Source organism: Phyllobates terribilis, unplaced genomic scaffold (genome assembly GCF_046119375.1).
Source record: "Phyllobates terribilis strain yellow unplaced genomic scaffold, ASM4611937v1 Scaffold_2__4_contigs__length_985480577, whole genome shotgun sequence".
Taxonomy (NCBI): domain Eukaryota; kingdom Metazoa; phylum Chordata; class Amphibia; order Anura; family Dendrobatidae; genus Phyllobates; species Phyllobates terribilis.
This window is the reverse complement of record NW_027362762.1, coordinates 422,277,147-422,420,560: the sequence shown is the minus strand read 5'-3', so window position 1 is coordinate 422,420,560 and position 143,414 is coordinate 422,277,147. Positions and strand designations below refer to the sequence as shown.

Genomic DNA, 143,414 nt, shown 5'->3' with positions numbered 1-143,414 from the left:
CCAGAAATAATGCGCTTTCCAACTCAGTCCGTAAAGCTGTTTGGTTAAAAACATGGTCTGGAGATACAGCTTCTAAGAACAAACTGTGCTCCATTACATTTTCAGGGCTCCGAGTATTTGGACCTGTACTAGATGACATTCTAGAAAAAGCGTCCGATAAAAAGAAGGGCTTCCCTGAGGAGAAAAAGAAGGAGCAGCCCTTTCGTAAACTGTTCCCCTCCCGTAAATATAACACGCAGAAAAAAGGGGGGTCCTCAAGCTGGAGTTTTAATAAGGGGAACAAAGATAAAAAATACCAGCCCAGTACTAGTTCCCATCCAAAACGACAATGATTATATCAGAGTAGGGGGGCGATTAAAGTTTTTCAGAAACAGTTGGCATCGGGTAACTCAAAATCCCAGGATACTAACAACTATAGCGCAGGGTTACAAGATAGAATTTTCTCAAAATCCCCCTCAAAAATTCTGCCTGACGAGAGGTTCCCCTACCTCTCTTTCCCATCTGCAGGCAGACGGAGAAGCTGCTACATCAGAGGGTTATTGTACCAGTTCCAGAACATGAACAACATCAGGGCCATTACTCCTCTCTGTTTTCAATAAAGAAACCGTCAGGGGAGTTCCGTACGATTATCAACCTGAAACCCCTAAACCGATGGGTCCGCTACAAAAAATTCCTCATGGAAACGGTAAGATCAGCCATCCCTCTAATAGACATGGATGCAGTAATGTGCACCCTGGACCTCAGGGATGCATACTACCACCTGCTAATACATTCCTCAAGTCAGCAATATCTGAGGTTTGCACTACCATCAGGCAGTCAGATTCTACACTACCAGTTCCGATGTCTTCCCTTTGGCCTGTCATCTGCTCCCAGAATCTTTACAAAGATCATGGCAGAGGTGGTAGCCTATATCTGACTCAGGGATATTACCATCATTCCGTACTTGGACGACTTCCTGTTGGTAGCAAGATCTCCTCTAGTTATGATGCAACATCTGGAATTTGTCCTACGGACATTAACCGGCCTGGGTTTGATTGTGAACAGAGAAAAATCCAATCTTGTCCCAAGTACATCACACATCTTCCTGGGAGTCCATCTCGACTCCCGAATACGAATGTCTTGTCTCCCTGAAGACAAGATGCTCTCAATTCCACAAAGGATTCGTTCTTTTGCAAGAGAGAAGAAACCTTCAATCCGGAAGGCAATGAGTATTTTGGGAATCATGATGTCATGCATCACCTGCATCAGATGGAGCCAGTTCCATTCCAGGCCTCTACAGAAATGCATCCTGGAAGTGACAGACCGACATCAGAATTACCTAGACAGGAAGATGTCTTTGTCCAGAGACGCCCAGAACTCTCTACATTGGTGGCTCGACCAGAAGAATCTACAGAAGGGAGTTCAGTGGATTCTGGAACCTTGTCTTTTAGTGACCACGGACGCAAGTCTCTCAGGATGGGGAGCTTCAGTGGGAGATTCTTATCTCCAAGGAACATGGTCCACAGAGATTCAGACCCGATCATCAAATTTTCGGGAACTACAGGCAATCTGGGAAGCCCTACAGAGAAGCCGGGCGATCTTAAAAGACTGACATGTAAAAATTTTGTCAGACAACATCACGGCAGTCTCTTTCATCAGACATCAGGGCGGACCAAGACATCCACTTCTCCAGTCGCTGGCCAACAGGATATTCTTAGGTAGTGAGCTCCATTTCAGCAGTTCACCTTCGGGGATCAGACAATCAGGAGGCAGATTACCTCAGCAGGCGTCAGATGAAGGCTTCAGAATGGGAACTGAAGGAAGAGGTGTTCCAGCAATTAACTCGCAGATGGGGTCAGCTGCACCTAGACCTTTTTGCATCCAGAACAAATGCAAAGACGACATCTTTCTTCTCTCTCGACCCAAGAGATCATCCTCTGGCAGTGGACTCACTCTCACAATATTGGGGAGAGGGCCTAACATATGCCTTCCCACCTGCTCCTCTAATTCCGAGAATGCTGCGGAAAATTCAGGAAGATCGGGCGACAGTCATAGCAATTGTCTCGTTCTGGCCAAGGAGAAGTTGGTTCTCCCTTCTACGTCATCTAGTGTTGGAAGACCCAATCATTTTACCATTTCAGGAAGATCTTCTGACGCAAGGTCCACTGTTGCATCAGAATCTTAAACAGCTCCAGCTCTCAGCTTGGCCTCTGAAGGGGAGATCCTGAAGAACAAGGGCTTATCCACCAGAGTGATCCAGACTATGCAGGCTAGTAGAAAACCTGTAACCCAGGCCATATATAAAAAAGTCTGGAGGACCTTTTGTCATTTCCACAGGACGGTAGACACCTCTCAGCCAGACATCCCTGCGATCCTTGATTTCTTGCAGGCAGGATTTGACGAAGGTCTTAGACCAAGTACCTTGAAGGTGCAGATTGCGGCACTAGGTGCTTTTTTCGACACATCATTGTCCTCTCATCCCTGGATAATCAGGTTTGTCAAGGCAATCCAGAGACTTAGGCCTACACAGAGAATTTCTTGGGATCAGAATCTTGTCCTGAGAGTCCTTTGCAAACCTGCCTTCGGCCCTGTTAATGAATTAGAAATAAAGAACTTAACTCTGAAAACAGTCTTCTTGATGGCAATCACCACGGCTAAACGGTTAGGTGAAATCCAGGTTCTATCGGTTGTCGAGCCATGTATGCAGATTCGGGATGATTGCATCATTCTCAAACTGAATCCAAGTTTCTCCCCGAAGGTGGTGTCATCGATGACCTTAAACCAAGAAGTGGTTCTTCCATCATTCTGCGAAAATCCTAGGAATCAGAGGGAGGAAGAGTTCCACCAGCTTGATGTCCGCAGAGCAGTGTTGGCCTATTTGTAAGGCACTCGGAACTGGAGATTAGACTCTAACCTTTTTATACAGTTTGAGGGAAAAAATAGAGGCAGGAAAGCTTCAAAACCATCCTTAGCTAGATGGATCACATCCATGATTAATCTAGCATACCTTTCAGAAGGACAGGCTCCCCCTGAAATTATCAAAGCCCATTCTATCAGAGCTGTTTCCACCTCATGGGCAACTAGAGCAGGGGCTACCATTGAACAAATATGTACCGCAGCCATGTGGTCAGGATATACTACTTTCTGCAAACACTACAAGCTAGATGTTCTCTCACAGCAGAGATCTACATTTGGTAGGAAGGTACTTCAGGCAGTTATCCCACCCTAAGCTATGAGTTCTTGGGTATACTACTATGGTGCTGTCATGGGGACGTACTGGAAAACCGGAATTAGTCTTACCGGTAATGATGTTTCCAGGAGTCCACATGACAGCACCCTTATTTCCCTCCCTATATTGCTACTGTATGTGACTATAACATAGGTTTATGTAAAGAGAGGAGAGAACAAGGCGCAATGGGTGACTCAGTATTGCAATTGTTAGAGGGGTGTGAGGATGGCTACTAACCTTATGAAGTTGTGCACCTCTGCACAACCCCAGTGTAAAGCTCCACAAGCTCCGCTCTGTTGGTGGCTGTCATCTATTTCCAGCGGCGTTCACAGATCCTGATCTCTCGGTGGTGGATCACGTGGTCAGGTTAGTTGCATGTAACGCCGAGATGGACGCCCAGCTTCACCAACACCCCCGGCAGCGTTCCGGAGGGGTTAGGGCAGCGCAGCTTGGAAAACCAGGGTAGTGATTCTAATTAAATTCCTCCCACAGGTGAAAGAACAATAAGTTAAAGGCAGCTCTACCGCACCCCAACAGGGGGAAAGGGACAATAAATGGATATGAATAGCGGTACCAGAGCGCCAATAACAGGGCAAAAATATTAAAAGGACTGATTTATTAATATACACACAACGCGTTTCGGTGGACACAGCCACCTTCATCAGGTGTGACAAGCAGCAAGCAATTGATCCTTATATACATTTGACTAGGTATACAATTACTTAAAAGGGGCGGGGCCAGATACAGAGTAATACCTCTATATTAACCCCTTGAGTTCATATATGCTCAATAGAGTAAAAAGGATTGTTATAAAATAATGCCTAATGAAGCATATAGGGTTCTTATAAAAAGGATTCGCTGTAAAAAAACAACAACTTGTGAATCCTATAATCTTAATACTTCATAGGATATATTGTCATCTACCACCCTATATTTTAGATTATATAAAAAAATAATAATAATTCTTACATACAACATAAAACAATGCATAAATATAAAGTATAAAATTACAATCAGTTTCTATCATTATAATTAGGAAAAGTAGACGAAGAAAGGAAAGAGAAAAAAAAGAGAAAAAAAAAAAAAAAAAAAAAATTCCAAAAAAAAATCCCCCCCCCAAAAAAAAAAAAAAAAAAAAAAAAATAATAATAAAAAAAAAATAAAAAATTTTTTTTCTTTAAATTTTTTCTCCCTTCTCTCTCTCTCCTCCCTCCTCCCCTCCCTCTCTCCTTTCCCCTCTTCCCTCCTTCTCTCTCTCCTCCCCCCTCCTCCTCCATATAAAAGATATATATAATAAATTTGCTAAAATATGAAAACAATTATTTAAAAAGTTGTCTTCTCTATATTAAGGTTCAAACCTTCAGGAGACAAGGTTCCCATTTTGAAAATCCAATAATTTTCACGTGTAATAAGACGATTTAGTCTATCAGGGTGTGTATCAGCTATATGATCAATGATAGTTAGTTTTAGGTTATTAGGATTTTTTTGATGTTCTTTTAAGAAATGATTAGAAACACTATGTAGGGGAAAGCCGTTTCTAATATTTTGGCGATGTTTATTTAATCTGGAGTGCATTTCCTGGATAGTGCGGCCAATGTATTGCAGGCCGCAGGTGCACTGGAGCAGATAGATCACATATGAGGACTGACATGTAAGTCTAAAGCGAATGGGATATATCTCTCCAGTGACCGCAGAGACGAATGTTTTGGCTCCGTTATCAATGGATTGACAGCATAAGCATTTAGGGACATTACATTTATAACATCCATTATTGCTAATAGGAACTGAATGGTTCGGTCTTCTACCAATTGTTGTATTGCTAGGGGCTATATAGTTTCCTAGATTTTTACTCCTCCGATATATGACATGAGGAAATTCCGGTAAATGACCAGTTAATATTGGATCATTACTTAAAATGAACCAGTATTTTTTTAATAAACTGGATAACACTTGCGTAGGTTTACCATAGGTAGTAATCAGATTTAAACTGAAATCGCTGTATGGCTCTTGGCTGGTATTCTTGGATTTGTTGATACACAGGTTCTGTGATAGGGATCTAGTTTTGGAGAAAGCATCCTCTAATAATTTCCGGGGGTATCCCTTAGCTCTAAAACGTTTTTGTAAAACCTTAGATCTATATATGGGGGCATTCGAGTCTATCCACATCGCGCAATCCCTCGGCGCCGATAAATCCATCGTTATGTACCGCCGCTTTATAGACGATCTGTTTATTATATGGAGGGGAAATACTGTGGAGGCTGCCAAATTTATTGATGAATTAAACTCTAACGACTGGGGTCTTTCCTTTACCTCTACCATATCTGAGAGTAATATTCAATATCTTGACCTTCAGATAAATATAGACAATTCGGGTAAAATATCCACATCTACCCACTTTAAGGAAGTGGATGTAAATAGCTATCTTGAATTTGACAGTGGCCATCTACCCAGCTGGATTAGAAATATTCCATACGGTCAATATTGGCGTGTCAGAAAAAATTGTACACATGATTCGGATTTTTTTCTGGAATCTAAGGTTTTACAAAAACGTTTTAGAGCTAAGGGATACCCCCGGAAATTATTAGAGGATGCTTTCTCCAAAACTAGATCCCTATCACAGAACCTGTGTATCAACAAATCCAAGAATACCAGCCAAGAGCCATACAGCGATTTCAGTTTAAATCTGATTACTACCTATGGTAAACCTACGCAAGTGTTATCCAGTTTATTAAAAAAATACTGGTTCATTTTAAGTAATGATCCAATATTAACTGGTCATTTACCGGAATTTCCTCATGTCATATATCGGAGGAGTAAAAATCTAGGAAACTATATAGCCCCTAGCAATACAACAATTGGTAGAAGACCGAACCATTCAGTTCCTATTAGCAATAATGGATGTTATAAATGTAATGTCCCTAAATGCTTATGCTGTCAATCCATTGATAACGGAGCCAAAACATTCGTCTCTGCGGTCACTGGAGAGATATATCCCATTCGCTTTAGACTTACATGTCAGTCCTCATATGTGATCTATCTGCTCCAGTGCACCTGCGGCCTGCAATACATTGGCCGCACTATCCAGGAAATGCACTCCAGATTAAATAAACATCGCCAAAATATTAGAAACGGCTTTCCCCTACATAGTGTTTCTAATCATTTCTTAAAAGAACATCAAAAAAATCCTAATAACCTAAAACTAACTATCATTGATCATATAGCTGATACACACCCTGATAGACTAAATCGTCTTATTACACGTGAAAATTATTGGATTTTCAAAATGGGAACCTTGTCTCCTGAAGGTTTGAACCTTAATATAGAGAAGACAACTTTTTAAATAATTGTTTTCATATTTTAGCAAATTTATTATATATATCTTTTATATGGAGGAGGAGGGGGGAGGAGAGAGAGAAGGAGGGAAGAGGGGAAAGGAGAGAGGGAGGGGAGGAGGGAGGAGAGAGAGAGAAGGGAGAAAAAATTTAAAGAAAAAAAATTTTTTATTTTTTTTTTATTATTTTTTTTTTTTTTTTTTTCTCTTTTTTTTCCTCTTTCCTTTCTTCGTCTACTTTTCCTAATTATAATGATAGAAACTGATTGTAATTTTATACTTTATATTTATGCATTGTTTTATGTTGTATGTAAAAATTATTATTATTTTTTTATATAATCTAAAATATAGGGTGGTAGATGACAATATATCCTATGAAGTATTAAGATTATAGGATTCACAAGTTGTTGTTTTTTTACAGCGAATCCTTTTTATAAGAACCCTATATGCTTCATTAGGCATTATTTTATAACAATCCTTTTTACTCTATTGAGCATATATGAACTCAAGGGGTTAATATAGAGGTATTACTCTGTATCTGGCCCCGCCCCTTTTAAGTAATTGTATACCTAGTCAAATGTATATAAGGATCAATTGTTTGCTGCTTGTCACACCTGATGAAGGTGGCTGTGTCCACCGAAACGCGTTGTGTGTATATTAATAAATCAGTCCTTTTAATATTTTTGCCCTGTTATTGGCGCTCTGGTACCGCTATTCATATCCATTTATTATAACATAGGTTTAAGCAGTCTAAAATAAAATTTTGTCGTACCCAGCCAATGTGGTTCTTGGAAAATCACTGAGGAGGTTGGGGGTGGGAGGGCTTTTAACCTCTTGTGCTTTCTGTCCCTACACAGGATATGGGATTACTCCTCCTATGGTGCGGTCATGTGGACTCCTGGAAACATCATTACCGGTAAGACTAATTCCGTTTTTTCTTTCACGTTTTATAGGCTAAAATTGTGTTTTGCTGTTCTAAATATGTTGTAGTTTCCTACACATTTGTGCCATCACAGCCCAGGCATGCAGTAGCCTGAGAAAAAGTAACTGGAGGGTGTAGCAAAAATTGATAAAAAGGGGTTCACGAAAAAATAAGTAAAAGAAGTATTACAAATAAATTACTAAATACCTTTTATTAGGAAATCACAATCTTTTTGTATAGGGAAGTAATCAATATACAGTAGTCTCCCGTCTTTTAATACTAACAGAAACCTGACCTAAATTATTGATAGGACAGATGCCTATGAGCATGTACAGTAGAAAGCTCTGCTGCTGTGACCTGAAGATGAGCTTGACAGTATATGGTATAGGTATCTCCAGGGCACAGCAGAAAAACATGGTGGATAGCAGTGTGAGCAGCCTCTTCTTACCTCTGTAACCCTAGTATATCCAGTATTAGATTTGAAAGACAGGGTGGATAGCAGAGTGAGTAGCATCTTCTTTGCACAGCACCCCTGGTATCTCTAATAGTATTTGGGGAACAGGGTGGACAGTAGTGATAGTGGCCCCTTCTTACCTCAGCATTCCTGGTTTCTCCAGTATAAGATTACAAAGACAAGGTGGACAGTTGTGTGAGCCGCCTGTTACCACTGTACCCTTAGTGTTGCTAATTTTAGGCCAGAAAGACATGGTGGACACTAGTGATTGCGGTCTCTTCTTACCTCAGCACCCTTGGTATCTCCAGTATTAGATCAGAAAAGGTGGGCAGCAGTGTTAGAGGCCTCATCACTCCTGATATGTCCAGTATCAGATCAGAAAAATAGGGTGGACAGCAGTGTGAATAGCCTTTTTCTTACTTCAACGCTCTTGGTATCTCCAATATTAGATAAAAAAGAAAGTGTACAGCAGTGTGAACAGCCTCTTCTTACCAAAGCATCACTGGTATTTCCAGTATTAATAAGATCAGATAGACAGGGTGGACAGCAGTGCAAGCAAGCTCTTCTTAGCTCCACACTCCTGGTCTATTATAGATTAGAACATCCACTGGGAGCACATTTTCCTATACATGAAGGTAGCAAAGCTTTCTACTGCACGTGCTCATAGGCACCTGTCCTACTAATATTGTAGGACAGGGCTCCCATCAGCAGTCAGAAATTACTGACATGGCTAATAAACAGGGTCATGCAAATCCAACTCTAGTTGTTGTAACTCTGAGGGGAAAATGATTGTACACGCCTAACATTTTAATCAAATCATATGCACTATTTTAAGACATAATTTAGTTTAAAACAATATCTTTCAGTTGAAATTAAAAAGTTTTGTGACTTGACTTAAGAAAATATACAGTACACTCATAGGCAGTTTTGATAGATGCAGAAAAATACATAAATTTCTCATGCATTATGGATTTCATACATATAGTACATATTAGCAGCAAAATACTCACCAGACTTTTTCTTTCCTTTACTTCCAAGACCATGGATATTCTGATGATCAATCATTTCATATTCTTTAGGGGATAAATGGTAAAGACAAGAACTAATTTCAGTACAAATACTGACTCCAATGACTGACCTACATAATGTATAATTTCCTTACATAAATTAGTGTCTGTAGTTCATTGCACAAGAACTAGTGATATAGCTGTCAAATGTGCAGAGGTAACAGTTATAAATGAGCCCTTACTGCCTCTAACATAAGGTCACCAGTGCAATGGAAAGTATAATGATGTGTTTGCCCTATGAACTCTACCACTCTTGCCACCCACAAATCAGATTGTAGAATGTTTTATCTGCCCTATCCTGTATATGCCATTATAGTAAAGTAGATACATCTAGGAGTACCAATAGTACAGCCTGATGCTGAAGCCTGTGGCATGCCTATCCCGTTGCATCACTTGCTACAACCACAACCAGCCTGTAGGAGGGACGTTAGAATAAGTACTGCACTGGTAACGCCATCAAATAGGTTTCCATGGTTGGTTAGCTGCACACGAAACTCCTTTGTTATAGCAAACAAATTGCACACATTCCACGGTGGGTAACTTGATATCACGTGACAAAAGTCGCCATCTAGCCCTAGGAAAAATCCAACCGTACCTGTTTCTGCACATTGTTTGTCAGGGTTGAAGATGTTTCCATACAATGAACATTTGCAATAATCTATAAAATAAATCATATGTACAAATGAAAAGAGTACACATTTTATTTACAGTACAGACCAAAAGTTTGGACACACCTCATTTATAGATTTTTCTGTATTTTCATGACTATGAAAATTGTACATTCACACTGAAGGCATCAAAACTATGAATTAACACATGTGGAATTATATACTTAACAAAAAAGTGTGAAACAACTGAAAATATGTCTTATATTCTAGGTTCTTCAAAGTAGCCACCTTTTGCTTTGATGACTGCTTTGCACACTCTTGGCATTCTCTTGATGAGCTTCAACAGGTAGTCACCAGAAATGGTCTTCCAACAATCTTGAAGGAGTTGACAGAGATGCTTAGCACTTGTTGGCCCTTTTGCCTTCACTCTGCGGTCCAGCTCACCCCATACCATCTCGATTGGGTTCAGGTCTGGTGACTGTGGAGGCCAGGTCATCTGGCGTAGCACCCCATCACTCTCCTTCTTGGTCAAATAGCCCTTACACAGCCTGGAGGTGTGTTTGGGGTCATTGTCCTGTTGAAAAATAAATGATGGGCCAACTAAACGCAAACCGGATGGAAGAGCATGCCGCTGCAAGATGCTGTGGTAGCCATGCTGGTTCAGTATGCCTTCAATTTTGAATAAATCCCCAACAGTGTCACGAGCAAAGCACCCCCACACCATCACACCTCCTCCTCCATGCTTCACGGTGGGAACCAGGCATGTAGAGTCCATCCGTTCACCTTTTCTGCATCGCACAAAGTCACGGTGGTTGGACCAAAGATCTCAAATTTGGACTCATCAGACCAAAGCACAGATTTCCACTGGTCTAATGTCCATTCCTTGTGTTCTTTAGCCCAAATAAGTCTCTTCTGCTTGTTGCCTGTCCTTAGCAGTGGTTTCCTAGCAGCTATTTTACCATGAAGGCCTACTGCACAAAGTCTCCTTTTAACAGTTGTTGCAGAGATGTGTCTGCTGCTAGAACTCTGTGTGGCATTGAAGTGGTCTCTAATCTGAGCTGCTGTTAACCTGCGATTTCTGAGGCTGTTGACTCGGATAAACTTATCCTCAGAAGCAGAGGTGACTCTTGGTCTTCCTTTCCTGGGGCGGTCCTCATGTGAGCCAGTTTCTTTGTAGCGCTTGATGGTTTTTGCAACTGCACTTGGGGACACATTCAAAGTTTGCCCAATTTTTTGGACTGACTGACCTTCATTTCTTAAAGTAATGATGGCCACTCATTTTTCTTAACTTAGCTGCTTTTTTCTTGCCATAATACTAATTCTAACAGTCTATTCAGTAGGACTATCAGCTGTGTATCCACCTGACTTCTGCACAACACAACTGATGGTCCCAACCCCATTTATAAGGCAAGAAATCCCACTTATTAAACCTGACAGGGCACACCTGTGAAGTGAAAGCCATTTCTGGTGACTACCTCTTGAAGCTCATCAAGAGAATGCCAAGAGTGTGCAAAGCAGTCATCAAAGCAAAAGGTGGCTACTTTGAAGAACCTAGAATATAAGACATATTTTCAGTTGTTTCACATTTTTTTGTTAAGTATATAATTCCACATGTGTTAATTCATAGTTTTTATGCCTTCAGTGTGAATGTACAATTTTCAAAGTCATGAAAATACAGAAAAATCTTTAAATGAGAAAGTGTGTCCAAACTTTTGGTCTGTACTGTACATTTAAAGGGAACTTGTCATGTGCAAAAAATGCTATTTGCCTGCAGATAAAGGGTTAATATGCAGTTAAATAGCATTAAAATGTAGCTTTACTGAAAGCACAGCTAACAGGAGAAAATGGAACTGATATCGTCCTGGGAATTTATATCGTCCATTGGAGACAAGTAAGTTGTCTAACTACCAGCCTGCTTCATAAATGCAGAAGATAGAGGCAGTAGTTGAAGAAAAAAATACCTATTTTAGTCAAAGTTGTGTACAATCAACAATTATTCATAATCAATCCATAAACGTGTATAAGTCCTCACTCACATGTCTGTTTTTCATATACGTGTTCTATGTGTGATTTTCACAGATAGAACACATACCCATATAGTCTATGGGGCTGTTTAAATGTCTGTGCTTTTTTGTTGGTCGTGTGTCTGTGCAAAAATCACGAAGACATGTCTATATTATCAGCATCATGGATGAAAAGTGCCAATGTAAGTCTATGGGTATGGGAAAATCATGGATGGCTTCAGTGTGCAGTCGGTGTGCTGTGTATGATTGACATTGCAATGGATAGAAGGTTTATAATTTATTATACTTGAGCCACTTGTATAATTTTTGCGCATGTGAATAAACACAGATATCTGAATGAGGCCTTAGTCAAATAAAGCACATTTATAGTCATCATTTGTGTGCAGTCAAGGTGTAAAAACACCATACTCTAGTACACATATTTTATCCAATATTGGATTTAACAATGTTCAGTGTATAATGAACAAATCATAAAAACAACATACACTGTGTGCTCTATTATTTAAGGGGTATTCCCATCTCCAAGATCCTATCCCAGTATGTAGTATGTGTAATAATAATATTAGCAAATACCTCCAATTAGAAATATAGTATAGTTTTTCTGATTCTCTATGTCTCTTTCCTCATGTGCAGGAATTGCAGGACCTTAGGTATTCATGGTTACGACCACTAGCAAGTAGCTAACTAACTGTCCACTATATTAGTGGTCGTAATCATGGATACCTAAGGTCCTGCGATGCCTGCACATGAGGAAAGAGACATAGCAAATCAGAAAAACTATACTACATTTCTAATTGGAGGTATTTGCTAATATTATTGTTATTACACTTACTACATTTTGGGATATGATCTTGGAGATGGGAATACCCCTTTAAGGAAAAACCCCTTTAAGCAAGTTGTATTTTTGATGATTAATTTTATGGAACAGCTACAGTGCTGTCGGTCAATGCAAAAGGTTAATAAACCTGAAACATGAATATTAAAGAAAGTAAAAGTGAGGTTTTGTGTTAGAATAGCTATGTGTGCAGAATTATTGGGTAGCTATTAGTGTGTAGAATTATTATGAAACTAAATGAAAACTGAAATTTCTCATCTCAATTGTTTATTTTCATCTGTTAAAGTGAGAATAATATCCACACTACTCAAAATGTACAAAACTACATTTCTGATATTTCAAAAAAATATCAGTGACTAATACAGCCACCCTTTTTTTTCAATTACAAACATAAGCCTTCCTTGGATTGTTAGTTTTTAATCTGTTGACGATCATCTTTTTGGGCAGCACAAACCTCAGCCTCCCAGACACTGTTCAGAGAGGTGTACTGTTTTCCTTCACCATAAATATCCCATTTAAGGGCTTAGGTGAAGTGAGGAAGGGGACCATGTAATTATTCTTTCATCAGCAGTGGAGTACTTTGATGCATACAATGGAGTATTGTCCTGCCTAAAAATCTTGGATTTTTTTTGAAAGATACAGCCTTTTTCCTGGACCACTGCTTGAAGAAAGTGTCGTCTACAAACTGGCAGTATGTTTGGGACTTAATTTTGAGTCCACCTTCAACACAAAACAGTTCAACTACCCATCTTTAATAACACCAGCCCATAGCAGTATCCCACCTCCACCTTGCTGGCTTAGAAGTGGGTTTTAGTCTCCCTTACCTCTGCCATGTCTCAGAGCATTGAACACCTTGTACTTCTGGGCACTCCAGAGAGGCTGCAGTTCTGGAACAGGACAACACTGAAAGATAATGGATTCCTGCTCGCTCGCTTCTTTGGCAGTTAATGTGCATCTTTTTTATCACTTTTTTTTTTACTCTCTGTAAGACTTTTAACAGTTTTTTACTTTTCAGATCCAAACAAGCTGCCTAATAATTTTGCACACCTTGATAAAGGATGTTGATATCCTAGGCTACAGCCTTCCTCATTACATAAAGTCAAATAATCTGATCTGCTTCATCCAATAACCATTCAAGTTTATACAGCTTGGATTTGGAAAATATACAGAAAAATACTCACTTGCCTAATAATTGTGTTCACAGTGTAATAAGCATTTTCATGCTCAACACCCTGCTCCTACACAGCATCAAGATCATCTCATTGCGCAGGTCCACTTTCCTGGACAGGAGCTGGAAGGTGCACAAAGAGTTGTCCCAACCGAGCTTGCATCAGCCATTTATTTTATTGTCTTCCTGTGCTTCTTCTTTTAGATACTAACAATTTGTCTTGTGTATAGTGAATATAAATTTGAACCAACAGAAGTCTGTCGCAGATAAGTTCTAATTGTGAGTGAATGGACTTAAAAAGCACATAAAGATTACTAAGTGAAAATAAGAAGGAGTATATAAATAGTTAAAAAAGTAGATGCAGAGGAAAGGAATAGAAAGTGAGAGAAGAAATTAAAAGGGCAATAATTGGGGGGTTAGGGAGGGTAGCATGAGGGAGAAAGGGGTAAAGCCTGGTAGACCACACTATGATGCGTTGTGAATGGAGCATGTGCAAAGACAGAGTGATGTCTACTTTAATATTTACGACTAAATACAGTATAGCAAAGATTCAGTTAATATATAAGTAATCATTCATTTCTCAGTTTATTCAAAATTAATTTAAAAATTACTTACGGAAATTGTAGTAAGTTGAAGAAATAGGATCACTTACAGAAAAGAGAAAGACATATAATGATACTGTTCATAAACTGCTATATGAAATTGAACGGAATCTGTCAGTAGGATCAACATTCCTAAGAAGTCTATATGGGCATGTAGGTCATATAACATTGAATAAAATGGTACTTTGATATCTGCGATCCAATGTTTTATTCCAGAGAAATCCACATTTTTCTTAATGTTTAAACGAGTTGTAAAGATCTATGGGCCGGCCATAAATCTCCCTGTGAATCTGCTTCCAGAGTTTATTGTAAATAAAAGCTGACATTATCTGCATGGGACATGTAGATGAGGAAAGCAGATTGTCAGCAATTACACCTCTCACATTGGTAACATCCCCTTTAATTTAACCCCTTAACCCCCAAGCAGGTTTTCCTGACCAGGCTAAATATTGCAATCCTGACCAGTATCACTTTATGTGGTAATAACTACAGAAACTTCAGTGCATCCCACTGATTCTGAAATTGTTTTTTCACGACATATAGCACTTCATGTTAGTGGTAAATTTAGGCCAATATATTTAGAGTTTATATGTGAAAATATCAGAATTTTGATGAAAATTTAGAAAATTTTTCAATTTTCAAGCTTTTAATTTTTATGCCCTTAAACCAGATAGTAATATCACACAACATAGTTAATAAATAACATTTACCATGTCTACTTTACATTAGCATCATTTTTTAAACATAATTTTGTTTTGTTTGTTTTGTTTTCCAACAGAATTTATAAAACCTATTTTTTAGGGTCCATATCACATTTGAAGTGACTTTGAGGGGCCTATGTGACAGAAAATACTCAAAAGTGACACCATTTTAAAAACCTGACCTCTCAAAGTGCTCAAAACCAAATTCAAAAAGTTTATTAACCCTTCAGGTGCTTCACAGGAATTAAAGCAACGTGGAAAGAAAAAATTAACATTTTACTTTTTCCCACAAAAATGTTGATTTAGCCCTAAATTTTGCATTTTCACATGGGTAACGGGAAAAAATGGACTGTACAATTTGTTATCCAATTTTTCCTGAGTATGCCGATACCCCATATGTGGTAGAAAACTACTGTTTGGGGGCACGGCAAGGCTCGGAAAGGAAGGAGCACTATTTGACTTTTAAACCGCAAAATTGTCTATAATCGATAATGTGCGCCATGTCGTGTTTTCAAAGCCCCTGATGTGCCTAAACAGTGGAAATCCCTAACAAGTGACCCGGTTTTGAAAACAACACCCCTCAAGGAGCTTCTCTAGGGGTGTAGTGAGCACCTTGAACCCACACGTACTTCACAGAATTTAATAAAGTTGAACCATGAAAATAAAAATAAAAAATTTCCTGCAAAAATGTTAATTTTGCCCCCAATTTTTCATTTTCACAAGGGTAACAGGAGAAAATGGACCAAACAATTTGTTATGCAATTTCGCCTGAGTATGTCAATACCCCATATGTAGACAACTACTGTTTGGGGTCACTGCATGAAGGGAAGGCGCACCATTTGACTTTGGAGTGCAAAATTGTCTGGAATCGATAACGGACACCATGTCATGTTTGCAGAGCCCCTGATGTGCCTCAATAGTGGAAAACCCCCACAACTGACCCTATTTTGAAAACTACACCCCCCAAGGAACTTATCTGGACGAGTGGTGAGCATCAGGAACTCACAGGTGCTTCCCAGAATTTATAACGTTGAACCATGAAAAAATAAATTTTTCCCACAAAAATGTTGGTTTTGCCCCAACTTTTTCATTTTCACAAGGCTAACAGGAGATAATGGACCGTATAATTTGTTGTGCAATTCTCCTGAGTACACCAATACCTCATATGTGATGGAAAACTACTGTTTGGGCTCATGGAAAGGCTGGGAAGGAGCGCCAACTGAATTCTGGAGCTTAATTTTGGCTGGAATAGATTGCAAATAACATGTCACATTTAAAGAGCCCCTGACATGCCAAAACAGCAGTAACCCCCACAAGTGAACCCTTTTTGAAAACTACACCTCTTGAGAAATTTAGGGGTGTAGTGAGCATTTTTAACCTTCAGGCGATTCATAGAATTGTAAAACATTAGGCTGAGTAAATGAAAAATTACCATTTTTTCCACTAAAATGTCGCTTTCACCTCAAGTTTTTAATTTGAAAAGGAATAACAGGAGAAAATGAACGGTATAATTTGTTGTGCAATTACTCCTTAGTACGCCAATACCCTATATGTGGTCAAAAACTACCTTTTGAGGCACAGTGCAAATCTCAGAAGTCAAGAAGCGCCATATTGGAGTTCAGATTTTTGCTGGAATGGCTTGAGGGTGCCATATCACATTGGCAGAGCCCTTGAGGTACCAGAACAGCATAACCCCTACATAAGTGACCCTATTTTACAAATTACATCCCTCAATGAATTCATCTAGGTGTGCAGTGATCATGTTGACACCAAATGTGCAGAATTTTATACCATAGGGCGGTGAACAAAGCATAATTACATTTTTACCACAAAAATTTTATTTTAGTCCTAAATTTTCAATTTTTATAAGGGCTAATAGGAAGAGCCCTTGAGGTGCCAAAACGGCAGAATCGCCGGCACAATTGCGTTCATTAGTGACCGAATTTTACAAAGTATACCTCTCAATGAATTCATCTAAGGGTATAGTGATCATATTGACCCTACGAGTGTGTGACAGAATTTTATACCATTGATCAGTGAAGAAAAAAAAAAATTACATTTTTACCACAAATTCCGAGATAAATTTTGTTTTAGCAACAAACTTTACATTTTCACACAATGAAATGGATAAAAATGGCACCAAAATGTGTTACACAATTTCTGCTGAACGTGGCAATTCCCCATAAGTGCCTGTACATACCGTACAGCCACACGGCGAGACTCGGGAGAGAAAGAATGCTATTTTACTCTTGGAGAGCAAATCGTAGAATAGCTTGCGGGCTCCATATACAGGGTGCATAACTGCCAGAAGAGCAGAATACCCCCCTCAAGTTACACTCCCCTGGGAATTTACCTACAGGTGTAGTGACGATTTTGACTCCATGGGTGCTTTCCAGAAACAAGTAGTAGTGGATGTTGCTGAGAAAAAATTGCAAATCTGACAGCGTAGTGCCCAGTACATTGTATTGCCTGTACATTATGCCCAGCTCGTTCCTCTGGAAACATGCACCCTTAAATTAGGTGAGCTCTCATTGCCACAGAAATGCCAAACATGTGGACTCTAAATGTGGTTTAGGTGCACTGTGGGGCTCAAAAGGACATTTGGATTTAGGAGAGCAGAATTCACTGGATTTCTTAGGGGTGGTGAAGAGCCATAATGTGGAAGCCCACTTTATTTCCATTAACTGATGACGGACCTGAGAGGGGGCTTTTTGTGGATTGAGTTGAAGCTTCTATTGGGAGCATAACATTTTGATCACATTTATATTTTGCTCAACATTGAGCACTTACATTGGGGTTTCCATCTAAATCTCAAAATGACGTGATTCAGATGAAACCCATAATGGATCCATTCACTATAATGAGGCATATAAATAACAAAAGGAGCCTACATCGGATCCATTAAATCTAACCGGAAACCACTCCTAAACAAATGACGAGCCAAGACAAGATTGAGCGCCACCCCAATCTCAATAAGTGAAGCAAAATGTTTCCAATAAAAAATTAAAATTTATTGATGAATAATTAAAACATGAAAAACATGTACATAATACAAAAACAAGGTATCTCTAGTGACCATCCACCGATGGGGGGGTACAAACTATTTAACACCATGAGCAAAAAAACATAAGTAACAGCCACCTAATAAGGTAAGTATAAGTGTAATACTAAGATCCTGAAACCAGGAAACCCATAGCAGCACGTGACACAAATACCATGAATGCTATGTTTGTAAGGACTGCAAGTGCAAATGGTACTAACCACTAAGCCCTATACATGCATGATATGAAGGTAACATACTTAACTCATGTCCGCCCATCAGCAGAGAAACGCCCCAACGTACGTTTTGCCTTCTTCCTCAGGAGGCGATGTGATAATTACGTTGCTATGACATAAATTTACATAATTTGCATGTAACCCTTCCGGACCATGACGTAAACTTGCATCAAATGTCGTGAAGAGGTTAAAATAAGATCTGGCGGCAGATTCTCAAGGAGATCTATGTCCGGTTCATAGATCTTAACAGCTAATTTACATATAAGAAAAACGTGGATTTCTCTGGAATACGACATCGGATCACAGATAGCAAGATATCACTTTATTCGGATTCCTATGACCCACATGACCATACAGTCATGGCCGAAAGTGTTGGCCCCCTTGAAATTGTTCCAGAAAATTAAGTATTTCTCCCAGAAAAATTATTGCAATTACACATGTTTTGTTATACACATGTTTATTTTCTTTGTGGGTATTATATTTTTGTGTATTGGAACAACACAAAAAAACAGAGAAAAAGGAAAATTAGACATCATTTCACATGAAATCCCAAAATTGGGCTGGGCAAAATTGTTGGCACCCTCGACTTAATAATTTGGTTGCACACCCTTTGGAATAAATAACTGCAATCAATCGCTTCCTATAACCATCAACAAGTTTCTTACAACTCTCAACTTGGAACTTTTGCAAACTGCTCCAGGTCTCTCATATTTGATGGGTGCTTTCTCCCAATAGCAATTTTAAGATTTCTCCACAGGTGTTCAGTGGGACTTAGATCCAGACTCAATGCTGCCATTTCAGAACTCTCCAGTGCTTTGTTTCCATCCATTTCTGGGTGCTTTTTGAATTATGTTTGGGGTCATTGTCCTGCTGGAAGACCCATAACCTAGTTCGCAAACTCAGCTTTCTGACACTGGTCACTACATTGCGACCCAAAATCTGTGGGTAAAATAAGGTTCTTTAGCAAAAAGCTCTATCTTGGTCTCATCTGTCCACATGATGCTTTCCCAGAAGGATTTTGGCTTACTCACGTACATTTTGGCAAACTGCAGTTTAGCTTTTTTATGCCTCTGTGTCAGCAGTGGTGTCCTCCTGGGTCTCCTACCATAGCATTTCATTTCATTCAAATGCTGACGGATAGTTCGCACTGACACTGATGCACCCTGAGCCTAGAGGGCAGCTTGAATTTCTTTTGAACTTGATTCGGGCTGCTTATCCACTATCCTGCGTTGCAACCTTTCATCAATTTTTCCCTGCCGTCCACGTCCAGGGAGATTAGCTGCAGTGCTAGGGGTTGTAAACTTTTTGATTATGTTGCACACCAAGGACAAAAGAACATCAAGATCTCTAGAGATGGACTTGTAACCTTGAGATTGTTGATATTTTTCTACAATTTTGGTTCTCAAGTCCTCAGACAGTTCTCTTCTCCTCTTTCTGTTCTCCATGCTTAGTGTGGCATACACAGACACACAATGCAAAGACTGAGTCAACTTCTCCCCTTTTTTTCTGGTTTCAGGTGTGATTTTCATATTGTCCACACCTGTTACTTTCCACAAGTGAGTTTGAGCGAGCATCGCATGTTTGAAACAAAGTTGTTTACCCACAATTTTGGAAAGGTGCCAATAATTTTGTCTGAACCATTTTGGGGATTTTGTGTGAAATTAGGCCCAGTTTTCCCTTTTTCCTATGTTTTTTTTGTGTTGTTCCAATATATACAAAGGAAATAAACATGTGTATAACAAAACATGTGTAAATGCAATAATTTTCTGAGAGAAATACTTCATTTTCTGGAACAATTTCAAGGGTGCCAACACTTTTGTACACGACTGTATATACAGCTTATGAGGGTTGATCCTACTGATAATTCCTTTAAAGATACACAAAAATAAAGGATGAAAGAAGCAAATCGATACAGTTCATGTAATAATATATGATATATGAAATTAAACTTAGATTAAAAAATACTTCTGAATAAATTCTGTAAATAAATATGCAAAATATAATTTAATTACAAGCTAAACTGATTAACACATCTCCAAATATTGTAATAAAACAATAATTTCTACCTATATCAAACCCTCAAGAGCTCAGCTTTTATAGACCATAAAACTGCAATATTTTTATGTTTTCATCAGCCTTAAATAAACAGCAATTTCATTTTTTTTACTGCCTTCACAATTTAGTATTAATGATACTTTTCATCATTCCTCTGATTACAGTGCTCCAAGATTTATATGATTTATGTTTTATTATTTTTACAAAAATAAAAACACTTTTTTAAAATCATGTTTGTTTATGCAATGCTACATTTTTTTTACTGTTATGATTGTTTGTTTTTTTGGAACACGAGTTGTAATATTCAGTGGTTCCATTTTTGCTTACATTGGACTCATTGGGTGGAATTTATCGAGACTGGCACTTAATACGACAGCCTTGATCTCAAAGCTCACGGCAGTAAAGTGCCAAATTTGTGCTTGTGTCTCTCAATAAATTTGGCGCATCATTGGTTTTTCTGTGCATCATAAAATTAAATCTATGGCAGTTATAAACTGGCTTAGATTTCAATGTACACCAAATTTTTGTCACACAGTAAAATAAATTTGACACCCGTTGGATGAGTTTACCCTTTTTCTAAGCTGCACACAGACTTCAACTCAAAGCTCGTTGCAGTCAAGAGTCAAATTTGTGCTCCTGTCACTTAGTAAATATGGTGCATCTTTGGTCTTTCTGTGCACAATAAAATAAAATCTATTGTAGTTATGAGTCAGCGTAAATTTCACTGTAAACCAACTTTCTTCGACACATTAACGTAAGTTTGATGCCCGTTGGTAGAATTCGCCCTACTTCTAAGCTGCACACATGTTTTAGAATAATGCTGGATTTGGTGCAAAAAGTAGCAATATTATTGAGCATACATTTTGTGACTTTTTTATGCTGGAAAACTGGCATGCAGGGAATGATACATTTTATTGTATTCTTTTTTTTTGGAGGGGAAAGATGAAAAAAACTATATTCTAGAAATGTTATAAAAATACAAGTATTCTAGTTTGACCTCTGTAACCTGAAAAGATGGGGAGAATGAAAGGGATGTAGGGCTGTGGAGCTTCATTATTTTTCCCTGTACAGTGGAACTATGACTACCCACTGTGTAGGGAAAAGGTATTTTACAAATTAAGAGGCTATGCTGAACAAATTCAGTGCCCCTATTCATACTGAGGGCTGTATGGCACTGTAGTTCTCATACGGCCATATAGAAGAGACCTTGATCTCTATGGAAACTGAACACCACTGTGCGCTAATGCACACCCGCTGCTGACAGCAAATGTGTTTACTACAGTGACTTTGTGATTGCCAGTAATCGCCTTTTAGGAAATGTTTATCATCCAGAGATCACCTTTCTAATCACATTTTGCATCTAAATTACATTTCTATAGAATGTGTTAAAATGGATATAATGGGATTATATAGAGTTTACAAATGAGTACTAGTCACAAATGCAGTGAAGAAATAACACATAGTATATAAATTTACTTCTACTTACATATATTCTGCATCATTATCTGTCACTGTAAATAAAAAGAATGCACTGTCAGTGTCACCATTTATACAAACACATAGAGTGGTGTGAAAAAGTATATGCCCCCTTCCTGATTTCTTACTCTTTTGCATGTCTGTCACACTTAAATGTTTCAGATCACAAAACAAATTTACATATTAGACAAAGATAACACAAGTAAACACAAAATGCAGTTTTTAAATGAAGGTCTTTACTATTAAGGGAAAAAAATCAATTATCCCCCCCCTCCTTAAAACATAAATTAACTTGGTGTATCACATCTTTGGAAAGCTGAGTTCAATTTCCCTAGCCACACACAGGCGTGATTACTGCCACACCTATTCCCAATCAAGAAATCACTTAAATAAGACCTGTCTGACAAAGTGAAGTAGACCAAAAGATCCTCAAAAGCTAGACGTCATGCTGCTATACAAAGAAATTCAGGAACAAATGAGAAACAAAGTAATTGAGCTCTATCAGTCTGGAAAAGGTTTAAAAGCCATTTTTAAAGCTTTGGGACTCCAGCGAACCATAGTGAGAGCCATTATCCACAAATGCTGAAAACATGGCACAGTGTTGAACCTTACCAGTAGTGGCCAGCCAACCAAAATTACCCCAAGAGTGCAGCGATGACTCATCCAAGAAGTCACAAAAGACCCCACAATAGCATCCAAAGAACTACATTCCTCACTTGCCTCAGTTAAGGTCAGTGTTCATTACTCCACCATAAGAAAGAGACTTGGCCAAAATGGCATGCATGGCAGAGTTCCAAGACGAAAACCACTGTTGAGCAAAAAGAATATAATGGCTCGTCTCCGTTTTGTCAGAAAACGTCTTGATGATCGCCAAGACTTTTGAGAGAATACTCTGTGGACTGACGAGACAAGAGTTGCACTTTTTAGGACGGTGTATGTCCCATTACATCTGGCATAGAAGTAACACAGCATTTCAGAAAATGAACATCATACCAGCAGTAAAATATAGTGGTGGTAGTGTGATGGTCTGGGGCTGTTTTGCTGCTTCAGGACTTGGAAGACTTGCTGTGGTAAATTTAACTATGAATTCTGCTGTCTACCAAAAAATCCTGAGGTAGAATGCCATCTGTTCGTGACCTCATTCTGAGGCACACTTGGGTTATGCAGCAGGACAATGAACCAAAATACACCAGCAAGTCCACCTCTGAATGACTTAAGAAAAATTAAGACTTTGGAGTGACCTTGTCAAAGTCCTGACCATAATCCGATTGAGATGCTGTGGCATGACCTTAAAAAGGCGATTCATGCTCGGAAACCCTCCAATGTGGTTGAATTACAAACAATTTGCAAAGATGAGTGGGCCAAAATTCCTCCAGATCGTTGTAAAAGACTTATTGCCAGTTATCGCAAACGCTTGATTGCAGTTGTTGCTGCTAAGAGTGGCTCAACCAGTTATAAGGTTTAGGGGGAAATCACTTTCACACAGGGTTCTGTAGGTTTGGATTTCTTTTTCCTTTAAAGAAGTTGTACAGTACATTATATTACCCCCCAATGTATCCCCCCGGGGCCCCTAAGACTTTTTGTAATTACCTTACGTTGCTGTTTCTGCCTGTGAGCGGCGCTATCGGTGGCCGCTCACAGGCATCATGTGACCCCGCTCTGACGTCACGACAAGTGAGGCGTGACTCAGCGCTGGGGTCCCCGCGGTAGCTGCTGGGTTGTGGGCGGGGTTACCCCCGCATCACACCCAGCATCCACCGCACGCTTTCCCAATGGATGGGGAGAGGCAGAGCTTGCGGTGGATGCCGGGTGTGACGTGGGGGGGTAACCCCGCCCACAGCCTGGCATCCACCTGGAACGCGGAAGACAAAGACCCCCCGGCAGCTGCCAGCACTTGTTGTGACATCAGCGGATGTCAGAGCCGGCTGCAGCCGGGGGTCACGTGATGCCTGTGAGCGGCCAGTGATAGCGCCGCTCACAGGCATTATCTGCAACGTAAGGTAATTACAAAAATCCTTAGGGGCCCCGGGGGGGGATACATTGGGGGGGGAATATAAACTACTGGACAACCCCTTTAATAATAAAGACCTTCATTTAACCGCTTCGAGACGCCCCACTGTATATAAACGTCGGCGCTGCCTGGGCTCTGTGCAGCGCCGATGTTTAAAAACGGTGGGTGGTCCTGCAGCGCTCAGGACCCCCAGGGTCCTGCAAGCGCTGCGGTACCGGTTCAGAGAAATAGCTCTGACGTGGCATCATGGGGACCTGATTGGATCAGGTCCCCATGATGTTAACCTGTTCCTATCTTCTAGATGCCGCGATCCATAGCGATCGCGGCATTTAAAAGATAGTGACAGCCGGTGGCCGGCGATCGGGACCCCGCACATACCTTAGTAGCGGCGGGGATCCCGGTGCTGTGACCTCTGACATCATCGAGACCTGATTGGCTCAGGTCTCGATGATGTCAGCGTCACACCAGCCAATCAGAGAGATCACTAGGGAAGTTTGTTTTAGCAACAAACTTTCCCGGGCGATCTGGCTGATAAATACAGAGGAGAAACAGTGTGACAAGAGCTGTCAGCCTTGCCACAGTAAAAGTGAAAAAAATAAAATAAAAAAGAAAGTAAGAGTTAGGGTTAGTCAGTCCTGTCAGATCAGTCAGTCCTGTCAGATCAGTCAGTCCTGTCAGATCTGTCAGTCAGTCAGTCCTGTCAGATCAGTCAGTCAGTCCTGTCAGTCAGTCAGTCCTGTCAGATCTGTCAGTCAGTCAGTCCTGTCAGATCAGTCAGTCAGTCCTGTCAGTCAGTCAGTCCTGTCAGATCAGTCAGTCCTGTCAGTCAGTCCTGTCAGTCAGTCAGTCCTGTCAGTCCTGTCAGTCAGTCCTGTCAGATCAGTCCAGTCAGTCCTGTCAGTTAGTCAGTCCTGTCAGATCAGTCCAGTCAGTCCTGTCAGATCAGTCAGTCAGACCTGTCAGATCAGTCAGTCCTGTCAGTCAGTCCTGTCAGTCAGTCAGTCAGTCAGTCCTGTCAGATCAGTCCAGTCAGTCCTGTCTGTCAGTCAGTCAGTCCTGTCAGATCAGTCCGGTCAGTCCAGTCCAGTCAGTCCAGTCCAGTTCAGTCCGGTCCGTTCAGTCCAGTCAAAAAATATAAAAATAAAATAGCCCGTCAGACTTATACCGCAGAGGAGGTGTATGCCCTGCTATGTTCTGACACTGATGACAGTGCAATCTCAGATGGAGATGTGGATTTTGAGGGCTTTAGTAGCGGCGACACTGAGAGCTCAGAAATGAGCAGTGATTCTGGTCCATCCTCAAGCCCAAGGACCAGTACAACAATAGGGGCAAATAGCGCTACTGGAGAAACGTCTCCAAATCAGGGAACACTGCCCAGTACAAGCGCTGTCCCTGCTACCAGTGAATTGGCGCACGCCAGTGTACAAGGGGCTTTGCCACAAGATCTAGCATTTCCCAGATGGGAGGCTTCGGATTTGGCTGCTCCATTCAGCCCTGATTTCAACGCCACTCCTGGTATAAATGTGGAGGTGGAAGATTTTGGACCAATTCATTTTTTTAATTTGTTTTTTTACAGACAGCTTGCTAGAGCATATTGTCGTGCAAACAAATTTATATGCGTCCCAATTCATAAGCCAGAATCCCCGATCTTACTATGCTAGGGCAAATTTATGGACACCAACTAATGTCCCGGAAATAAAAAAAATTTTAGGACTTACATTTGCCATGGGGCTTGTTAAAAAACCGAGCATTCGATCCTACTGGTCCAACCACCCTGTTCAAGCCACCCCTATGTTTTCAGTTGTTCTTACTAGGACCCTTTATGAAATGCTCATGCGGTTTTGGCATTTTAACGACAATAGTCAATGCCTGCCCAGAAATGCCCCAGAACATGACAAGTTATATAAAATTAGACCCATCATTGAAAATTTGTCAGAAAAATTCTTAAGGCTCTACACCCCAACACAAAATATTTCTATAGATGAGTTCAACCGGATACACATCCGCTTCCCGCATATATGAGGAGAAAGATAGCCAGCTAAACCCACCAGGATGCCCTACTTATCTGGGGACATCTGGAAAAATTGTTTGGGAGCTGATAAGTCAATTTTTTCAAAAAGGCTACAATCTGTACGTGGATAATTATTACACCAGTATACCCCTATTTAAAAGACTGGTTGAACACAACATCGGGGCTTGTGGGACCATCCGTAAAAACCGTCAGGGGTTTCCACAACCATTGGTCAACCAAAAGTTTCAAAAGGGGCAGTCAGGGGCTGTACGCAACGGAGAGCTGCTTGCCCTGAAATATAGGGATAAGAGGGATATTTTTGTCCTCAGCTCGATCCACACAGATGCCACAAGGGCCACTGTAGAACTAGGATCCACCACTCCGAAGCAAAAACCTGTGTCAGTCATTGACTACAACAAACACATGGGGGGGGTGGACCTTGCAGACCAGGTTCTACAGCCATACCAGGTATCAAGAATGTCCTATACCTGGTATAAAAAGTTGGTTATTTATTTGTTTCAGGTGGCCACCTACAATTCTTTTGTGTTGTACAAAAAAGCAGGAAATTCACATCCTTTTCTTGACTATCAAGAAAAGGTAATTGAAAATCTTGTTTTTCAAAGTGTTAGCCCCGCTCATCCATTAGAATCTGAGGATGTGAAAAGACTCACTGAGCGACATTTTATTGCACTTATTCTAGCAACGGAAAAAAGAAGGAACCCCCAGAAAAGATGTCGTGTATGTACTAAGAGAGGAATGAGGCGTGATACCCGCTTCTGTTGCCCACAATGCCCATCATTGCCAGCCTTATGCGTCACTGACTGCTTTAAAATCTTCCACACAGAACCACGTTTTTAAACTGTAAAAATGTATCCCAATTTGTCATTCAAACATTTGGTTCATTTAGTGAATGACACATTCGAGTAGAGCTCACTTAATTTCCAGGGGTGGGGGGAGGGGTTCTCCAGAATCTAAACCTTCCATTGCGTGCTTGTTTCTGGAAATCATCCATTGAGTAAAAATGGTCACTAAACCCATAGATGAATTCCCAGAGGGGTGTCATTTCCAAAATGGGGTCACTTCAGGGGGGATTCTTTAATTCTGGTACTTAGCGCCTCTGAAAAGTGCCAAAACAGCAGAATCCCCCCTGAAGTGACCCCATTTTGGAAATGACACCTCTCTGGGAATTCATCTATGGGTTTAGTGACCATTTACCTATATACTTATTTTCCCACCACTAGATTAATTTATACAGAGGAGTAGATTGTAAAATTCGGTCACTTGTTGGGGGTTTCCTCTGTTTAGGCACCCCAGGGGCTCTCCAAATGCAACATGGTGTCCGCTATCGATCCCAGCCAAATTTCCATTCCAAAAGTCAAATGGCGCTCCTTACCTTCCGAGCCATGCCGTGCGCCCAAACAGTGGCTTTGCACCACATATGGGGTATCAGCGTGCTCAGGAGAAATTGCACAACACATTTTGGGGTCCATTTTTTCTGGCTGCCCTTGTGAAAATAAAAAATTTGAGGCTAAAGTAGCAGTTTTGTGTTAAAAATGTGTTTTTTTATTTTCACACTTCAACATTATAAAATTCTGTGAAGCCCCTGGGGGTTCAATGTGCTCACCACACATCTAGATAAGTTCCTTGAGGGGTCTAGTTTCCAAAATGGGGTCACTTGTTGGGAGTTTCCTCTGTTTAGGCACCTCAGGGGCTCTCCAAATGCAACATGGCGTCCGCTATCGATTCCAGTGAAATTTCCATTCCAAAAGTCAAATGGCGCTCCTTACCTTCCGAGCCATGCCGTGCGCCAAAACAGTGGCTTTGCACCACATATGGGGTATCAGCGTGCTCAGGAGAAATTGCACAACACATTTTGGGGTCCATTTTTTCTGGCTGCCCTTGTGAAAATTCAAAATTTGAGGTTAAAGTAGCAGTTTTGTGAAAAAAAGTTAAATGTTCATTGTTTTCTTCCACATTCCAAAAATTCCTGTGAAGCACCTGAAGGGTTAATAAACTTCTTGAATGTGGTTTTACGCACCTTGAGGGGTACAGTTTTTAGAATGGTATCACTTTTGGGTATTTTCTGTCATAAAGGCCCCTCAAAGTCACTTCAAATAAGATATGGTCCCTAAAAAAATGTTTTTGTAAATTTTGTTGTAAAAATGAGAAATCGCTGGTCAACTTTTAACCCTTATAGCTCCCTAACAAAAAAAAATTTTGGTTCCAAAATTGTGCTGATGTGAAGTAGACATGTGGGAAATGTTATTTATTAACTATTTTGTGTGACATATCTCTCTGATTTAAGGGCATGAAAATTCAAAGTTTGAAAACTGCTAAATTTTCAAAATTTTCGCCAAATTTCCGATTTTTTCACAAATAAACGCAAGTGATATCGAAGAAATTTTACCACTGTCATGAAGTACAATATGTCACAAAAAACAATCTCAGAATTAGGGGAATCCGTTGAAGCGTTCCAGAGTAATTCCTTCATAAAGTGACAGTGGTCAGAATTGAAAAAATTGGCCCGGTCACGAAGGCAAAAACAGGCTCTGGTGCGAAGTGGTTAAAAACTGCATTTTGTGTGTACTTGTGTTATCTTTGTCAAATATTTAAATTTGTTTCGTGATCTGAAACATTTAAGTGTGAAAAACATGGAAACAAGTAAGAAATCAGGAAGGGGGCAAACACTTTTTCACACCACTGTAAATATGTGAAGTTCTGTTCACATTTGCATTGGAGCCTCTGTCGCAGTTGTCACCTATAGTCAATGGGTTCTGTGGGGCATCACTTGTGTCCAGCATGTCAGGGATCTGGATCTCTAGTTAATTTAGTTATTTTGCAACTATTGCAGAGCAGAGCAATGCAAATAATAATGCCGATGTGAACACAGCCTAAAATTTGTCAACTTACATAATTCATTTGCATACTTCGGCTCCATATTATCTAAAATAAAAACACAAAACTGTTGACATACAGTGTGTTTGGGTAATACAGTTAAGATATACATTTAAAAACAATGTAAACTGTAAAATAGGGAAGCCATGTTACCATTTTTCGAACATATGTTTATCTGATTTCAGCAGGGACTGTGTAATGCTTACTGTTCCCATTTTGGGTGCTGTAGGGAATTATTCATTTAAGCCTTCATTTTTAACCCCCTTAGTTTCAACAGGATGTTATCACGAAGTTCACTACTCATAACAACGTGAAGAACCTTACAGGATGTGGTGGAAAGCGGAAAATTGATGAGGAAACCCTATGAATGTCGGTTCAAAATGTGGCAAAAAAAACTTTGTACAACCTCCAAACAACTTGAGTCTGAACTGAAGACATCACTGATGATGGTTTCAACTTGTACCACATGTCGCACACTGAACAAAAGAGAGGTCTATGGGTGAAGACCAATGAGGACCCCATACAAAAGAGTGACTGAACTTTGACAAAAGTTAAAAAGTCAAATCACAATCCTCCTGGGAAAATATTCTTCAAACAGATGAAACTAAACTAGAGCTCTCTGGTAATATAGACCAGCATGGTTATAGGCCAAATGAAACTTATAAAGAAAAGTTATTACAGTGAAAAAGGTGGAGGATCCATAACGTTGTGGGCTGCTTGCTGTGGCTGGAGGCCCTGATTGTGTTACAAGAACAATTAAATCAGAGGATTATCAGAGCACTGTACGGCAAAATGTGTTCCCAAATATAAGAAAACTAGGTTTACGCCAAACAAAATGGGTGCTCCACCACAATGTGCTCTCCAAACTGCACCAGATACTACATGAGACCCTCTAACATCCACTGTGTGTCCAAACTATATCCCAACAGGGACTGAATGCAATGTAGAATGTCCTGGATTTACCAGATATAGCCTTACACTTCCTGCACATTCTTAGCGCACGTTCCCTCTTTTTTCTACCAATTGGAAAGTCAATAAGCCAAAATAAACTTTTGAAAAGGCTAAATAGTCATATTTGTGAAGAAACTATGTTTCCATGGGTAATCATACACCATATGGACAAAGATATTGGGACACACCTCTTAATAATAGATTTAAGTTTGCAGATTGAATCCCAATACAACAGGTGTATAAATCCAGCCTTTAGACACGCAGTCTGCCCTTATATACATTTGTGAAAGAATTGTTCATTCTAAAGAGCTCACTGACTTCATGTGTGGTATTGTTAATTCAATTGCAACAAGTCATTTAGTGAAATTTCTTCCCTCCAAAATATTTCACAATCAATTGTGAGTGGTATTATTAAAATGGAAGCATTTAGGAACCACAGCAACTAAGCCACAAAGTGACATAACGTTGTAAAGTAGGGTTGCAGAGTGCCAAGGCATATAGTGCATAAAAGTGGGCAAGGCTCTGCTGCAGAGCTCCAAAAGTCCTCTACCATTAATATCAGTCCAGAAACTGTGTACTAGGATCTTCAAGGCATTGATTTCCATGGCTAAGTAGCTACATGCAAGCTTTTACATGACCAAGTACAATGGCAAGCGTTGGATGGAGTAAAGCACACCTACCTTGGACTCTGGATCAGAAGAAACGTGGTCTGTGGAGTGATGAACCAAACTTCTCTATCTGGCAGTCTGATGGATATATCTATATTTGGTGAATGTCACGAGAATACTACCTGTCTGACTGTATAGTGCTTACTGTATAGTTTGGTGGAAGTAGGATAATGTTTTTTCCAGGGGTTGGTCTAGACCAGGGGTCTCAAACTCAGCTGGGTATATGGGCCGCACACAGAAAAACATTTAATTTAAATTAATTATTTGCAGGACAAAGTGAAATTTTTAGTGATACCGTTTTTTTTCTATACACCTTTTGCACTGGTCCTCATCTTGTAGTAATGCCCCATGCTGGTCCCTATCTTGTACTAATGTGCCCCATCCAGGTCCCCATATTGTAGGTATATCCCCATCCAGGTCCCCATATTGTAGATATATCCCCATCCAGGTCCTCATCTTGTAGTAATGGCCCCATCCTGGTCCTCATCTTGAAGTAACGTCCCCATCCAGGTCCCATTCTTGTCGTAATGTCCCCCATCCAAGTCCCCATATTGCAGACATGTCCCCCATCCAAGTCCCCATATTGCAGACATGTCCCCCCATCCAGGTCCCCATATTGCAGACATGACCCCATCCAGATCCCCATATTGCAGACATGTCCCCCATTCAGGTCCCATATTGCAGACATGTCCCCCATCCAGGTCCCCATATTGCAGACATGTCCCCTATCCAGGTCCCCATATTGCAGACATGTCCCTCATCCAAGTCCCCATATTGCAGCCATGTCCCCATCCAGGTCCACCCCCCCATACTGCGCACAGGTCATCCCCTCCCATACTGAGCACAGGTCACCCCCGCATACTGCGCACAGGTCACCCCCCCATACTGCGCACAGGTCACCCCCCCATACTGCGCACAGGTCATCCCCTCCCATACTGAGCACAAATCACCCCCCCATACTGCGCACAGGTGACCCCCCCATATACTGCACACAGGTCCCCCCACCCATACTGCGCACAGGTTCCCTCCCCCCCATACTTCACACAGGTTCCCCCCCCATACTGCGCACAGGTCCCCCCCCCATACTGCACATAGGTGTTTTTCCCTCCCCCATACTGCGCACAGGTGTTTTCCTCCCCCATACTGCGCACAGGTGTTTTCCACCCCCCCCCATACTGCGCACAGGTTCCCCCCTCATACTGCGCACAGGTCCCCCCCCATACTGCGCACAGGTTCCCCCCCATACTGCGCACAGGTCCCCCCCATACTGTGCACAGGTCTCCCCCCTCATACTGCGCACAGGCCCCCCCCCATACTGCACACAGGTCACCCCCCATTACAGCGCACAGGTTCCCCACGCATACTGCGCACTTGCCCCCCCCCCATACTGCGCACAGGTCACCCCCCATTACAGCGCACAGGTACAGGCCCCATACTGCGCACAGGTCTCCCCCCCCCCATACTGCGCACAGGTCCCCTGTGCTGTATGTCACATAGACATGTCAGAAAAAGAAAAAAAAATTCTTCTCACCTGTCCTCCATTCCCTCGGCGTCCTTTCTGCACCTGTGGCCCGCAGCCACCACAGACCCCGTAACGATCGCAGCCCCATCCATCTGCCGCCGACATCAGCACTGTAGTTCAGTGTATTGCCGCGCAGAGACCGGCTCCCTGCACAGCAATACCAGTGTCAGCCGCCGGCCTATCAGAGGCCAGCAGCTGACATCTGCGTCCCAGCGCAGCGGCGTATGACGTCACTGCCATGCGCAGATGTCAGCTGTTGGCCTCTGATAGGCCGGCGGCTGACACTGGTATTGCTGTGCAGGGAGCTGGTCTCTGCGCGGCAATACACTGCATTACAGCGCTGATGTCGGCGGCTGCTGGAGCGAGCCGCGATCGTTACGGGGTCTATGTGCCTGCAGGCATTTCTGTTTCAGCATGAATGTGCCCCAGTGCACAAAGCAATGTCCATAAAGATAGGGTTGGGTGAGTTTCAAGTGAAAGAACTTGACTTGTCTGCCCAGGGCCCTGATGACAACCCCATTGTACATATTTGGGATGAGCTAGAGCAGAGATTGCTAGCCAGATCTAACTTCAGTGTCTGATCTCACTAATTGTTCTTCTGGTTAGTCAAAATTTCCCACAGATGTAGTCCAAAATATTGTGTGAAGCCTTCCCAGGAGAATGGAAGCTGTATGAGACCAACCCAATATTTTAATGTGGGATGTCATAAAAGCTCCTGTAGATGTAATGTGTAGGTGACCAATACTTTTGTCAACATAGTATATAGTTTCAGATAATATATAACCCGTCCCTGACAACTCATCTAAAGTATTTCTTCTCAGGTCTGCATCAGCTTATTTGTTGTTAAAAAATAATACTCACAGTTCACTTTTAATGGCTCCTGATTACACCTGTATTGAAAATTATAGCATCAGATTAGGTGAATACCATTAATATGTAATGAATTTGTAACAAGATGGGCATGTAAACACACTATGGCTCACTAGATAATTTGGACTATTCTTGCCCACACAAAGTGATGAGAGTATGGCCACCAATAAATAAAATACATTTTTTATGGATGATAAAATTGAATGTTCATAGATTGAATTGTACAAAATGTTGAACTCTATATTAGACCACGTAGATGTCATAGGGGTGTGGATTCCCTCCATTTGATAAAGCTGAGATCCACAACAAAGTGCCGCTCTTATTGTGTAGAAATGGGCACAACCATGTATTACACACTTGTAAATTGACTTCAATGGATGTAATTTAAATTTCAACGGTAGTGCGAAGGCAGGGAAAATGTTTGTGTGTCAGCAACTTACCTCAGAGATATCAGTTCGTTGCTTGTAAGTACCATCAGCTGAACCCTCAATCTAAAGGATCTACCTGTCGTAAAAAGGTTGTCCACCACTCGGACACCCCCTTCTCAATCCTTATGTTTGCCCCTTGTAAAATAATAACACTTATACTCATCTCTACTGGGGATCGCTTAACTTTGTTATGTCATGCGATCCCTGAGGTCAGTCAGTGCTGGCTTCACTCTCCCCGCCTTCGGACGCATCACATACATCCAGAGGAAATAAGAGCGCTGCTGCCCTCACTTCCTCCGGATGTATGTGATTTGTTCAAAGGCGGGGAGAGTGAAACCTGCGCTGATTGACCGCAGGGATAGTATGACATAATATTATGCAATCTTCAGGAGAAGTAAGTGTAAGTGTTATTATTTTACAAGGAGCAAACATAAGAATCGAGAAGGGGGTGTCCAAGAAGTGAACAACCCCTTTAACCATAAGCATGCAGTCCTCTTAAGCTTTAAAGGGAACCTGTCAACAAAAAAAACGGTATTTACCAGCTGCCATAATGGTAATCTGCAGGGAAATACCGTTTGTCAGTCAGAGAACTGTATAGTGAGTGCTGACTGTTCACTGCCTTGGCACCTCACTTGCAGTTGCATTCTCATTAGATTTCCACATATGTTTAAAATGGTATTTACCTGCAGATTTTTTAGCTGACAGGTTACCAAGTTTGAAAGTTATCATATAACTAGAGGATAGGTGATAACTTGCCGATTGCCGGGAGTCACAGCGCAGGAAAACTCATCAGTCCTGAAAATGGGGTTTTGTAGAGGTCTAGCATGAATGCTACTGCTCCATTCTTTGTTTACGAGACTGCCAAAGATACATCCACTCCATTAAGACGAGACCCTGCACAGCCCCATTCTTGTGTCTGTGAGGGGTCCAGCCAGGGGCGTACATAGAAATCATGGGGCCCCATAGCAAAAGTCCAAATTGGGCCCCCCTTCCCCGTAAAAAAAAATCTGCAACGTAACTGGAATCACAGTGTATAGGCGCAGTCACAAAAGGACATAGCTATCTACTTTTGAAGACAGGGAAATGGACATGTCTTGTAGAATTTACATAGTAAATGTGCCCATACTGAAGCCTTTTAGTGTTCTCAACCCTTTTATCGCCCTATAGATTTAAATACCCCCAAAAATGCATCCAACACACTGTATGATAACCCCTACAGTAAATTCCCCTACTGTAACCCCCACATGCACAGTATGATGACTCCATAGTCCCCCCAGCAAAGTATGATGTCCACACAACCACCCACACAATATGATAGCTCTGACAGCACCCAAACACAATATGATGGTCCACACACACACCCCACAGCAACCCTCCCTCACACAGTATGAAGGTCCCCGCAAAGTATGTTGATCCCCACAGACCCACATTGTATGATGATCCTCACACAGTTTGATGGCCCCATAGGCCCTCCACAGGACCTCCAAACAATATGATGAAGGTACCCACAGTATGATGGTCAGCACATTTCCCCCACACACAGTAAGCAGCACGGTCGCTCAGCGGTTAGCGCTGTATGGTGTCTCAGTGGTTAGCACTGCAGCCTTGCAGCGCTGGGGTACTGGGTTCAAATCCCACCAAAGAAAACATCTGCAAGGAGTTTGTATGTTCTCCCCGTGTTTGTGTGGGTTTCATCCGGTTTCCTTCCACACTCCAAAGACATACTGATAGGGAATGTAAATTGTGAGTCCCAATGGTGACAGTGCCGATAATGTCTGTAAAACGCTGTGGAATTAATGGCGCTATATAAGTGAGTAAAATAAATATATACCATATTTTGCGGATTATAAGACGAATCTCAAATTTTGGGGTGCAAAATAGGAAAAAATATTTGTTGTTTTTTTTTTTAAATAAAATGGTGCGCCTTATAATCCTTTTTACCTGGGGGCAGTGGTAGTGGAGGGGGGGTCACAGGAGCCAGGCTCACACATACCGGAGATTGGCGGCAGAGGAGGCTTCGGCAGGAGACGGGCGATGCTGCGGCCCCGCCCTCAGAAGAAATGTCAGTGATTCAAGGCAGTGGTGGTGGTGTGGCACCCCAGGTCTGGTTGCCACAGTGGTAGCAATGTCATGTCTCAGAGCAGGTGGGAGGTTCCCTGGTTGGGGACAATTAGCATGCAGCACCTCCTGCCTCAGTCCAGGGAGGGGAGAAACCTGCCCTTTATAAACTGGATCTGGGGTGGGGTTAGAGAGAGACCAGTTAGAGACAAGCTCCAGTGAAACTGCACATAGGGACAGGTCAGCAGCAGGCTGAGGAGTCCCTGTAGGCAGAGGAGGAACACGAGGCCAGGAGGGGAGCTAGCAGAGCTCATCCTGGCTAGAGACTTACAGAGCCGGACACTGGAGTCCGAGGCTGTGAGGGTTATAAGCCCAGCAGCAGAAAACCACCAAGCAGGGGACTTCAAGTCCTCTGGCCCAAGGAAGCCCGGAGGCTCAGCCACACGAGAGGGACCACTACTGCCCAGGAGGGGTGAGAAGTACGGAAGGCCCGAGTCGCCAGTCATACGGGTGAGAACAACACGGTACACTCAGAGATGTGGGCTACCACTACACTACAGCAGGATAGCCAAGAAAGAGTGAAGTCAGCACGGTAGGCCTACAAGCTCCCCCTGACCAGCGGGATTTCCCAGTTGCTCTCAGACTGACCAGGCCTCCATTGTTAACCTGTATTCCGGGCGGGTCCCTTAATACCACCAACAGTAAAGACCCTGAATTGCATGACAGACTCCGTGTGGTTACTGCTGCTCCCGCGCACCATCACCACCAACATCCCTATTTACTGCCCTGAGGCTATACTCCTCCCGCGGGGAGTTATACTATCCTCTGCTGCACCCACAACACCAGCCTCAGCGGTCTGCCCTGCAGTGGTGGTTCACTCTGACCGCAATCTACGGGTGGCATAGTCGGACATTCAGCATATAGACTGCCATTTAGTTTGAACGCCCTGGGCACGGACCGGATCGCCGCCACGGAGACTACAACCCCCAGCATCCACAAGAGGTCCGGTTCCGGGTATCCCCACACACACACGGCCCAGGGGGCGCGTCAGTGGCAGCGGGAGCTAGGTGAGTTCAGCGAGACGATGCTGCGGCCCAATCCTCAGAAGTCGGCGGTGAGCGGAAGTGAGGTTCCCTATCCTGTACATAGCCCTGCGCTGTGCTTTTGTAAAATGGCTGCCGGAGCATGCGCAGATTGAGATCTCTAGAGAACTCGGCCAGCTCCCGCCGCCACCACCACCGCCTTGAATCACTGACATTTCTTCTGAGGGCGGGGCCGAAGAATTGCCCTGCTACTGCCGCAGCCGCCGCCAACCTCCTGTGTTTGGGACCCCTATCCGACGCCGCCCCCCAAGGAAAAAGTGTGTCTTATAATCCGAAAAATACGGTGAGTAAAATAAATAAAGAATTTTGGCTGCCACAGTAGTCCCCACCACAATATGATGGTTGCCACAAGCCCCCCACATCATATGATGACCCCCTTTCAGTAGTCCCCATCACAGTATAAGACCCCACAGACCCTTACAAGTCCTGACTAGGAGTGGATGAGCTGCCGTGCAGATAAATGTGTGTAAAGCAGTAATTTATACAATTTATTAATGTTCAGCTGTAATCCCCTCTGGTCCCAGAAGTTCCTCCTCAAGCCTTTTGGTGACCGACACAGGACAGTGTGACAGTAGCTCTAGCTCGGTGTGAAGGAGGCTTCCTGACTCTCTTTGTGCACAATCACAGCCCTCCTCCCCATAAATCTTTAAATAGTTAGCAGAATTCTATTTACGACCCCTCCCCCTGCCTTAACACCCGCACATCCAACAATCAGCATGCAGGTGGAAACTCATCTGACTGAGTCATTTCACACAGAGAGCCCAGTGCTGCCCTTGCTAACCTGCAGTGTCAGCTGAGTGTCACCCCTGCATCAAGGACGGCGCCCTATGTCTCCATTAGCCAGGCTCCAATGATCACCATGCTCAGCTCCTCTCTGCTGTGCACAAGTGATCTAGAAGGGCGTGGCTATGGACAGAGCAGCCGGCTCCGGGCCCCCTGAACGCTGGGGCCCCATAGCAGTCGCGTGGTCTGCCTCTATGGGCGGTACGCCACTGGGTCCAGCAGTGGTGGCACACAACCATTAACTACAACACTATTCTCAAGATTTTTTAACACTCTTTTAGTAAACAGATTTTTTTTTACAAGACATAATACTGAAGGAGTAAAGAAGAAAATATTTAGATTTTAATATTCCAGTGTTAAAGAAGGACCCCCACTAAGTTTTTTTATTCGTTAAATGAGTGAGTACATGCATGTAATGTAGTCTGAGTGTAATTAAAGGGGATATCAAGGACTTTGTGAAAAACAAAAAATGCACCAGAGCACTAACAGGCAGGTAGTTGCTACCTACCTGTCTGATGTGCCTTTCGTCGGTCATCACCTGCATAGAGCGGTCATGGACCGTCCGTGGTAGGGATTCAGCTGCCTCTGTTGACATCACATCAACAGAGCAGCAGCTTAATTTCCGCCTGCTCTGTCGACGGGACATGTTAGGCAGCTGGAATCTGTCAATCAGAATGATGTCGAAGTCCCGCCCCGTCAATAGAGAGGAGCGAAAAAGAAGCTGTTGCTCTGTCAGTGTGACGTCAGCACAGGCAATTGAATCGCCGGCAAGAGCAGTTTGTGACTGCTCTGTGCCGGCAGAGAACAGCGTTGGGCACAACAGGCAGGTAGGTAGCAACTACCTACCTGTTAGTGCTTAGGCACACTTTTTTCACAAAGTCCTGGATATCCCCTTTAATATATTCACCTACCACTGATCTCTCCGGTGTCCAGCGCCGTTCTTCTCCTCTTCTGGGTATGTCACCACTCTGTACACTGGCCGGTCACCGGGAAGTGGCTCTTACAATGTAAGCCTATGGAGCGCCAAAACAAGGCTCTATAGGCTTTCATTGTAAAAAAAAAACTTCCGTCTCATGAAAGTATTTAGAGAGCGACCCGGTTAGTCTCAATTGCTGTGACATCACTGAGAAGAGGAGAAGGACAGTGCTGGACACCGGAGAGAGCAGCAGTAGGTGAGTATATTAATACATTCACACTACATTACAAGCACATATACACATATTTAATGAATACAAAATTTAATGGGAGAGCTTCTTCAACTAAATTCTAAAATGTTATAAACCTATAAACGACTGGAACATTAACGCCAGTAGAATAAAATAGAATTTTTATTGACATATGCTTAAAATACAAAATAAAACACATAAAAAGTGGGAAAGGAACTAGAACAGAAAAGAACTACACAAGCCAGTCATACAGTATCATGATAAAATTCTATTTTATTCTACTGGCGTTAATCTTCCAGTTGTTTATAGGTTTATAATGCTTTATATGGAAGTGCTTTTGAAACTTTTGGGCTAAAATTTTTTTTCGGGATTATAAATTCTAAAATGGTATGTATTTGGAATTAATTCTGTAGATAATTTGCAATGAAAATTATGGTGTCAATCAACACAGATTTGCTAAAAAAAAGGTAATATAGAAAAACTTACTTTGCTTGATCTTCATTCTTTATTTCTGTCCTTCTAGCTGAAAATAATTAAATTAAGGAAATTAAATTCTCTACACATTGCTGCATTTTCACTTCTTTATTACAAGTACTGTTAGTACAGCACATTCTTTTTTGTTTTATATTGATATTTCGAAAGATGGGTGATGCATGTCAGTACCTGAAAAAATACTTTATGTTCTTTTTAATGTAAAAGTAGCTACTTCTCCAACATTTGTAAATGTGATTAACCCCGCCCTCACAGGCTTATAAGTCTCCTCACTCTGACATGCCAGGCTCGGCTTGTCACCACCACCAAGGAGAAACATTACCCTTAAGACCATATATCTAACTGTGAAATTGCACTCACTGTTGAGCTTCACCCCTAAAGTACACCCCTTTTTTTTTTTACTTTTCCTGGTATATTTTGGTGAAAAAGGTAACAATTCTAGTGGAAGTAGTCATTAGAGCTTGTTACCTGACCCATGAGGGGGAGGAATGTGTTAGGGGTCCTGTTACCTTAGTCTCTGACCCAATACTTTGCTCGGGGGGCTGAGAGGTGGGGGGGGAGGGGGGTGCCATCTGCTTCATCGACTTCTTCTGCCTAGGGCACCAAATTACCTTGTCCTGGCCCTGGTTCTAACAATACTAAAGGTCCAGTCTGAATTGGATTACAATTCAACATACAATTGTTTGCTGTAAGTCAACTTACTTGAATATTTAGTTTCCTGGTCCTTAACACTGCAAATAAAATGAATGTACTGTAACATAGTATTGTAATTTTAAAATTAACAGTATGAGCAATTTTCAGTAATTTATCACTATAAACACCCAATCGCAATGCATACAGTTGCAACTTTTATCATGTGTATAACTCGTTTTAGTTCAGTCAAAATACATCTGTACGGTGGGGCAGAGGAAATTATATAATCTCAATATTAATGCCACATTCTGCTTTGTCCATTCTGCTTTATGTAACTTTTTTTTGCATGCAGATTACCCTTGGTCTCCAAGAATATAACTCATTGGTGTTTTTCTACCCTAAATTGCAAGCAAGAAAAAAAAATAATATGCATTTCTTTGAAGAGGATGTTATTTTACTTTTTCCATATTCAACTTTTTTTTATTTCATGCAATAATTCCTGAGGACAAGACCTTGGGCTTCCATTGATTTGACCATTTTTCATTTTAGCACAAACAGCCTATCTCAACATATTTTAAAAAATGTAGATAGAGAGTTAACTTACATATTTGATTGTTTGCAATGTTTTCTGGTTCTAGAATCTGTGGAAATTTGTAACAAATATCAGCATCGATTTCAAGAGTGTGATATTTTACATGAAAAATGCAGCATACTCAATAGAACTTAGTTCATATTATTGATTCTCATTGATTCACATGCCCTGACAATTATCATTGGCTGTGTTACTAAACCCTATAGACAACAACACATTTCCATTTCTCACTGTCGGATTGGATTAGGACTAGTGATGAGCGACCATGCTCGCTATTGCTTGCTGCTCGCCCGAGCATCTCACTGCTCGAGATGCTCGGCACTCGCAGAGTATTTCCGGGTTGCTCGGCGGGAGCTCGGGTCCCCTCCCTGCATGTTTGGCGCTCTTTAGAGCCAAATCTACATGCAGGGATTGTCTGCTACACACTGTAATGCCGCAGCCATGTTGGTTGTGGCATTACAGTGATTGGCTGGCCGCACAGTGTCATCAGGACAATATCAGACCTGGCGCCACCAAGCTTGTCACAGTCACTCCGGAATCAGACAGTGTAGGCAGAGCTGCTGCTAAGCTAGGGAGAGATTTGCTTGTTTCTAGTTAGTGTAGGTATACCAGACTATATTAGAGACACATATCCATCTCAACTAACAGTCCTTCTGAGGACTAATCCAGCTGCAGAGATATCAGTGCTAGGCAGGCAAGCAGGGTATATAGCAGACTGCAGTTACATAGCAAGAGGGTCCATTCCAGTTCTGTGTGCAGGTCCTTTCCATATTACAGCACTAAAAATCCAGCTATTTAAAACTGTGGTTTGTCCGTCACACGGATCACATATAATTGCGCTGAAAATATTGCCATTTCTGGCCTCCATTGAAATTTTGTTGCAGTGTGTCAGTGAAGCTATTGACACCAGTTGGCTGTTAAAAATAGTTACCTACAGGCCTGCTATTTAAAACTGTGGTTTGTCAGTCACACGGTTCATATATAATTGCGCACTGAAAATATTGCCATTTCTGGCCTCCATTTAAATTTTGTTGCAGTGTGTCAGTGAACTGATTGACACACGGTCGGTGCTGTTAAAAATAGTTACCTACAGCCAGCTGTTTAAAACTGTGGTTTGTCTGTCACACGGATCACATATAATTGCGCTGAAAATATTGCCATTTCTGGCCTCCATTGAAATTTTGTTGCAGTGTGTCAGTAAACTTATTGACACGAGGTTGGCGCTGTTAAAAATAGTTACCTACAGGCCAGCTATTTAAAACTGGTTTGTCCGTCGCACGGATCACATATAATTGCGCTGAAAATTCTGCCATTTCTGACCTCCATTAAAATTTTGTTTCAGTGTGTGAGTGAAGCTATTGACACCAGTTTGCTGTTAAAAATAGTTACCTACAGGCCAGCTATTTAAGACTGTGGTTTGTCCGTCACACGGATCATATATAATTGCGCTGAAAATATTGCCATTTCTGGCCTCCATTTAAATTTTGTTGCAGTGTGTCAGTGAACTGATTGACACGAGGTTGGCGCTGTTAAAAATAGTTACCTACAGGCCAGCTATTTAAAACTGTGGTTTGTCAGTCACAGGGATCACATATAAGTTCGCTCCAAATTCAGCCATTTGTAGTGAGCGTAGAAGATATTGTCCTCCATTTAAAATGGGCAAGGCACGTGGCAAGGGACAGGGAACTGTCCGTGATAGTGCATACAGAGGCCAAGGCCGTGGGCAAGCTGAAATTGTGCCACAAAAAACACCCACATCTTCTCGCTCAACCTTCCTGTCCCAATTAATAGGAGACCGCAGAACACCACTATTGAACACAGAGCAGTGTGAAAAGGTTATTGGTTGGATAGCAGATAATGCTTCCAGTCACTTAGCCACCACCGCCACCACCTTTTCTTCCACACGGTCAAGTTTCAGTAGCTGTGAGTCTGGACTGCATTTTCCTCACCCTGATCCTCCTTCCTCCCACCATGCCGAGTGCCCAGAGACAACTGATCCCGCACTTGGACACTCCGAAGAGCTGTTCACTTTTCCATCTATAGATTCTGGCCTCTCGCCTGGTCCACTTGAAGCGGGGCAAGAGGAGATCGCATGTAGCGATGCCCAAATATTTGAGCAGCCACGGCCATACGAAGGCGATGGTGGGAAAGTGTCACAAGAGGTGGACGATGATGAGACACAATTGCCAGAAAGTCAGGAGGAGGACCAGGGTGCGGAAGTGGAAGACGAGGTGGTGGATGATATAGTAACTGACCCAACCGGGCAGGAGGACATGCAGAGCGAGGACAGCAGCACACACAGGGAGGGAGGCAGAGCACCCCAATAGGCAGGAAGAAGCAGTGTGGTGGCCGCAGACAGAAGGCGGGCAACCGTTCCCCGTAACACCAACACAACGGAAGTTGCCAGTACAACTGTTAGGTCTTCCCGAGTCTGGTTGTTTTTTAAAGACTCTGTCGATAACCCAAAAAAGGCCATTTGCACCCCCTGCCAGGCCAGCATCAGCAGGGGTAGCAAAACTACCAGCCTGACCACCACCAGCATGATCAGGCACATGGCAGCAAAGCACGCAACTTTGTGGGCCGAACCCCAGGGTCCAGGAATAGTGTCTGCGGGTGACACCACTGCTTCTTCCGCTGTTGTGCGTTGAAGCCAATCCTCTATCCATAGTGCATGCGAAGATGCCTCCTCCCCTGCACCTGTCATTGCACACTCTCAGCTAGCACCATCAGCACGCACGTCCTTGTCCCAGCGCAGCGTTCAGTTGTCCATACCCCAGTCCTTGGAACGCAAGCGCAAATACGCAGCCAACGCCCCACAGGCCACACTACTAAATTCCCACATTTCGCGACTGCTTGCCGAATCTGCTTGTCAAAGTACGCTGCCTGTGTGCCCATTTTAGAAAGCCAGCTACAGCTTCCGCTGCCCTTGCCGTGCTTCAGCAGTGTTTGCAGCTTCCGGCTCACGGACTGGTGTGTGATGTCCCCACACGTTGAAACTCTACACTGCAGATTTTGGGAAGGATTTGTGAGCAGAAGAGGGCAGTTGTTTACTACCAGCATCAACAAGGCCGTCGGTATTCAGTTCAGACTCCACACATAAGACCTCAGGATTGGACATGGATGTCAGACAGATGTACCATCCTCCAAAACTTTGAGGACTCCACCAAGATGGTGAGTGGCGATGACGTCATAATTAGCATCACCATCCCGCTTCTCTGTCTTCTGAAATGCTCTCTGAGCACAATCAAAGTGGATGCATTGCAGGTGTAGCACGATGAGATGGAGCAAGGAACCATACAGGGTGATTAAACACAGCCCAGCCTCATCTCATCCCAACGTGGATTGGGTGACAATGAGGAAGAGGAGGAGGAGGAAGAACAGGAGATAGTTTCATGCACTATAGATGGTACTACCTGCACAACTGTCATACCGTCTGTTCAGCGTGGATGGCCTGAGAACAGGGAGGAGTAGAGCATGGTCAGTTGTCCTCTTGGTGAGGACACGGAAGTCTTGCCTGTTAGCAGTCTGGCACGCATGGCTGAGTTTATGTTAAGCTGCCTTTCCTGTGACCCTCGCATTCTCAAAATTTTGGGTGACAGTCATTACTGGTTGGTGACACTTCTAGACCCAAGCTACAAGGAGAACTTTATATCTCTTACTCCTGAGGCGGACAGGTCTACAAAAATGGGGCAATGCCAGAAGGCCCTTGTTGCGGAACTATTAAAAAAAATTCCAGAACTTTATATCTCTTATTCCTGAGGTGGACAGGTCTACAAAAATGGGGCAATGCCAGAAGGCCCTTGTTGCGGAACTATTATAAAAAATCCCATCTGAAAATGCTGGCGGCAGAGGTCACAGTTCGTTGGACAACCAAGGAGTACAGCCGAGAGAGACACAACTCCAATCCAGCAGAGGCAGAGGAACACTGTCAAAGTTCTGGGAGAGGTTTCTCAGCCCCTCCCATCGCACAGGCCCTGAGGTGCAGGGTACTCTCACAAGGAGTGCAAAGTTTGGGAAGATGCTGAGGAAGTACCTTACCGACCGTACCAACGTCCTCCTTGATTCCTCTGTGACTTATAATTATTGGGTATCCAAGCTGGATACGTGGAATGAACTGTCTCTCTACGCCTTGGAGGTCCTGGCCTGCCCTGCCGCTAGCGTTTTATCAGAGCGGATTTTTAGTGCCGCTGATGAAATTATAACTGATAAGCGCATCTGCCTGCCAACTGAAAATGCTGATAGGCTGACTCTTATAAAAATGAACAAGGGCTGGATTGGAACAGACTTCTCAACACCACCGAATGATAGCAGCGTAACATAAACTCAAATCCAGTTTTTTTTGGGAGGTGTATTCCCATGCACCTCTTCACACCCACACATGGGTATACACTTCCTTATTTTGGCTATTTGCTCTTGTCCTCCTTCTTCTCCTCATCCTTCATCACCATATCACCAGGGTGACCATGGTCCATGACGCAACACCCACATCATTTTTTTAAAGGGTGTTTATGATGCCCGTAAAAAAATTTTTTTATACAGTATGTTCATGTATACCCCCCCCCCGGGGTAAATGTTTGTCAGCTCATACACTTAGTGCATGGGCATTACAAGTATAGGAGACCCGCTCCTTTCTAATGGGAACATTTTTTATGAGGCCCTCCTCCACGTCTTTTTGAAGGTGCATTGGAGTGCCTCCCAATTTTTGGCAGCCCTTGCATTCACTGCATAGGCCAACACTATGGGAGACCCACTTCCTAATAATGGGAACATTTTTTCACGAGGCCCTCTACGTCTCTTCCAAGGGGCATTGGAGTGCCTCCAAATTTTTGGCAACCCTTGCATTCACTGCATAGGCCAACACTATGGGAGACCCACTTCCTAATAATGGGAACATTTTTTCACGAGGCCCTCTACGTCTCTTCCAAGGGGCATTGGAGTGCCTCCAAATTTTTGGCAACCCTTGCATTCACTGCATAGGCAAACACAATGGGAGACCCACTTCCTAATAATGGGAACATTTTTTTTCAGGAGGCCCTCCTCTACGTCTCTTCCAAGGGGCATTGGAGTAGGTCCAAATTTTTGGCAGCCCTAGCATTCACTGCATAGGCAAACAGTATGGGAGACCCACATCCTAATAATGGGAACATTGTTTTCAGGAGGCCCTCCTCCTCTAACATTGTTGACAGAAGTGACCTGGGAGTCAGAAATGCTTCCAGGGGTCTTCCCCATGCTGTTCCCATGTCATTTGAGCACTGTTCCCATCGATTTGGACAATTTTTAGTCCCTCTGAAGACTGCCGGGGTGAGCCGCCTGAAAAATGTTCGCGTTTCCCATAGACTTACATTGGGCTCCTTGCTCAGGTCGAGCACCCGAGTATTCCAATTTGCTCAACCCGAGCATCGGGCAACCCGAGCATTTTAGTGTTCACCCATCACTAATTAGGACCCCAACTATCAGACAGTGGATATGATTTAATGTTTTTTTTACAGGAGCACCTTTCTATGTTTTTAAACATTGCAAATCTTCTATTTTGTATTTATACTTTGGAACGTAAACTAATTAACCAGTTCAACACTGGGCCATTTACCCCCTTTCTTTAGCTCTGTACATACAGAGCTAAATATGTGTAGCTGCGCTCTTATGCAGTGACGTTTTAGCAGGACAGCAGGACTGGGACCGCTCAGACATTTAAAGTCTATAGGTGGACTGGAAGTAGTTAGTAATGCTTTGTAAACCTACATAGAGTAGGAGGATGATTCTCTGACACGAAAGATAAGGAGATTAGCCATCTCACCTCTTAAAAGAAGCACTCCCATTTTTTTCTATTACTGAACCCATTACCTGATTATCACACTCTGCACTTTATGTATAGTATACTTCCATGTAGTTTAGCCTCCTGTTTTCTTCCCTTCAAATGACATGTGGATTCCTAGCTCTTATCCTCTCCTGCACTTTATTCCTCTGTGCTATGCTATAAATCTCATGATGCGTTGATATAGTATCACATGACCAGCTAAAGCCAACGCTATCTGTCCATTGGGATGACACTTTGATTAACCTCCTTCTATACTTTAGTATATATGCAGTTATATTGAACATATAAATATACAGCCAGGGAGCTGAACTGTCATATCCTACCCTACATTATAACTGTTTACAGGAGCTGTGCCCTCATCAGCATTATCTGATAGGAGCTTCTGTCTTCCCTTTGTGGATGGCTTCAGTCTATGCAATTTCAACATACAGAAACTTGATTTGACTAAGATGGTGCCCCCCTTCTGTCAATTGAAATGGGCACCAGGAGATAACATGACTTATACATATATTTAGTTGTTTCAGATAAAATGTAACAACTAAATATAATAATACTAGCTGAATTATCTTTAAGAGATTTCATAAAAAATGACATTATAGCTATTTTGTGCTTTTAGGCTTCATTTACACAACTTTTATTTTTTATTAGCAAAAAAAAAAAAATTACAATTGTAACTTGTGATGTAACTTATAGATTTCTATAAGTCAAATGCATCTGTCATTTTGTTTTAATCTTAGGTTCCGTCTGATAATTGACCGCAGTCTGAATGCATACCAATGCATTGCACTTATACCAACATTTGCTTTGGGTCATTTTATTTTAGTTTTGTTCCAGTTTTTTGTACTTTGTACAAACAGGGGTGTGGCTCCCCCTTTTGAGCTGTCTATTTTGTATATGTAGCTTTTATTGGGCAGCTGTCTGAACAGTCGCGTCTGTATCCTGCTCTTCCCCCATCTATTTTGATGTCTGCTGACACAGTGAGGTGAACTAAAAGAGTTAGGTACAGTCTCGATTGGGTACACCTTGTCGCAGTGCGATGGCTTTTATGCTGTTTTAATCAAAATAGTGTTAACTAAGTACCCTATTTTATTTACATATATTACTATTCATTTATTTATTAAAGGCTATTTGCTCATTTTGTTTTCATGTTAGTTTCTGTCATTTGTTGTCAGTATTAAAGAAAAGTGCAAGCTATTCCATTTGGTAAAGAAAATGTGAACCTTATAGTATACATTTTATAATATTATTAATCATTGACAGATGTATACATGCTCATATTATTTTTGTATATAGTTGACTATTTTCTTTTATAAATAAAAAAATGTACGGTATTTTTTAAGTAGGTATGTTGTGGCAAGAGATTGCATCAATGCTTTGAGTTGCCTGGTAATTCAGATAAAAAGCATTATTAATGGCCATAACAAAAAGAGTTGTTCTATGCTGGCAAAACATGTCATATATTCCATTGACTAAGGATATATATATATATATATATACATATATATATATATATATATATATATATATATATATATATATATATATATATATATATATATATACGCCTTTCTTGCATCAGATTGTATTTTAAAATAAATAATACAGATCAAACTATACCCTATAATAATTCAATCATAATTTACAACATATTTTGGAAATGCAAAATCAGTAGTGCTATTAGATAACAGTAAATTTGGAAATGTTAAATTAAATAAGAGAAATGAAACATTTACTCTTGATGTGATTTCCGAGGCATATACACAGAACCAATAAAAGAGTGACGAATAAGACAATGACAAAGATAAGTAACAAGAAATATGTGGTCATTGTTCAGTAAGAAATGGATCCTGGAAAAGAGAAAATAAAAATATGTGTTAGATATAATATGTGTTTATTAAAAATACTGAGCTTACTAAGGGTATGTGCACATGACGTCTTTTAGACACCTGCGTACTGGCCAAATTTGACAAGAAGAAGATGCTTCAGGAAAACGCTGGTGTTGTTTTTCTTGAAGCATCGTTTTTTGGCATATTGGAGTTATTATTTTGCAGTGGCTTCGCCACTGGAGTTATTTTGCTTTTTTGCTTCTATGTACAAAATAGTCAGCAGCTTCCAAGTGGAAGCCGACTGAAGAATGGTCAGGTCACTTCTTTTATCTGTCTCACGAGCGTGAAGTGATTAAAAGAAGTTCAAAAGACAGAACATATGCACAACAAATCTGCACAAGTTCATTATTTTTAACGTTTATTCATCACTTTTTCAGGCAAATTATGGAGCATACTCACCCGAAAAAGACATCGTGTGCAAATACCCTTACCAGTCTCTATGGTTAACAACCTACCTGTAAATTTGTGATACAAAAACTAGTAAGTCTAGGTGCCCTATACAAGCCTCATTCATGTACAATTCTAATACTAGGCAACCACCCCCTTCACGAATTGGTAGGTTTGTGAGAGGTTGTTTTATCTGTATTTTGCTCCCATGTTGCCTCCACCTTCGTGAATGAGGGCTGCTGCATCCTGTAAGTACATTCATTTTCTGAACTGTGTTGGTAAATATGGGTACCTTTTTTTGCTATGTTTTTTTGAGTCTTGGGAATAGTGAAAGCTGAGAAAGATAAGCCAAAGGTCCCACACTGCCAAGGTAAACTGTCTTGATATCTTCTTGAAGATTAAAAACTTTTAATAACATGTACTAAAAAGAACGCGTTTTGGTGCAGGTTCTGTACCTTCCTCAGGTTCATAAATATAAAAAAAACAAATCACAGAACTATATATATCACATAGCTACAAATGATTCACCCAATGGGATATCCACAAGATCACCCATATAGTCATGGTCACAGGGTGGGCTCGACTTAAAGATATATATAATAGTTGATATCAAAGGACACATTTAAAAAAAAGTGATTGAACTCAGAGGAAAAGGTGTTCTACTGAAAAAATAAGATCCAATTCATTTTGATGTTAAACATATTGATTCACATTGATGTTGAATATCTGAATGCCGTTTTTTAAGTGGATATATATATATATATATATATATATATATATATATATATATATATATATATATGCACACATACACACAGGTGCATCTCACTAAATTAGAATATCATCAAAAAGTTAATTTATTTCAGTTCTTCAATACAAAAACTGAAACTCCTATAATATAGGAGTTTCACTTTTTGTATCGAAGAACTGAAATAAATTAACTTTTTGATGATATTCTAATTTAGTGAGATGCACCTGTGTATATATATGTTTATATTTTTATACAAAAACTATTACATGTGTGTATATACAGTGCCTACAAGTAGTATTCAACCCCCTGCAGATTTAGCTGGTTTGATAAGATGCAAATAAGTTAGAGCCTTCAAACTGCAAACGAGAGTAGGTTTTATGAACAGAAGCATAAATCTTACAAACCAAAAAGTTATGTTGCTCAGTTGAATTTTATTAAATTTTAAACATAAAAGTGTGGGTCAATTATTATACAACCCCTATGTTTAATATTTTGTGGAATAACCCTTGTTTGCAATTACAGCTAATAATCGTCTTTTATAAGACCTGATCAGGCCGGCACAGGTCTGTGGAGTTATCTTGGCCCACTCCTCCATGCAGATCTTCTCCAAGTTATCTAGGTTCTTTGGGTGTCTCATGTGGACTTTATTCTTGAGCTCCTTCCACAAGTTTTCAATTGGGTTAAGGTCAGGAGACTGACTAGGCCACTCCAACACCTTGACTTTTTCCCTCTTGAACCAGGCCTTGGTTTTCTTGGCTGTGTGCTTTGGGTCGTTGTCTTGTTGGAAGATGAAATTACGACCCATCTTAAGATCCTTGATGGAGGAGCGGAGGTTCTTGGCCAAAATCTCCAGGTAGGCCGTGCTATCCATCTTCCCATGGATGCGGACCAGATGGCCAGGCCCCTTGGCTGAGAAACAGCCCCACAGCATGATGCTGCCACCACCATGCTTGACTGTAGGGATGGTATTCTTGGGGTCGTATGCAGTGCCATCCAGTCTCCAAACGTCACGTGTGTGGTTGGCACCAAAGATCTCGATCTTGGTCTCATCAGACCATAGAACCTTGAACCAGTCTGTCTCAGAGTCCTCCAAGTGATCATGAGCAAACTGTAGACGAGCCTTGACATGACGCTTTGAAAGTAAAGGTACCATACAGGCTCGTCTGGAACGGAGACCATTGCGGTGGAGTACGCTACTTATGGTATTGACTGAAACCAATGTCCCCACTGCCATGAGATCTTCCCGGAGCTCCTTCCTTGTTGTCCTTGGGTTAGCCTTGACTCTTCGGACAAGCCTGGCCTCGGCACGGGAGGACACTTTCAAAGGCTGTCCAGGCCGTGGAAGGCTAACAGTAGTTCCATAAGCCTTCCACTTACGGATGATGTTCCCAACAGTGGAGACAGGTAGGCCCAACTCCTTGGAAAGGGTTTGGTACCCCTTGCCAGCCTTGTGACCCTCCACGAACTTGTCTCTGATGGCCTTGGAATGCTCCTTTGTCTTTCCCATGTTGACCATGTCTGAGTGCTGTTCACAAGTTTGGGGAGGGTCTTAAATAGTCAGAAAAGGCTGGCAAAAGAGATCTTTAATCCACACATGTGAAGCTCATTATTCTTGGTGCCTGAACTACTTCTTAATACTTTAGGGGGACCAAACATAATTCTTGTGGTTTGAGGGGTTGAATAATAAATGACACTCTGAATTAACTTTTAACGTTTAAAAAAAAAACAAAAAAAAAACAACAAAATTTGCTGCAGTGCATTTCCCACTTCCAGGCTGATCTACAGTACAAATGTCACAATGCCAAGTTAATTCCGCATGTGTCAACCAGCTAAATCTGCAGGGGTTTGAATACTACTTGTAGGCACTGTATATATATATATAAACACACACACACAAACATACATACATACATGCATGTGTATGTTTATACAGTATACACATATATATATGTATATATATAAAAAGAAAAAAAATATATAACTTTTTTATATACATATAATTCAGACTATCGGGTGTGGGACTTTTTTAAAAATCCAAAAGAACTCATATAAATACAGATTTATAAATATATACACACAGTACGGACCAAAAGTTTGGACATACCTTCTCATTTAAAGATTTTTCTGTATTTTCATGACTATGAAAATTGTACATTCACACTGAAGGCATCAAAACTATGAATTAACACATGTTGAATTATACACTTAACAAAAAAGTGTGAAACAACTGAAAATATGTCTTATATTCTAGGTTCTTCAAAGTAGCCACCTTTTGCTTTGATGACTGCTTTGCACACTCTTGGCATTCTCTTGATGAGCTTCAAGAGGTAGTCACCAGAAATGGTCTTCCAACAATCTTGAAGGAGTTCCCAGAGATGCTTAGCACTTGTTGGCCCTTTTGCCTTCACATTGTGAATGTACAATTTTCATAGTCATGAAAATACAGAAAAATCTTTAAATGAGAAGGTGTGTCCAAGCTTTTGGTCTGTAATATATATATATATATATATATATATATATATATATATATATATATATATTATATAAAACAGAATATTGATCTACAATCTTTAGATTAAAAGCTTTATGCTGTTGCAATGTTGTATGATGTGAAACAACGAGGTCTAAAAAACTCTTCCCATTATGTCTCTGGTTATTCAATTTCTTTTTTATCGTTTGTGAACTACTTCCTATGTACTAAATGCACACTAGCATTCAATTAAGTAGACTACAAAGTCTGAACCACAATTTAAAAAATCATTACTATTACAAATATTGTTTGATATATTGGACTTTATTATTTTCTTACTATGAGTGATTGTACGGCCACGTAAACAATTTTCGTATTTCATCTGTAAGAACCAATCAAGTGTGGGAATAGAACAGATTTTTATTCTTCATAGTATTCTTGACTGGAGGCCATTATGATTTTAATAGTGCGCCTCTACAGAACGTGATACCGTTTTTTTGGGGAGGACGTTTTTGATCTAACAGTACATTCCATTCTTCCTAATAGATCCATTTTCCTGGTTATACCTTGTGATAAAATTCAATTTATATTTATAGTGCTTTTATTATATTTTTATTTTATTTTCATTTTAAATCTGTGTTTTCAGTGATATTCTTTTTACCAGCTTCTATACATAAATATTTTTTTTGAGAAACTGCTTTATTTTGTGTGTAAGCTGTCTTAAATAATTTTTGGAGTACCCTTTGGGAAGGAATCATTCTTTAAGGATACTAGATTGAATATTAAAACCCTTTAAGTCAGTACAAATCTTTCCGATACATTTATATTGGCAAAATATTTACATTTTCGGTTCATTTTTTGTAGTGTGTACTTCAAAAGATAAAAAACTATTAGCATCCACCTTTTTAAAGAACTTTGGCTTATCTTTCTCGGCTTTAGCTATATCATAAGCTCTGAATATAGAATTGATGACAACAGTTTGTAAACTCATAAGTTATCATAACACATACATTGAAAGATGAAAAACACGGGAAAGCAGAGTGCTCCAATATTTTTTATTTTAAGTATGAAAAAAAGATGCAAAAAATGTCCTTAACATGTTTATCAAAAAAATTGTCATATCTCCCAAATCACAATTTTTAAGTCTTAGGCTTTTTTTGACACTTGGGTATTTGACCTACACACAGAAAAAAATATATACACAGAAAAAAATATAATGGACAATTTATACTTCTTACTTGCTATAAAAGTCTTCATGGTAAGTGCTATTTTTGTTGATTTTTTGTAAATAACAGGAAAAATAATTACGTTACATGCAGCAACAACAGAACTTATGTTTACAACCTACGAAAAATACTATAACTATTAGATATTTAATTAAAATCAACTATATTAAACAGCTTGGCTTACATTACTGTACATTAAACCAAATACTCTGATAAAAATACATCTTTTGCAGTCACTTGTTTAAGCCACAATGAGGGGTTTCTACTTACCTATTGTTAATGGAGTTTAGTCACTGATGTCCCATTCTAAATGATGACTTTAAGGGTCTAATGCTAAAATGAAGACATGGTTTCCTGCTTTACCTGCCAAAACCACATCCTCTCAATTAGTGGACATTACCGCAGTAATTCAAGTGCACCTACGTGACATTAAAGTTTACTATTGTCACAGGTTTTAGAATCTGTAAATTTTCCATAAATATACTTGGGCACATAAAGTATGAAAAACATATATTCTATAAAAATGCATCATCACTTCGCAATTAATGAATTCATAAATTTCAGTATTGTTACCCATATAAAAATATAAAGAACTTAGTAAGCAAATTGCCTCTTCAGAGAGAAAGAGGACTTGAACTCTATAGCGCCACCTATTGGAAGCAGCAATTCTACAAGTCACAATCAACCCTTTAACGAGTTGTGCAATATGAATTAGGATAAAAGCCAAATCATAATCTCTATTTGCAGACACAGTGTTTCGGGCTGTTGGCCCTCATCAGTGTAAAGTATGAGAACTGATTTGGCTAGGTGAGAGGCTCTTCTTGTGGAGAGTGACATACCAGCTCCGGCATGCCAAGGTAAGGAGGCTTATTCGCCGTGCAATGCTCCTCTGGGAACTTAGTAAACAATTTTTGAGCAATAAGTATATAAACCATTATGCACCCCTAGCCACGCATGTTTCCCAGACAGGTTTTAATTAGAGCTAAACTAAATCATAGTGCCTTGAAAAAGTATTCATACCCTGTGAACTTTTCCACATTTTTTTCATGTTACACCCACAAAGCTAAATGTATTTTATTTGGATTTTATGTGATATACCAACTCAAAATAGCAAGTACAGTATTTGGGAAGTGTAAAGGAAAGGAACTTTAAAAACAGTTGTTTTAAAAATATTTTTCAAGCTGGTGTTATAAAGTATTCTAATTTACTGAGATAATGACATTTGTGTTTTCATTGGCTGTAAGCCATAATCATCAACATTAACAGAAATAAACACTTGAAATAAACACTCTGTTTGTAATGATTCTATATAATATATGAGTTTCACTTTTCTTATTGAAGAACTGAAATAAATTAATTTTTTGATTATATTCTAATTTAGTGAGATGCACCAGTATATGTTTAAAATAGAAAACAATGTATCATTTCCTTTATACTTCATAAATACTTATTACTTTGTGTTTGTATATCACATAAAATCCCAAGAAAATACATTGACATTTGTGGGTGTACAGTGAAAAAAATGTGGATAAGTTCACGGGATTTGAATACTTTTGTTAAGGCACTATATAAAGCACAGAGTGAGGTGAGTGAGTGTTAGGTTCACCTAGTGAGGTAGATCCACTAAGCCTCAGGTCCGGGTGGGCACACAGACCCTGGGTGTTGATATATTAGGCAGGAAGGCTCGTGTGGTGTGAGGACTTGGAGACCACAGGAGGACAGGTGCAGAAAGGATGCAGGCAAGCCTGAGACAACAAAGGCAGCAGGTATTTAGGGTATAAGGCAGATGCAGACCAGGAGATGATAGAGAAGCACAGCAAGCAAACAAAACACAGGACTAGGGGTTTAATACCAAGACACAAGTCTGTGTCTTAGTGGGCCTTAAATAGGCATAGGCAGATGATGTCATGAAGGCATGCTTTGCCACTTGTAAAGCCCGACATGGAACACAACATAGGGCAGTGGACATAGGGAAAGGTGGTGAAACCCTGCTGAGGAGTCGAAGCAGGTGCATAACATTGAGGAGGGTTAGGGCAGGCGCTGACATACCACCGGTGCGGCTGCACAGAGGCCCCGAAGGAGAGGGGGCCCGATCAGCTGGTGAAATGCCTTGTTCTCTCACAGAGCCAGCGGCAGCATCTATACTAAGTGGAGCGGAAGAGGGCCCGTACCTGAGTCATTTGCTGTCAGACAGCGGCCTGCACTCTGCAGAATATGTTAGTAGGAGCCCCTTTCTCTCCTCTTAGTTGATGCTGCAGCTGCTCTATGATACAGGAGCCAGAGATTCCTGGACATGCCCTGACTTCTCAGGGTTCAGGCACAGGCAGGATGAAGCAGGCCTGGTAAGTATGGCTGATGCTCTCAGCCAATCCTGTCTCCTGCCTCCTCACAGCCTCTGACTGCTGCTCTGAACAGCCTCCAAGCATTCAGTGCATCTGACAACTCTCTTTCTTTCTGAGCAGTTCTGACAACTGAACTGCCTGACCAATGTTCACATGAGCTGTCACACCATTCCCCCCTGCCCCCCTGTAGCTACCTCCACCCCCTGTCCTGAGGGGGCTTTATTGGAAAACCACTGCACTGGTCCATTCAGAAGCAGTAGCTGTAGTGTGAATGCTGCCTGAGTGGCCAGTGCAGCCTTTCCCTAATAAAGCCCCCTTAGCACAGTGGGTGGTAAGTGGCTACAGGGGTGGAGGGGCGGTTGATGTGATGGCCGATGTTCATATGGGTCAGAATCACTGACTGCTCGAAGGCTTCTCCCTGCAGGTATCAGAGGTAGTGAGGAGGAAGAGACAGGACTGACTGACAGCTGCAGATCTGGTCAGTAGTGCTGATGGAGGACAGAAGACCACCAGAATGGAGCAATGCACCTGCCAGAGGGACATCATATGTAAGTAATAAAATGTGTAGCTTTACTATTACCTATGTGTATTAGCATACTCATGTGCACTTGTTTTTAAACGTGTATGTATATATATATATATATATATATATATATATATATATATATACATACACAGTACAGACCAAAAGTTTGGACACACCTTCTCATTTAAAGATTTTTCTGTATTTTCATGACTATGAAAATTGTACATTCACACTGAAGGCATCAAAACTATGAATTAACACATGTGGAATTATATACTTAACAAAAAAAGTGTGAAACAACTGAAAATATGTCTTATATTCTAGGTTCTTCAAAGTGGCCACCTTTTGCTTTGATGACTGCTTTGCACACTCTTGGCATTCTCTTGATGAGCTTCAAGAGGTAGTCACCGAAAATGGTTTTCACTTCACAGGTGTGCCCTGTCAGGTTTAATAAGTGGGATTTCTTGCCTTATAAATGGGGTTGGGACCATCAGTTGTGTTGTGCAGAAGTCAGGTGGATACACAGCTGATATAGACTGAATAGACTGTTAGAATTTGTATTATGGCAAGAAAAAAGCAGCTAAGTAAAGAAAAACGAGTGGCCATCATTACTTTAAGAAATGAAGGTCAGTCAGTGCGAAAAATTGGGAAAACTTTGAAAGTGTCCCCAAGTGCAGTTGCAAAAACCATCAAGCGCTACAAAGAAACTGGCTCACATGAGGACCGCCCCAGGAAAGGAAGCCCAAGAGTCACCTCTGCTTCTGAGGATAAGTTTATCCGAGTCACCAGCCTCAGAAATTGCAGGTTAACAGCAGCTCAGATTAGAGACCAGGTCAATGCCACACAGAGTTCTAGCAGCAAACACATCTCTTCAACACCTGTTAAGAGGAGACTTTGTGCAGCAGGCCTTCATGGTAAAATAGCTGCTAGGAAACCACTGCTAAGGACAGGCAACAAGCAGAAGAGACTTGTTTGGGCTAAAGAACACAAGGAATGGACATTAGACCAGGGGAAATCTGTGCTTTGGTCTGATGAGTCCAAATTTGAGATCTTTGGTTCCAACCACCATGTCTTTGTGCGACGCAGAAAAGGTGAACGGATGGACTCTACATGCCTGGTTCCCACCGTGAAGCATGGAGGAGGAGGTGTGATGGTGTGGGGGTGCTTTGCTGGTGACAATGTTGGGGATTTATTCAAAATTGAAGGCATACTGAACCAGCATGGCTTCCACAGCATCTTGCAGCGGCATGCTATTCCATCCTGTTTGCATTTAGTTGGACCATCATTTATTTTTCAACAGGACAATGACCCCAAACACACCTCCAGGCTGTGTAAGGGCTATTTGACCAAGAAGGAGAATGATGGGGTGCTACGCCAGATGACCTGGCCTCCACAGTCACCAGACCTGAACCCAATCGAGATGGTTTGGAGTGAGCTGGACCGCAGAGTGAAGGCAAAAGGGCCAGCAAGTGCTAACCATCTCTGGGAACTCCTTCAAGATTGTTGGAAGACCATTTCCAGTGACTTCCTCTTGAAGCTCATCAAGAGAAAGCCAAGAGTGTGCAAAGCAGTCATCAAAGCAAAAGGTGGCTACTTTGAAGAACCTAGAATATAAGACATATTTTCAGTTGTTTCACACTTTTTTGTTAAGTGTATAATTCCACATGTGTTAATTCATAGTTTTGATGCCTTCAGTGTGAATGTACAATTTTCATAGTCATGAAAATACAGAAAAATCTTTAAATGAGAAGGTGTGTCCAAACTTTTTGTCTGTACTATATATATACACGAGGGGCGTTCATTAAAGATTTTTCCTGACCCACTTCCTGTGGACTGAGAGCAATGAAACTTGGCACAGTTATTAGTCCTTCTCTACATAGGTGCCACCTAGGGACACACACTTTTTCCATCTCTTTAAGCAACTGTAAACACCTCGCTTGTAGAAGTCGATAGGTTGCTCCAAAAGCCACGTTGTGACTTCGGAAATCAGAGTTTCATCATCTGGAAAATGCTTGCCCTTCAAAAATAATTTCATTTTTGGAAAGAGGTGGAAGTCCGATGGTGCGAGGTCGGGTGAATAAGAGGGATGCGGTAGAATTTCAAAGCCACAGGAGCATGCTTCCATTTGGGCAACATATGAGTTGTGAGCTGGTGCAGTGTCTTGCAGAGGGTGGACATCTTTGGTTAGCATGTCACGTCTCTTGGTTTTGATGGCCTCCTACAATTTCCGCAGCAGTGAAGCATAGTATGCCCCAGTGATCATGGTACCCTTTGATAGGAAATCTATCAATATTACTCCGTGCTTGTCCCAAAATACTGTGAGCACGACCTTGCCTGCTGAGAGTTGCCTTCTTTGGAGGCGGTGTGTCATGATGCTTCCATTGCATTGACTGGACTTTAGTCTCAGGATCATAGTGATGGACCCAGCTTTCATCCTGTGTGATCAGTCTGTTGAGAAAGTCCTCCTGGTTTCCATGACACATCATCAATAGACCCTGAGAGCATTCGACTCATTCCTGCGTTTGGAAAGGTGTGAGCAGCCGGGGAACCCAGCGAGCGGATACCTTATGCATGTGAAAATGGTCTTGGATGATTTTTTTCCACGGACCCCACACTAATCTTGACATTTTGGGCTGGGTGGCGAATGGTTACGTGGCAATTTTCCAAAATGGCGACCTCCACTTGCTGGATGGTGTGTTCATCAATAGCAGAGCAGGGTCACCCTGGAATTGGAGCTGTTTGCACCGAAGTCCAACCACATTTTCATTGACGATGCCAGTTCTTGACTACATCATATGATGGGGAATCATCACCATAAACTTCTTTCATCTCATCGAACGTCTCCTTTGGTGTGCGGCCTTTCAAGTAAAGGAACTTGATGACTGATCTGTATTCCACACACACTGTATCAAACCTCACACCACTTCAGCACCTGTAAAATCAAGACCAGTATCAGTTCTGAGTTGCAAATTGGCACGCAACCTATAGAGACTTATATCATTATACATGTGAAGTTTCAGCATCCTGTGATAAATAGAAGTGGGTCAGGGGAAATATTTAATGAATGCCCCTCGTGTATATACACTGCTCAAAAAAATAAAGGGAACACTTAAACAACACAATGTAACTCCAAGTCAATAACACTTCTGTGAAATCTACCTGTCCAGTTATGAAGCAACACTGATTGTGAATCAATTTCTCCTGCTGTTGTGCAAATGGAACAGACAACTGGTAGAAATGATAGGCAATTGACGCGCCCCCTGGGCCGTGGGGTACTCGGCAGCCGGGCCCCTGGTTGCTGGGGGATATCACGGTAGCTGGCCCGGTCCGTGACCCAGGGCGGTCAGCAAAAGGGGGGATATTTATAAGGGATTTAAAGTGTTCGTGACGCCACCTGTGGAATGCGGCTAAGGGGTGCCGCCGCTGCAGAGCAGTCCTCTGGAGCTGGTGTTACGGCAGCAAGGGTAGTGTGGCTCTCCACAGGTAGAGCTAGCTCCAGGGCAGCGTGGGGTGTAATGGATGGTGGTGCAGGGGAGAGATGGCAGGACGGTCACGGAGGAAAGACGGACACTCACACGGGGGTAAGCTTCAGTACCTTTACTGGTGATGGTGCAGGCACGGTCCAGGGTACTCCGGACGAAGGGCGCACTTTTGGACTCTCCCCAGTGAGCGGGTATAGGGCCTCCTGATCCGTGGCTTTACTCGCTAAGCTTCTGACCTGCCTGGAGCTAGGCCTAGCTTGGTTACTGTCTCTCTTTGCACCTGCTGACCTGGTGGTAGGGCCTTCTCTTGGAGATCACTCTCCCTGGACGCTGGGGCCTCCGTGACTCCTAGCCCTGGTACTGTAATCAGCATTTGGGGTTCCGGTGGTTCCTACTGGGTATAAAGGGTCCCTGTAGGCGCGGACCCGGTGTCCGGTATATATCGAGGTGAGCCTGGTATGCTCTTCTGCCACCCTCGCTACTTCTTCCTCCTCCTCTCGCCTTCGGCCACTCAGGGCCCTCACTAGGCCTTCACACGTGCTGTAGGCCTCGGCTCACCTAAGCCCTGCTGCCAGCTTGCTGCCTCTTCGCTGCTCTCTGAGCATCAGCATGCTCTCAGACTCTCTCTGTCTGACTGAACACTAAACTCTAACTGAGCTGCCTGGCTCCACCCTCCCTTTATATATCCCTAACGGGCTCCCTCTGCTGGTCTGAGGTGGTAGGGTGGAGGTGTGTGAATGTGTGAGGGCCTCTTGTGGACAAGTCTATCCATGCACCCTTCTGGGTTCTGTGGCACCAGTGCACAGCAGGGCGCCACACAATTAGCAAGATACCCCCTATAAAGGAGTGGTTCTGCAGGTGGTGACCACAGACCATTTCTCTGTTCTCATCCTTTTTGGCTTTTGTTTTGGTCACTTTTTCATTTTGCCATTGCTCTCACCCCTAGAGGTACAGTAGCATGAGGCGGTGTCTACAGTACAACCCACAGAAGTTGCTTAGGTAGTGCTGTTCATCCAGGATGGCACATCAGTGCGAGCTGTGGCAAGAAGGGTAGCTGTGTCTGTCAGCACAGTGTCCAGAGCATGGAGTTGATACCAGATGTGGAGGGAGCCATAGGAGGGCAACATCCCAGAAGCAGGACCGTTACCTCCTCCTTTGTGCAAGGAGGAACAGGAGGAGCACTGCCAGAGCCCTGCAAAATGACCTCCAGCAGGCCACAAATGTGCATGTATCTGCACAAACAGTTAGAAACCGACTCTATGAGGGTGGTATGAGGGCCCAACGTCCACAGATGGGGGTTGTGCTCACAGTCCAACACCGTGCAGGACACTTGGCATTTGTCACAGAACACCAGGATTGGCAAAGTCGCCACTGGCGCCCTGTGCTCTTCACAGATGAAAGCAGGTTCACAATGAGCACATGTGACTAACGTGACAGAGTCTGGAGACGCCGTGGAGAGCGATCTGCTGCCTGCAACATCCTTGAGCATGACCGGTTTGGCAGTGGGTCAGTAATGGTGTGGGGTGGCATCTCTTTGGAGGGCGACACAGCCCTCCATGTGCTCGCCAGAGGTAGCCTGACTGCCATTAGGTACCGAGATGATATCCTCAGACCCCTTGTGAGACCCTATGCTGGTGCGGTTGGCCCTGGGTTCCTCCTAATGCAGGACAATGCCAGACCTCATGTGGCTGGAGTGTGTCAGCAGTTCCTGCAAGATGAAGGCATTAAAGCTATGGACTGGCCTGGCGGTTCCCCAGACCTGAATCCGATTGAGCACATCTGGGACATCATGTCTCGCTCCATCCACCAACGTCATGTTGCACCACAGACTGTCCAGGAGTTGGCGGATGCTTTAGTCCAGGTCTGGGAGGAGATCCCACAGGAGACCATATGCAACCTCATCAGGAGCATGCCCAGGCATTGTAGGGAGGTCATACAGGCACGTGGAGGCCACACACAGTACTGAGCCTCATTTTGACTTATTTTAAGGACATTACATCAAAGTTGGATCAGCCTGTAGTGTGTTTTTCCACTTTAATTTTGGGGGTGACTCCAAATCCAGGCCTCCATTGGTTAATAAATTTGATTTCCATTGATGATTTTTGAGTTATTTTGTTGTCAGCACATTCAACTTTGTACAGAATAAAGTATTCAATGAGACTATTTCATTCATTCAGATCTAGGATGTGTTATTGAGTGTTCCCTTTATTTTCTTGAGCAGTGTATATATACAGTATATATACACATCAAATTCAGATATATGTAATGAGTTCCCTTCTCAAATTTTTTTCCATCAAATCATGTATAGCACGAAGCAATTTACATGGTATACATGAAGTCATTTTTATGTCTACGTGCTGCCTTCCACTCCAGGCCCTATAAGTGATTACGTACTTAGAGTTAGGATATGTCAGTTGAGCAAAGTGCATGAGGAAAGAGCCATGAGCCAATAATGGACTGAACAATACCTATACTTCTCGTTTCTAAAACTTGTAAAGAGGAAGTGTTAGCAAAGAAATTGGTTCATAACAGCAGGAAAAAATAAGTACGGTACTTTGAGTCTTACATTCAGGGTGTATGTTGCCTAATTGGCAAATGCACTGATGGTGCATTTTATTAAGATGGAAAACACCAAATATCTGCAAAAGGTTCCCCTATTATTTTCTCATTATTTGTTAATGAAGAAAAAGGCACAAAGTCTATGTGAACTAGATGCCAATTCTCCCTCCTACCCATCAATAAATATAGAAATTGGAATTGATAAATAATCCAAACTAATGTAGAATAGTATTAATATCCTTTTTTTAATTTTTATACGCTAACTGTAGATCATTCATTTAAAGCCCCAGTTCTAAAGCTTCCTCAGAAAACCCCAAAACCAACTAAAGGCCCAATGGGACAAGTCATCAGACCTCAATACTTATGATGTTCATAGTGACAAAGCTATTGTAGAACATAAACGACCAGGTGATATATGGTAAATATGGTCAAGACATCGTGGAAAGAAGGTAGGGTGTGGTGGTGCTGGAAAACAGTGGGGTGTAAGTAATAAAACATATGTGAAGAATCTTTTATCAAAAGAAACAACTGTTATCATTTCTAATGAAGTAACCCACCATGCTATGCTAACTGAAGTGTCCACCAGAAATAAGCTGATCACCGGTTATCTCACTGCTGGTACTCCCAGAAAGCAGCCGTAAGCTGAATGGGAACATGCAGCATATGTGCAGCACCACAGCAATGAAATGAAATTGATGGTTTTCATTGTCACTCTCGGCTCTAGTAATTGATCAGAATGTCCTAATAAAGCACTTTAACATAGATTTTGTGAACCAGATAAGCTCTATAAAATGAAATATTTAACAAATACTGATGTTTTGGTAACCTATTGAAAACCTGGCTACCTTGATATTTACAATACTGCCTAAAAGGTGAGGCTATGTTCACATCAGCATTCTGAATTCCAGTGCTGGGTCATGTATTAGGATCAGAATAATGTAGCTCGTGACTGGGATAGATTTGTTACATGATGGACACTATGGGTGCCAGAAAGAGATACCAAAATTGTTCAGATCCAAATATTTTTAATGTATTCACAACTAGATCTGAAATATAGGCACATGGCTATGCTAAATGGCATCTATATTGTGACGAGAATGATCACTAATGAATGCGCGGCAACCAACAATATTGTAAGTTCATGAAAACAGTAAGTTAAAGGGGATTTCCTAGTGACTAAATTGGAATTCTTCAATAGTGTAACTTTCCCATATTACGTAATTTCAATATAAAGAACTGAAAAGCATAGTTACTCACCAACCCCGACACAACTTTCACTAAAACTAAGTTGTGTCAAAGGAAGATTTTTTTTGTTAAGTTTAATAATACTGAGCCCCAATATATTACATAGCACTGAGAAAAACTGAAGACTGCTATTAGTACATAAAATAAGATCTAGTGATCTTACTGTATTGGAGTGATTTTACTGTATTCTGGAAACTAAAGGATAGATTGGCACGAAATAGTAGATTTGGTGCCAATTGATTTGTATGTCCCATTCATCAGCTACAACAGTGGTCTGTAGCCACTGATCGGGAGTGGGAGAACCGGACGGCATTCACGGCTCTTTTTTTGCTTAGCTGAACTGGTGCGACGTCACATGTGTATTATGCCACAACAATGACATTACGCCAGGCCGGCAAATCAAAAGAAGAGCCGCGGATGTGTGGCGCCCCTGAGAGTTCAGTCGCCACAGGGGTACTGCACCTCAGATAGAGGTGTGGTATCTCCTCTTCCAGGTAAGGATGGAGCATCACTCAGGACCCCACTTCACACTCAACACTACACCACTCCTGTCCTGTAGGGGGCCTAAATGCACCAGGGTGCTGCCCCGTCCCGGGATAGAGGAGATGGGGGGAACCAAAGATAGGGGGAACCATGTAGTGGGTGAGGGTGGAGGAAACACTTATAGGAAGCACTTATAGAATCATATATAATCTACGGCCATCTTTAGTTCAAGGTCTTTGATTGAGGGTCTTCTGTCAGGGTCCAGCAAGAGTCTGTAGCTGGCTGAAGATTTGCGGTCCTCGTTCTCTGACCTTGAGACGAGGAGCGGGTCAGAGTTAACCACTGTCTCTACCTGGTCAGGGTCCTGATCTAAGAAGGCCTTGGAGGGGAGCAGAGGAGATAGGCTCCACAGGCAAAAGGATCCCAGGGGGATACAGACGGAGCGGAGTTGCCACCTGTATTCTTCACTCTGGCTTAGCCAGGGGGATTCCTGCTGCAAGAGGGGTAACCGGCCCCCGACATCTGACTTTGTCACTTCACGTCTCAGTCAGAAAAGCCCGGAAGCCTAGTGGATCCCAGGGGCATACGGACGGAGCGGAGTCACCACCTGTATCTCTCAAACTGCGTTTACACAGTGGGACCCGGCCTTACACCACGTTCATACCACACACAGTCAGGAGAAGACTCAGTGAGAGAACTTACTAAGGAGAGGAACACACACCAGCGGGGTCTCGACAGGTGCTCCTGATCTACCTGGGAAGTGCTGAACCCCCTTCCCGGTGGCCGCAGTACGCCGTGTGTAGCAGAGAGAAGCTTTGCGGCTGAAAGTTCATCTGAAGTGAGTAAAGACCCGGATGACTTCATTCACCGCCTCTGCTTGTTTATTCCTGCGCGGCACTGCACCCACCATACCTCCACACAGTTCATCAAACACTGCCCTGAGGCCTACTCCGCCTGTGGGGAGTAGTACCAACCGAGCTGCCAAAACACCAGCCTCAGAGGACTGTTGCAGCGCTGGTGGCCTTCACCAGAAACCACAGGTGGCGTAGTCGAACAACCACTCATCCCAAAGAAGCCCATTTTTCAGGTTACAGCCCTGGGCACGGAACGGGTCAAGGCCACGACTGCATCCCCGCGACCCCTACACTGACCCGGCTCCGAGTACCCCACTGCTCAGGGAGGGCGAGTCACTCAGATGCAGTCAGGTAAAAGGCTCTCGTCAAATGGCCATAGACAACAAACAATCACTTCTATTGCATTTTTCTCACAATGGACTCAAAAAGCAGAGCACTGTCATGACCAATGGACTAGGAGATGCAAATCAATTCTCACCAACTTTAATAAAAATAGTATTTATTTTCACATGATCTTACAATAGTGTCAAATCCAGTTATTACCTTCCTGATTGAGCCCCATTTTTCAAATCTGACGTGTGTCACTTTATGTGGTAATAACTTTAGAATGCTTCTTCAAATTCCAGTGATTCTGAGAATGTATTTTTTTCATGACACATGGTACTTTATGATAGTGGTAAATTTAGGTCAATAGGACATGTATTTCTTTGTGAAAATATCTAAAAAATTTTCTGAAAATGTAAAAAAATTAGCAATTTTTAGACTTGGAATATTTATGCCATTGAAACAGATACACACAAAACAGCTATTGAATTACATTTACATGTCTTCTCTACGTCAGCATCGTTCCTCGAACGTCCTTTTATTTGGTTAGGATAATAGAAAGCTTAAATGCACACCCCTATGACTGAAAACACAGGTAAGATCTAAGCGTATTAAACGTTATAAAAACATTATAGTTGCACCAATTTTCATGAAAACAGCTTGTTAGTGGTGCACATTGCATCACTAACAACGCTATGGGGGCAGTGTAGAGGGCAGCTAGCATGTGACAGGTTCCCTTTAAAAAACTTTTTTACAAACATTATTGTTTGCAACACCATATTCTTCAAGCTATAACTTTTTATTTTTCTGCCGAAAGAGCTTTGTGAGGACTTGAAATTTTTATTGGTATCATTTTGGGTTATGATTCGCCCCCTGGGCCGTGGGGCACTCAGGACCGGGCTTCAGAGCAATGCTGGGAGTAGTGGTGGCGACCCGGTCCCGTGGCTCAGGGTGGTCAGACCAGTGGTAGTCTGCTATGTGCTGTAGGTAATGTCTGACTACGCCACCCGTGGATTGCGGCTATTATGAACCGCCGCTGCAAGGCAGACCGCTGAGGCTGATGGTGTTTGCAGCTGAGGTAGTGTTACTCCCCACGGGAAGAGTGCAGCCCCAGGGCAGTGTAGAAGATGGTGGGGGTGATGGTGCAGAGAGTCCCAGTGCTGGAGGAGCAAGGAGTACACAGACAACGTACTGCAGTCCAATGTCTTTTACTCACAGTTCATATGCTCCGGGTCACTTCGGCGCAAGCAGTGACCACCAAGCCGTGTGGTGTCCACCAGGTGAGGGACTCGGTCAACCCCCAGGCACTTCAGGAGTATGGTTCAGAGCTCCTTCCTATCCTTCCTTCGGCTCATGCCCCGCCAGTGACCAAGCTTTTGTCCAGCTCCCGCGGGTCTATGCGGGCAAACGTGGGTCCCGTTTCCCGCTACCCTATATGGTATGCCTTCCTAGCAAGGTTTAGCAAGGGGTCGCACCAAGTGATGGTCGCGACCTCCGGTTCTTGGCTGAAGATTATTAGCTTCCACCAAATTGGGATCCGATACCCTCTTCTTGCCTGACCCGTCACCCGATTCACGTTGGTCCTTAGGGTCCCTTCCACCTTCTTGTTCCTGAGCCCTTCTGTTTCTTGGCCACTTCTTTCCCTTTCCTGTTCCTTCTCTTCTCCTCTGTTCCTTCTCCTCTTAGGCCCCGGCCTTTTCTCTAGGCCTGCCTCTGAGCAGAGCTCCTACAGAGCCTCTGCTCCCTGTCTTCTCTTCTGCGTTCTCCACCGAACAGACTGAACCCGAACCTAGATCTAAGATGGTGCCCACCTTTTATACTTCCCTCTAGAACATGAGCCCAGGTGACCAGCAACCAATGAGCTCCTAACTACACTCAGGAACCATCCCCTCCTGCTCCTACATCACCGGGTTTTCCTCCCCCCTCCCCACTCCAGTCAGGGACATAGTCGGTCGTGCCTGCACTTCTGTCTAGTGGGAGCACCGTTGAGCTGTCCCCCGGAAATGGGTGTGTGTGCTGCATGCAGCTACCTGAGCCCTGGTCCATACTCCATCCTTACCTGGGAGTGGAATATCACACCTCTGGTTGAGGTGCAATACCCCTGTAGCAACCGAACCCTCGGGGCACTACAGTTACATATCTTTCTTTTTCAACCCTTTTTGTTTCATTTTTGAGTGTCAGAATGTACAAAAAACAGCAATCCAGGAATTATTTTTATTTATTTTTTATACCATTCACTGTGTGGTAAATGTTATAAGACAGTTTCATTTTTCAGCTCAGTACAATTACAGCGATACCAAAATTGAATTTTTTCCCAAATGTATGTGCTACTATATGTAAAAAATCAGGCTATGGTGACATTTCACTAGGATGATGTGACAACCTCAAGTGATAAGGTCATTGGAGAATCTAGGTTTGAGACAGATTTATCAAACTATTTACAGAAGCTTTCTTTTATGGATCAACTTTTATCAAGAAGTTTGATATGATATTGACTTTAGCTTAAGGCTCTAATGCACATTAGAAAAAACTTGTGAGAAATCTTCTTTTTTGGCAGGACCAGCCTACTGTCTAATGTGTATGGATGCCTCCCGATTCACACCCAACAGATGATGTTGGGTTAGAGAAGTATTGAGCAATTACAAATTCAATGATCAATCCTTTCGTTTTCAGGTGACATAAGCTATTACTAGACAAGTATGGTAGCAGTTTTATCCTCTTTCCCCATTGAAAACACATAAATCCTACTACGAGTACTCATGTGTATAGGGAAGTAAGGAAAGATAGCTGTCTGCCTAATCAATGTTAGTTCGACAACTATCTCACGTATGGCCAGCTTTACAATAAATCTGTATAAATGTTACCATTGATTTGTTTTGGCTACATTATTGCTATGAGCAATAACATGTTGACAAGTTCCATATATGCTTAGGATAAATCTAAAAACAGCAAAAATAATCCTGCAATAATTTAAATTTTCTTACGGTTTTTCAGTAGAGAAGTTAAAAGTGTTGTTCACTACCCTTCTTTCCCCGAGTAAAATAAAAACACCCATATTCACCTCTAGTTCTGGTGCCGATCCAGTGGTGTCACACAATCACTGAGGCCAATCAGCCGCTTCACTCTCCCTACCTTCGGACAAATCATATTCGTCCGGAGTAAGTGAGAAAAAAGCAGTTACCAAGCTCACATTTCTGTGAGTGGCAAACGTATGTGAACCTTTGCTTTCATTATCTGGCGTGACCCCCTCTTGCAGCAATAAATGCATCTAAACGTTTCTTGTAATTGATTAGTCCTGAACATTGACTTGGAGGAATTTTGGCCCATTCCTACCTTCAAAACAGCTACAATTCTGTTATGTTGGTCGGTGGGTTTCTTCCCATGAACTTCTCATTTCAGTTCTTTCCACAACATATCTATAGGATTGAGGTAAGGATTTTGACTTGGCCATTTCATTCTGGCTTTCTGGCTTGTTCAGGTGATCTTCAGTAAGCTGCAGACAGGTGACAATTTTATTTTTGCAATGTAATTTTTAAAATCTTGCTGTGCACTCCATTGTTGTTTAGTGTCCTCCTGATGGTGAACTTATAAATATTAATATGAGAGATGCCTTTAGATGCTTAGAGGTCACCTTGGATTCCTTTGTGATCTTTCAGAGTATTATACACTTTGCTCTTAGAGTGATCTTTTTTGGTTGACTACTCCTCAGGAGGGTAATAATGGTCTTAGATTTCCTCCATTTGTACACAGTCTGTCTAACTGTGAATTGGTGAAGTCCAAACTCTTTAGGAATGTTTTTTAACCTTTTCCAGCCTGATGAGTATCAACAACACTTCATCTGAGGTTATCAGAAATCTCCCTTGTGCAATGAAACACATCTAAAAACATGTTGTAAAGATCAGACTTTGATAAATCCCTGAAAACAGGTTGCCCACTCACACCTGATTGTCATCACATTGATTAAAGGTAATATTTTTGACTCATTTATTTTATTTGGTTCTCATTATATACTTTTAGGATTTATGTGAAAATTTGGAAAATTCTGAAGGGTTCACAAACTTTCATGTACCTCTGTATACCAAAAAAATGTCCTTTGGCATATGTTTCAACTGTTTATTAGTTGACTTATTTTGTGCATGAATTTTGACACATTTTTGAAACACAGTGCCACATATTAAACCACAGCTCTTTTCTCACAAAATGTCTAATTGTTCCTACTAAGCCATACCCCTTTTCAGATGAGCAGATATAATGATTAAGAAAAAGAACAAGAGGACAATGCTTTGTGTAATACATACAGAAAAACAGAATTCAACATAAATAGTGTAGTGATCCCACCAAGGGGAGGCTCATCTTGTAATTTCAATAATTTCAATAATACACTTGTAACCCAACAAAGGTTAATTGCACTTGGTCACACAAATCAGCAAGCGGCTCCCTTTGCAATCGCTGACCAATGACGTCCTCGATGTGTTGATGAGAGAGGAGTTTGAAAATGCTGCACACCATGATAGTACGTTTAGGCCATTCAGGCTGCTCACAATAGCATAAGCAACATGCTACTTGGCATGGAGATGAAAAACAGCTGGTGAGACACTTAAGAGAAATGGCCTTACTACTGGTTGCACAATTGTTACATTCTGTGCTGCAAGTGAAATTAGACATCACATACCAAGCCCAAGGCATCAAACACTGTCCACACAAACCATCATAAGGCGCTTGCACGACATTGGGCTAGGAACAACACATCCAGTTACAAGTGTTCCATTGATTTCACTCCACCACTCTCAAAGGCTATTATGGTTCAGAGCAAGATGGCAATAGAGCCTGGAATGGAGACCCGCTTTTGTCTTGGATACAATATAATAGCCAGAGATTCGTCTGGAGAACACGTAAGCAACACCATAATGAGGCTTTCATGAGAGAACATCAGACTGGTCCTACTCTTGTAATTATGGTGTAGGATAGTACAGTTTATACTATAGCCAAACCCATCTAATCTTCATTCCAGGTACACTAACAGCTCAACAGTACATGGATTTTGTTGTAGAACCAATGGTATAGCCATTTCTCCAAATTTTCCAAGGAGCCATTATTCAACACAAGCAGCCTGCATGGTCTAAACCATGGCCTGCAGTGTTTGTAGACTTGTCTCCCATCAAGCACATCTGATATGTCATTGGTTCACAATTGAAAAGCGAGCTGCCAGCAGTGGATATTGATGATTTGCGTGCTCAAGTGCATTTAGGGTGGCAGAACATTCCTCAGACAACCATTAATAACTTCAGTAATTGCATGCCAAGGCATGACAGAGCATTTATTTCTGCTCATGGTGCTCATATTACTAAATAAATAGAGATATTTTGAAAATGTTGCTTCTATTTTTTCATCATTTCCTTGTCATTAACATGTCTATCGATCCTGTAATTTCCACAATACATGACTTTTCCTTTTTGGTGTTGCAATTTTAACGTTGAGAAGTGTATTTGTTACAAAAAAAACACCTTAAGGCTGAGTTCACACGATGCGTTTTTCATGCGTTTCCGCGGCGTTTTTGCAGTTGCGTAAACGCCGCGAAAACGCATGAAAAACGCATGGTAGAAGGGCAGCAATGTTCCCCAATTGAAATCCGCATGTGCTGTGCCCATGATGCGGATTTTTCCGCAGCGTAAACGCTGCGGTCAAAAATCCGCAGCATGTCAATTAATTTTGCGGAAACGCTGCTCTTTTGCCGCCATTGACTTGCATTAGACCGCATGGAATCCGCATCACTGTATATGTTGATGCGCTTTTCATGCGGTCTAATGTGCGGATGGTACCCGGGTGTGGATGAGAGGACTCTCATCCAGACCCAGGTACCATTAAAAAAAAATAATAAAATAAAAAATATATATATTCTCACCTTCTGACGGCCCGCGCAGCGCTCCTGCTTGATTCCCCGCACTTCGCGGTTGAATGAAGAAGGACCTTCGCTGACGTCAGAGTCATGTGACGGGTCACGTGACGCTGACGTCGGAAGGTCCTAAAGTCTTCACTGCCGGCAGCCGGGACCGAGCGAAGCAGGACACAGGGGGCCATCAGAGGGTAAAGTATAGATTTATTTTTTATTTTTTGACATCACACACTATATAAATCCATGCCGGTTGCATAGATTTATATAGTGTGAAGTTGACAAGCACTTTCCAAGTGATGCTAAAATCGCTTGGGAAGCGCTTGTCAACCCGCATGCGGAAATGAAAGTGAAGACCGCTTCATTTCCGCATGTCCCTGGCAGGAAACCGCATGTACAATCCGCATGCGTTTTTTCCTGCCAGAGAGATTCAGAAACGCTCAGGAAAAAATCCTGAGCATTTCTGCATCGTGTGCACATACCCTAAGGATGCTGTTACCAAATCATAACAAAATTAATAAAAAAAAATCAAGCCAGAAAATATTATATCAAAACTTAATTATATCAAAACTTAATTATAACAAATACTGACCCGTGTTGGATGAGAAAAACATAAATGTCTAAAAAAAATAAAAAGTGTGGTTTAGATCATGTACAATCAACTTTTGGCACAGAGTGAATTAGTAATTTTTTATATTTAGCAAAGTAAAAATCATTCCCCATTGTTTAAATACTCCTAAAAGATTATTATACTTTAATTGTAATTATAACTTAAGTAACATATCCAGTTTAAAACTACGATGAATATCTCAACTTAAATCGGCACTCACAGTCTTGGCACTAACCACTTCACTTGGCAACTCCAAAGACTCCATGGTATTCACTCTCTTACTGGGATTCAGCCTTTGCTACAGGTTCCCATGGAATTTCTCCACAAAGTAACTGCTGGTCAATGGACTAAGATGGGAGAAGAACAAGTATAAGTGGATTAGAATTTAGAACCAGTGAGATGAGGACAGTAACAAAATCAAAACTCACATTGTAGGAAGGAGACAGCTAAGTTCAGGAGGCCAGGCGCTGAAGTCATCAAACAGTACAAGAGTCAAATACAGAAAAAAAGGAACAGCTAAAAAAAATGTGAAACAAACCCGGGTCAGATACAGAGGTCAATCCAATAACAAGCAAACTAGATAGTATACCAGTACAATAACTGGTACAAGTAGGGAGTTACATAGAGTTATTAAAAGGGTGCTGTGCACCCCCATTAGCTATTCAACTCATCTGGTTATTGGTCTGCTGATAGGCACCAGTGATTTGCCAGCTAGCTGACCAACAGTATTACTAAAAATCTACAATTTTTAAAGGAATACTCTCAAGAAGAAAAATTCCTTTTCAATGGCAGTCAAATTCTCTAAAATCAACTAGGTCCATTAAGAGAGGAGAGTCCGGAGATGGAAACTACTCCTCCTAAAGAGGTTGTCCACTACTCAGGCAACCCCTTCCCAATCACTATGTTTCCGCAAAGTAAAATAATAACAGCTGTAATCACCTCCTATAGGTGCTGTTCCAGAGGTGTCAGCACTGGCTCTACTGGGAGTCTCTTGACATTGTTATGTTACGCTATCCCTGTGGCCAATCAACAGCTGCTTCACACTCTCCTTGTCACAGTTCCACCCCTCACTGTGTCTGGGATGCAGTTACTGACAGCTCAGCCATCCAATCTTGTACAGGGGCGTGCAATAGCTGTCAGTGTGATGACTGACAGCTCGATTGTCCAATCGGAGACTGGGAGGCACTGGCTATCTTCAGGTGTTCATTATCTCAGTTGAATGCCTGGCTACTTAAATTAGCTATTTCCCCCAGATCTCTGCCAGACATACATTCAACTAGTGTGGTTTGTTCTCTGTGCCTTGAGTTCTGTTTATTGATCTTCTGTTGCCTGACCTTGGACCTTGTTCTGACCATCCGTCTGTTTAACCCCTTCTACTCTGATCTGCTTTCCTCCTGGTATTCTGATCTATGGAACGTTACCTGACTACGCCTTTGCCTCTTCCCTCTGCTTATAACGTACCCTCCTGGCTTTGACTTCGGACTCCTTGACTATCCCGTCTTACGGCCTGGCCGTGAAAAGTGACTCAGCGTCACACTCCTCCTTTGGATAAATGCTCTGACTTCCTCCGAATGTCAGCTACGTCTAAAGGAGGGAAGAGTGAAGCGGCTGCTGATTGGCTGTAGAGATCACGTGGCATAATAATGTCACGTGATCCCCAGAAGAGCCAGTGCCAACACCGCTGGAACATTGCCCACACTGGAGGTGATTATAGGTGTTATTATTTTACTTGGGGGAAACAGAGATTGAGAAGGGGTTGTCCAACTAATGGACAACTCCTTTAATGTTTCATAACAGAACATATGGTCGGTTCAGTGTAAAGGGTTTAACTTGACAAACATGCTTTTTCTGAGCCCAGTACTTTATTGTTCTATACCTAATGAAATAGTCCTGAAAGTTGCCAAAATGGTCCCTATCATGTACAGTTTTCATCCGTTTTGAACTTTCTTTATACCAGGAACTTACTTTGTAAAGGAATAATGGAACTTAAGGCCAACCAATTGGTGCTGATCCCAGCTGCATGTTGTCTCCACCCTGCTGTATATAGAGGAACTGTTGCAGTTTTAGTGTTTTACTCTTATAGTGAAGTTTGTGACTCTCACATCTGTGAAGCAACTCAGCATCACTCTACTGAACGGATTGTACAATGGCAGAGCCTTACATTAGGCATGTTCAGCTTCTTGGCTTTGAGAAAAGATTCTCTCCCAGTCAGCATTATGTAAGTAAAGATATTTTATGACTAAATTCATAATGTGACATACCCATATTATAGTTCAATATTATTAATTCAATATATTTCTGTTAATTTACAATATAATTTTTTTTTTGTCTGAAAAAGTCTATCACTTATTTTCTTCACAGAACAGAAGGAAAAATAATATTTCGATAGTAGCGTATATGCCAATGAGGCTATTGCGTTTAGGTCAGGACACCAGCGGCCGGTGTTGATATTTCAGTTCTTACTCGGATCGTGAATGTTTACCTTGAAGTTAACCCTTTCACGTCAAGTATTCCTCAATAATAATATACCATGTTATATCTTGATGCTTATATATTTTTAAAAAAAATACCAACCTGTCACGTTGCCAAAATACCTTTAAACGCAAACAATTATATTTCTATATAGTTTGTGGCTAAAAGTCTAACTCTTAGACACACAACACCTCCAAAAAATAAAAGCTCAAGATATGCAGTCTACATGTCACCTTTGCCAATATTTCAACACAATATCATGAAAAAGATGACAAGGTAAACCTGTTTTAAAAAAAAACACAAAAAAGAAAACAGGAATTAAACATCTTGAAGAGTAAGTGTACCCTCAAATTCTGTATATTTCCTGAAATAAACAACCTAAGCCTCACCTAGTAATTTACAGTAATGAACACCCTAATGCAACTTTATGACACATAAAGTGTCATAACTTTAATTGTCTTAAATAAAAGCTCTCATGTTGCCCATATCAACCAATCACAGCACAGCTTTTAATTTTTAAAAAGAATAGAGAATGAAAGCCCTGATGGGATTTGTTGCGATTGGCATTAAAAACAGTTTTTCTTTTAAACACTACCTATTGGGATTCTGCTGAAAATTCCATCAAAGTTTCTGACTAAAAAGACCATTATCAGAAAAAAACTTCAAAATTGTAGAACTGCTTGGTTTTAAAGTAAAAATTTAGGCATAACAATATGAATAAGTAAGGATTATTATATAAGCAGCACCTGATTTATTCCTGACTTTTGTACATCTCATGAAGATAGAAAATCAATATAAAATACAAGAAAATGGTTATATTTCGGGTTTCTTTTTTTTTTTATTAGATAATTACAATACATTCCTGGCAAACATGTATGTTCAGAATTATTTTAAGCAGTTAAAGGGTATGTGCACACACGTTGTGTTTTGCTGCGTATTTGCAGCAGATTTTTATGTAAATTTTCAGCTACGTCTGGAAGTACCAGCTAAGTCTATGAGAAACCAGAATTCACTGTTCCCACATGTTGCTTTTTTGTTTGCTGCGTATTGTCAGTGATTAGAAAAACGCTGAAAGAAGTGACATGTCACTTCTTTCAGCATTTTTCCAGCTTTTTTTCAGCCATAGGAAGTAATGGGGGGATGAAAAAACGCTACAAATACGCAGCAAAAACACACACCAAAAAACGCACCTGCGTATTCTGCTGCGTATTTGCAGCGATTTTGATGGAAACATAGAATGGGAGTCTTTTTTTTCACAGAACTTTATGTGCATTACTAAATAGAGACAGAAGGACAGTGAAAAAAATGCTGCAAATACGCAGCAAAAAAGCAACAAAAAACGCAGCTATACCTGCATTTTTGACGCAGTTAATCTCCTGCCAGAAAAAAGTTATCAGCAGATTTCGCGCAGATTTTGGTGCAGAAAACTTGAAGAAAAAACACAACATGTGTGCACTTACCCAAACTCTGATAATTCCTTAAAGGTAACCTGTCAAGTGAAAAAATGCTTTTAACCTGCAGATATTGGGTTAATTTACAGGTTAAGGCTGGTTTCACACATCCGTATATTTCTGGTACCGGAGATATCCGTGTCCCGTGTGTACGTGTGTGGCAACCGTGTGCCGCTTGTGTGCCGCATCGGGACTTATTCTCCCCAGCTCCTCGGCATCAGCGGTACCGCGAGAGACATCCGGACAGGTGAGTATATGGATTTTATTGTTTTATTCTTATTCTTAGATAGGGACACTGCGGGAGCAGATACTACTACTCTTATCATTGTCCCTGCTGGTGCTGATCGCAGCGCCAGCAGGGAACCATGTTGAGGGCAGTGTTCAGCACCTGGCGCTTGGGAACAGCGCTAACTGTAGTGCTGATTCCCAGGCGCTGGTACGTGTCACATTGATGACACACGGATGTCATCCGTGTGGGACGTTTTGCGGACTATGCATCCGCAAAAAAATGGACATGTTGGAACACGGTCCGTGGAAACACACTGACATGTGCACAGACCCATAGATTTGAATGGGTCTACATGTGTCAGTGTCTCCAGTACGTGTGTAAACTGTCACCACACGTACTGGAAACACTGACATGTGAAAGACCCCTAACAGAGTTCTGAACCTGCCCGGCACCTGCACTTTGTGCCTTGCTGCCGGGAGGAAATTAACTTTATTCCCCCAAGGCAGCATTCAGTAACGGGGACAGCCCCGGTCCAGTAACCGCTGTATGTATAGAGAGTGGCAGCTGGAACCGTGCTCCTGGCACTGACTGGCAGCAAAACCTAATGTTGAACTGCAGTTTGAAAGTGCCAGGGGTGCAAATACAGCTGCCACTCTCAATACACAGAGCAGTGACTGAACCCGCACCAGCACCACTCCTATAACAGAAGAGGAATAAAGTTAATTTCATGCTGGCAGCTGGGCTCAAATTACGGGGATGGGTAGGTTCGGAAAACTATTAACCTACAGATTAACCCCATATCTGCAGGTTAACTGTGTTTTTTCACATGACATGCTCGCTTTAAACAAGCTAATAATGACAGTGGCTATAATGTTATGCAAAGTATGACAATAAATGTTCTCATTTGGTACTGTTGTTTGGTTTCTTTTACTAGGTTTACATGTTCATGGTTAAATGGCAGGATCTTACAGAGAAGCTTGTGTATAGAAAATATACAGACATTTATGAATTTCATGTAAGTTTGTTCATTTATTTTACTAAATGATAGAGAGTTGAGTCTATAAACATTCATTCACACTCACAATGCATCTATTAGCTATACAACTGAAAAGCTGAAGGTTAAATGTTATGACGTATGTTCTATTATTCAAAAGTAAATATGATGGTAGCAGTAATAGATAAGTTAACAGAAATGATGTTAGTAATCATAGATTGGATCATTAGTACTAAAGAAAAAATGTTCTTTTGACTGTTTCTAATAACTGGAGTACAATTTCAAACCCTAATTTAAGTGATATTGTTTTATTGTATTTACAGTGGCTTGTGAAAGTATTCACCCCCTTGGCTTTTTACCTATTTTGTTATATTACAACCTGTGTTTAAATATTTTTGTAATCCCATTTGTGCGTGATACATCAGCACTAAATAGTCTAAGTTGGTGAAGTGGAAAAATATAGGCATAAATTACATTTGAGGGATCAAATAACTAAAAATTGTCATGTGCATATGTATTCACCCCTTTTGCTATGAAGTCCCTAAAAATTTCTGGTGCAAGCAATTCCCTTCATAAGGCACATGCTTAGTGAAAGGAACTCCACCTGTGTGCAATCTAAGTGTCGAATGGTCTGTCAGTATATACACACCTTTTCTGAAAGGCCACAGAGGCCACAACACCATTAAGCAAGAGGCACCACTAACCAAACACCATGAAGACCAGCGAGATATCCAAACTAGTCAAAAATTGTAAAGCTTGTTTTGAGTTTGCCAAAAGACAAGTGGGAGACTCCCCAAAGGTATGGAGGAAGATGCTGTGGTCAGATGAGACCAAAATTAAACTTTTTGGCCACCAAGGAAAATGCTATGTCTGAAGCCAAACCAACAACAGCTTATCACCCCAAGAACACCATCCCCACAGTGAAATATGTTGGTGGCAGCTTCATGTTGTGGGGATGTTTTTTGGCAGGAGGGACAGTGAAAATGGTCTGATTCGAGGGGAAGATGGATGGTGTGAAATACAGGGATATTCTTGAGCAGAATCTGTTTCAGTCTGTCAGCAATTTGAGACTGGGACGGAGGTTCACCTTCCAACAAGACAATGACCCAAAGCATACTGCTAAAGCAACACTCGAGTGGTTCAAGGGGAAACGTGTAAATGTTTTGGAGTGGCCTAGTCAAGGCCCAGACTTTAATCCAATTGAGAATCTGTAGCCAGAATTGAAGATTTCTGTTCACCAGCATAAACCATCTTATTTGAAGGAGCTGGTGCAGTTTTACCTTGAGGAATGGGCAAAAATCCCAGAGGCAAGAAGTGGAAAGCTCATAGAGACTTATCCAAAGCGACTTGCAGCTGTAATTGCTGCAAAAGGAGGCTCTACAAAGTACTGACTTTAGGGGGTGAATTGTTATGTACATTGAAGCTTTCAGTTATTTTGTCTTATTTGTTGTTTGCTTCACAATAAAAATAAAACCAAATCTTCACAGTTGTAGGCATGTTCTTTACATAAACTAATGCAAACCCTAAAAAAAAAAAAATGAAATTCCAGGTTGTGTAGTAAAACACAAAAAATGCCAAGGGGGTGAATACTTTCGCAAGCCACTGTATCTGTACAAACAGAAATCTATCTGCTCCAACGTCACACATCAGTGTAGTTATATACTGCTAAGGTCTATTTACACTGCACAGTTATTGTGAAGGAGTGCTTCTGTGAATGCTTGTTTCATGATAATTGTTTACAATAAACAGGCTGCCAATCACCCAGTGAATTTCAGGGTGAAATTAACTTTTGTACTGCATAAAAGATCATTGTTCTCATTAGTGCTGCTGAGAACAATTGCAGCCTATGCACACTGAAAGTTCTATTACAGATCATTCTGCTTGTATCTGAACCATGGTCTTCTTTTGTAAAAAATGATATTAAAGCAGCACTCCCATTATTTTTTTTTATTCCCTAAACCAGTGTAAATGTCAGTGTACTATAGTATAAGTGCATTAGTATACTCACTGCCCCTGTCTTCTGCAGTTTCCAGCACCATTCTGGCCTTCTTCTGAGTCACGTGATGGCTCTTCCGACTCTGTGTGAGCGACTTCCAACCCACACATAGACCCTAGTTTATCCTGATGAGCCATCATGTGAATCAGAAGAGGACCACAGTGGTTCTGGACTTCGGAGAATATATCGATCAGTGAGTATAGTAACATATTTACACTACACTAATATTTGCACAGGTTTATGGAATGAAAAAAATAACAGAAGTGCGTAGTTAAACAACTGCCGGGTCTATAAATATTTACCGATCGGCGATTGTTTAACGCTGCTATATCGGGTGATGTAAATGCACCTCATGTGTCTCGTTGTCTGTGCCACATTCTACATATTGTATTCAACACTGAACCAGGTAGACAAATACTAACACCTGATTTATTAGAGGTATTGCCTTGGGTGCTAGACATCTTCAACCCCCATTGCCAAAAAGTTGGGACGCTGTGTAAAATGTAAAGAAAACAAGAATGCAATGATATGGAAATCTCTTCTAGGTATTTTATTCAGAACAGAAACATAAAACACAGATCAGGAGATGATGGTTAGACATTTTTCTATTTCATTAAAAAAAATTAACTCATTTAGAAATTGATGCCTGCAACACATCTTAAAAAAGTTAGGAGAGAGCTAATAAAGGGCTGAAAAAGTGGTTCTCATGAAAAAACAGGTTAAGGCTGTATGCTCACGATGCAGATGTAATGCGTTTCCGAGGCGGCATTTCCGCTGCGGAAATGCATTAAAATCGCTTGTTAAGGTGTCTGCCATGCTTCCTAATGATAATCCTCATGTGCTGTGCACATGCTGCGGAAATTTCCGCTGCGTATTATCATTGCGGAAAAATCCGCAGCACACCCAATTTGGGCGCGATTTCAATGACTTGCATTGAACCGCATAACACCCGCATGTATACATGTCCACATGCGGATATTATGCGGTTCAATGCGCGGATGGTACTTGGGTTGGGAGAAGAGGAGACTCTCATCTGACCCGGGTACCATCGTACCTGCAAGTTAAAAAAGAATTATAAACTAAAAAAAAATATTCATACACACCTCTCCGGCAAACCCCGGTCTCCTCCCAGTGGCGTCCTCTCTCCTCGGCGGCCCGCAACGTACTGGCAGGACCTGCAGTGACGTCATTTAGTCAGCTGATGGTCATGCGACCATCACCTGACCGCTGATGTCAGCGGTTGCGTGACCATCAGCTGACTAAATGACGTCACCGCAGGTCCTTTCAATTCCTATTTCTCACCTTTATAGGTCAGGCACGTGCAGCCTTAATCCGCCTGTGTTAGAATACCACAAATAGAGAGAAACCTATTGGGAATACATTCTGGACCACTCTGTTATTTATTATGTTTACTTATATAGCACCATCATATTCTGCAGCACTTTACAGACATTATCATTACTGTCCATGTTGGTACTCACAATCAAAATTTCCTATTAGTATGTTTTTGGCGCATTGGAGGGAACCCACACAAACATGGGGAGAACACACAACTTTTGGTCTTGGTGGGACTTGAACCCAGGAACCCAGAGCTGCAAAGCAACAGCGCTTACCACTGAGCCACCATGCTGCCCATAACAATCTATGTAAATATTGCTCATCTGAAAAATCATACATAAGCCATAATTTTCCAAAATTTATATAACAAGTTTTTTTTTTTGCATTTCTAGAAAGCATTGAAGGAAATGTTTCCTATTGAATCTGGAGAAATTAACAAAGAACACAGAACAATTCCTCACTTACCAGGTATATATATGTCATATTGAAAAAGTGATCAGCATATGTGACTTGTGCAAAATGTGATCAATTTTCCTGAAATAGTAAATTCCAGTGATTGAAAAGAATGGGAGTTATTTATCACAGCAGTTGCCTCTAGTTTATTGGCGTGATAGCATTGACAAACAAAACAAAGCATGTGCGTGCCAAATCTGCGTTCCTTATTCTCAAATCTATATATCATAACAACATAACAAGAAAACAAATGAAAAAAGAGTGGGATGTTATTTTTTCATCTCATGACATCTTATAGCAACCACACGATCACAAACACTTCCTCTAATGCAGACAGATATTTATACAGTTAAAACCAGGAAAATGTTCATCATTACTACGTATAACGCCAATAGAGGATATGCAGATGCCCACTGATAGCATTAGGATTGACATGTAATTTATAGAAGGTATTATTTGATTGTGGGCTCTTCTAAAATATCTCATCTAAAATATCTCATACACCTCATACAATTTAAGATCATTGGGTTTTTTAACACTGTTTTCTACTCTTTCTCTATTTCTCCTCTTAGAAATCTGTGAATAAATTGACTACTGGGTGGCACAATTCCCCCTTTTAAGGGGGTGTGTCCCTAACTTGTCTGAAACTGTAAGGCCGTGTGCACACGTTCAGTATTTGGTGAGTTTTTTACATCAGTATTAGTAAGCCAAAATCAGGAGTGGGTGATAAATACAGAAGTGGTGACGTGTTTCTATTATACTTTTCATCTGATTGTTCCACTCCTGGTTTTGGATTACAAATACTGATATAAAATACTGACCAAATACTGAACGTGTGAACGTGGCCTTAGTTGGACAATGTCCGAGAGTGAAGGGAAACACGCCCAAGTGATAACACCCATCTGTCAATTTATTCATACATTATTAGTGGTGGTAACAGAGAAATGGAAAAGCACAAAGTTTAACAATAAGATATTTCAGTATTGTTATAATATGTTGACTAAAATTATAGAACTGACTAGCAAGGTTGCAAACTTGACTTTTTTTTTCTGGACAACTTATCAAAAAGTCATGGACAGACAATATATTCACAGACACTGGAAAATTATAATAAATCAGAATGAATATAAGTGATGTAAGTGTACAGTCTATAATTCTGATATGAAGACATTGGCTGTATTCACTGTAAACTGTAAAATTATGATAATTACAGTGAAAATTATCTGCATAATGTTTTTCAACTTAAAAATAATCACTGATGCCTTAAATTTTTTTTCACGGACAGGGCAAAAAGTGCCCAATTGTTACGAACTGTCCAGGAATTTGACAGTTGGCAACCTTGCCGGCTAGTCAAGTTTTTTGGGGATTTCCGATTGATACTGACTGTGGGAACACCTGAAAGGAACCCCTCACATTGTACATGCAGTCTGATCTGTGGACAGCGTAGTATGAGGAAGGAAAACCTCAGCAGAATAATATATAGATTAGCTGGAAATATTCAGTATAACCTGTATTTTATTCATTGAAATCCCTGATGTTTGTGTACATGAGTCCAGTGGAGGTCCTACTGACTGACTGACAACCATCTTTGCATACACAGCAGGCAGGCACGACTGTCAATCACTGAGTAGGACCGCCCACTGGACTCATGTGCATACAAATACAAGGGATTTCAATGAATAAAATGCAAGTTTTACTGAAAATTTTCCCTCAAAAATATATATCAATCTGATCAGCTTTTCCTGCTCTCTAACATCCTCCTGGCAGATTAGATACCATTTTCAACATGAGAGGTTCCCTTTCAAAGGATATGCAGTGTGGCACCCCAGGGGTCTGGTTTTCCACAGTAATGTAATGTTATGTCTGAGAGCAGGTGGGAGGTCCTTTGGTCAGGGATCCTGTGCATGCCACACCTCCTGCCCAGTCTTGGGAGGGGAAGAACTTCCCCTGTATAAACCCGGGGCTGAGGCAGGGTGAGTCAGACAAGTGGAGTAGAGACAAGAAGCAGCATAGGAAACAGCAGAGTTACAAGGAGTCAGGGGCTGGCAGCTGCAGAGCTCGCCCTGACTAAGAAGACTTCTTTCCGGACCCGGAGTCCGAGGCTGTGGGGACTAACTCCTACCCAGCAGCAGAATCCGTCAGGCAGGGGATTTCAGGTCCTCTGGCCCAGAAGCCCGAAGGCACGGTCACACGCGTGGGACCAGCACCGCCATCGTGGAGCGGAAGCCATTAGAAGGCCCCGAGTCACCGGCCATACGGGTGAGCACCACACGGTACACTCAGGGACGTGGGCTACTTACATCAGCTTCTAGCAAGGTAGCCAGAAGAGTACAGTCAGTTTGGGAGGCCTACAACTACGCCTGGCCAGGGGAGATCCCATCTGCTCAAGGACTGACCAGGCCCCGTTCGCTAGCAAGTACTCCGGGAGGGTCTATCGTTGTTACCAGTAAAGACCCTGAACTACACCGTACCGTCTCTGAGTGGTTCCTGCTACCCCCATCATCCACGTCGGCTGCCCTGAGACCATACCCCTCCCGTTGGGGGTTATACTATCACGCTGCATAATCCTACCATCGGCCTCAGCGGTCTGCCCCGCAGCAGCAGCTCCCTGGCTGCACTCAACGGGTGGCGTAGTCATCAACTATTTACTACTAGTAGACTGCCGTCCAGTTTGACTCCCTGGGCACGGACCGGGTCACCGCCACGAGACTACAACCCTCCACGGATCCGGCTCCGGGTAAGCCCCCGCGTGCGCACCGCAGCGCGACACAGGCCCAGGGGCGCGTCAATTTTGGCGTAGTCGGCAGGATTTCGTGCCCGCAACCACCGGGTACTGCGTGCCTGAAAAGCAAAGACTGTTCAAACTTACCAGTGGTGAAGATTCCCGCTATCCGTGGAGGTTTCCCGCCATCCGGCGCCATTTTCTACCTTCTTCCCGCCATCCGCGAAGTTTTCCCGCCATCCGGCGCCATCTTCGACCTTCTTCCCGCCATCCGTGGAGTTTTCCCGCCATTGGACGCCATCTTGAGGACGCCGCGCGGGAAGAAGAGGGGCGTGGACTCCGAAAGCGCGCGAGAACTGAAGCCCCGCCTCACGTCCGGACGTTGCGTAAGGTCCTGAAAGGAGCCCAGCAGACGCCGACGTCACAGGAGCGCGACGGAAGGTCCTCAACCCTGACGATCCACTGCGGAGCCGCGGCCTACGGAAGAGGATCATCGCAAGGTAGGCCACGGTCCACTAGGGGGGAGGAAGATGTCGGATACGGAGGAGAGCTTCACTGCCTCAACCCCTGCCAGCGCTACCGCTGCTGCAGTTATGCCCTTCACCATGCCCTATATCCCGGGAGCAGCTTGGCTACCCCAGTACTCAGGGGAGTCACATACCCTGCATGACTTTAGAGAAAAGCTGGATAGCCTCTTCCAGGTGTACCCCCTCACAGAAGAGCAAAAAGTGAGCATCCTGGTGGCCCAACTAACAGGGGCAGCCAAAAGGGAAGTAAAATCCTGGCCACCTGGGAGGAAGACTGTCGCAGGGATACTAACCCGGCTGAAGGACACCTTTGATACCCGCACCTCAGCCGAGATTAAGCTTAGATTCTACGGGTGCAAGCAGCGAGCGCATGAGAGTATAAGGGACTATGCACTAAACCTACAAGAGGCCCTGAGGGCCATAAAGCAGACCGACCCTGATGGGGTGGGAAACGAGGACAGGCTGTTGACTGAACAATTTATAGAGGGTTTATATTGCAATGCCCACCGAACCCAGTTGCGGGCAATGGCCTTACAGGATCCCCATCTGGACTTTGCACAGTTCAAGGACAGAGCCATCCGGGTGCTCCGAGAACCGGCACCAGGTGGCGTTGTGACCCACAGACGCCCCACTACCACTTACTACCAGGAGGCGGCGCCCTTGTCAGCAGGGCCTGTGGGAGCTGATGCGCAGGCTTTGGACAATGACCCGGCTCCAGACCTACACCATCAGGTCCAAGAGCTAGCTAAGAGCGTTGCTGCGCTAACCCGAACTGTGCAGTCTTTACAGGTTTCCACCCCAGGGAAGATCCAGCTGGCATCCGGACCGGAGGACATCCCGTGGCGTCGACCAAGGAGGACCCCACCGGCCAGAGGAAGACCCAGTGACCGATACAGTGAGGACGGACGACCCATCTGCCGCCGCTGCAATCAACCCGGACATATGGCAAGGTACTGTTCTTTAAACGGGCACAACCTGGGGTAGAGGGCCAACCCCCAGGAAAAAGATCACCAGGCCCATCGAACTGGCGCGACAGATATGTGGGAGGACGTCCAGTCTTGCCTGTGGTACTGGATGGCATTCCCATGAGTGCCCTACTGGACACCGGGTCACAGGTCACCACCATCCCGTACGTGCTCTTCAAGCAGTACTGGAATGACTCGGATATTACCCGCTACCCCGACGACGACTTGAGTATCATCGCCAGCAATGGTCAGCCCGTGCCACAGATCGGATTTAAAGAGGTGACCATCAAAATTGGTAGAGTCGAACTGGCCGCACAGGGACTGATCATTGTAGATATTGATAAACATGAGAGTCACCCAAAAATAACTCTAGGAACTAATGTAATTGAAAATGGTCTTGCAGAGGTGATTTTCCTTTTACAGCAGGTTGCCAAGAATGCCAGCTCCGGCGAGCAGCGGGTGCTCCAGAAAGAGATCCGGGCACTGATGCAACGGCAACAAGTGGAACTCTCCGGCGGTGAGATTGGTAGCGTAAGAATGTGTGACCCTTTTCCTATTGCCATGCCCCCAAAAAGTGAAATGATGATTTGGTGCCGGGCAGCTATTGGTCTGAGAGGTAGAGATTACCAGGCAATGGAAGAACCAGTTTACTCAGACAGTAGGCCCACCATTTTGACAGCACGGGGGGTCGTCAATGTACGCCATGGGAGGGTGCCCGTTCGCATAATAAATATCGGGGAGAGGGAAGTGTACCTGCCCCGGTATGCCACGCTAGCCAAATTATATATCACTAATCAAAATTCTATACAATCTGTGGAACCCTTGCCTCCATCTCACCCGGAGGAAGGTAACGGCTCTAAGAAAGACATGGAGGACTGGTGTCAGCAACTACATCTGGGTACTGACTCCACTCCCTCACATCAGAAACAAGGAGTCTATCGGGTGGTTCAAGAGTATGAGAGAGTGTTTAGTAAACACCCGTTAGACTTCGGGCGAGTCAAGGGGGTAGAACATCGCATCCCCACGGGAGATCATCCTCCCATAAAAGAGAGGTATCGACCCGTACCCCCTGCACATTACCAACACGCCAAGGGGATGCTTAGAGACATGAAGGAGGCTGGGGTAATCCGGGATAGTTGTAGCCCCTGGGCAGCCCCATTAGTTTTAGTCAAAAAGAAAGACAACACCATGAGGATGTGTGTAGATTACCGGAAAATCAACCGTATCACACACAAGGATGCGTACCCCTTACCAAGGATAGAGGAGTCATTGGCTGCTTTAAGATCTGCTAACTTCTTCTCTACCTTGGATCTCACTAGCGGGTACTGGCAGGTTCCTGTAGCAGAGGCGGACCGGGAGAAGACCGCATTCACCACCCCGATGGGACTTAGCGAGTTCACCTGCATGCCGTTCGGACTCTGCAACGCACCAGGAACCTTCCAACGCCTAATGGAGTGTTGTCTGGGCCACAGAAACTTCGAGACGGTCCTGTTGTACCTGGACGATGTCATCGTATATTCCAAGACGTATGAGGACCACCTGAAACACCTGGCGGAAGTGTTCGAGGCTCTGGCGAGTTACGGCCTAAAGGTGAAACCCTCCAAGTGTCACCTCCTGAAACCAAAGGTGCAGTACCTGGGACACGTAGTGAGCGCTGACGGAGTGGCTCCCGACCCTGATAAAATCACCGCAATTAAGGAATGGCCAAGCCCCTCCAGCGTAAAGGAAGTGCGGCAGTTCCTCGGGTTGGTAGGCTACTACCGAAGGTTTATTCCCGGTTTCACCAAAAAGGCAGCACCTATGCAGGACCTCCTGATAGGCCAGTCCCGGAAGGCCAAGAACCAGAAGCCGCCCTTCAAATGGGAAGAGCTGGAAGAAGAGTCCTTCCGCCAGCTGAAGATGGCCCTCACGGGGGACGAAATCCTGGCGTACCCGGATTATAGCCAGCCCTTTATCCTCTACACCGACGCCAGTAACATCGGGCTAGGAGCCGTACTGTCCCAGATCCAGCAGGGGAAGGAACGAGTAATCGCCTACGCCAGCCGAAAACTGCGACCCACCGAAAGGAACCCCGAGAATTACAGCTCATTTAAGTTAGAGTTCCTGGCCGTAGTATGGGCAATCACTGAGCGCTTTAAGCATTACCTCGCTTCTTCCCGGTTCACCGTGTACACGGATAACAACCCGCTGACACACCTGGACACGGCAAGACTCGGTGCCCTGGAGCAGAGGTGGATGGCCCGTCTGTCCAACTACGAGTTCACAATTAAATACCGGGCAGGACGCTCCAATACCAACGCGGACGCCCTGTCCAGGATGCCCAACCTGCCGGACGGAGGAGAAGATCCGGAGGGACTGGAAGAAGTTGAACTCCCTGCGTTCCACCGTCATGGGACTATTCAGTATTCCCACCGGGTAAGGAGTAAGCAGGCTGCTACGTTGAACCCCTTACCCCACTACAACTGGGCGGAAACGCAAGACAGCGACCCTGCCGTCCGACTGGTGAAGGAGATGCTGACTCGGCCGGAGGCTCGCCTTGAACCAGACGCTCCGGAGGAAGCCAAACAACTGTGGGCAGAGAAGAGTCGACTGTTCCTTTACAAAGGGAAGTTGTGCCGCAGAATGGTTAACTCCCGGACGCATGAATTACTCTGGCAAGTAGTGGTGCCACGAAGAGACGCAGCCATGGTGATGGAGGCATACCACGACGGAGCTGGACACTTTGGGTGGAAAAAGCTGGAGTTCCTGCTGCGCGAGCGGTTCCACTGGGTAGGCATGAGGGGAACCATCGAGAAGTGGTGCAGAGATTGTGGCCCGTGCAACCTGAGAAGGAAGGACCGAGCCAGCCAGAAGACTCCCCTGCAGTCCATCGTCACCCGGCAACCGTTGGAACTGGTAGCCTTGGATCATGTAAAACTGACCCCAAGCAGAAGTGGCTACGTCTACGCGTTAACCATCGTGGATCATTACTCCCGGTTCTTGGTTGTCGTCCCCGTCAAGGACTTAACGGCTCAAACAGCAGCTAGAGCCTTCCAGCAGCACTTCTGCCGTCCACACGGGTACCCGGACCAAGTGCTGACGGACCAGGGACCTGCCTTTGAAGCGGAGGTCTTTCAGGAATTCTGCAATCTGTATGGCTGCCGGAAGATAAGGACGACACCCTACCATCCGCAGACTAATGGACTTTGTGAAAAAATGAACCAGGTGGTAATGGATCTTCTAAAAACGTTGCCCCTGGAAGAACGCAGTCTGTGGCCTGAAAAGTTGCCCGATCTGGTGGACCTATACAACCACATCCCGGTAGGTTCCACCAACTGTACCCCGGCTTACCTAATGAGGGCAAGACCTGGTAAGTTACCTGTTGACCTGGAAATGGGAGTCCTGACCCCCGAGGACACTTCACCAGAAACAGACTGGGACACAGAGAGGCAGCAGCAGTACCGGAGAGTACAGGAGAGCGTGGAGCGAAGTCTCTGTCAGGCTAGGGAAAGACAAGAGAAAACTTACAACCAGTATGCTCCCGCTGTTCCCCTGGTACCCGGAGAGCAGGTCTTGAAGAGGAAGAGACGGCTCCACAAGTTGGACGACCAGTGGGAGAAGGACCCGTACACCGTACTGCCCTCAAGCCACGAGAACCCGAAGGTCTGTACCATCAGTAAAGACGGAGGGGAAACCACAGCCATTGTATCCCGGGACCACCTGAAGAAGTGTCCCGAACAACTGAGGAACCCTGAAGAGGAACAAGAAGACCATCGACCCGTGGAAGAAAGGGAAGATATGGTTAGTACCGTGCTCGGGGACTTCCCTCAGTCTTGGACTCAAGTCAATGGTGCAGTTGTGGTACCCGTACTCACCTTCCTCCAACCATCATCCCAAGAACCTACGGAGCAACGGGTAGAGCTGGAAGAACAGCCGGTCCAGGAGGCAGAAGACTCCACACAAGCAGAACAGGAGAATCAACCCTCTGCTTATAGTGAGCCTGCCGTACCCCTAGTGAGACAAAGAGCCGGTAGACAGCTGCCCAGTTTACCCTTGACAGCTCCTACACCCTGTAGTTCAGGGCCAGACAGTCAGCTCCGTAGGTCCACTCGGGCCACTAGAGGCCAGTTACCCGCACGCTGGAGAATTTAAAGTGTATAAATTGTTTTATTTATGTTTTTCTGTGTCTTGTTGCTTGTGTATAATTTTGTGTTTCTAGTTATTTTTAGGAATCCTTGGTGGATTTACCGGGAATCCTTGTACATAGTTGGAGCGTAACCCAGGATGGACTAGAGACTGTTAAGGACTCGGGGTAGGACAGACCCCTACCTGGTTACGTCTCCCTGTGTTGGTGAAATGGACACCTTGCTCTCTTCAGAGACTGCACCCGGTTGCGGACACGCCGTAACCATCTTTATATGTTTTCTTATTGTATTATTAATGTTTTTGCCTTGTTATGTTTTTCTAAATGTGTTTAGTCCCGGAGTACTAAATTTCACTAGGGGGGAATGTGGCACCCCAGGGGTCTGGTTTTCCACAGTAATGTAATGTTATGTCTGAGAGCAGGTGGGAGGTCCTTTGGTCAGGGATCCTGTGCATGCCACACCTCCTGCCCAGTCTTGGGAGGGGAAGAACTTCCCCTGTATAAACCCGGGGCTGAGGCAGGGTGAGTCAGACAAGTGGAGTAGAGACAAGAAGCAGCATAGGAAACAGCAGAGTTACAAGGAGTCAGGGGCTGGCAGCTGCAGAGCTCGCCCTGACTAAGAAGACTTCTTTCCGGACCCGGAGTCCGAGGCTGTGGGGACTAACTCCTACCCAGCAGCAGAATCCGTCAGGCAGGGGATTTCAGGTCCTCTGGCCCAGAAGCCCGAAGGCACGGTCACACGCGTGGGACCAGCACCGCCATCGTGGAGCGGAAGCCATTAGAAGGCCCCGAGTCACCGGCCATACGGGTGAGCACCACACGGTACACTCAGGGACGTGGGCTACTTACATCAGCTTCTAGCAAGGTAGCCAGAAGAGTACAGTCAGATTGGGAGGCCTACAACTACGCCTGGCCAGGGGAGATCCCATCTGCTCAAGGACTGACCAGGCCCCGTTCGCTAGCAAGTACTCCGGGAGGGTCTATCGTTGTTACCAGTAAAGACCCTGAACTACACCGTACCGTCTCTGAGTGGTTCCTGCTACCCCCATCATCCACGTCGGCTGCCCTGAGACCATACCCCTCCCGTTGGGGGTTATACTATCACGCTGCATAATCCTACCATCGGCCTCAGCGGTCTGCCCCGCAGCAGCAGCTCCCTGGCTGCACTCAACGGGTGGCGTAGTCATCAACTATTTACTACTAGTAGACTGCCGTCCAGTTTGACTCCCTGGGCACGGACCGGGTCACCGCTACGAGACTACAACCCTCCACGGATCCGGCTCCGGGTAAGCCCCCGCGTGCGCACCGCAGCGCGACACAGGCCCAGGGGCGCGTCACAGTATTAAATCAGAGATCCCACTAACCATAAAGTGATGCCATCCCTTATTAGGATGGGAAAATGCCTTTACTTTGTGTAATACTTTCACACATCCTGGTTCCTCCATTTACCATAACCCTGTATTCTAACTCTAGACACATTTACATAGTAAGCGCAAAAACGAGAACTGAAACATTTACCTAAACCATCTGTCATATTTTTATCTCTATAACTTTGTTTGTCAGAGAGTTAAAAGGAGTTTCCAGAGTGTTAAAGTAAACCAGTAACAGACAACAATATAACAGGCTGTTACTTCTCTTGTGCCCAGTAAGTCTGAGGCCACGTGCACACATTAATATTTTGTTGAGTCTTTTACCTCAGTATTTGTAGCCAAAACCAGTCAGAGGAAAAGTATAATAGAAACACGTCATCACTTCCGTATTTATCACCCACTCCTGGTTTTGGCTACAAATACTGAGGTAAAAAACTCACCAAATACTCAACGTGTGCACGTGGCCTAGTTCTTAGTATAACTAACTAATGTTGGGGAGTATTAACTGGACCATTACATCTAACATTTGATCAAAATGTTTATTGTCAGCACCAAAATGGTTTGATGGCCTGAGATCCACAGAGAACCGACAAGTTACCCTGGCAGATTATTGCTCATCTCTACTCAATCTACCACCTAAAATATCTCGTTGCCCTCATATCCTCACCTTTTTCAAGGTCAGACCTGATGATGTGAACCCCACAGCAAGCACCAAGTACGTATCATTTCTACACTAAGGTTTCTTACATGTTTGTTAGCTTCCAAAACCAATATTTATTTACTGTTTACAACAAGTACCATGTATCTCATTAATTTCCCTTTTCTATAAAAAGCTGGTATTTTATTTACTATATGAATTAAAGCATAATAAGGTGATGTTCACACACCTCGTTTTTGCAGGGTTTTTTTCTGCAGAAAAGAAGCTCCGTTTTACAGTCCCAGAAACAGCTTTGAGATTTCAGAAATCTTATGCATGTTTTTTTTTTCTGACTGAATTTGAGAACTGCAGCGTTTTTTAATTCTGCAGCATGATAAATCTTTCAGCGGTTTTTGCTGCATTTTTGGTGACTAAAACTTCATGTACTGTAGACAAATCACACATGTAATCCACACTAGAAACAAAAATGCTGCGTGTAAACATAGCCTAATATTCAGTGTAAAGAGAGGCAGTTTATATATTTTATACAGCCTCGAGGGCTTGAGAAAGATCCACAATCTTGGACCGAAACATTGCCATATGGGCTATTAAATCTTATCACTTCATTCTATTCTGTGTGCTGCCTCCATATTTTTGCATGGATACTTAAAGGACTGGAATGTACCTGGGGGGCTTTTTTGCACCAACATACTTTTTGTGCTGTTTCCTATTTTTGTTAATATATATATATATATATATATATATATATATATATATATATATACACAGTACAGACCAAAGGTTTGGACACACCTCATTTAAAGATTTTTCTGTATTTTCATGACTATGAAAATTGTACATTCACACTGAAGGCATCAAAACTATGAATTAACACATGTGGAATTATATACTTAACAAAAAAGTGTGAAACAACTGAAAATATGTCTTATATTCTAGGTTCTTCAAAGTAGCCACCTTTTGCTTTGATGACTGCTTTGCACACTCTTGGCATTCTCTTGATGAGCTTCAAGAGGTAGTCACCGGAAATGGTTTTCACTTCACAGGTGTGCCCTGTCAAGTTTAATAAGTGGGATTTCTTGCCTTATAAATGGGGTTGGGACCATCAGTTGTGTTGTGAAGAAGTCAGGTGGATACACAGTTGATAGTCCTACTGAATAGACTGTTAGAATTGGTATTATGGCAAGAAAAAAGCAGGTAAGTAAAGAAAAACGAATGGCCATCATTGCTTTAAGAAATGAATGTCAGTCAGTCCGAAAAATTGGGAAAACTTTGAAAGTGTCCCAAAGTGCAGTTGCAAAAACCATCAAGCACTACAAAGAAACTGTCTCACATGAGGACCGCCCCAGGAAAGGAAGACCAAGAGTCACCTCTGCTTCTGAGGATAAGTTCATCCGAGTCACCAGCCTCAGAAATCGCAGGTTAACAGCAGCTCAGATTAGAGACCAGGTCAATGCCACACAGAGTTCTAGCAGCAGACACATCTCTTCAACAACTGTTAAGAGGAGACTTTGTGCAGCAGGCCTTCATGGTAAAATAGCAGCTAGGAAACCACTGCTAAGGACAGACAACAAGCAGAAGAGACTTGTTTGGGCTAAAGAACACAAGGAATGGGCATTAGACCAGTGGAAATCTGTGCTTTGGTCTGATGAGTCCAAATTTGAGATCTTTGGTTCCGACCACCGTGTCTTTGTGCGACGCAGAAAAGGTGAATGGATGGACTCTACATGCCTGGTTCTCACCGTGAAGCATTGAGGAGGAGGTGTGATGGTGTGGGGGTGCTTTGCGGGTGACATTGTTGGGGATTTATTCAAAATTGAAGGCATACTGAACCAGCATGGCTACCACAGCATCTTGCAGCGGCATGCTATTCCATCCGGTTTGCGTTTAGTTGGACAATCATTTATTTTTCAACAGGACAATGACCCCAAACACACCTCCAGGCTGTGTAAGGGCTATTTGACCAAGATGGAGAGTGATGGGGTGCTACGCCAGATGACCTGGCCTCCACAGTCACCAGACCTGAACCCAATCGAGATGGTTTGGGGTGAGCTGGACCGCACAGTGAAGGCAAAAGGGCCAACAAGTGCTAAGCATCTCTGGGAACTCCTTCAAGATTGTTGGAAGACCATTTCCGGTTACTACCTGTTGAAGCTCATCAAGAGAATGCCAAGAGTGTGCAAAGCAGTCATCAAAGCAAAAGGTGGCTACTTTGAAGAACCTAGAATATAAGACATATTTTCAGTTGTTTCACACTTTTTTGTTAAGTATATAATTCCACATGTGTTAATTCATAGTTTTGATGCCTTCAGTGTGAATGTACAATTTTCATAGTCATGAAAATACAGAAAAATCTTTAAATGAGAAGGTATATCCAAACTTTTGGTCTGTACTGTATATGTATATATATCTCAATTTGTATCTATATTTTCAGTATATGTTTATATTTGCTTTATTGTCAGTGGTCGTAAGCCTGAAACCTTCTTGTTGAAGACAGATGACACCAAGAAAAATGTGTCTGGTAGGAAATATAATACTACTTCAACATTATGGAAAAATGAGACAAACAACATATCTTTTTTCACTCCATGGCTTTATATCATATTTTATACATAGACTGTCTTTTATGTCCGGTGTTGCATAAATCCTATGGGTTATGCTAAAGATTTGGTTGGTGTTTTTCTAAGGCTATGTGCCCACAATGCAAAAATGCTCCGGATTTTTCCTGAGCGTTTCTGCATCTCCTCTGGCAGAAAAAACGGGTTGACAAGCGCTTTCCAAGCGATTTTAGCATCACTTGGAAAGTGCTTGACAACTTGGTCACACTATATAAATCCATGCAAAAGCCATGGATTTATATAGTGTGACCTGAGAGAATGTCTAAAAATTAAAAATAAATCTATACTTACCTTCCGATGGCCCCCGGAGTCTTGCTTCACTCGGTGCTGACTGCCGGCAGATCGCGGTACACTGCACTGAAGGACCTGCCGACGTCAGCGTCGCGTGACCCGTCACATGACTATGACATCAGCACAGGTCCTTCAGTCCATCGCGATTTGCCGGCATGAGAGGAGGAGCGCACCAGGGGCTGCCAGAAGGTAAGTATCATATTTATTTTATTCTTTTTTTCACAATCTTTATGGTACCCGGGTCCGGAGGAGAGTCTCCTGTCCTCTAGACCTGGGTACCATCCGCACATTGGAATGCGTGGATTGCGCATCTACATATACAGTGATGCGTAATCCATGCGATCTAATGCAAGTCAATGGCGGCGAAAACGCAGCACTTCCGCAAAATAATTGGTAGTGCTGCGTTTTTTTTCACAATGATAATCCGCAGCGGAAATTTCCGCAGCATGTGCACAGCACATGCAGATTATCATTGGGGAACATGGCAGGCCTTCTACCATGCATTTTTTAAGCGTTTTTGCCGCTGCGGAAACGCTTAGAAAACGCATCGTGGGCACACAGCCTTACAGTATAAAAGGGAAGTAAACAGCTTATTATTTGTCATGGACTTTGGTACAACTGTACACCTCCAGCGTTCTTGGAGTTTTCATTTCCTGGCAAGTTCTGAAAGTTACTACGGTCCCTGTTTGTGAGTTTTTGATGCAGATTTTCTGCCCCATTTCTGCACCCATTAAGTTAAATAGGTCACTTGCATTTTTTCGAAAGTACACAGCATAAAAAAACTCACCAAAAACTCATCATGGGAACCTAGCATTACAGAGATGACACATTTGCTTAGGGAACAATACAATGATGAAAGCTTGGCCTGCAATAACCGTATAGCAATTCCTATACAGGCGAGGTTCCAATATTTTGCAGTTGCCTCATCAACAGTACCGCCCAATTTCCTGTGTGAGTCTTTTGCTTTTATGTATTAACTTTTGTCAGAAGACAAGAAGTCCAGCAACACTGGACATACGAGTCACAATATTAATAAAAACAAAAAAAAGAGTTAAAAAAATACATAAAAACACGTAAAGAGATACTTAAAAAACTGCATTCTCTGTGACATTATTTCACAGAAATCATAAAAAATGTATATTTTTTGTTTTAGAATTAATAACACAATTTGTATTATTGCCGCAGACATAACTGGTCCTATTATTCTGCAAACATATCGAGCCATTGCAGACTATGAAAAGAACTCCAAGACTGAGCTGTCTGTAAATGCAGATGACGTTGTCGATGTGGTGGAGAAAAAGGAGAATGGTAATTTAATAATGTAATAAATTAATAATTGGGGAAGTAGGGTTCCTCTGATAATAGCCAATACAATTTTGCACAAGAACGGGATATAAAGTGACATATCCTGCATAATAAAGATTAATAATCACATTACTAGATGATGCCAATGCCAAACGCAAATGAGCTTGGGGAGAAATGGAGTAACATGATCTCTGCGCCCGTAACACACAGGTCCACATGAGTTCCTGACCTAGTGCAAAGTATATTACTCATTAAGCGTTTAGTAATTTTTGTGACAGAATAAGGATATGTATCTTGTAAATAACAGTATATACCAAATAGATCTAACAGAATAGAACACAATATGTAATATCATGATTTTACCAAACTGATAATATATTTAATATTTCCTCTATAACAGGTTGGTGGTTCTGTCAAATGAAGAACAAGCGAGGATGGGTTCCAGCTGCTTATCTTGAACCACTTGATGGCCCTGATGAGTCTGAAGAACAAGAGCCGAACTATGAAGGTGATACAGCATTTTATAAACAATGGCATAAACTAGAAAAAAAGCTACGTGCATTTTAACCCCTTCACCCCGAGCCATTTTCCATTTTTCCTTCCCCTTCTTACAAGAACCATAACTTTTTTATTTTTCAGTCAACATAGTCATATGAGGCTTGTTTTTTGCGGTACAAGTTGTACTTTTGAATGACACCATTAATTTTACCATATAGTGTACTGGAAAATGGGGGAAAAAAATCCAAATGCGGCGAAATTGCAAAAAAAAGTGCAATTCCGCAATTGTTTTTTGAGCTGTTTATTTATCATGTTCACTATATGGTAACACTGACCTGGCAATATGATCCTCCAGGTAAGTAGGAGTACACAGATACTAAAGATGTAAAGTTGTTTTTTTTATTTAAGTGGTGAAAAAAAATTCGGAAATTTGCTAGAAAAATTTTTTTGCTTTTGTCGCCATTTTCCGAGACTCGCAACGTTTTCATTTTTCGGCATATGGAGCTGGGTGAGGACTCATTTTTTTAGCTGATGTTTTTATTGATACCCTTTTGAGGTAGATATGATGTTTTAATTGGCTCTTATTGCATTTTATTGTAATGTAGCAGCGGTCAAAAAAACGCAATTCTGGGGTTTCGATTTTTTTCTCTTTACGCTGTTTATCGATCCGATTTATTTAAAATTTTGATAGCTCAGATATTTCTGAATGAGGCGATACCAAACGTGTATTTTTGTAATTGTTTTATTTTTAATGGGGCAAAATTTGGGGTGATTTGAACTTTTGTGGGTTTTTTTTTCATATTTTGAAACTTTTTTTTAACTTTTTACTTTATTTAATAGTCTCCTTAAGAGACTTGAAGCTGCAATCATCTGATCGATTGTGTTATAATAGCAGTGCTGAAACACTGCTATGTATAGCAGAAATCATAATCTCCTATGAATGTCATCCCATGGACACCGTGCACAGGCAGATCATAATGACACAACATCACATAGTATACACTAAGACTATGCATTAAATATCACGGGGTAGAAGCTCTATGTCACTGATCTGGCACTGGCTGCCATTGGATATAAGCAACAGAAATGTGATGAGACTCCACTACAAAGACAGAGGCATCTTGGGAAATGTAGTCTGCATTAGGGGAACCATATCATAGAGGAAGAAGGAATCAAGATATCAGACAACTCAGAAATTTAACTTCAGCTAAAACAGATAATACACAAGACATAAACAAAACAAATACAATATTCACTAATAATAGCCTATGCTGCACTATATAACAAAAATGGGACTACTTCTATCACTTTAAGCATTTAGGCCACTCTAGCTTTAAAAATTAATTCTAAACTTGATTTTGTGAAAAGCTGAAAATGTAGTGTAGTAGGATGTCACAGTTCACGGGTCATTCCTGTGACACAACATAGTATAACTCAGTGATGGCATGGAGATAACTCCCTTTCAGACACTATTATTGTTTGTTCTGGCTCTATATGTGGCGCCCCTGAGGGTTCGGTCGCCACAGAGGTACTGCACCTCACCCAGAGGTGTGGTGTCTCCTTCTCTCAGGTAAGGAGGGAGTGCTGCCCGGAACCCCAACACCTGCATACAACACTACACTGCTCCAGGCCGGCTGGAAGGGAAACATGCATGTGTGCAGCTGCTGAGCCCTGTCCCTGGCTGGAGTGGGGGGAACCCAAAGGTAGGGGGAATCAGTAGTGGGTGTGGGTGGAGGAAGCAGTTTAGGGGAGCACTATAAAGTGAGATATATAAAGGGAAGCCATATTAGGGTGGCAGAAGAGTAAGTGGGAGAAGTCAGTCAGGGAGCAGAGTCTCTGTAGGAGCTCTGCTCCACAAGGAGGGCCCAGTCCTAGAGGCCCAAATGGGGAGCAGAGGAGTAGGCTCCGATCTACAGAAGGGATCCTAGGGGGTACGGCTAGTGCGGGACGGCACCCGTACGCCCCGCATCTGTCAGAAGACAGAGGGATCGTAGGCCGCAAGAAGGGGACCGGCCCCTGGTCCAGCCATGTTACTCTAAGTCTCGACTGGGAAAACCGGAGGCTTCTGGCTTATATCGTCAGTTGCTGAAGCCTCATTCTAACCCCCGTGAGGGTCAAGCAGGTCCGGGAACTCCAACAAGACAGAAGGGAGTTCAGAGCACCCGAGCGGGATTGAGAGTGGGAAGCGCAGGGCAGGAGGGAGAAAGACCCAGCGTGAAGACGGTCTAGCTAGGAACACAAGAAAGTGGGGTTATGTCAGGTACTCCTAATCTGCCTGAGGAAGTGCTGATCCCCTGCCTGGTGAACGCAGCGTGACGTGGGAGGCTGACACCTGTACAGTGCACCAGTGGAACTGTCATAAGAACTGAGTAAAAACTCGGATGACTGCACCGCACTGCCTCCGTCCCTTATTTCATCTGCGCCATCTCTCCCTCCCGGCACTACAACGCCCAGCGCAACCTACACGTCTACCACTGCCCTGGAGCTAGCTCTACCTGTGGAGAGCCACACCATCCCTGCTGCCGTAATACTAGCTCCAGAGGACTGCTCCGCAGCGGCGGCATCCTTTAGCCGCAATCCACAGGTGGCGTCACGAACACTTTCCAAATCCTCTATAAATAATATAACATCGCCCATTTGATTGACCGCCCTGGGTCACGGGCCGGGCCAGCCACCGTGATATCCCCCAGCAACCAGAGGCCCGGCTGCCGAGTACCCCACGCCCCTGGGGGCGCGTCATATACAGTCAAAATTTTGTTCTTTCGTCTGGAACTAGACATGATTGCAGTCAGGAGCTGATAAGAGGTAGAGCGTTCATTCTGTCAGCCTATTAGCACTCTGCAATGAGATGACAGTGCGCTGACAGGTATAAGCATCTACTGTTAGGCTATGTTCACACATTGCGTTTTTTCTTTTCTTTTTTTTCTGCACCAAAACCTGATCTCTTGCCAGGAAGCTTTGTTTAGGATTTTGCTTGTTTTTTTGCTGCGTTTTTGGTGCATTTTTTTGCTGCGTTTTTTCACTGTCCTTTTGTCTCTTTATGCATATACATAAAGTTCAGTAAAAAACAAAAAATCTCATTCTATTTCATCAGGTTTTGACACAAAAATCACTGAAAAAAACTGACACTAGCATTTTTGGTTAGTTTTTTAAGCGTTTTTTCATAACCAATTACTTCCAATGGGTGAAAAATGCTGAAAAAAACACTGAAATAAGTGACATGCTTTATTCTCCAAAAAAACATGCAAAGCACCAAATACTAATGAAACAAAAACCAAGGAGTGTGCATGAGATTTCTGGAATCTCATAGACTTTGCTGGTACTGTAAAACGCTGCAGGAAATTAGCATAAAAAAAAGCATAAAAAAAATGGTGAAAAAAGCAATGTGTGAACATAGCCTAACACTAACATGTGATAATGCTAGTGGTTGCTTGTCATTGTTATTCTCATTTGTAGGAGATGATAATATATGTACTATACCAGGACTTTTCAGAACTTTCATGTTTATTGGACCGTGTGTGCATACAGGTGAACTGCATGTCTCGACCAGAGATTATTCAGGAGATTTAGAAGATGAATTATCCATGAAAGAAGGAGAAACTGCTGAAGTCATCCACAAGCTTCTTGATGGTTGGTGGGTTGTAAGGTATGTATAAATCTCTGGTAAAAATTAATATAATCAAATTAGTAGCAATGATCTAGAAATTAGTAAATATAAGGCTTTGTGCCCACGATGCAGAAATGAAGCAGAAAATTTCTGCATCATTTCTGCATCTCCCTGGCAGAAAAAACGCATGCAGATTGTGCATGCGTTTTTCCTGCAGAATACATGCGGATTCACATGCTTTTCCGCATGCAGATTGACAAGCGCTTTCCAGGTGATAGCATCACTTGGAAAGTGCTTGACAACTAGGTCACACTGTATAAATCCATGCAAACAGCATGGATTTATACAGTGTGAACCGTAAAAATGAAAACAAATAAAGCTATACTCACCCCCGAGGCCCCGGCGTGGCTGCAGCGCTCGTTCCTCTCTGCTTCCTGGATGCCGGCATATCACGAGACAGAGTGGTGAAGGGCCTGCGGTCACATGACTGTGACGTCACCGCAGGTCCTCAAGCGATGCCGGCATTCAGAGAGAAGCCTTCGGAAAGGTGAGTATAAACTTTATTTGTTATTTTATTCTTTTTTTACAGGTAGAATGGTACCCAGGTCTGGATGAGAGTCTTCTCTCCTCCAGAACTGGGTACCATCTGTACATAGAGACGCATAGAAGCCGCTTGTACAAATGTACAGTCGCGGTTTCTATGCGTCTCAATGCAAGTCAATGGCGGGAGTTCCGCTGCGCTTCCGCAAAATTAAATGACATGCTGCGGATTTTTGTACGCAGCATAAACGCTGCGGAAAAATCCGCAGCATGTGCATAGAACATGCGGAATCCCCTTGGGGACCATGGGGTGCGGATTACCTAGTGTTTCACAAGCATTTATGCTGCGGAAATTCCGCAGCATAAACGCTTGAAAAACGCTATGTGGGCACCCAGCCTAAATCATTTTACTTTTGTAAAGTGTTTTACCTTGCATTTTATTTTTTTACATTTTTCTTTCAAATTATTTTTTAAAGAGTTTTACCTTGCATCGTTCCAACAGCAGCAGGGCAATAAGGTTTATCATTTGTTTTCTTTAGCTGCATCTTCCCTATCCCGCTCCGTACCCAGCGGTCACTTGACTCCATCAGCAATTGTTATGTATTGCTCAGTTGACATCACTTTGTGGGGTGAGGTTTGGGAGCAGGATCAGCTTTGGTAGAGGATTAAAGGGGTATGCCCATCTCCAAGATCCTATCCCAATATGTAGTAGGTGTAATAATAATAATAATAGCAAATACTTCCAATTAGAAATGTAGTATAGTATTTTTGATTCGCTATACCACTTACCTCATGTGCAGGCAATACAGGACCTTAGGTATCCATGGTTACGACCACTAGCAGCTAGTTAACTGTCACTTTATCAGTGGACGTAACCATGGATACCTAAGGTCCTGCAATTCATGCACATGAGGAAAGAGACCTAGCCAATCAAAAAATACTATAAAACATTTCTAATTGTAGGTATTTGCTAATATTATTATTATTACACCTACTACATATTGTGATAGGATCTTGGAGATGGGAATACCCCTTTAACTTCATCAACAATTAATTGTGCAAGGCTCCCATACAATTAGACCGTTGGCTGAACCCTACATTATCAGCTGGTTTGGCCCCTTTAAATCAGAGCAGGACCTGAATAAGGGTTATGAGTTATAAGGCGCTTGGCAGAAAAGCACTGGGGAGCTTGCGAAGTATAGTTTTACCAACATACCGTGCTGCCACTGAGATCAGAGCTAAGCTAAACAGGTTGTAGGTTACATAGGAACATTGGGCATAAGAAGGAATCAAGGCAACTAGGCTACAAATACTGAACATATTTGCAGGTAAAAAGATGAACCAGGACAATCACTTTAACTATTAAACAGTGAAAAAGCATTATGTGTCTACTTTATAATTCCAACCCCAATGAAGGGGTTTTCCTTCATTCCTTGTACAGCAATAGTATATTCCTTGGATAGGACATAATTTTATGATTGGTCTGATCTCTACAGATCTTAAAGGCGTTGTCCACCACTAGGACAATCCCTTCTTGATCTGAATGTTTGGCACCGATAAAATAAAAACATTTATACTCTCCTCCCATGCTGGCACAGTTCCAGTGGTGTCGGCACTAGCTTTCCTGGGGCTTTTTTGCAGCTGTTATGATACATGAGCCCTGCGCCAAAGCAGCTCTGGCGTCACTCTCCCCGTCTTCAGACGTATCCATAATCAAGAGTATGTGAGTGGCCAGCCACAGCCCTGACTTCCTCTTCATGTTCGATTTGTCCGAAGTCCCCGGGAACGCGAGTGCTGACACCGCTGCGGTGGAACAGCGCCGTCACGGGAGTTGAGTATAAGGCCACGGCCCCATTATCTGAATTTGGTCAGTATTCGGTCAGTACTTCTTCTCAGGAGTGGGAGCCAAAACCAGGTGAGGAACAATCAGAGAAAAGGTATAATAGAAACAAGTCACCAATTCTGCATTTATCACCCGCTCCTGGTTTTGTCTCCCACTCCTGAGAAAAAATACTGACTGAATACTGACCAAATACTGATAGTGGGGATGTGGCCTAAGTGTTTTTATTTTAGTAGTGGACAACCCTTTTAAGAATGAAGTGAATTCAATGCTTGTTTAGTGCCATAGTGTCCACATACGAAGAGGGTGGTCAGCGAGCCCCATTTAGGCTATGTGCACACAAAGCGATTTTAATGCATTTTTGCGGCATATCTTTGCTGCGAAAACATATTAAAATTGCTTGTAATAGGTCTGCCATTTACTGCAATGCAAATTCGCATGTGCTGTGCACATCATGGGGAAATTTCCGCTGCGAATTCGCATTGCGGTAAAACCCGCAGCAAGACCAATTCTAGTGTGATTTTGCTGCGAAATCACCACCATTGACTTACATTGGATCGCATAAGATCCGCATGACTACATGTAGTCATGCGGATCTTATGCGATTAATGCGCGGATGGTACCCGGGTCTGGAGAAGAGGAGACTCTTCCTTACCTGTAAGTAAAAATAGAGTTAAAATAACCTTATACTCACCTTCCGATGGCCCCCGCTCTGCTCCCGGCGTCGCTGCTGGCACCGTAACGGTAATGTAAAAAGACCTTCCATGATGTCAGCGGTCATGCGACAGGTCACGCGACCGCTGACTTTGGCGGTCGCATGACCTGTCACATGACCGCTGACGTCATGGAAGGTCCTTTTACATTACAGTACCCGCTACGGGGCCCGCAGCGACGCCGGGAGCAGACTGAGGCCACCGGAAAGGTGAGTATAAGGTTATTTTTTATTTTTTACGTTCTAATTCTTTTTTTTTTTTAATTATGTTGGTTACACAATATAAATCCATGCCGGTTGCATGGATTTATATTGTGTGACCAATTTTCAAGCACTTTTGCAAGTGATGCTAAAATCACTTGGAAAAGAACTTGACAAAAGCATGCGAAATCGCATGCTAAAAACGCTTGACACACGCTTGTCCCTGGCAGAAAAAATGCATGTAAACTGCACATGCGTTTTTTCTGCCAGGGAGATGCAGAAACGCTTAGGAAAAATTAGTATTTGATTTTTTTTTTTTAATGTATGGAGGCATGGGGCATTATAAGGGAGGGGGGATGACATCCTGCATGGGGCATTATAAGGGAAGGGGGGGGTGACATCCTGCATGGGGCATCATAAGGGAGGGGGGTGTGTGTGACATCCTGCATGGGGCATTATAAGGCAGGTGCGGGTGTGTGACATCCTGCATGAGGCATTAAAAGGGGGGAAAGTGACATCCTACACGGGACATTATAAGGGGGGGGTGACATCCTGCATGGGACATTATAAGGGAGGGGGGGGCGTGACATCTTGCATGGGGCACTAAAAGGGGGGGGGGAGTGACATCCTGCATGCGGCATTAAAAGGGAGGAAGTGACACCCTGCATTGGGTATTATAAGGGAGGGGGGGTGACATCCTGCATGGGGCATTATAAGGGAGGGGGTGTGTGTGTGACATCCTGCATAGGGCATTAAAAGTGGGGGAAGTGACATCCTGCATGGGGCATTATAAAGGAGGGGGGTGTGTGACATCCTGCATGGGGCATTATAAGGGAGGGGGGTGTGTGTGACATCCTGCATGGGGCATTAAAAGGGGGAGTATCATCCTGCATGGGGCATTAAAAGGGGGGGAGTGACATCCTGCATGGGGCATTAAAAGGGGGGGAGTGACATCCTGCATGGGGCATTATATGGGGGGAGAGGTGACATCCGCATGGGGCATTATAAGGGGGGGGGAGTGACATCCTGCATGGGGCATTATAAGGGGGGAGACATAATGCATGGGGCATTATAAGGGGGGTGACATAATGCATGGGGCATTGTAAGGGGGGTGACATAATGCATGGGGCATTGTAAGGGGGGTGACATCCTGCATGGGGCATTGTAAGGGGGGTGGCATCCTGCATGGGGCATTATATGGGGGGAACAGCCTGCATGGGGCATTATAAGGGGGAAAAGCCTGCATGGAGCATTATGTGGGGGCACAGCCTGCATGGAGCGTTATATGGGGGCCAGTATTCTGTATGGAGCGATTCGCCGGTTTCTGAGCTATTGTGGAATTTACAATAGATATAGCTAATGTAATGTAAGAAGTGAAATCTTCGTCGTTGTACTATATATATATATATATATATATATATATATATATATATATATATATATATATATATATTTCTGCGGTATCTGTGCAACATGAATCGTGGTATGTGTTATAGAGGCCCGCTGAGACTCTTTCGCCCATGGCCCACAAAAATCTGGAGCCAGCTCTGACCTTTACTGTACCAGTTTCTAACCTTGGATGTAAAGGAGCCATGAGTCATATCCTTTATATAGCTGTGCCCCACCTTTCTGGGTTTTGTCTTCCCACCCTGTATACATCCCAAGTCACTCACAACTTGTGAGGATCACTGGTCACCACACCCAGGACATTACTAATCAGAGCATGCATGCAGGTCTGTACATGACTGACAGGCTACGTTCCTTTTAAAGCACAGACTGGAAATCTCTATACTCTGTGCTTGGAATGGACTTGGAAGTAAAGAGCAGGAGGCCACATGATCACATGTGATAGCTCAGGAACAGGGCACAATTTTAAAAGCAAGTAAATTATGAAGTTTCTTAATTTCTCACAGGCTTTACAATGTTTTAACAATCTGTATGCCCGGAAAACCCATCTATAAGTACCTACTACATGACTCATATAATTAAAATTTCCACTTAGTACAGTAAATATTTTTTTTTTTCCAGGAGAGGCAGCATGACTGGCTACTTTCCTGCAATGTACCTTCAAAAGTCTGGAGATGCTCCTGCTGCAAATGGAAAACAGACCAAAAGCTTGCCACCTCGGAGGTAAAAACTAAATCGATAACATTGAAATGGCAGTAAAAATGTATTGTCAAAAATTGGCCACTGTCTTACCATTATGGTCTTTTGCCCAACAACATCTCCTATGTGAAGTCAAGTGAGGCCGTTAGTAGCTATTATTAAAAAAAACAATTCTAGCCATTTCTTTCAAACATCATGTGCTGGTGTTATGAGCCTCATCATCACCCTTCTATGAGTCTGACTACTACTGTTTACTATGATGAGATTCTTTTATTCTATTTTAGACCTACTATGTCAAAAGCACCATTAATTTGTTGTAATTGCAAATAATTCAGTTTTATCATAGCTAATAATGTTTCTCCACCATCATGTAATTCTGCACATAACAAAATCATACTTTTTTTTGTGTAAATGCTATGGTGGTCTATGTGTGCAGCTCCTTTAAGTGTGTCATGAAAGTTAGCCGCCATCTTAGGTATGATACGTCATACCTGAGGATATTCCCTATTGCCATTTCTAAACATCCCTCACACAGCTCCTGTCACATTTCTGCAGCCCCTGGTAAACAGAGCTATTCGCCCCCACCTCTGGAGATCAGTCTCTAGAAACTTCTTTGATATGGTAAATAGATGGGCCAGTTTTGCTGTGTCCAAGCAGGACAGAGTCAGCTAGGCCCCAGGGGAGTAATTAACACCTGGCTGTCACTGGAAACCAGAAGCAAACCATTTGTGCAAGCCTGCAAACCTCTCCATTGTCTCCAAGGAACCATGTGCTTTCTTTGTGGAAAATGGCCACCAAAAGCTACAAGATACACTATCAATTCATAACCACACGATACAAGTTAGGGAATCCAAACAAAATGTATCATGTGGGGAAGGTGCCCGCGGACACAATCATGGGACTTATAAATCCATGAGTGGCCTGGAAAGCTGGATATTTAGAAGAACCATATACAAGGTCCCAGGGGAGGCATGTTTAGAGTCAATGGCTTCCCCGGAAGAGTAGGCTCACGACGAGACCTCTGGTGATACGATGAGATCACCCCAGGGAAAGTTATGGGTACTTTTCTAAAATGGAGCTAAAACGAGCATTGGTAGGGGGGCGGGGCTTAGTAAACTGACATCACAAAGAGTGGGCGTGACAGGACTTTAATATAGCCGACAGCCAGAAACCCCCTCAGTTTGACCCAGGAGATGCGGTGAACACCTCCTGTCGTCGGGTCCCGGTCTCTGAGTGGGAGGAGCACCTTTGCCATGTGCTACTGAGGCCTGGACGACTGCAACTAAGCTTGGACCTGTGGGATAGCAAATTCTCCCTTGCACCACAAGAACGGTAACTGATTTATCGTGGTTATCCCTGTGTTTTGTATGTCTAATTGTTATATCTCTTATTCTGGCCAAATACCGTTGTATAGTTAATTGTATAGCCTTGTAATCTAGTGTATTCTTATAATCGATTAAACCATCAATTAATCGTGGGCTGTACCCTTTACTCTTCATATATGAATCCATTGGTCCGGAAACGATACCTGGTTGGTTCCTGACCCGATACAAGTCTATTAACGGACCGGGCTTGTATCAAACGAGAACTGGTGGCAGCATACCATCTGGGAGATTTGAGGAAGGCTGGCAGTGACGGTCGGAGGTGTGGATATATATTACTGGTGCAGCCAGGGAAATATATATACCGCCCTCACTGCAGAGGGCCTCAAATACCCAGAGGGCTACAGGACGGCCTCTCCGGCGACCACTCACTCTAGGTGCAGTACCTTGACTGACCTGAGAGGCAAGGGGGCGCCAGAGAGTTGTGCCTGTATCGTGGCGTCACGAATTGGTGACGTGTAAGGGACAACACACCACCGTGTTTTCCCCCGCTGGTAGCAGCTTCCTGGCACTACTTACTCTAGGTGCAGTACCTTGACTCACCTGAGAGATAAGGGGGCGCCAGAGAGCTGCACCCACCGGCCGGCATTCATCACATTGGTGGCAGAGCGGTGGGATTGCAGAGTATAGTGTACGTGGGATCCCTACTCACAGACACTAAAGACTGCCAGTGGTAATTTCCACTGCTGGAGTCTTAAGGTCAGCCCAACACTAGACGGTCAGAGTAAAATTATAACAAGGTGTGTGCAAACTCAGGGTTGCAGCGGTGTCAGTGACCCAAGGTTACCAAGATGGCGGAAGGCACCAGGAACAAGGTGAAGGAGAAGACCAATGCTTTGGTCGGTGAGCAGGCAGGGGAGGACAATGTTACTCATGGCGGGGAGGAGCTCAGCTCGGGCACCTCAAGGAGCCCGACCCCAGTACTCGGTCCCGCAGTGGACTGCCCACCACCTGCCCACTACAGCCTGTCCAGCATGGATGCCCTCCTGCAATCGGCCCTGGCCAGTCAGCGGTCTGGGGACACCGCCACTTTTCGGCTCCTCATGGATGAACGCCGGCGAATAGAAGAGGCGGAGCGTGCAGAACGAGCTGCGGAGCATGCAGAACGAGCTGCTGCGGAGCGTGCAGAACGAGATGCGGAGCGCAAGCATCAACTGAACCTGGCTCAGCATGGATTCCTTCCAGCACCTCCAGGAGGCGAAGACCTGTAAAGTCCGAGCCAAGGACTTCCCCCTGCTTGAGAAAGATGGAGACCTGGACTCCTTTCTGGTGGCATTCAAAAGGACCTGCCTTCAGCACCATCTGGCCCGGGATCAGTCGGCAAGATACCTGACCCCCCGTTTGAGGGGTAAGTCCCTGGATGCCTTGGTGGACTTACCTGCTGGGGAGGTACAGGACTACGACAGCATCAAGCGGGCCCTGATCCTGCAGTACAACCTCACTCCGGAGTCGTACCACCAGAAGTTCCGGAGCCTGCTGCGTGGCCCCAAGGACACCTGGACCGATCATATGCGGGCGCTGTTGAGAGCCGCAGAGCACTGGACCTCGGGTCTAGTGCTTACTACCCACCAGGAGGTCCAGGAGCTATTCGTCACGGAGCAGTTCTTGTGGAACTGCCCAGAGGACCTCCGACAGTTCCTCCGTGACCGCAAACCAATGGGGGCTTCTGCTACAGCCGCCCTGGCAGATGAGTATGCCAATAACAGGGCGCCTGAGCCGAAGAAGTCTGCCAGCAGCACCTGGAGAGGGGGTAAGCCCAATCCTGCCCCTGTTTCCCTAGCCCCCAGAACACAAGGGGTGTATCCCCCTGTTGCCGTCTCCAGGCAAGGAACAGACGTAAGACGCTGTCATCATTGCAACAAGCCAGGACACTTTAGGGCTGAGTGTCCCCAGCGCCAAAAGGCCCCATCCCAGTCCCAGAGAGCGCCCAATGTTCTGTGTGTGGGAGGGGGTGGTGGTAGGTCCCTGGGCAATATCCAACCCGTCACCATAGGCCGTTCTGCGGTCATGGGACTGCGGGACACTGGCGCTGAACGAACCCTGGTACTGTCACGCTGTCTCTGTGTACTGGAGGTAGGGGGCCTAAGCTGACCCTAAGCTGGGGCCCTGACTAATCCCTCTACCTGGAGGTACTGTTAAAGGTACAGAGGTCCAGGCCGCCAGCGTAACCCCTACCTCCTGAGGATCCCTGCACCTAAGTAATCTAGTCCTGAGAAGGACCCCAGATCACAACAAAAGGGGACAGGTATAAATATGCCCACACTCAGTACTTAGACGAACGAGACAGTACAAGGGTAAAACCAAAACCACCTTGCATACAAAAACTACACAACTACAACAGAGGGAACACCAACGGGAAAGGAGATAAATGATAAAGCGAGGAAGGGAAAAAACACTCCAAATACACTTAGCTCTGAAACTCCAAATACCACGATCCGCTCTGTTAGTCTGCATGAAATGCTTTCACCGACACTTCCCCAACAGACCGGAAGGCATTTGAAGGAGTCCCACTACAGCAGCATTGATTGCAGCTGGGCGAGGCTGGACCTCGTCTAGCACAGAGAGAGAGAGAGAGTTAACTCCCTCACTGCCGAAAAACACAAAGCACCAAAAACTCAGCTGCGAGAAGTCAGGCTGTGTAATCGTGATGATCTTCGTGGCGACACACCCGTGACAGTACCCCCCCTTCTACGAGGGGCCTCCGGACCCTCAGGGCCAGGTTTATCCAGGTGAGTCGTGTGGAAGGCCCGAACTAATCGGTCTGCGTTAATATCCGACGCAGGAACCCACATCCTCTCCTCAAGACCATACCCCTTCCAATGAACCAGGTACTGAAGGGACCGGCGATTAAAGCGTGAATCGATGACCCTCGATACCTGGAACTCCAAGTTACCATTGACCACCACTGGAGGGGGAGGTAAAGGTGACGGTACCACCGGCGCCACATACCTCTTAAGCAACGATCTGTGGAACACGTTGTGAATTTTAAACGTAGGGGGGAGGTCAAGACGGAATGCCACCGGATTAATTATAGAACTGATCCTGTACGGCCCGATGAACCTGGGACCCAGTTTCCAGGAGGGAACCTTAAGTTTTATATTCCTGGTAGACAACCATACCAGATCGTTCACACTTAGGTCTGGACCAGACACTCTCCTCCTATCAGCCATACGTTTGTATCGGTTCCCCATAGTATTCAGATTCTTCAGCACCCCTCTCCATACTGAAGCGAGTGATGAGGAAAATCGTTCCTCCTCAGGAACCCCCGAAGAGCCCCCCCCTACTGAAAGTACAAAACTGGGGGCGAAAACCATATGCCCCAAAAAACGGGGACTTACTAGTGGACTCGCTTCCCCTATTATTAAGAGCAAACTCTGCCAGAGGTAAGAAAGAAGCCCAGTCCTCCTGGTTCTCTGACACAAAACACCGGAGATATGTCTCCAAGCTCTGGTTCATACGTTCCGTCTGACCATTGGTCTGAGGATGAAAAGCCGATGAGAACGATAAATGCATCCCCTGCCGTGTACAAAACGCCTTCCAGAATTTGGACACAAACTGAGACCCCCGATCTGACACCACCTCGGAGGGTACCCCGTGAAGCCTCACAATCTCCCCAATGAACACCTGCGCAAGAGTTTTAGCATTAGGAAGAGCAGGAAGAGCGATAAAATGTGCCATCTTGCTGAACCTGTCCACTACAACGAGTATGACCGTTTTACCCGAAGACGGAGGGAGGTCCGTAATAAAGTCCATAGACAGATGAGTCCAAGGACGCTCCGGGATCTTCAAAGGTAAGAGGGCCCCAGACGGACGGGTATGTGAGGTCTTAGAGCGCGCACAAACCCCACAGGACGCGACAAAAGTTACCACCTCCTTATGTAAGTTAGGCCACCAAAACCAACGCGAGAGGAGATCCACAGTTGCTTTACTCCCCGGGTGTCCTGCAAAAACTGAGTTATGGTGTGCCTCGATCACCTTTTGTCGCAACTGATCTGGAACAAACAGTCTCCCCGGAGGTCCAACAGGGGCGTCCCCCTGAGCCTCCAATACCTCCTCCTCAAGCTCAGAGCATACTGCCGAAACCACCACCCCCTCCTGAAGGATAGGAATCGGGTCGTCCGTATTCCCGGCCCCTGGGAAACTACGAGATAAGGCATCCGCCTTTACATTTTTTGACCCAGGACGATATGTAACGACAAAATTAAACCTGGTAAAAAACAATGACCACCTAGCTTGTCTGGGATTCAGACGTTTCGCGGACTCCAGATATAGCAGGTTCTTGTGATCGGTGATGACGGTGACCGGATGGACTGCCCCCTCTAAAAAATGGCGCCACTCCTCAAAAGCTAACTTAATGGCCAAGAGTTCCCTATTGCCGACATCGTAATTCCTCTCAGCGGACGACAATTTTTTAGAGAAAAAGGCGCACGGATGCCACTTACCAGGGGACGAACCTTGTGACAATACCACTCCCACCCCTACCTCGGAAGCGTCTACCTCTACAATGAATGGCTGTGACGCATCAGGTTGAATGAGTATGGGTGCCGAGGCAAAACATTTTTTCAAGGAGGAGAATGCTTGACAAGCCTTGTCAGACCACCTAGAAAAATCCGTCCCCTTTTTAGTCATGTCTGTGAGAGGCTTAACCATGGACGAGAAATTACGAATGAACTTCCGGTAATAATTAGCAAACCCCAGGAAACATTGTAGTGCCTTAAGATTCTCTGGCCGATCCCACTCAAGAACTGCCCGCACTTTCCCAGGGTCCATACGAAAACCGGACGCTGAAACCAGGAAGCCTAAAAACTGGAGTTCCTGTACGGCGAACACACACTTTTCCCATTTGGCATACAGTTTATTATCCCGCAAGATCTGTAACACCTGCCTAACGTGCTCCTGATGAAACACCAGATCCGGCGAGTAAATTAAGATATCATCCAGATATATGACAACAAACTGTCCCACCAGGCGGCAAAAAATGTCATTAACAAAGTGTTGGAACACCGCCGGGGCATTAGTCAGACCGAATGGCATGACAAGGTTCTCATAATGCCCCTCCGGAGTGTTAAACGCCGTCTTCCACTCATCCCCCTCCTTCATCCTAATCAGATTGTACGCCCCCCTGAGATCCAACTTAGAGAACCATTTGGCGCCCACGATCTGATTAAAGAGATCGGGAATAAGTGGGAGTGGATACGGATCTCGGACCGTAATCCGATTAAGTTCACGGAAATCCAGGCAAGGGCGTAGGCCTCCATCTTTCTTCTTCACAAAGAAGAACCCCGCGGCCACCGGTGAAGATGAAGGTCTAATATGCCCCTTAGCCAGACTTTCTGAAATATAATCCTTCATGGCCTGCCTCTCAGGACCAGAAAGGTTATACAACCTAGCTTTAGGTAACTTGGCCTCAGGGAGCAGTTTTACAGAACAGTCATACTCGCGATGAGGAGGTAGTTCCTGACACCCTTTCTCCGAGAATACATCCTCAAAGTCCGCCAGAAATGGAGGTAAGACCCTAGGAGTAACCGCACCGATGACCGTATTCATGCAGTTTTTATTACAGAATTTACTCCATTGGCTTATCTCTCTGGATTGCCAATTAATAACCGGGTTATGCTTAGTTAACCAAGGAAGGCCCAACACTATAGGAGTGGGAAGACCCTCCAACACGTAGCAAGACAACAGTTCTTTATGTATCGCCCCCACTTGAAGTTTTACGTTATGCACAGCTTGCAAAAAACTTCCCTGACCGAGAGGCCTGGCATCGATCGAGAATATGGGGATGGGTTTAGCCAACTCACTCAAACGCATACCTTGAACCCGGGCAAACCGATCGTCCACCAGATTAGCCCCGGCCCCACTATCCAGAAGAACAGATATCCTCTCAGTTCTCGTACCCACCACCACCTCCGCCGGTACGAGAAACTGAGACGAACCTAGGGACGAAATACCTACTCCCAGATTGCCGTCCACCACACAACCTGGGATCAACAGTTTTCCAACGACTCTTCACTCTGCAAGGGACGGGATGGACACCCCCCAATAAAATGTCCCTTTCTCCCGCAGAAGAAACACCTTCCTGTCTTATGGCGCACCACCGGTCCCCTCCCCCGAAATGATGTCCCTCCTAATTGCATAGGCTCCTCTGGACTGACCAGGGGAACCACCATATGAGGGGACCTTGTAGGAGGTGGAGTCATCACAGGGGGTGGAGTTATCCCACACCTCTCCCGAAGCCGTCTGTCAATGCGAATAGCAAGGGCCATAGCGGCTTCCAGTGACGTGGGAGAGTCATACTGTGCCAACACATCCTGTAATTTGTCGGATAAACCTTGACAAAACTGGCTCCTAAGAGCCGGGTCATTCCACTGGGTGTCAGTGGCCCACCTACGGAACTCCGAACAGAATTCCTCCGCCAGACGATCTCCCTGCCGGATCCTACGTAACTTAGATTCAGCAAGGGAGATCCGATCCGGGTCATCATATACAAGACCCAGAGCAGCAAAAAACCTATCCACTGACTGGAGAGCCGGGGAGCCCGGGGGAAGAGAGAACGCCCAAGATTGTGGGTCCCCTTGTAGAAGCGAGATGACAATTCCCACCCTTTGTTCTTCACTCCCTGATGACCGAGGCTGCAGCCGAAAGTACAACTTGCATGCCTCCCGGAAAAGAAAAAACTTGTCCCGCCCCCCAGTGAACCTGTCAGGGAGAGCTACTTTAGGTTCTGGTCCGGCTTGCTCCTGAGGATACAAAACCTTGGACCTAACGTCCGCCAGCTCCAAGGACAAACTCTGCAACTGCCGAGCTAGACCGGCTACTGGATCCATGGTAGCTGGAGAAAATCTAAGTGGTCGGTGAAAATGTCACGCTGTCTCTGTGTACTGGAGGTAGGGGGCCTAAGCTGACCCTAAGCTGGGCCCTGACTAATCCCTCTACCTGGAGGTACTGTTAAAGGTACAGAGGTCCAGGCCGCCAGCGTAACCCCTACCTCCTGAGGATCCCTGCACCTAAGTAATCTAGTCCTGAGAAGGACCCCAGATCACAACAAAAGGGGACAGGTCCCACTACAGCAGCATTGATTGCAGCTGGGCGAGGCTGGACCTCGTCTAGCACAGAGAGAGAGAGAGTTAACTCCCTCACTGCCGAAAAACACAAAGCACCAAAAACTCAGCTGCGAGAAGTCAGGCTGTGTAATCGTGACGATCTTCGTGGCGACACACCCGTGACAGGTACGGCCTGAGGTGGTGTCCACTCAAGACTTTGTACCGGGAGAGACCCTTTCCGTCTCCGGGATTGGAGGCGTGGAGCCGGCACTTCCCGTTGCCATGGTGTATTTGGATTGGGTTGCCGGGAGGGGGATGCGGGAGGTGGGAGTAACACCAAATATTCACGCAAACGTTTTATTAGTGACCGACTTGGGGCGGCTAGTGTCGCAGTATGTACCCACTGAACCCCCAAGTTCGGCCCCCCCAAAATGTCTTGATTTATCTGCTTCTAACACCAATAATGTTGTATGGAGTGTGTCTCCTGCGGAGGAGGAGGGAGTGGAACCTGAGAGTAACCCACACACAGACACAACACAAACAGGGTTGTTAGTGAGAGCAGGTGAGGAAGGTGAGGATGCCCCCAGAGGTGCTCAGGCAGCGCACAGGGACCTCTTGTTCTCCGGTGAGGGAGGAGGGGGGCAGGATCCTGTAGAGGGAGGCTCAGAGATGGAGAGGAAGGTTGCTACCGGCAGCGTAGGGCTTCCAGGAGAATCCAGGCCGCTGAGTCTAGGGCCTCTGCAGGGGGGAAAGCGAGCCATGGGGGGTGGGGGTGTCCCAGGAGAAGAACCGCCAGATAAGACCCCAGAGCAGGAGTTCCCCACGTCCGGGATGTCGACAGGCCTAGGAAGCCTGCCTGATCTGGCGGCTTGGTCAGAAACCGAGGGGAAGCGGGCACTACTCACGGTCACAGCGGTCATAACCACTGTCACCAGGAGTGGGAGCGCCGGAGCCCAAGGAGCCTCGCAAAGATCCGAAGGCTTCCCCATTTCTGACCAAGTGGCAGCTGGGTCAGACAGCGGCCAGGAGACGTGTCTGGAGGTGCTGACGGAAGATGTGGCAGTTTCTTCGATTCTTGCCCCATCGAGTCAGGAGTTTCGGGCTGCATTGGAAGCCGACGACAGCCTGAAAGTGCTCAATGAGCGGGTGGCGCAGCGTCCCCAGGACTCAGACGGCGAGCATGTGGTCTGGGACCAGGGACGGCTGTACCGGATGACGGTCCAGCAGGGTTCACCGGAGGCGTAGCCCAAGGACCGACAGTTAGTGGTACCCTATCCGTTCAGGGCGGAATTGTTGCGGCTCACACACGAGATTCCGATGGCCGGACACCTGGGGATCGCTAAAACCAAGGCCAGGATAGCTCAGCATTTCTACTGGCCAGGGATGGGAGCCGAGGCGACGGCCTACTGCAAGTCGTGTGTCACCTGTCAGAGGGTGGGGAAGTCAGGGCGGCGCTCCAAAGCCCCACTGATACCTCTGCCAATCATTGGAGAGCCTTTCTCGAGGGTGGCTGTGGATCTCGTGGGACCCCTGCCCACTGGCCCCCGCGGGAAACGCTTCATACTGACTGTAGTAGACTACGCCACCCGGTACCTGGAAGCGGTAGTTTTGTCGTCCACTAAGGCCGACAAAGTGGCAACCGCCTTATTGGAGATTTTCTCCAGAGTAGGATTTCCCCAGGAAATGCTCACTGCTCAGGAGACCCAGTTCATGTCGGAGCTGATGGAGTCCCTATGTAAGCAAATACAGGTGCAACACTTGGTGGCCAGCCCGTATCACCCACAGACTAATAGCCTGTGTGAGCGGTTCAATGGCACCTTGAAACAGATGCTTAAGATGTTCGCCGACTCCTACGGGAGCGACTGGGAGCGTCTTCTCCCGCACCTGCTATTTGCTTACCGGGAGGCTCCGCAGGCCTCAACGGGGTTCTCCACCTTTGAGCTCCTGTACGGGCGACGTGTACGGGGACCCCTGGCTCTGGTGAAGGAAGCATGGGAAGAGGATTTAGCCACCTTGGAGGTGTCGGTCATCGAGTATGTCGCGCTCCACCGGGATAGGATGATGGCCTTGGCAAAGCTGGTGCAGGACAATATGGCCCAGGCCCAGGAAGACCAGTAGCGGTGGTACAACCAGAATGCTTGTGAGAGGACCTACCAGGTGGGTCAAAAAGTGTGGGTACTGGTCCCCACAGAACAAGCTTCAGGCAGCCTGGGAAGGTCCATACCTCGTGCACCAGAAACTCAACGCCGTCACCTATCTGGTCACTCTGGACCACGCCCATAGAAGGAGGAAGGTCTTACACGTGAACATGATGAAGGCTCATCATGAGCGGGAAGTGTATGCCCACCCAGTGTGCAACCTTCCGAGGAGGGAGAAGTAGAAACCCTCCTGGATCTGCTCGCCCAAGCCAAGGCGGGTGGATCCATCGAGGATGTGAGGGTTGGCCACCAGCTCACGGAGGACCAACGGTCCCAGCTGGAGGCCACCCTGCACTCCTTCCGGGAGCTGTTCAGCAGCCTGCCCGGAAGGACTGAGATGGCTGTCCATGACGTGGTCACCGGCGATCACCCCCCAATCCGGCGTTCAGCATATCGGGTCTCTTTCGAGGTGCAGGAAAACCTGCGCCAAGAGATAGACGAGATGCTGAAGCTGGGGGTGATCCAGGCATCCAACAGAGCGTGGGCCTCACCTGTAGTCCTGTTCCTTAAAAGGACCGAACTACGCGGTTCTGCGTGGACTACCGGGGGCTCAACGCGGTGACGGTCCCCGATGCGTTTCCCATACCACGCATCGATGACCTGCTCGATCGTATGGCCGGGGCCAAGTACCTGACCATCATGGATCTGAGCCGGGGATACTGGCAGATTCCCCTGACCCCCGCGGCAAGGGAACGCTCTGCCTTTATCACCCCTTTTGGACTATACGAGTCCACGGTGATGCCATTCGGCATGAGGAATGCCCCTGCCACTTTTCAGCGGATGGTCAATACGCTGCTTGAGGGACTTGGAGGGTACGCGGCTGCGTACTTGGACTATATTGCAGTCTTCAGTCCCACCTGGGAGGATCACCTAGAGCACCTGCGGCAGGTGCTCGGTTGGATCCACCGGGCAGGCTTGACCATCAAGCCGGAAAAGTGCCAGCTGGGCATGAGTGAGGTCCTCTACCTGGGTCACCGGGTAGGCGGGGGTGTTCTGAAGCGAGAACCTGGAAAAGTGGATGCCATCGCATCCTGGCCCACCCCCAGGACCAAAAAGCAGGTGCTGTCCTTCTTGGGGACTGCCGGGTACTACAGGAGGTTCGTTCCACACTATAGCACCTTGGCCAAGCCCCTGATGGACCTCACCAAGAAGAAGCTGCCTGTCTCAGTCGACTGGACTGTCGCCTGCGAGACAGCCTTCAAGGCACTCAAGACCGCCCTAAGTAGCTCCCCTGTACTTCAAGCTGCCGACTTCGACCGGCCGTTTGTGGTACAGACCGACGCCAGTGACTTTGGCCTTGGTGCTGTGCTAAGTCAGGTCAACACGACAGGCCAGGAACATCCTGTCTTGTAACTGAGCAGGAAGCTACTGCCACGGGAGGTGGCTTACTCCACGGTGGAAAAGGAATGCCTGGCAATTGTATGGGCCCTGCAGCGTCTGCAGCACTACTTGTACGGGAGCCATTTCACCGTGGAGACGGACCACAACCCCCTCAGCTGGTTACACACGGTCTCTGGGTCGAATGGAAGGTTGCTACACTGGAGCCTCGCTCTCCAGCAGTATCACTTCTCCATTCGCCACAGAAGAGGCCGTGACCACGGTAACGCTGACGGGTTATTCCGGCAAGGGGAGGGTGCAGAAGGACGCATGGGAGAACACAGGAGTGTGTTACCCCCTGCCGCTATCTTATAGGGGGATGTGTCATGAAAGTCAGCCGCCATCTTAGGTATGATACGTCATACCTGAGGATATTCCCTATTGCCATTTCTAATCATCTCTCACACAGCTCCTCCGCATGTCACATTTCTGCAGCCCCTGGTAAACAGAGCTATTCGCCCCCACCTCTGGAGATCAGTCTCCAGAAACTTCTTTGATATGGTAAATAAATGGGCCAGTTTTGCTGTGTCCAAGCAAGACAGAGTCAGCTAGGCCCCAGGGGGGTAATTAACACCTGGCTGTCACTGGAAACCAGAAGCAAACCATTTGTGCAAGCCTGCAAACCTCTCCATTGTCTCCAAGGAACCATGTGCTTTCTTTGTGGAAAATGGCCACCAAAAGCTACAAGATACAATATCAATTCATAACCACACGATGCAAGTTAGGGAACCCAAACAAAATGTATCATGTGGGGAAGGTGCCCGCGGACACAATCATGGGACTTATAAATCCATGAGTGGCCTGGAAAGCTGGATATTTAGAAGAACCATATACAAGGTCCCAGGGGAGGCATGTTTAGATTGATTTATCGTGGTTATCCCTGTGTTTTGTATGTCTAATTGTTATATCTCTTATTCTGGCCAAATACCATTGTATAGTTAATTGTATAGCCTTGTAATCTAGTGTATTCTTATAATCGATTAAATCATCAATTAATCGTGGGCTGTACCCTTTAGTCTGCATATACGAATCCATTGGTCCAGAAACGCTTGGCTGAAACGCTACCGGGTTGGTTCCTGACCCGATACAAGTCTATTAACGGATCGGGCTTGTATCAAACGAGAACTGGTGGCAGCATACCATCTGGGGGATTTGAGGAAGGCTGGCAGTGATGGTCAGAGGTGTGGATATATATTACTGGCGCAGCCAGGGAAATATATATACCGCCCTCACTGCAGAGGGCCTCAAATACCCAGAGGGCTACAGGATGGCCTCTCCGGCAACCACTCACTCTAGGTGCAGTACCTTGACTGACCTGAGAGGCAATGGGGCGCCAGAGAGTTGTGCCTGTATCGTGGCGTCACAGATTGGTGACGTGTAAGGGACAACACACCACAGTGTTTTCCCCCGCTGGTAGCAGCTTCCTGGCACTACTTACTCTAGGTGCAGTACCTTGACTCACCTGAGAGGTAAGGGGGCGCCAGAGAGCTGCACCCACCGGCCGGCATTCATCACAAAGTGCAGCTTGTTAAATGCACATTAGAAATATACCAAAAATGTACCAGAAGTGAATAAAAGGTAAGAGCAACTACCTTAGATTAACTGCACCTTCCCTTTTATGAATATTTCTCAATTACACTCTTTCGGTATGCTTAACCTAACTCTTCTTCGCGATCCTCAATCCCCAATCTCCTCCAAACAAATATTTATCTCTGCTTCCCATTTCCCACCTCATCTGACTTCATGTGTAGAACTGCTCCTGAAACTTAGATTGGCACTTAAATACACAAAACAAGCCATGCACTCTTCTTCTCCCAACTACTCTCTGCTTCTCCTCAATGCTGGTGATATATCTCACAATATTGGTCCTCCACAGCTAATAAGTACTACAAGTTCTCCTTCCTATAAATCTTCAATTACTAGAAATCCCTGCAACCTCTTTAACCTAAAATTTATCTGTTTGACCCCTGCACCATCATTCCCTCTTAATGAAGCACTATGGAATGCCTGCTCTATTTGTAATAAACTCAATGTTATTTATGAACTCTTTGCTTCTAAAAATCTATTTTTCCTGGGTCTCACAAAAACATGACTAACACCCTCTGTCACAGCCACCCCTGCTGTCTTGTGTTATGGTGGCCGTCTCCTCGCCCTGCCAGCAAACATGATTGAAGATTGGACTTCTATTGTCTAACAACTGCACCACTAATTCAATCCCACATCTACCTTCCCTTACCCTTCCTTCTTTTGAATTGCACTCTGTCAGTATCTATTCTCCTTCAAACCTCCAAGTTACATACCAACCCCCAGATCCTGCCTTTGCCTTTATCAATCACTTCACCACCTGGCTTCTACACTTTCTCTCTGTTGACATTACCACCATCATCATGGGTGACTTCAACATCCCCATTGACATGCAGAAGTCAGAAGCCTCAAAACTCTTGTCACTCGCTACATCCTTTGGTCTTCCACAGTCACCCATGCACCTTACATTAACTGCGCACATCAGTGCTCATAGAACTCTATGCAGTTTCACATATTATAACAGTCACAAATCAGCACACATTTTGTACAAACACTGTTTAGAGAGGGAGAAGCATATGACAGACCCTGTTACTTTATTTTGTTTCATGTGTCTCATATATTTATTATATCTATGTAAATCCTCTTCACATGTACAACACAATGGAATTATTGGCTCTTTAAAAATAAATAATAATAAATATGTGTTTTTTTCCATAGATGTATGCCTATTTTATAATTTTAAAACAATATTGAAAAAGTTTAATTTCTCTTGCAGGAAAACTATTTCAAATGCTAACAGTATGCACACACAAAAGCGTAAAGAAATTAGCCAAGATACTTACAGAAGGAATAGCAAGAAATATTTAAAACAACGTAATCCATCTACTGATGCTTTCAAGTCTATGATGATTGGTAAGCACATGTACAATTATGACTGCTGAAGTCTTACATTAATTATATTATTTAAAGTTAAGAAAAAATGTAACCACAGCCTAATACAACATAAACTGTAGATTAGGCAATTTGCTTGGCTAATTGTGGCAGAGTGAAAGTGGGGAAAGTAGAAGCAAAGAACAAAATAGTGGTGAGCCTATTATTACCATACATGGCTGGAGAACCAACAGATACAGTAGGAAAAACCAAATTAAATTATCTTAATTGTAAGTCTCACCCCATGAATGTGTTTTTCTGCATTCTTAATGTTGCCAATAACTACATGTATTATCTCCTTTTATTTATAGAGGAACAGCATGAAATGGAAAATAAAGCCCAACCGGCAATTCCACCAAGACCCAGTAAAGAGCTCATCCTCGACAAATGTTCAGAACATACAAAAAGCAAAATCCAAACAGTTAATTAACAGAACTGTCTGATGAATTATCGGAAGTAATACTCAGAAATAAAGGAAGAACATTAAGATAGTAGACTTTACCGACCTTTAAATTGAGGCTGGTGGGAAATCTGATATGACCTGTTTTTTTCGTTTTTTTCTCTTTTACTCTTTTCTAATTTAAGATTTTTTAATATTGAACTTCTTGTTTCCAAACTCTATTTACCTTAAAAGGGAACCTGTCAGCAGGTTTATGCTACTTTAACTCTAAAATAATGATAGAATAAAGATAGGCTCCCTGATTCCAATAAAATATGTTTTACTCTGAAATGCTGTTATGTTTCAGAGAAAACATAGACCGAAATTCATCAATTCTAGTGTTTTGCTCACCTGTCTTAATGTAGTGTGCCCTGTAGTAATATGTGCCAAATTCATTAGGAGCTGTGCTCCTGTTAATGAATTTGGTGCATCTTTCAGTTACTTTACGTCACCGCAATAAATGTACTCAAGGCAGATACTGTGGTACATTTCTGATGTGACATATGCACCATTTTAGCATAAATTATGATAAGTTTGTTACGTATGCTCCATCATGCCCCACCCATGTTTCAAAAGTTGTCAGAACTGGCTGGGAATTTCATAAAAATGGCAAAAGTTACATAATTTGGTGCACAACTACTGTTGACATTTGAAGCAGAAAACTTGCAAAAAATTGCTTGATGAATTGGGGCTATAGTTTTAAAAAGTCCTCGGATTTGGAATAAACATTCCCATAGAGCTCCCGTCTAGGTGACACTTCTTTCCAACTCACACTTTTAAACTTTTAAGAACTTTTTAAAACTGTTTACTTTGAAAAATAACACTACTTCAGAGTAAAGAGTTCATGCTAATTGGGGAATAAAGGTTAGGGTAGTATAATTCCACCGATGGAGCTTAGAATTAAATAAATCTTAGTTTGTGTATTATAAATATAGCTGTTGAGTATATGGTAATTAATTGTGTGTACTTCATGGTCCAATAAACATTTTTGTTTTATAGAAACCAATGTAAATCTTCATTTTGCTTTCAAAAAAAGAAAAATAAACTTAACGGATGGAAGTAAAAACATAGCAGTCTTTAAAAAGAAAGCACATTTATAAAAATGTGTTACATCAAACTGAATCCATATACAAAAAAAATTACATTCATCAAATGGTGTGTGGTTGTCAAATATTGTTACATTAAGGGTACGTTTCGTTCCCATGGAGCGAATATACAATAAAATATGTAGAACACCATATGGCAACAAACTTTCGCAGCAGATATGGCTCTTTGGAAACTAAAGAGTTATTCCACTTTCATAAAGGTTCATTACAAACATTGTAAATCCAATATATATGTATTATTTAATTTTCTGCTGTTAACAAGTCATTTTACCTGTTGTAACTGGGGACAAACTTGTTTTTAATAATTTGCATGTTGAAGAGGTTGTGCAAAATTAAGGCAAAGGCAAGTAATGCTTTAAAATAACAAAATAAGAATTTCTTTCACCCCTTAAACACCCTGCCGCTGCAGTGCTACGTCTCCGCTGTGCCTCGTTAATCTTTATTTATAGGACTGCAGTGGTGACATCTTGTTGACAGTACATGACTATTGTAAGAAATAATTGGCCTAAGTGGTCTCACACTGTCTCCCTCACCCTTCCTGCTAAGTCTATTAATTGGCTATACCAATCATATTTTAAAAATTGGATGTCAAAACTGCAGCTCTGTAAACAGAGCCTAACGGAAAGCAGCAAGAGACAGTGTTGGAGCCATCCGGGCTTCAACAGGTAAGAAGAGTAGGTGCAAATCAATTCGTTAGGTGGAAGCCCTGAGCATCATCTCCTACCTGACAACGCAATCAAGAGGAACTCTCGGTAGTGTAAGACCCTATATCCAATGTGCAGGTGATCAAAGGTTATATAAGGCACGGAAAAAGAAGGTTTCCAGCTTCATGAATAGTCCAAAATTCTTTTATGGTAGAAAAAACTTTTTAAAATCAGATTCCACAGTCATATTTATAGCTGGAAATCTTCTTTTTTCATGCCTTGTGGAATTACTGCGAGTAGTTCCTCGCATCCGTGCTTCAAGACGGTCTTGCTCAGGTGAGCTGGTGAAACTCCCTCCTTTCTATTAATCAAAGGTTATATGCTTACCCTACATAGTTGTGCAAACGTCAGGGACAAAACTGAAATATGTCTCAAAGAAAAAAAATAAATCCTCACTCTTCACAGCTGCTGCTCTACCAGGTAAACCAACTAGAAGTCTAATTAAACATTAATAGTACAGTGAAAAGTCAGAAATAGCGGAGAGCTGTCAAATGGGATAAACTATCTTGAAGCAAAAAATAAAAGTGACTTATTACAGTTAAAAACAGTGTTTCAAAACTGATCAGGTTTCTTCTTCAGGTATATCTTACCTGTAGAAGGGTTATAAGAATCATACCTGAAGAAGAAACATGATCGTATCAAAACGAATTGTATTTTTGTAATTGTCATATATCAGTTTTTATTTTTTTTCTACAAGATCGTTTGTACGACATGGCAGTGCTCCGTTATTCCTGACTTGCCTCTGCACTATTGACACCACCTACCTGCAGCTCTATTTTTGATTAGCTAGTTTGTCGTGACGTCATATGTGCATCACACCGCAACCATAACATCGTTCCAGGCCAGCTAATCAAAAGAAAAGCTGTGTATTCCGAGAGGTAGAAGCTGGTTGTCAGAACACTTGTTGAGCGACCACAAATTACTGATGTGGCTAATGGACCGGGTCCAGTGAATCAATTCGCACCAACTCTACAAGTAAGTAATGAATATTTTGTTATTTTAGAGAATTGCTTGCCTTTGCCTCAATTTGTCCAATTGTGGACAATCCTTTTAAACATGTTCATGTTAACATAGACAGAGAAGTGAGAACACAGGCTTCCTGACTTGCTGGTTACATCCTGTGTCTTTTCGGTTTGACATTCCGATGACACTCCTTAGACCAGGGGTCTCAAACACGCGGCCCGCGGGCCGCATGCGGCCCCTGAGGCTGCTTTATGCGGCCCGCAGGCACAGACCCCTTGACGATCCCGACCTGGTCCAGGAGGAGCCGCCGACAGCAGCGCTGCATTGCCACACAGAGACTGTCTCCCAGCACTGCATTTCCAATGCCAGCCGCCGGCCAATCAGAGGCCAGCAGCTGATATCTGCGTATCGGCGCAGCGAGTATGACGTCATTGCCATATGCAGATGTCAGCTGCTGGCCTCTGATTGGCCGACGGCTGACATTGAAACTGCTGTGCTGGGAGACAGTCTCTGTGCGGCAATGCAGCGCTGCTGTCAGCGGCTCCTCCTGGACCAGGTCGGGATCGTCAAGGGGTCGGACTCTGTGGTGCCTGCGGGCCACATCTGCAGGAAGGCCGCCGAGGGAACGGAGGACAGGTGAGAATCATCTTTTTTTTTTTTTTTATGTGTGTGAAGAACAGCACAGGGGGCACATAGCCACAAGAGGGGACCTGGATGGGGCACATAGCCACAGGATGGGGACCTGGATGGGGCACATAGTCACAAGAGGGGACCTGGATGGGGCACATAGCCCCAAGAGGGGACCTGGATGGGGCACATAGCCACAGGATGGGGACCTGGATGGGGCACATAGCCACAAGAGGGGACCTGGATGGGGCACATAGCCACAAGATGGGGACCTGGATGGGGCACATAGCCACAGGATGGGGACCTGGATGGGGAACATTACTACAAGATGTTTGCCATTATTACTATATGATGCTAATTGTAAGACAATATTACTGAATGTGGCCAATTGGGGGAAACAAAATTGTAAAAATCAAAAAAATAAAAATAAAGCATGAAAAAATATTGTGTACTAAAAATGCTGTTTTATATGTAAACTAAAGTAAACACAAAAAAGTGCACGTTTATTATCGCCACATCCATAACGACCCAAGCCATAAAAAAATAAACACGGAAAAAATGTTCAAAAGGTGTATACAAAAAAAAATGGTATCACTAAAAATGTCACATTGAACAAAGAATGCGGCCCCCCAAATTCAAATTTTTTCCATGTGCGGCCCATATACCCAGCCGAGTTTGAGACCCCTGCCTTAGACATTCCTTGACACTATAAGACATTCCTATGTTTAGTGTATGTTGTAATGTATGTTGTAACATGCAGGTTTTTCTATTTCACTCAATACTATTCATATACTGTTTTATCTTTTGCCATAAAGAAGGTGTATAGCACTTTTCTCCTCTATCTGCTGAATTGCACAGCCGTATTTAAGAACTATGTATGTAATTGATCACAGATAGAATTCTGCATCTCTACACATAGCTATTTTATGTATCTTTACAGAGCCAAACTGACATGCGCAGGAGCCCTGAAATTAATATCCCATTGGTATCACTTGTAAATTCTTTTAGTTTCACTGTGAATATAATTCCTATAGCTATTTCCACACAATTATTTCTTAAAAATTGTGTAATTCGTTTAGTTCCGTTATTACCTTAGATGAATTGGTTAACTGAGGATGTTACTAACATCAGTTATTTCTTCTCAGCTCAGCTGACTGTATAGCAAAATGTTTATGAAATAGGTTAAGCTAGAGGTAGTGGATAGCTTTATGTAAGAAGATTACCATGCATGACGCAGTTGCACAATGTCATAATGTCTGCATGAAACAGTAAGCTGTAATGCTACAATGATGCAGACTTTCCGCAGCCTCTATAGTTTCAGTGATTCGTTAAAAAGATCTAATATATACAGTGGTGGCCAAAAGTATTGGCACCCCTGAAATTCTGTCAGATAATACTCAATTTCTTCCTGAAAATGATTGCAATCACAAATTCTTTGGTATTATTATCTCCATTTAATTTGCTTGCAAGGAAAAAAACACAAAAGAGAATGAAGCAAAAATCAAATCATTGATCGTTTCACACAAAACTCCAAAAACGGGCCAGAAAAAAGTATTGGCACCCTCAGCCTAATACTTGGTTGCACAACCTTTAGCCAAAATAACTGCGAACAACCGCTTCCTGTAACCATCAATGAGTTTCTTACAATGCTCTGCTGGAATTGTAGACCATTCTTCTTTGGCAAACTGCTCCAGGTCCCTGATATTTGAAGGGTGACTTCTCCAAACTGCCATTTTGAGATCTCTCCACAGGTGTTCTATGGGATTCAGGTCTGGACTCATTGCTGGCCACCTTAGAAGTCTCCAGTGCTTTCTCTCAAACCATTTTATAGTGCTTTTGGAAGTGTGTTTTGGGTCATTGTCCTGCTGGAAGACCCATGACCTCTGAGGGAGACCCAGCTTTCTCACACTGGGCCCTAGATTATGCTGCAAAACTTGTTGGTAGTCTTCAGACTTCATAATGCCATGCACACGGTCAAGCAGTCCAGTGCCAGAGGCAGCAAAGCAACCCCAAAACATCAGGGAACCTCTGCCATGTTTGACTGTAGGGACCGTGTTCTTTTATTTGAATGCCTCTTTTTTTTTCCTGTACACTCTATGTTGATGCTTTTTCCCAAAAAGCTCTACTTTTGTCTCATCTGACCAGAGAACATTCTTCCAAAATGTTTTAGGCTTTCTCAGGTAAGTTTTGGCAAACTCCAGCCTGGCTTTTTTATGTCTCGGGGTAAGAAGTGGGATCTTCCTGGGTATCCTACCATACAGTCCCTTTTCATTCAGACGCCGACGGATAGTACGGGTTGACACTGTGGGACCCTCGGACTGCAGGGCAGCTTGAACTTGTTTGGATGTTAGTCGAGGTTCTTTATCCACCATCCGCACAATTTTGCGTTGAAATCTCTCGTCAATTTTTCTTTTCCGTCCACATCTAGGGAGGTTAGCCACAGTGCCATGGGCTTTAAACTTCTTGATGACACTGCGCAAGGAAGACACAGGAACATTCAGGTCTTTGGAGATGGACTTGTAGCCTTGAGATTGCTCATGCTTCCTCACAATTTGGTTTCTCAAGTCCTCAGACAGTTCTTTGGTCTTCTTTCTTTTCTCCATGCTCAATGTGGTACACACAAGGACACAGGACAAAGGTTGAGTCAACTTTAATCCATGTTAACTGGCGGCAAGTGTGATTTAGTTATTGCCAACACCTGTTAGGTGCCACAGGTAAGTTACAGGTGCTGTTAATTACACAAATTAGAGAAGCATCACATGATTTTTCAAACAGTGCCAATACTTTTGTCCACCCCCTTTTTTAGGTTTGGTGTGGAATTATATCCAATTTGGCTTTAGGACAATTCTTTTTGTGTTTTTTCATTGAAGACAAATTAAATGAAGATAATAATACCAAAGAATTTGTGATTGCAATCATTTTCAGGAAGAAACTGAGTATTATCTGACAGAATTGCAGGGGTGCCAATACTTTTGGCCACCACTGTATGAACATTTCCACAGCACAATGTTATACAATTCAGTTAATCACTTGTGGGTTTAAAATGGCTTCTACACCTATAGATAAATTCATCGTGGGGTGTAGTTTCCAAAATGGGTCACTTGTGGGGGTTTCCTGCTTTTTTGCCACGTCAGTGGCTCTCTAAATGCGACATGGCATCCACAACCTGTGCCAGCAAAAATTGCACCCCAAAAGTTAAATTGCACTCCTTTCCTTACTAGTCCTGCCGTGTGCCCAAACAGTAGTTTCCAACCACATATGGGGTATCAGCATACTCAGGAGGAAATGGATCCCGTATTCTATTGTGGTATTTTTTTACCCTTGTGAAGATGAGAAATTTGGCGCTAAAGCTAAATTTTCGTGAAAAAAAACTAATATTTAATTTTTACTACCCAATATTATAAGATTCTGTGAAGCACATTGTAGGTTCAAGATGGTCATTACACCTGTCTAGGAACTTCTTGAGGGGTATAGTTTCCAAAATGGGGTCACTTGTGGGAGGGTTTCAATGTTATGGAGTGTATATTTACAGGGCTGTATATATGTGGGGGCAGGGGGGGCATTTGCCACTGGTGCAGCTGGCAGGGGGGACTATTGGGTCACCTGATGAATCGTTCTGAGGTGTTTCCCAGGCGGCTGAATTTTGCCACCCCTCTGAGTAGGATTCAATCATTTTCTGATCCAGCTGCCTCAAAGAAGTTGTAAATCGGCAGCTTCCTGTATTCAATTGTACTCATGTCTGTCAAATGCAAGTCCAACTAAAGTCCTGACCACCAGTACTTTGGGTCAGCTGATCTCATTGCTGATGTCACACTCTTGCGGTTTAGAGGCAGTAAATTTCATGATGGTAAGCGCTCCCATAGAGCTGAAGAAACATAAGTTATTAATACCAAGAGGAACCTTGTGAGGGGACAGTATAGGGAGGGGAGAATGAGTTTGAGCAGACAGTATGGGAAGGGGGAAATGTGAGACAAGACAGTATGGGGATGTAAGAGGTGTGGAGAATGACTGTCGCATTCCTATCCCTGAAGACACCAATCGCGTTATGTGAATAAGTGTTATGTGTCATTTACATACAGCTCTGGCAAAAATTATAGGTATATTTTTGAGTAAAATGTACATTGTTGTTTTATTCTATAAACTACTGACAACATGTCTCCGAAATTCAAAGCTAAAAATTTTGTTTTTATTTGCAGCAAATGAGAAATCGTCAAAATAATAAAAAAGAAACAGTGCTTTCAGACCTCAAATAATGCAAAGAAAACAAGTTCTTATTCATTTAGAAACAATACTCATGTTTTAACTCAGGAAGAGTTCAGAAATCAATATTTGGTGGAATAACCATGATTATTAATCATAGCTTTCATGCGTCTTGGCATGCTTTCCACCAGTCTTTCACACTGCTTTTGGGTGACCTTTTGCCACTCCTGGCGCAAAAATTTAAGCAGTTCTTCTTTTTTAAAAAATATTAAAAAAATAACAAATATACAGTATAAAAGTTTAAATCACCCCCCTTTCACCCCATTCAAAATAAAATAATTTAAAAAAAACCCACATACACATATTTGGTATCGCCGCATTCAGAATCGCCTGATCTATCAATATAAAAGAAGAATTAATCCGATCGGTAAACGGCGTAACGAGAAAAAAATTCTAAACGGCAGAATTACGTTTTTTTGGTCGCTGCAGCATTGCAATAAAATGCAATAACGGACGATAAAAACATCGAATCTACCCCAAAATGGTATCAATAAAAACGACAGCCCGGTGTGCAAAAAATAAGCCCTCACCCGGCCCCAGATCCCGAAAAATGGAGATGCTACGGGTCTCGGAAAATGGCGCCACTTTTTTTTTTGAACCTATACATGTTTGGTGTCTACGAACTCATAATGACCTGGAGAATAATGATGGAAGGTCAGTTTTAGCAATCAGTGAACGTTGTAAAAAAAAGGACCCAAAAAACAACTGTGGAATTGCATTTTTTTTGCAATTTCACCGCACTTGGAATTTTTTTCCTGTTTTCCAGCACATGATATGGTTAAACCAGTGATGGCATTTAAAAGTACAACTCGTCCTGCAATAAATAAGCCCTCACATGGCCATATTGAACGAAAATTAAAAAAGTTCTGGCTCTGGGAAGAAGAGGAGCAAAAAATGAAAACACAAAAACAGAAAGACCCAAAGTCGTTAAGGGGTTAAGGATGGAGGCAACATGACGCTCACTGTATCCCTCCGCTAGTAAAGCCAGGATTGAGCCCTTCTTTTCCTCACTCAAGACTTTTCTTTTCAACTCCTTTGGCATCGTTAAAAGTTATTTTTTCATTCAAATTACTTTTGGGCTATTCCTAGCACTTGTTTTGCCATCCAGCTTGTCCTATTGCAAGAGGATTGTGAAGACCACAGCAGTGTTTTTTATACTTTCCCTTGTTACATAAGATTTGGTTGAGGTGATCACCTAATCAGAAGCACATTAAGTAGAATGAAGTGTACTTTGGTTTAATTCAACTGACACTGGAATGGAATGGCTGTCAGACATGTAGAGATGGTGACTTTTAGAAAACTGTGCAGTGGTCTCTTAATTTTTGCCAGAGCTGTATATTGCAATATATATTTAGAGTGTGATAAGTATTGATAGTATAATGTAATCCATAGTATATAGCAGTGTTATAGGTAATGTGATAATGCAAGGTATTATAATGTATATGATGCATGAAAGATATAGGTTATGAAGAAGTGACAAGTGTGCAGTGCTGCGGTTTGGGTGAACTACAGCAAAGCAGATGAAGGGAAAATGAGGTAGCGTGACCGGAAACTGAGACAGAGTGGCCTTCCACCTTAAAGAGGTCCTTGGATAGGACAATGTGTCATGAGAAACCCTGAGCTTGATAAACACCGATGTATGGACTAGTGATGAGCGAGCGTGTTCTATTAACCCTTTCAGCGAGCACGCTGGGTTGCTCGGCGAGTATTTTGGCGTGCTCAGCATTTCTTTTGATGTCGCCGCTCCTGAAAGTGTCACGGCTGTTTGACAGCCATGACACATGCAGAGATAGCCTGACAGGGGACAGGAGGGAGTAATGTGTGAGACATCAGTAGAGGGGGGAGTGTGAGGAAACAGTCTGAAGGAGAAATATATGATGGCATAAATGTGTGAAGGGATAATATGGAGGGAAAACATGTGCAGGGCACAATTATTGAGACTGGGTAGTGTGGGGGCAGTATAGAGAGGGAGCAGCATGATGGACAGTGGGAGATCACAATATGGAGGAAAAAGTATGCAAACGGGGGAGTGTGAGGAGGTGGCACAGTATACTGACTGGGCAGTATAGTGACGCACAGTGTGAGGGGACAATGTGGACAGAGGGCCCAGTATGGAAAGGAGACGAGAGGGTAGAGGCCGTGTACCATGATAGGGACAGTAGTGTGGGGGTAATATTTTGTGCAGGGAGCACTATGAGAGGCAATTATTCATAGGCACAGTGTAGGGCAGATATTTTTATACAGGAGCATTATAATGACACTGTTATTTTTAACGGCACCATGTCAAGATGCGCTGCAGAAGACCGTTGAAAAGGGATATCTGTAGAGACGAGCTGTGGATGTGAAAAGTCATCATGGCATCTGGACAAAATTTAGCAGAAAAGAAAGAGAACAACTCCAAACAGAGAAGATGTCACCTATAAGATACCTGGATGTAAATGTTTATTTGTGATACTGACTTACTATTGTTAAGGATATACTGGGAATTGTAGGTTCATGCAATACAGTTGTACAGTATATGGGGCTGACCTGAAATTGCAGTAGATCGCTGTAATAAGCTTGGTCAAGTATTTCTGTACTGATAGTGGCTCTGGTGATATGTTAATGTACTGATGGTGGTTTTGATTATGTATTTCTGTACTGATCGTGGATTGATGTATTTCTGCAAAACCAGCTTCTCCACCATTACAGACGATCAACTTTCCTCTTTACTCTCCAAATCGCACTGTAGCACCCTGAGGACTCGGCTGCTACAGGGGTATTGCACCTCAAACCAGAGGTGTGGTATTCCACTCCCGGGTAAGGATGGAGTGTGGGACTGAGCTCAGTAGGCTGCATGCACTACATACATCCCATTTCCGGGGGACAGAACTACGGTACTCCCACCAAGTAGATGTGCAGGTACGACAGCGTCTGTCCATGGCTGGAGTGGGAGGGGGGGTGGAACATCCCAGTAGTGTAGGGGCAGATAGGGGAGGGGCTCTGGGCATAGAGATAGGAGCCCATTGGGTGCTGGTCACCTGGGCTCACACATAGAGGGAGTATATATGGTGGGCACCATCTAGAGATAGGGTCAGTCTGTCAGTCTGAGGAGGAGCAGAGCAGAGGAGTTCAGCCAGGAGGGCTGACAGGGAGCTGTGGCTCCGGCTGGGCCCAGCTCCAGGGCCAGGCCTGAAGCAGAGAGGAAGAAGAAAGGCCCAGAGACGCAGAAAAGAGGGAACCCTAAGATCCCACGAGTGAGCTAAAAAGGGTGAAGGGTTGGCAGAAGAGGGCACCGGATCCCAAGCTGGCGGAGGCAAAAGTAACCCTTAACCAGGAACCGGAGGTCGTGGGCAAGCTTTGCCACGACCCTCACCACATCCACCAGGAAGGTACACCAAGAGTAGGGTCAGGAAAGCCAGAGAAGGTTTTACCATAGAAGGCCCAAGGGAACCGGACAAAGGTGGATCCCTGGTGGGGACGGCCAGGAGAAAGAGAGAGAGAGGGAAGCTCAGGACCACGCTCCGGAACTGCCTGGGGGTTGGCCGAGTCCAGGACCTGGTGGATGCAGCACGGCTCGGGTGGTCACTCAAGGCCAGAGTGACTGAAGGAACACCTGTGAGTAAAAACCCTGAAACTGCATCCCACGTCTCTGTGCCTCCTTACCGCACCATCACAACCCCCATCATCTACACCTGCTGCCCTGAGGCCATACCCCTCCCGTTGGGGGTTATACCATCCCCGCTGCACCATCCTTCCACCGGCCTCAGCGGTCTGCTCTGCAGCGGCAGCTCCAAAGCTGCATTCAACGGGTGGCGCAGTCATCCAACATCTACTGCTAATAGACTCGCCACTTAGTTTGACTCCCTGGGCACGGACCGGGTCACCGCCACGAGACTACTACCCCCATCTGATCCGGCTCCGGGTAATCCCCCCCCCGTGCGCGCGATGCCACACGACACAGAAGGCCCAGGGGCGCGTCAACTTTGGCGTAGTCGGCAGGATTACGTGCCCGCAACCGACGGGTACTGCGTGCCTGAAGAGAAGTTCACATTTACCCAAAAAAGGAGTCTCCCGCCAATTCCAGAGGGTCCCCGCCATCGGACGCCATCTCGGATCGTTTCCCGCCGTTTGCCCGCCATCTGCAGTCTTTTCCCGCCGTCCACGGAGTTTCTCGCCATTGGGAGACGGTTCCCGCCATCTGAGAAGATTTCCCGCCCTGGCAGAGCGGACGCCATTATGGGCGTGCCAGAGGGTGGTAAGAGATGACCTCCCATCGTGGGCCTGGTCCCAGAAGAGCGCCAAAAGCAAGGACCGCCCCCACCAGCAGAGACTGCAATGATAGAGATGTCCATCAGCGTGGGGGGACTGCCCCTGGAACTGACAATCACCAAGTTGCCCCAGGACCGCCCTCAGTGTGGGCGGATCAAGAACAAAAGAGTGAGGATGGGTGCAGCCTGGGGGAGTCTGGTGAGGTCGCACCCGGAGATGGAGGGAGAGTCAGGCAGCACCGACCCTGTGGTCAGGAGCCTGTTGCAAGCCACCACCCCACAAGACCTGGTGGAGATCTTGGCACAGCTCCCCCGAGACCGGGAGCGTGCACAGACCGCGCTGGAGGGCCTCGCACGGAGGATGGCCCAGGTGCAGCGAGAAACGCTGACTGAGTGGAGTAGGGAGATGGCCCAGCAGGCTGGAACCCGCCAGCGGAGCACGCCACCCGAGACGAGGAGTCTGACCGCCTCTGAGGATGGTACAGGAGGAATGAAGGCCGGAGACGACGCCGTGGAAGAAGCTGAAGAGACGGAGGCAGGTAAAGGGGACGACACTACCCCAAGCCTAGAAACCGTGAGCCTGCCCCAGCTCCCCGTCGCAGAGCCCGAAATTCCCCCTACCGTGCCCGTCGCTGCACCGCCACCGCTCCAGACTAGGCCTCAAGCAGGAGCCGCGGCCACGCCCCCTGTGACGTCACGCGCCTCAACTCCGAGCGCGGCCAAGCAGGAGACGCCACCGGCCTGGTCGCAGGGCCGAGTACCCCTGGGCGCCGCAGTTCCAACAGAGCCCTCTATCTCCACCAAGTCACTGGCCTGGTCGCAAGGTCGAGTGCCCCCGGGCGCCGCCGTCTCCACAGTGCCCTTTACCTTTAGAGTGCCACCGGCCTGGTCGCAAGGCCTGGTGAATCCGGGCGCCGCTACCACCATCGCGCCCTCAACCTCCACCGTGCTACCCTTGGGTGAAGACCTGTTCGCCCAGCACACTTGCCCGGATGGGCAGCCCTTTGAGTGGCCACCGGAGTACCTCCATCCCCGACTCCGGAAGGAAAGGCCTCTGTGTGAGCCCCTGATTCCGGCTCCGGCGCCCGCCAAGATCACCCCACTCCCGTTGGAGGAGGCGCAGTTCGAATGGGACCCCACCGGAGAAAACCTCATTGGGTTCACCCATGAGACCCGGGCGGCCGCAGCCCAGCGAGCAGAGTGCTGCCGGCAACAGCTGGAGGTCTTCGACCGGGAACGGCGAGAGAGGCGGGTCCGCGAGGAGCGGCTGCAAGTACAGAGTGCGGAACAGAAAAGCCGGACCAGACGAAACCCCCGTGCAGCCCATGGTCCCCGCGCCACCGGGACCGTAATCAAGTTTCAACTGCAGCACGGTTGGGGTTTTATCCGGGACCACAGAACCCCCGGCGACGTCTTTGTCACCTGCAGGGATGTCGAGAGCCATCTGCCGGAGGGACACAGAGGACGTGATCTTTACCTGGGTGATGAGGTCACCTTCACCCGGCATCAATGTGCCAAAGGTCCATATGCTCTCCATGTGCACAGATTGACTGAGGAGGAGCTGCGGTTTGAGGAAGGTCAAGAGGACCCGGACGGGTCTGAAGATTACCCTCAAGAAGGAGCAGGAGGATGCCGTTATTAAAGTACGGTACTGTGAAGCTGTAAATAGTTACCCGTAAGGGTACAAGAACTGTTACCAGTAAAGTATAGTCCCCGTAGGGACCAGCAAACTGTTACCCGTGTGTCCCTATCCCTAACCAGGCTGAGGACTGTGAGCAGCCATCCCTTATTCCCACTGGCCGAGGACTGAGAGCGGCCATACCCTTGTAAATAGTTGCGCTTCCTAAGGCGCCCCCTACCGGTTTTATAGGAGGATTACTGTTTTCCTCCCAGTGACTGTGGCACTTTACCTGGTCACAAGTGCACAGTGGCCAGAAGCTCAAGAACATTTTATATAAAAGAGTTTTATATGAAAAAGTTTATATTGCTAGAATCTGATAATGTTTATAATGTTTTATATGTTGGTGTATGTTTTAAAAAGTTTGTATGTTTTGGTATGTTTTATTCTTTTACAGCCCGAGGACGTGCTGTGATTTACCAGGGGGGAATGTAGCACCCTGAGGACTCGGCTGCTACAGGGGTATTGCACCTCAAACCAGAGGTGTGGTATTCCACTCCCGGGTAAGGATGGAGTGTGGGACTGAGCTCAGTAGGCTGCATGCACTACATACATCCCATTTCCGGGGGACAGAACTACGGTACTCCCACCAAGTAGATGTGCAGGTACAACAGCGTCTGTCCCTGGCTGGAGTGGGAGGGGGGGTGGAACATCCCAGTAGTGTAGGGGCAGATAGGGGAGGGGCTCTGGGCATAGAGATAGGAGCCCATTGGGTGCTGGTCACCTGGGCTCACACATAGAGGGAGTATATATGGTGGGCACCATCTAGAGATAGGGTCAGTCTGTCAGTCTGAGGAGGAGCAGAGTAGAGGAGTTCAGCCAGGAGGGCTGACAGGGAGCTGTGGCTCCGGCTGGGCCCAGCTCCAGGGCCAGGCCTGAAGCAGAGAGGAAGAAGAAAGGCCCAGAGACGCAGAAAAGAGGGAACCCTAAGATCCCACGAGTGAGCTAAAAAGGGTGAAGGGTTGGCAGAAGAGGGCACCGGATCCCAAGCTGGCGGAGGCAAAAGTAACCCTTAACCAGGAACCGGAGGTCGTGGGCAAGCTTTGCCACGACCCTCACCACATCCACCAGGAAGGTACACCAAGAGTAGGGTCAGGAAAGCCAGAGAAGGTTTTACCATAGAAGGCCCAAGGGAACCGGACAAAGGTGGATCCCTGGTGGGGACGGCCAGGAGAAAGAGAGAGAGAGGGAAGCTCAGGACCACGCTCCGGAACTGCCTGGGGGTTGGCCGAGTCCAGGACCTGGTGGATGCAGCACGGCTCGGGTGGTCACTCAAGGCCAGAGTGACTGAAGGAACACCTGTGAGTAAAAACCCTGAAACTGCATCCCACGTCTCTGTGCCTCCTTACCGCACCATCACAACCCCCATCATCTACACCTGCTGCCCTGAGGCCATACCCCTCCCGTTGGGGGTTATACCATCCCCGCTGCACCATCCTTCCACCGGCCTCAGCGGTCTGCTCTGCAGCGGCAGCTCCAAAGCTGCATTCAACGGGTGGCGTAGTCATCCAACATCTACTGCTAATAGACTCGCCACTTAGTTTGACTCCCTGGGCACGGACCGGGTCACCGCCACGAGACTACTACCCCCATCTGATCCGGCTCCGGGTAATCCCCCCCCCGTGCGCGCGATGCCGCACGACACAGAAGGCCCAGGGGCGCGTCAGCACCTCACCACCTGCGAACTTAACCCAATCCCGTCGCACCTCATCCCTAACCTCACCACAGTCTCCATCCCAACCCTAACTCACCTTTTCAACCTGTCACTAACAACTGGTGTCTTCCCCTCATGCTTCAAACATGCCTCGATCACACCCATCCTCAAAAAGCCATCCCTTGACCCATCCTCTCTGTCTAGCTATCACCTCATATCACTTCTCCCTTATGCCACAAAACTATTGGAACAACACGTCCATTCTGAACTGTCCTCCCACCTCTCCTCCTGCTCCCTCTTTGACCACTTACAATCTGGCTTCTGACCGCACCATTCTACTGAAACTGCCCTGACTAAAGTCACCAACGACCTACTAACTGCCAAATCCAAGCGGCACTACTCTCTCCTCTTCCTCCTGGACCTGTCATCTGCCTTTGACACAGTGGACCATTCCCTCTTATTACAGAGTCTCTCATCTCTCGGCATCTCAGACTTGGCCCTTACTTGGATCTCCTCATATCTAACAGACCAGACATTCAGGGTCTCCCACTCACACACCACCTCCTCATCTCGCCTCCTATCTATCGGTGTCCCCCAAAGCTCAGTTCTAGGACCCCTGCTCTTCTCCATCTACACCTTTGGCCTGGGACATAGAGTCCCATGGCTTTCAGTATCACCTCTATGCTGTTGACACACAGATCTACCTCTCTGGACCCAATATCTCCTCCCTACTAATCGGAATCCCACAATGTCTGTCTGCTATTTCATCCTTCTTCTCTGACAGATTTCTGAAACTTAACATGGACAAAACTGAATTCATCATCTTTCCACCGTCTTACTCAACCCCCCCAACTGACCTATCCATCAAAGTCAATGGCTGTCCACTCTCCCCAGTCCTGCAAGTTCGCTGCCTAAGGGTAATCCTGGACTCTAATCTCTCCTTCAAACCACATATCCAAGCCCTTTCTCCTTCCTGCCGACTCCAGCTCAAAAATATTTCCCAGATCTGCACATTCCTCAACCACGAATCTGCAAAAACACTAGGGCACGCCCTCATCATCTCCTGCCTCGACTACTGCAACCTCCTGCTCTGTGGCCTCCCTTCTAACACTCTCGCACCCCTCCAATCTATCCTAAACTCTGCAGCCCAACTAATCCACCTGTCCCCCCACTATTCCCCGGCCTCTCCTCTCTGTCAATCCCCATTGCCCAGAGACTCCAGTTCAAAAACCTAACCATGGCATACAAAGCCATCCACAACCTGTGTCCTCCATATATCTGTGACCTAGTCTCCCGATACTTACCTACACGCAACCTCCGATCCTCACAAGATCTCCTTCCCTACTTCCCTCTTATCTCCTCTTCCCACAATCGTATACAAGATTTCTCCCGTGCATCTCCCCTACTCTGGAACTCTCTACCCCAACACATCAGACTCTCGCCTACTGTGGAAACCTTCAAAAGGAACCTGAAGACCCACCTCTTCTGACAAGTCTACAACCTGCAGTAACCCTCGCTCCACCCTACAGCTGCATGACCAGCTCTACCCTCACCTACTGTATCCTCACCCATCCCCTGTAGATTGTGAACTCTCGCGGGCAGGGTCCTTGCTCCTCCTGTACCAGTCGCCGACTTGTATTGTTCAAAATTTATTGTAATTGTTTGTGCTATGTATATCCCTTTCACATGTAAAGCGCCATGGAATAAATGGCGCTATAATAATAAATAATAATAATTTCTTTACCACTGGTGGTTCTTGTTATGTCCTATGATTGGGAATTTCATGGACTATAATGGACTTTTTCCTGTTACTGTGTACAGTAGTCCCTCTCTATATCGCGGTTCACTTATTGCGGCCTCATTATATTGCGGGATTGTATTTAATTATTTATCTCCGATTTTTCCCTATATCGTGGGATTTTGGGGTACTGTACATGGCACACAATTGGCTGATTGATGGAAGGCGACCAACTAGAGCATTGTCTTGTGTACCCTGGGCACTGGATGTATCCTGGGACCAATTAATAAGGTACTGGGAACGGTTTATAAGTGTGTCGGAAGGTTTTATAGAGCCTTAAAATATATATATAAATACTAAAATAAATGTAAGGTTCCTACCTTGCGGATTTTCACCTATCACAAGGGGGTCTAGAACATAATACCCACGATAAGTGAGGGATCACTGTATTGCTGTTTTATTGCATTGCTGTAATGTTTACTTTTCTTAAGTTTGCCCCTTCTCTCTCCCTGTCTCCCTCTCATGCAGCTGTAATGCAACTAACCCCTCCCTTCTTCTTCCTGCTACTCCTCATTCTCCATCTTGCCACCATTAGAAGCTCACGTGCTCACAGTCTGTCTCAGGAAAAGTTCTTTTTACCTGCTGCTAATGTATGCATTCTTACAAGATTCATACAAGAAAGAATAAAGTTCTTCTAAATCTTCACAACTTGCCTGCCTGCATCCGAGTTGAAGCTATCTGCGACCATCTCCCTTGTAAGTAAGGTGAAGAGTAGTGTTGAGCATTCCGATACTGAAATATCGGGTATCGACCGATATTCGCGGTATCGGAGTTCCGATACTGAATTCCGATACTTTTAGAATATCGAATACCGGAATCGGAAGTTCCCATAATGCCTGCGCTCTGCAGTGTCTCTGAAGGATGACAAGCTGGATGGCAGCGCTCAGCTTACTGTACTTGTCATTTAGTGTTAAAGGATTTATTAAAAAAAATAATAGTGTTTTCATGCACCGTCTCTTTAAAAAAGCCGGCCGGCAATTCATCAGCGGCTTACATCGGTACCCGACATTACTTGTCATTCAATGTTAAAATAAAGGATTTATTAAAAAAAAAATTGGCGTGGGGTTCCCCGTAATTTTAGTCTCTAGCGGAGATTACGCAGACGGCTGGGGCAGATGTTTGAAGCCTGGGAAGGGGGTAATACCCACGAAGCTTCCCAGGCTACTAATATCAGCCCCCAGCTGAATACCTAGCCTTTACTAGCTATTAAAATGGGGGACCCCCCAAAAAAATGACGTGGAGTCCTCCCTATTTTAATAGCTAGCAAAGGCTAGGCAGACAGCTGGGGGCTGATATTAATAGCCCAGGAAGGGTGCCATGAATATTGGCCCCCTCCCAGGCTAGAAACACCAGCCATCAGCTGCCCCCCATAGGATGCACCAATTCTGGCACTTAGCCTCGCTCTTCCCACTGCCCTGTAGCGGTGGCAGTGGGGAAATAGGGCTGGGGTTGATGTCAGCTTATAATGCCAGCTGACATCAAGCCCAGGTTAGTAATGGAGAGGCATCTATAAGACACCCCCATTACTAACCCCATAGTCAAAGTTAAAAAAAAACACAAACACCCATACAAAAATATGGCGAAGCCCATGTCAAAATTTTTGGGAAAAATTAATTAAAAAATAATTTAAAAAATAATAATTTAGGGACTGCATCTTTATTAACCCCTCACGTGGAGGGGTTAATAAAGATGCAGTCCCTAAATGTGTTTTTTTTTACATTTTTTATTGAATTTTTCACCAAAAATTGAGCGCTGCCATCCAGCATGCCATCCTTCATAGACACTGCAGAGCGCAGGCATGCTTGCGCTCAGTAGTGTCTCTGAAGGATGACAAGCTGGATGGCAGCATTTAGCTGCGATCCAGCCTGTCATCTCAATGCCATCCCAGCGTGGGAGAATTCTCCTGCTCAAGCGCTGAGCGCAGGAGAATTTTCCCACGCTGTCAGTGACGTGCATGAGGTGAGCTGAGTTCATTGGACTATGACCTCGGCTCATCTGGATGCCGTCACAGCCAGACACTGAGGAGCGCAAGCATGCCTGCGTTTCTCAGTGTCTGCGGCATGGCAAGCTGGATGGCAGCTTTTGGCTGTGATCCAGCCTGTCATGTGAAAGTAGCAGAGCTGGAGCCGTCGTGGGAACCATGGAAAGGTAAGGATGATGTTGGTTTATTATTTTACTTTTATTTCAGAAGACATTGATTCAGCTGGAATGGGCGTGATGGTAAGTATGGTTTAATTTAGAACAATAAAGAATTGTGTGTTTATTTCAATTAAAGGACTTTATTCTGGGTGTTTGTGGTTTTTTTTTTAACTTTGACTATGGGGTTAGTAATGGGGGTGTCTTATAGACACCTCTCCATTACTAACCTGGGCTTGATGTCAGCTGGCATTATAAGCTGACATCAACCCCAGCCCTATTACCCCACTGCCACTGCTACAGGGCAGTGGGAAGAGCGAGGCTAAGTGCCAGAATTGGGGCGGCTGATGGCTGGTGTTTCTAGCCTGGGAGGGGGCCAATATTCATGGCACCCTTCCTGGGCTATTAATATCAGCCCCCAGCTGTCTGCCTAGCCTTTGCTAGCTATTAAAATAGGGGGGACCCCATGTCATTTTTTTTTGGTTCCCCCATTTTAATAGCTAGTAAAGGCTAGGTATTCAGCTGGGGGCTGATATTAGTAGCCTGGGAAGCTCCGTGGGTATTACCCCCTTCCCAGGCTTCAAACATCTGCCCCAGCCGTCTGCTTAACCACCGCTAGAGACTAAAATTACGGGGAGCCCCATGCCAATTTTTTTTTTAATAAATCCTTTATTTTAACACTAAATGACAAGTACAGTAATCAACACTGTCACTGTACTTATTATATATGTGACTGACATGTTTCTATCTATCTAATCTATGTGTGATGCTCTATTCTTTCTATTCTAAATTGTCGGGTACCGATGCTGAATTGCCGGCCGGCTTTTTTAAAGAGACGGTGCATGAAAACACTATTATTTTGTTTAATAAGTCCTTTAACACTAAATGACAAGTACAGTAAGCAACACTGTCACTGTAATTCTTATATATGTGACTGACATGTTTCTATCTATCTAATCTATGCGTGATGCTCTATTCTTTCTGTTATAAATTATCAGGTACCGGTGTATGCCGCTGCTGAATTGCTGGCTTTTCATGTAATACCTTCTACATTATTCTTAGTTGTTTTCCTTCATGTAGAATTAACCTACAAGGAAAGAAAGGGTTAATTTTCATTCCGATATTTGTGTCCCATTGACTTGCATTGGTTTCCGGTATCGGAATCTGCGATATCCGATATTTTTTGGGTATCAGTCCGATCCAATCCGATCCGATATTTCCCGATATCGGAAGGTATCGCTCAACACTAGTGACGAGGCAATCTGGAAACAGTGTCTCACAGCACTCTATATTTACAGCACAGTCGTGGGGAAAGAATAGTAAAAAGAACTTCCCAGATTCATCTGTAAAGCCAGCCACAGCTTCTATAAAGCTACAGAACATTCAGCAGAGCATCTGCTCTCAGCATATAAGAGACCATCAAGTGTTCCTTCTCCCTGTGAATTAAGATGGCTGAGGGAATGACTACATGGTTTCTGCCAGACCCATTGTTAGATGAAGAATGTATAGAACTAGATCCACTGTCTAGTGAGAAGGCTAAACATCCTACAAACCTACATGGAAGGTTAGAGAGAAACCATTAAACATGAACTTTCCTGTGTTATAGCAGACTTATGGCAAAAACTGGTGAGTCACACTGACAGCCTCTATCTGCCTGCTTCTCTTAAACTACCACCAGCAGGTACAAGCCGCTTTTGCAGCCGAAGCAGCACGCAAGAAGGCAGAAATAGAGATCCTAGAAAAGGAATGTGAAGACGCCACAGCCATGGCAAGGTTGAAAGTCCTGGAACAAGCTATAAGTGGGAGCCAAAGAGACAGCATCAGTTTAAGTGATTTTGATACTGTAGACCCTCTTAAGCATACAAGAGACTATGTACAAAGCCAAAATAGTGCTCCCCCGGCTCCAGCAATCCTTCCTGACAGCACAGACATTCCTCTAAGGCATCAGGGCGGAGAGCATTTATAAGCATCATGCATTCAAGGTCAGTACAACACGATGCCAACCCTTCATCCTGAAGCTACTTCGTGCACCAGAATATACCAGGCCCCTGCACCTCACGAAGCCCTATACACAGAAGCACACATGCATGCCAATATGCAGGCAAGTCATCACATTCCGGTGAGCCACAGAGTTACAGATCCACATATGACAGAATCTATGCACATTAAGCCAATTACTGGACTGAATGCCTACGCTGCACCATACTTTCCTACATTCCTTGGTCAAAACACCACAAACTGTATGAACAATGCTACGGAGCCAGCAACTGTCTTTCCAAAAGCGGAGAATACTGACATGTCCGCCTTTTCAAGATACATGATTCGCCGTGATCTAACTAAGACCGGTCTTACAAAGTTTGATGATCAACCTGAAAACTACAGAGGTTGGAAATGTACCTTTACAACCGTATTAGTGACCTCGGCATCACTGCTGCTGAAGAGCTAGACCTGCTGATCAGGTGGCTCGGGCCACAATCCACAGAACCGGTCAAGAGACTTAGATCCGTCCACATCAGTAATCCAATGGCTGATCTCACTGCTGCATGGGAGAGACTAGAAGGAAGCTATGGTAGTCCTGAGGCCATAGAAAACGCCTTGTTCAAGCGTCTAGAGGATTTTCCAAAAATATCCAATAAGGACAGTCTAAAATTCCAAGAGCTCAGTGACCTCCTGTTAGAACTGCAGCTAGCCAAAGCAGACCCGCACCTGCCTGGCCTCAGCTACCTGGATACTGCTCGTGGGGTAATCCCAATAGTTTCTAAGCTATCATTCAATATCCAAGATAGGTGGGCCATACTTGGATCAAAATAAAAAAGGGAAAACCGAGTCTCCTTTTCTCCATTTTCCTACTTCTGTGAGTTTATCGAAAATATTGCAGAGTGTAAGACTGACTCAAGCTTTTTCTATGGAGAACCCAGCGGCCCTGGTTCATTCTCTCCCAAGTATGAAAGTCCACGTTCAAGCGACAGAAACCACAGCAGTCCAGTGTCAGTGAAGAAGACTGATATTCTTCCCACACCTTCACCAGCTCCAGACAAGAGCTAGATATGTGAAAAGGTTGAAAATCCTAATTGTATGCGTCCCAATCAAAGATGCCACATCCCCTAAAGAAATACATTGGCTTCAGAAAGAAACCCCTCCAGGAAAGCAAGGAGCTTCTAAAGAAGTTTGGGGTATGTTACAGATGTTGTTCTTCTACTGAACACTTTGCTATAAACTGTAAAATCTCTATTAAGTGTTTTGAGTGCGACAGTGAGGACCACGTTCAAGCGCTCCATCCTTCCCAATCTGACTCTGCACCGCCTAAGACTTCCTCAACCACAAAGCATGGCGGGGAAGATGCAGAGCAAGCGGTAAGTCCTAACACAATATCTTCCTCATGTACAGAAGTCTGTGCAGAAGACCTGTGTGACAAGTCCTGTGAGAAAATATGTCTGGTGAACATGCATCCTAAGGGTCAACCAGAGAAAACCGTAAAGATGTACGCCGTTCTGGACGATCAGAGCAACCAATCCCTTGCAAGGTCAGAACTCTTTGATCTGTTTGACTTAAATGGAAACGTTCAGCCCTACACCCTGGGCACCTGTAGTGGTGTTACAGAGGTCTCTGGGAGAAGAGCCAATGGTCTCATAGTATCTCCTCTTGAGAACAATGTGAAGATACCCCTTCCCACTTTAGTCGAGTGAAACCAGATATAATCCAACAGAGAGGAGATCCCAACTCCAGAGGCTGCTCTTCGTCACCCCCATCTAAAGACTATAGCCAACAAGATACCGGCTCTTGACAACAGCATGAACATCCTAATTCTGCTTGGCAGAGACATTCTGCAGCTACACAAGGTACGTCGGCAAATCAACGGGCCACATGATGCTCTATTTGCTAAGTGCTTTGATCTAGGCTAGGTTATCATATGTGATGTCTGCATAGAAAGGACAAAGAGACCTACAAGAATCTTCTCATTTAAGACTCATGTCTTGCCAAATGGTCGCAGCACTTGTTTTCAGCCATGCCCACATCATTACTGGGTGAAAGAGAAACTGAGTGATAGTAAGTCAAAGCAAGAAACCCCTGACAACATGAACATGTTCCCGTCCTGTGATGACAACCTCGGGTCAACAGTGTTCAATTCTGCAAGAGAAGACAGTGGAAACTACCTCAGGGTCCTACGGCACAAGGACAATGATATCCACAACAAGGACATAGACTATCGGACAAAGGTGTATGTCTTCGGGAACAGTCCTTCACCGGCTGTGGCAATCTACAGACTGAGATGGACAGCCCAGGAAGGTGAGAGAAAGTATGGATCTGATACTCTTCTATCTGAGGAGAAGAACTTCTATGTAGATGATGTGCCTAACTCTACCCACAAGTGAAGAGACAATTGATCTGCTCCATAGAACGCAGGAAATGTCAGCAGCAACCTCAGACCTCACTAGATCATCTCCATTAGCCAGGAGGTAATGAAGGCATTTCCATCTGAGGACGATACAACAAGCTTAAGGGACCTTGATCTGGGATCTGACTGGGTTCCTTCTATGGGAAGGGTTCCTATGGGTTCCTCCTTGGTCTGCTCTGGGACATTAAACAGGACACGTTCCCATTCCAAGTGTCAGTCTGCATTAAACCCTTCACCAAATGAGGAGTCTTACCTGTTGTGGACAGCATCTACGATCCTCTCAGGTTTACAGCACCCACCACATTCAAGGCAAGATACTGTTGAGACAGTTGACCGCTGAGAACACGGATTGGAACACTCCACTACCGTCCCAGAAACCATAAAGGTGGGAGACATGGAAGATGTCTGTGAAGATCCTAGAACATCCCATCTCATTTCTATCTGGTTTGCCTAAAAGTCCCTTTCAGCCACCACTAGAAGAGAAGTCCACATTTTCTCTGACGCACCTACAAGGGTCATAGCTGCAGTAGCCTACCGGAAGACCTCAGAAGCCGTCAACAAGGTACATTGTGGATTTGTCTTGTACAGGGCCAAACTAGCCTCAAAGCCTGCTCACACTGCACCAAGACTTGGTCTTTGTGCTGCTATACTAGCGGTGGAGGTTGCCAAAGTTGC

At 44.1% G+C, this 143,414-nt stretch overlaps 1 protein-coding gene across 1 annotated transcript; it reads left to right on the top strand.

The window, feature by feature from the left end:
• The first annotated feature begins 72,836 nt into the window (after nucleotides 1-72,836).
• NCF1 (neutrophil cytosolic factor 1) lies at nucleotides 72,837-120,169 on the top strand. The gene is made up of 11 exons (XM_073670540.1): nucleotides 72,837-72,978; nucleotides 75,847-75,927; nucleotides 79,633-79,708; nucleotides 89,950-90,115; nucleotides 92,518-92,576; nucleotides 94,150-94,272; nucleotides 94,670-94,777; nucleotides 98,296-98,413; nucleotides 103,696-103,797; nucleotides 118,574-118,710; nucleotides 119,040-120,169. The coding sequence occupies exons 1-11, from the start codon at nucleotides 72,907-72,909 to the stop codon at nucleotides 119,156-119,158; spliced, it is 1,161 nt and encodes a 386-aa protein (XP_073526641.1). The 5' UTR covers nucleotides 72,837-72,906; the 3' UTR covers nucleotides 119,159-120,169.
• Nucleotides 120,170-143,414: the final 23,245 nt, after the last annotated feature.

Coding starts and splice junctions, on each gene's coding strand:
- NCF1 (XM_073670540.1), top strand. CDS start 72,907: ATGGCAGAGCCTTACATTAGGCATGTTCAGCTTCTTGGCTTTGAGAAA. Junction 90,116..92,517: donor AACCCCACAGCAAGCACCAA/GTACGTATCATT, acceptor CTTTATTGTCAG/TGGTCGTAAGCCTGAAACCT. Junction 98,414..103,695: donor GATGGTTGGTGGGTTGTAAG/GTATGTATAAAT, acceptor TTTTTTTTCCAG/GAGAGGCAGCATGACTGGCT.